The sequence below is a fragment of the Ammospiza nelsoni genome, chromosome 2 (assembly GCF_027579445.1).
Source record: "Ammospiza nelsoni isolate bAmmNel1 chromosome 2, bAmmNel1.pri, whole genome shotgun sequence".
Classification (NCBI taxonomy): Eukaryota; Metazoa; Chordata; class Aves; order Passeriformes; family Passerellidae; genus Ammospiza; species Ammospiza nelsoni.
Window position 1 is genome coordinate 20,697,132 of NC_080634.1, and position 144,179 is coordinate 20,841,310.

At 41.5% G+C, this 144,179-nt stretch overlaps 3 protein-coding genes across 15 annotated transcripts; 1 reads left to right on the forward strand and 2 right to left on the reverse strand.

Annotated features, from left to right (window-relative positions):
- Positions 1 to 28,610: 28,610 nt before the first annotated feature.
- LTN1 (listerin E3 ubiquitin protein ligase 1) lies at positions 28,611 to 60,227 on the reverse strand. The gene is made up of 30 exons (XM_059466746.1): positions 60,157 to 60,227; positions 58,324 to 58,527; positions 57,923 to 58,021; positions 56,712 to 56,942; positions 55,778 to 55,830; positions 54,618 to 54,798; positions 53,689 to 53,862; positions 52,456 to 52,646; positions 51,121 to 51,259; positions 49,615 to 50,400; positions 49,099 to 49,140; positions 47,744 to 47,936; positions 45,095 to 45,334; positions 43,953 to 44,100; positions 43,552 to 43,702; positions 42,660 to 42,861; positions 41,606 to 41,765; positions 41,333 to 41,437; positions 40,933 to 41,075; positions 39,034 to 39,169; positions 37,811 to 37,955; positions 36,522 to 36,732; positions 36,010 to 36,247; positions 35,127 to 35,201; positions 34,116 to 34,302; positions 33,514 to 33,685; positions 32,020 to 32,240; positions 31,308 to 31,502; positions 30,499 to 30,666; positions 28,611 to 29,665 (listed from the first exon to the last, which is right to left on the reverse strand). The coding sequence occupies exons 1-30, from the start codon at positions 60,196 to 60,198 to the stop codon at positions 29,603 to 29,605; spliced, it is 5,295 nt and encodes a 1,764-aa protein (XP_059322729.1). The 5' UTR covers positions 60,199 to 60,227; the 3' UTR covers positions 28,611 to 29,602.
- Positions 60,228 to 60,511: 284 nt separating this feature from the next.
- Positions 60,512 to 65,242, reverse strand: RWDD2B (RWD domain containing 2B). 4 transcript variants are annotated; one of them, XM_059493404.1, is made up of 5 exons: positions 65,132 to 65,242; positions 63,992 to 64,210; positions 63,835 to 63,902; positions 62,366 to 62,731; positions 60,512 to 61,673 (listed from the first exon to the last, which is right to left on the reverse strand). In XM_059493404.1, the coding sequence occupies exons 1-5, from the start codon at positions 65,240 to 65,242 to the stop codon at positions 61,427 to 61,429; spliced, it is 1,011 nt and encodes a 336-aa protein (XP_059349387.1). In that variant the 3' UTR covers positions 60,512 to 61,426. The 4 variants fall into 4 exon arrangements, with proteins under 4 accessions (XP_059349387.1, XP_059349389.1, XP_059349390.1 ...); XM_059493406.1 differs by lacking the exon at positions 65,132 to 65,242 and adding an exon at positions 64,744 to 64,828; XM_059493407.1 differs by lacking the exon at positions 65,132 to 65,242 and adding an exon at positions 64,694 to 64,799.
- On the forward strand, positions 64,961 to 83,986 carry USP16 (ubiquitin specific peptidase 16). Of its 10 annotated transcripts, none has more exons than XM_059493395.1 (18): positions 64,961 to 65,086; positions 67,276 to 67,374; positions 68,946 to 69,127; positions 69,566 to 69,669; positions 71,976 to 72,079; positions 73,776 to 73,954; positions 74,931 to 75,023; positions 75,868 to 75,998; positions 76,369 to 76,456; positions 76,949 to 77,027; positions 77,888 to 77,979; positions 78,707 to 78,763; positions 79,610 to 79,777; positions 80,357 to 81,029; positions 81,284 to 81,378; positions 82,562 to 82,648; positions 82,905 to 83,058; positions 83,661 to 83,986. In XM_059493395.1, the coding sequence occupies exons 2-18, from the start codon at positions 67,314 to 67,316 to the stop codon at positions 83,783 to 83,785; spliced, it is 2,472 nt and encodes an 823-aa protein (XP_059349378.1). In that variant the 5' UTR covers positions 64,961 to 65,086; positions 67,276 to 67,313; the 3' UTR covers positions 83,786 to 83,986. The 10 variants fall into 10 exon arrangements, with proteins under 10 accessions (XP_059349378.1, XP_059349383.1, XP_059349377.1 ...); XM_059493400.1 differs by having other exon boundaries at positions 68,946 to 69,047; XM_059493394.1 differs by having other exon boundaries at positions 64,961 to 65,014.
- Positions 83,987 to 144,179: the final 60,193 nt, after the last annotated feature.

The following is a 144,179-nucleotide window of genomic DNA, read 5'->3' on the forward strand; positions in this document are numbered from 1 at the left end:
CAGTGCAGGGCAAGCTGTGGTTTCCCCAGGAAGAAGAGCAACGTTTGCTATGCATATGAGCAGAAGGGCTGTTTGCCTGGCCAAGGAGCTCCCGGCACAGCTGTCTCAAGTGCTCCTTAAGCCACCAGTTGCAGGGTGGGTTGTGCTGACAGAGCAGGGCAGAAACCAAACTGTGGGCTGAGGTGGTTCATGCTGGGGCTGAGGTATGGTAGCACAGTTAAGTGGCCTTAGAAAGAGTAGATTGGCCACCCTTAACTTCACAAAATGTAAACATGTGCAGAACAGCATGTTTCCTCAGGGGAACCTCAAGGTCACTGTAAAATCTATAAAAGGTTGCTTTTTTGGCTGACAGCCTGGTCCTTAGAACCTGTTAAAACATTTGCCTTGCTTTTCAAGTCACAGTGCATTGTTTAATTCCTACAGATGTCTCTTCTCTTTGTGTTATTTTATCCCTGACATGCTCAAGGATGTCATTACTCTGAATTGTGCTGACATAAGGGACAGGAAGGTAAAGTGTCTGTGAGAGGTAACATAACCACAGGGATGTAGAGAGGGTCTTCAAACCACCAATACACAGAGCTTGGTTCCTATAAAAGACAGAATTTGAAAAAAAAATCACTTCTGATCACACTGTGAGAATGACTTCCTTTTTGCCTTGGATGTTTTGAGTGTTTTCCTGTTGCCTTGCCACACTGACCACCCAGCCCAAGGTCAGGCAGCTGCTTCAGCTGCCTCTGAAGTAGTGAATGCATACTTGTGTTTTTTCCTTTCTCCTTTCCTTATCCTTCACCAGCCCATGAATTTTGCCTCTGCACATTGTTTCCAGTTTCCAAGTCTGAGAAGTAGACTTGGGATGCTCCTGGGTGACTTTACCATATCATGTCATGCCATGTTCCTGCCTGCTTCACTTCTGTGTCTCCCAGCTGCTATTCTGCCAACTAAAATGCTGTTTGCTTTGAAAGCATGGTGGCAGCTGCTCTCAAAGTCTGTTGCATAACAAGACGTGAGGGAAGGAAGCTAAGCTAGAAACTAAGAGGATGTATGGTGGCGGTTTGTCTGGATTTTTTTTTCCTAAGATGGATTAAGTTGGTGACAGAATTCACACTGAACAAGAACTTGCATGTTGATGACCAGTATTTTTTCACCCAGAAAGGTCTGAAAGTCCTGCAGCTTCAAGTTGAAAGCGCTTAGGTTTTTTGATGACCATATTCAGTGAGCATCCTGGGAGAAGGTAATAAAGTGAATTTGGTGCTTTGAGACACTCTGCCTGTGAGAGAAGGAAGTGTGGCCACCTGGACAGGCAGAACTGGGAAATAAAGAACAGGGTTGCCAGCCCAGCCTAATCTGGGTTTCCTTAGAGGAAAAGGAGGAGACATATTTCCTTATTAATTGCAGTCTCATACATCACTTCTGGAAAACAATGTATCTGAGTGTAGTGGTTGACAAAAGAAAGTTTCCCACTTCTCACTTAAAACAGAGGTTAAGCAGGTTGGTCCTTGCTTATGAAATATGGATCAGACAGATTGCCTGTTTTTTGTAAGAGTTTGTTATTGTAATTTGATAAGGAAACACACACTGACATAATGATTTATATTTTATTCACTCCTAAAGTGATCTTGATTTCAGCTTCTTTCCTCCTGATTTTGCACTTCGCTGTTCAGGCTTCCCTGATTTGTTGTTTCTCTTGGTCCTGGACAAGTTCCTTCCTGATCATTCTTGTTCTTTGCAAAGGACTTGGCATGAAGCGTGGTATTTTCTTGCTCATTTGGACACCCTCTCCATCTTTCCCTCTCTGGTACTTGAGTGTTCACAACAGTCACTCCATCATTGGAAGGTGTTTTCATCTTCCTGGTTCACAGTAATCACAAAGTGAAAATGGCTTCTTTGAAAGCTTGTCCTTGTTTCCAAACCAGGAGGCAGACCCTCAAGGAAAGACAACATACATACCAGTAGACAGACCTAGGGAGAATGTCCCTGCTCCTGTCTGTCTGCAGGAGCTCCAGAGAGCCCAGATCCTGGGCACACACTGCCTGGAGTTCATGTGGAACCCACTGACACGTGTCTGCCACCCTTGCTGGGCTGCGTGATTGGTCCATCAAAATGTACAGAAAAAGAAAATGTGCAACTGGGGGCCTGAGTAACATGGTTGATGTCTCAGCATGGAGTAAAAGGAAAGCATACTCTCACGACTGTTGCATGCATTAAATTTGATTTCTGTTAAGCAACCAGTTATTTCAGCTGACTGATCCTGTCTAGGGATGATAAATATTGGCATTCTCTGGTGTCCTTTATCTTGTCACAACCTGAGATAGATGGCTCAGTTAGAGCATGGTGCTAGTGAAGCCAAGGTGGAGGGCTAGATACCAATATGGGCCATTCATTTCAGAGTTGGATTTGATCATCCTTGTGGGCTGCCTTCCAACAGCTCAGAATATTTTGTGATTCTGTGATAACTTTGAAATTCACTTAGTCAGTCTTATTTCCTTTCTGGACTAATTAACCTAGGAGTGAGAAATCTGTGATGATGATAGCAGCAACTAGGAGAACTCATTAGGCTTTGATCAAAACAGAAGAGAATACTTTCTTGGACAGCATGGAAGGCATAATGTTTGGAATGAGAGATTAGAAGACTTGGGGTGAGAGAAAGCTGGCTTGTTTCCCTGACAGCTCTGGGTGTCCCAACATAGAGTATTTGCACTGGAGAGATGAGACAGAGCTGATGTGTCCTGCTCTGTCTCCAAGTGATGTGCCTGGAGTCAAGTAGCTATTTGTGCTGTTGTCTCTGTGGAAGAACAGGATTGGAGTTGAGTCAAACAAAGGTAAATGTGTTCTGTTTGACCTGAATTGATAGTAAGATGTCAGATGAATTATTCAGGAATATTTTTACACTTAGGTATATAGTGCTTCTTGAGATTGATATTTTAATTTTAGAATTTTCAGTTTGTCATAATGTTATTTATCAATAGGGTAAGAGTGCTGTTGGCCAGGGTTCTTCTGTTGTGAGCAGTTCCCTCTCCCACTGCCCTCAGCACTCCCATCTCTTCCTAATTTGCAGCTGAGAGTTCTACCTTCTATGTAGCAGACTCCATAGAGCTTGGGAACGCTCCATGGAGGACTGAGACTTAACAGTAGGAACTGCTGAGTCAGGATGAGACAGCAAAATAAGCTCCTGTCTCCGATCCCCTGCCCCTTAGCCTTATCTTAGTAACCTCATAGGTCATTCTCCCTAACCCTTACTATTGGACAAGTTTGGATCCCCCTATACCCTATAAAAAGGGGCTGTTTTAGCCATTTCGACAGAAGAAGAGCTGTCGCTGAGACCCTTCACAGACTCCCCCAATAAAACCATCGCTGTGGAACACCTCTCTCGCGTCTGCTTCAGCCTCAGCCAAGGGCACCCTAGCAAGCAAGCAAAGAGCTGATATCCTAAGAGAGCTGATAATCACTAAAGAGCTGACAATCACCAAGCTTGCTAAAGGGTAACCTGCGGCTACGGCCACGAGCTAACTGGGCATTCGGGCACTCTGTCTCCCAGAGGGACTGGGCTCCCGGACCATCCTTGCATTGCTCGATAATAAGGCCAAGATCGAGGTTTTATTATACTTCTAGACTTATTTCAGCACCAGAAGAGATAAATCTTATTGCAACTTCTAGTAGTAATCATGAGCTGAAATCCTTTTCCCATTCACTTCACTGGAAGGAGGATTTGTTGCTCTGCCTGTACTCCCCAGCCATGCTTTGGTTTGGCTGCCTGTCGGAACTGCAGTGTTTATACAGTGGCTGTCTGGCCACTTGAGCAACTGAAAAATTGGAATTGGATAAATTTAGTTCCTTGAGTAGGTTGGCTGCTTCTTAGGCAAAAGTTGAGTTTTCCCTGGAAGAGCAGAAATCCCAGCGTCAAGGAAGAGAAAAGACTCAAGTTCATAAGGTTTACATAGGAGCTATTTGGTGATCTACCAAGAATGAGAAGCATTGAGGGGGAATCCTTCCAGTGTGGTCCTAGTCGGGGCTTCTAGCTGGTCAGAGTGACTCTGAGAAAAGTTGGAATGTCTCTTTTTTCAGCCCAGCACTTGAAGAAAGAGTCAGGGCTCTTCATTTCTCAGTCTCAAGGTTGTTTATTGTATCTTATCTATAAAATTCTTTCTCTTGTGCTGCTGAGGTCCACTCAGCAAGACAGACAGAGGCATTTTGCCTGACTCCGGGGTGGTGTTATGTCTTTATACTAAAAACTATGTATACAATGTTTACAATAACTTTCCAATACTTATCACTTATGTTAGACAGTGAGCTTCTACTCTAAACTAATCTAAAAGTGCCAACATCACAGCAGAAGATGGAGGCTAAGAAGAAGAAGAAGAAAGGCTGGATACATCCAGATCTTTCCATCTTGCTCTTCTGAATTCTTATTCTAAAACTCCAAAATCTACTTTTTCACCTCGTGATAAATTCACTATCATTCTACTTAATTTGTCATGGTTTGCAGATCTTCATCTAAGGTTGGTAACTTGCTCCACGGGTCATAATCAAAACTACAGGCATTTTTGGGCTCTGTGTCAGGGTCTCTGAGACCCCTGGCAGGGGTCTTGGCTGCTGAGGACAGCCAGAGGGATGTCCTGGGTCCTGACAGTCCTGTCCCCTACAAATCAGTAAGGAAGCAGAGGTGATGTAAAGCCCTGTGACGGACATACAGCATCAGGCTATAGAGGTTACTCAGCATGGTCTTGTCGAACTATCAAGGCTGAGGTTTTTGCCAGTCTCCCAGTTGGATTCCTGTGAAGTGCTTTTTGGGACTGTTCAGGATCATGTGAAATCTGTACTCTGAGTCTTCCAACACATTTGTATTTGTGCTGTGCAGACTAAATTTCTGTGAGAAACTTTGATCTGCTATTAAATTTTGGTAAGATTAAATTCTCTGCTGTGGGATGAATGTTATGCCTAACAGTCCATATAAAGGGCTTATTATGCCTTTATTTTTTGTCATTTAAGTAGCACTTCCATCTATGGGAATAATCTAATTCCCGGTGGGAATTTGAAACTGTGTCTCTGCTGGCAACCCAGATATTTTCCCTCTCCCTTCTACATAGCTTTCCATGTTAATCTAGCCAAGAGAAAGAACCTAGGGGTAAAAATGAACCCTAGTAAACTGTATGGGCACCCTGAAAATTTTTTATGCTAAAACTAGGGAAGGCAGAGCCATTGAGAAAGATCAGATTTGGAAATCACAAATGGTTTATGTAAGCAGCTGACTGAATCAACAGGAAGAGATTTCTGGTTTCCTGAAAACAATTTTCAGGATGTTTCCCCTTGTGTTTAAAATGAGTTTCTGCTTCAAGATCTTCCCTGCTCAAACTTTTCTGTATTGGTTGAAGGGTTGGTGCTTTAATATAAGAGGGAAGACATTCCTGGAAACTGCACAATTGCTTCTTCTGTTTGTTATGACCTTTTTAAAGTCTAAAAATTTGAGGGGCTAAGTTCTAAAAAATAGGCATAAATTTACTTTCTATCGGCCTAATTTGTATTATGTGGATATTATGACAAATTATTTGACATTAGCTGTAAATCCTCTGCTCCGTGGTTTAACTTCATTCTTGGGGTTACACAAGAAGGCTCAGTTTAATATAATTGCTTTGTTTGCTTGCATTGTGTAGAGTGGCTGTTTGGATGGTGTGTGCATAATCCATGCCATTATGGAATGGGTTTGGGCAGGCACAGCTTTCATATAGTTAGAATTTTGTATTTCTAACTGGTTATATTGGTAGACATTTGTTAGCCTTTTCTGACAAAATATTTGGGAGAGTTTTAGAATTAAAAGCGTTTACATCCTTTTGAGAAGGTAACTGGCTTGGAGCTGTTTCTCAGAGTAAATTCCACTGAGCATTTGGAGAAGTGGGTCTATTTTTATAACTCTGTCCCAAAACACTGTCTGTTTTAGTTCAGATTTTGTATTATTTAGCTGCTTCGAAAGCATTTTTGTCTGCTGGCATTCATGTATATGGTGCATTCTGTTTTTGAAATTAAGAGTTTATTCAATATTTATAATTACAGTGTAAATAATGTTGACTCAAGAAAAGAAAGTATTACTTCACCATCTTCACTGCCAGAACTGTTGCCTCTAAAAATAGGGCAAGTATAAACAATTGCCTTTCCCACTGAAATGGTGGAAAGTTCCTTCTGTGGACTAAGCAAATACCTTACAAGAGAAGTATTTCAAGGTTTAATAAGTTTTTAAGTTAAACTGTTCCTTAAGTTTGATTTTAACTTTATAAATTGCTGTGAACTGTTTGTCATGGTTTGACACTGGCACAATGCCAGTGCCCCCATGAAAATACACCCTCCCTGGTGTCTGCTATAAGATGTGACCAGGAATAAGCAAAGCAGGCTCCCCCTTAGAAACAAAGACGACTTTATTAACTAAACTACAAGAGGGGAAAAAAAAACACACAAGGAAAATGAAAACTTAAATACATCTCCTCGTTCTTCCCACCAAATTTCCAATACAATACATTGCCCAAATCACCAACTCTCAGTCCGGCACTACCCTTCAGACAATCAATCTTCAGTTCATCAAGAGGAGAAGGAGTCCTTCTTATGCCATGGTAACCTCTTCCTTCATGTCCAGTGCTCTCACCACTGAACAGGGTCATCTTTTAAGGATGCCTTGTCCCATTCCAAAAAGGGCACAGTCTCTCCTTTGGGACACCTGTCCCCCCCAAATTTTTTCACGCCCTGAGACTGAGGGGTACCAACACTGAACCCTCCTGGTTGTGAGGCATTGCCTCCCCCTGAAATGCAGTCTCTGTATCACAAGGAAACATGGTTCCGTCCATGGCTATACAAAGAGTCCAGCAAAAGAGCCACTCCATCATCTCTTCCACCCAAGGTTCTTCTCCATTCTTTTCACATCTCTCCCACTCAGACCTTCAACACATGCTCAGTTCCCTCTTCATCCTCCACTCCAGGAAAGGTCAATGCTCTGCAAAGTTTTCATTGTCCACAAAGGGGTTTGAAAGCTCCTACAAGCGGGGACTCCCAGTACCACCTCCACCTTCCACGCAGGCCGGGCTGTGCCACAGCACATGGTATCAAATTTCAAGATAACCGTCCCCGGCACGGCTCTCTCTCTCTCTCTCTCTCTCCGTCTGGTGGGGGGAAATACCTCTCAGTACTTCTTCCACCCTTGGGCCAGGCCTACCTCCCATCTCTGTCCCAGGCCCGGCCTACCTCACAGCCGTATGGCTTCCCCCCCTCCCGCCCAGCCGGCAGCTGGGACGGGGGAAGAGATCCAAATCCTTTTCCCGCCGGAAATCCCAAGAGAGCCTTCCAGGGGAGAGCTCTGCGTTTAACCTCTGTGTTCTCAGAGGCGGATCCTATGCCCCAGTGGCCAAACTGGGGCATAGATTAAAATCTGATCACCCATTGGCCTGACCACAGCACCCCAGAAAACCTATTTCCTGTCAAACCACGTCATTGTTTTATGCTGAGGGTTAGATAGCTTGTGAACAACCCTAAATAATGCATATCTACATTTTCAGACTCTAAATTGCTGCTCTGGTTCAAGATAAGAGACTACAGTCAAGGGAAAATAGAGAGCAATGATTAGGATGTGCAACAAACAGAGCAAGCTTTTCTGAGACACCAGGTAGAGGTTTTAGAATGCCACTTTAGAGACTTTAGGTAGAGGTTTGACAAAGCCCCTGGGAAAGGAGATTCATCAAAATATGGAATAAAAAATGAATTTATAAATATATGAAAGAGTCATAAATATTAATGAGGCTCATTAAAATATAAAGTAAAGATACAAATTCATAAAAATATTAATCTCTTTTCCCAGTGGCATTCTCAAATCAGTAACTATGTGGAAATAGAATTGCTTCTTACCTGACTTGAAGAGGAATTGTTTTAAAGGAAGAGCCAAGAGCAATCTCCACATGACTCCGTGTCCTTGTCTTCAGAGCACTGACAGACACATGATGGTGAAGCCAAGCCCCCTGGTTAGAGGAGAGATTCTGAGCCTGCCCTGTGTGATATGGGGTGCCATCAGCGCTGGGCTATAGAGCAGGAGAGGAACTACAGCAGGTAGCAGACATGATTACGGGAATTATAGAGGATTATGGGGAGAGTTTACTTTTGTGAAGAGGAATTGAAGGAGGCCACTTCTTTCAGTCATGGGGAACATTTTGATGGGAGTGCAAGTCAGAAATCAGGTGCAATTTGAAGTACAGGAGGAGAGCCCCTCTGGAAAATCTATGCCTGATACAGGATTTCTGATTTTTGCTGCCTGTGTGAACTCACCTGTTTCCAGGTTGTTTTGCTAATGGCTTCTGTGCTAAAACACCCCAAACCAGACCCACACAAATTCTCATGTGTACAGGATAATTTCTGTTTATATGACTTTAGTTCTAGATATGTCATTAGTTCTAGCTAATAGAATCAAATAGAAATATGTGGAAATATAGATGTTTGGGGTCTTTTCTTGCAAAAAAACTTAAAGAATACTCCAGATTCCTTCTTGTGGTACATGTAGCCCTCTGTTTTAAGATGAACACACATACATACATATGTACATGCAACTACTACTTTACTATGCCGCTTGCCAACTTCTGTGATAAAATCCTGAGATGGCTCCAGCTTTGACTTCAGGTAGCCCTATTCCCAAGACAAGAGCTTCCACTGATAAACAGAATGACTTGTAAATTCAAAAAAAGTAGGGTTTAGTTAGTATTTAAGCTAGGAGGCTTCACATTCTAGAAAGAGAAAACTGAGGTGACAGAAATAAAGGGCCTGTGTGTATCCTTTTCCCAGCTTGCTGTGTCCCTCTAGGCAGGTCCTTGCTTCTAACAGTGCTCTCTAGGTGCATTGAGTCCAGGTTGTCCATGATATCTTGTCTTCCAGGAGGAAAATATCTGATTTTGCTATGTATCAGAGATTTTCATCTTTCCTAGTAGGCATTAGAGAAAACCTCAGACCACTGAGTCTTCTGGGAGAAAAATATATGAAAATAGAAAATGCAATACTAAAAAAAAGAGATGTGACATAACCCAGTTGCATAAATCTGGTGAGTTCAGGCTGGAAAAAAAATCTTTTGGTGTGGAGACTTAGATTTTTTTCTCATGTTATTTGTTCTCCATATGATGAAGCAGTGTAATGTAGAAGAGTACTAAGAGTGACACTTCTCTGCCCTTACTTGGAAGAAAAAATATTTTGTCCTGTGGGGGTAGTACTTAAAATTTTTCACTAAATCCTAATTTGAGTTTGTGTTTTCTTTCTCATTCATAATCTCCAGAGAGTTAGCTTCCAGCAACACTTTGGCTTTTCCATATCCTGAGAAAGTTTAGATTGCTTTCTTCACAGCATTTCTTTTTCCCTTCCCAAGCAGTTGAGCAGGAAGGCACACAACTACAAGTTTGCCTTGTTCCCTGTGAGCAAAGCTGTTGATACAATGATCCAGTCCAGAGAGAGGCAGGAAAGGGGGGAAACGTCTCAGCCTTGCAGCAAAACTTTTGAAATGGTGATCCTTTGTTTTTCTTAGAGGTTTCTGGTGGCTACCACTAATTTCCTACAAGTAGAGTGCAGAGGAAGGGCAGATGACAGATGTATATGTGGATGTGGATTGCTTACTGAGCTATTTTCTTATTTTGTAGCCTTCACTACTTCAATCCATGAAAGGTACCTGAAAATTGCCAGGGGGAAGAGAATGTGGGTCTGTCAGTTTCAGGTTGCAAGAAGTGATTAGGAGGGAAGGGGGAGTGAGAGCCAGAGCAGGTCATTGATGTGGGTAGGAAAGGAACTTATATAGTGACTTTCGTGGTTCAGATTCACAGATGGGTTTTCTCTGTCCCCATCTTGCATATTCTCTGTTCTTGTGCCTTAACTTTTTTCATTACCCACATTCTCTCTCTAATTGGTTTTTTTTTTTTTTGTACTTCATAATTTGTGGCCCTTTTGACTGCTCACTTGCTATTGTTTTTGTTGTCCCCTAGTGCCACACATAGTGCAGTGAAAATAAGCCAGCAATGCATATTTTGGCTCTCAGTGGATTGCGTACGTTTTGGAGGTGTTGCTCGGATGCCTGCAGATCTTTATTAGTGGGTTTCAAGCTGGTGTGGTTGTAATGGAAACATTTGCTTTGAGCTGAAGAAGGGTGTGGAGACAAGGCTCAAAGGAAGACTTAATGCCCTTTATTTTCAACCAGGACAAATGTGATGTGAGTGTTGAGGTCAGTCCAGTGCCATCAACCCTTTCGATGAGGATTTATAAAAAAAATTACAATATTTGTACAATATTAAGTATTTAAAATATCAAATGTTGTAATGTTTATTTTAACAATAAAAGGCAAAATGTGGGAGGGAGCCCCATTTTTTCCAGAACCTGTTACTGTAAACATGCTGAAAAGATAATTATAAAGGAAACTAGTGCAGACTGTTGTTGCAGCTTGAATTGCTGCTAGTAAAGTCCAGGGTAAAGAAGCCAAAACGGCTTTTGCATAATATCCATAGATGTTTAATTCAGCTGCACAGTGAGATATTCTCCTCTCAGACACACTCTCTCCCCTAAGGTCCCGCTCTCTCCTCCAGGGGCCTCCTGGCTGACCTTGGTCTCCAGACGGTATCAAGGTGAGGCTCAATCAGGGAAAAGGGAGGGAGAGCCTCAGGAGCACCGATGTTCAGGCATAGGAACAGGGGAAGGAGCCAATGTGGTGTAACTTAGGAGAAGCCCCTCCAGGGCCTCCACAGACTGTACACCCTAGTATTTCACAAGTGACTTTTATCTGAATGACTCAGTCCACATCAAAGAAAACAACATGGCATTAAAGCGCTTCACTTCCAGAACTGAGATGCTCTGATTAAATGTCATAAACTGTAACCTTTCTTGTTATTTTTTTCCAGTTTGGTTTTGGTTTGGCTTTGGGGTTTTTTTTGCTGGTGTTTGGTTTTTTTTGTTTTTTTGAGGAGGGGGTTTTTTATGTTTTTTTTTTTGTTGTTGTTGTTGTTTGTTTGTTTTTTGGGGTTTTTTTGTTTTGGTTTTTTTTGCTCATATGTAGATGTTTTGCCACTTTCTTTTTTAAATGAGAACAATTGAAAAGCTGTGAAGATTAAGAAGGAAATGTTTTGTGCCAGTACTCATGAGGTTCATTCTGGGAAATAATAATTATAAACCAATTTTTAGGAAGATAGGGGAAATGTTTTCAGACATGTAGTACAGTACCACATTCTGCTTTCACTTCCATAAATGCAGCTGTGCTGAAGTCCTGGAGCATCAAGAATACCATGTATATTCTGTTATCTCATTTTACCTATGCCTGGGGATGCCTCTGAACGTGACTATATGTTAGGAACCAGTGGAAAATCCCTCTTTCCAGGGATAATGAATCTGACTAGGTCTAGTCCCTTACTTCATATGAAGCTCCGGCACAGCGCTGAGCTATTCTCAGACTTTTGGAAAATCTTTTGCAGGGTAAGCTGGATGGCACCTTGATAGGTCTTGTGAGCAAGGCAGAGATGCAAGAAGGGAGAGTTAGGGGGATATAGTAACTGTGTCATAGCAATCCTCAGTTGCCAGTCAAGGCAAAATGATCCTCCACCTCAGGCAGTGGCACCCTCCTCCTGAGTTTTTGACAAGAGGAAGCATTGAACTAAGCACACTGCTCACCTTTACTCATTGATACAAAATAGGGGGTGTTTTATGCATGTACATAAAACACTTATATGATTCAGGATCACATTGTGAGGTTTGAATCCTGCCCTGCCATCCTGTAGGAAGTGATTAAACCCCAGTCCTTAGGTTTTGTGCTTCTGTTCACCAAAACACTTAATTTATTAATCTGAAATGCTTATACACCAATGCACACAGTATAAGAAACAAATAGGATGAACTTGAAGCACCAGTCTGTTCCCAATCCTGTGACGGCATTGGTGCTATTTAGATGTGGTGGGATGAGTCCCACAGGCTGCTCAGGAGGGACAGGCAGGGCAGGTGAAGTGAAGGAGTTGCACTGTGTGTGAGGGAGATGTGTGGCTGTACAGTCCTTACAGTTAGAAATTACATGTCTGGGAGCTTCTGGGTAAGGAATAGTGGGATTGGAAAACAAAGTAAATGTTGTAGTGGGTGTCTACTATGGGTTGCCCAGGCAGAATGATAGGACTGATGAGTTATTCTGTAGTCAAGATAAATATCTGGATCCACAGCCTTTGTCCTTATGGGAGATTTCAACTTCCCAGACATCAGCTGGGAATACCATACTCATGTGACAAGCAAGTCTGGGAAATTCCAGTAGTTCGTTGAAGATAACTCTTTCACAAAAGTACTCAGTGAGTCAGCTAGGAAAGATGCCCTCCTTCCTGGACTTACTTGTGACTAAAGAAGGACTCAAGGGGCATGTGGCAGTATGTGACTGTCTTGGCCACAATGATCACAGAATGGTTTAAAATTGTCACAGAAAGTGTTTAAAATTGTCACTGTAATGAGAAAAAAGGACATTAGAGTTTCTACCCTGGACTTCAGGTGAGCAAACTTTAAGCTATTCAGGGAGCTATTTAGCAGAGTCCTCTGGGAATCTGCTTTTGTGGGCTTGGGGGTCCACAAGTGCTGGTCAGTTTTCAGCAACTGCACAGGAGTGTTTTGAGCAGACAAATCCCCTGTGTTGTAAGTCAAATAAGCAGGGAAGGAGACCAGCTCGTCTGAACATGGAGCTCAGAAGGAAAAAGAAATAGCACAATCTCTGGAAGCAAGGTCAGGCTTCACAGGAAGATTACAGAGCTCTAGTTTGCACATGCAGGGAGAAGACATGTAAGGCCTCTCTCTACAACTGGTAACCATCTTGCTGTTACTGTACACTGTCATCAAGTATTTATTTAAACAAAGTGTAAACTTATTTCTATTTACATAGCTGTCAAACCAGCAGCCTTCTGTTTCCAGGAATAATATTTAGTAAAAAGAGGGACTGGTCCGTGTTTGGCGTACCTCGTGCCCTCTACACACTCTGCTAGAGGGCTGGTGAAACAGAATTTTAATTGGAGAGAGATCTGTCAGTGCAAATTTAAACACTGGTATCTTTGGCTTTCAGCAGGTTAGCAATAGAGTGCCAGGGTCCCCAGACTGACTCCAGATTTGTTACTGTCTCTTCCATCAGCTACAGCAGAGAGGAAGAGGCAGAGGGTGTTGCTTCTCTTGCTGAAAGACATTATCTCACTCTCTAGGCCAACCTGTGGATGCATCCGTAGCTCCTGTAAGAGCATGTGCACAACATGTATCACCGATTAACATCTTAGCTCAAGGGATAAAGGCTTTTGGCGAGTATTCAAGCTTCAGCCTTCTTGATAGCCTATTTCATGTAGAGCCTGTGGTTGCAGGGCACAGTCTTCTTTTCTTATTCGGTGATAATTCTGAGACCTTTGATGTGGAGTAAATTTTTCTTCTGTGAATTATACTCATTAATTACGGGCATGTGAAACAGCTGCATATAGTCCATTTTGTGGTTTTACATTAGCTGGATCTATTGTTCAGCTCATACAAAGATGGGTGGCAGGCACTGATGGATGTTACACTGTAGTACTGCAGAATAGGTGTATGGTGTGTGATTTACACCAGGCTTCAAAGGTGCTAAGCTCATCCTAAAAGACTATATTCATTAATTTGCCCAGTATAAATAATTTTAGAAGACTTTGGCTGTTAGCTGCAATCCTAGAGGAACTCCAGCTGAAGATTTAGTCTCTCATAAGCAAATAAATAATGCAAAACCTGGAACAGCTTGCAGCAAATATTGTAATAGTAGTTCTTCCAACCTGGAGGCTGACGTTCTAACGTACCATGAAGATAAGTGAATTCCATTTTAAATTATGGGATTTGTATATAATATTGGATTACATACATAGTATATATTTATACACACACACACACACACACATGTATTTATGTATAATATATCTATATATAGTGTATATATATGTGTGTATAGTCTTGAATGTAAAATTGAACACCCACCTACTTGGAGGTCCCAAGCAACACATAACACTTATTGAGCCATTGCACACTCTTTTGGCAAACTCTGGAAATTTTAAAGAATCTTGCATGGAAAACATGCATATGTGCTAGCTGAGATGGAGCAATAGCTCCTTCTTACTTAAATGAAAAGATGCAAGACAGAACTATGTGACTCTGCCATCCAGAGGGGTCTGGACAAGCTTGAGAAGTGGCCCATGAGAACCTCATAAGGTTTAACAAGATCAAGTTCAAAGTGCTGCACCTGTGTTGGGGCAGCCCCCTGTGTTGGGTATCAAAGCAGGGGATAAACAGATAGAGAGCAGCCCTGTCGACTTGGGGATGCCGGTGGATGACAGTGTGGATATGAGCTGGCAAGGTGCAATTGGCTGCCCAGAAAGCCAAACATGTCCTGAGCTGCATCCAAAGCAACATGGCCATCAGGGCAAGGGAGGGGATTCTGCCCCTCTGCCCCCCTCTGGTGACACCCCACCTGGAACCCTGAATCCATCTCTGGGGTCCCAGCACAGGGAAAACATGTGCCTGTTGGAGTGAGTCCAGAGAAGGGACACTAATATGATTAAAGGGATGGAGCACCTCTCCTATGAGGAGGGGCTGAGAAAATTGGGGTTTTTCAGCCTGGAGAAGAGATGGCTCCAGAAAAAGCTTATTGTACCTGAATACCTCAGTACTTGAATAGGAGACTGCAAGAAAGATGGAGAGGACCCTTTTACAATGGCAGGTAGTGATAGCACAAGGGATATAGGCTCCAAACTGTAAGAGGGTAGGTTTAGATTAGCTATTAGGAAGAAATTCTTTACTGTGAGGGCAGTAAATTCTTTAAGTTAATTAAGTAAAATTAATTAAGTAAAATCATTAAGTAAAATTCTTTGCTGTGAGTGCAGTAAGGTTCTGGAACTGCTTGTGGATGCCCCATCCCTGGAAGTGTTTAAGGCCAGGTTGGATACCAACCTGGTCTGATGGAAGGTGTCTGTGCCCTTGGCAGAGGTGTTGGAACAGATTATCTATAGGGTGTCTTCCAACCCAAGGCGTTCTATGATTTCTTTGTCCCTGCTTCTACTCAGCTACCCAGGAGAATTTTCTTGCCTATTAGCTAGAAATATATTATTAAAATACTGTGTGATGTTCAGATGAGATTGGTGATATGTTCCATCTTGAAGAACTGCAAAAAATATCCTTCTTTTTATGGGAATGCATATTTGGGCTGCCCCATGTGTAACCTGCCATCCTGACATGGTAAGAGGCCATCCAGTCTTGCAGATGACATCAGTGCCAGTAAAGATAACCAACAAAGTATGTGGAACTGAGATGCAATGCTCTGCGTGGAAGTAGAAACGCTTCACTAAAACTAAACAAAATTTATGTATCAAAACTTTCTGAAATGTTCTGCAAACATTTATATTCTTTTCTTTGCTGAATAAGTAAAGGCCAGAATAAATTCTTCATTTCTATTTACTTTAACATATTTAGCAAAACCCCTGCTAGTTCTCCCCAGGTCCTAATTTGCCAGCTGGCATCAATTTAAGGCCAAAAATAATTAATTATATGGGTAGCAGCTCTTGGCTGACCTAGTCTGAAGCTGAGCTAAATTAGCAAAGAGATCCCCTGATCTACACTCTATGTAAAGCAGTCGGTGTTTTAAAGGCAAAACTCCCTTGAATTCCCAAAAACGTATAAATAGCAAAATTGCCTGGGAAGAGGGGACTTCCTGAAAATTGTGCTCAAAATATCCAAGCCTGGGTTTTAGGTAGCAAGCAAATATGTTTACTTTTGTCTGCAACTTACTGAGTTTCCTGGATTTGCTTGGACCAGAATCTGTCCAGTGATGCCACAAAATATTCTGTGAGGCCCAAAATATAGTTTGGGTTATAGCTGAAGAGGAAGACTGCTGCACTCAGGATGCTGTTACAAAGTAGTTCATGGAGGGCATCAGAAAAGGCAATGTTTTTTCTAAGTGATTTCTTAAACTATTATTTTGTTTACTTTATTGGCAAGCCTAATGGGAGTTGGCAACAAGGATCCTGCTGAGGAATGGGCAGCAAGCAAAACACAGGAAAAGGGTGTAGGAATTCCTCTTCTGCATTGACTGTTTGAAGCATGAAGAATGGAAAAGACACGACCAAAGGAAGCACCATCTGCCCTTGAATTAAAAAGAGGAAAGGAGATCCTAAAAGAAATGTGTTGCCCAGGTAATAGGATGAATAACAGGGAAACCAGCATTGTCCCCTTGTGTAAATGGAAGGTATGAAATTGTAAAATGAAAAGTTTGTGCACGTAGTTTGAACTTTGGCTCCTTGGGTGGACTGAATGAGCATAGTCTCAGCCTACATTTTTCCATGGGGCTCTCCCACATGTGATGGCAGGACAGCACTCATCTATTTTGATGTTCAAGATGTGGTTTTCAGTGGCTTTCACTGCTCTGAGTGTTCTATGTCAGCGTTTCAGAGGCCCAACTCTTCCTGTGTCCTTCTCGTCTCTCCTGAAGAAGACACCATGGATATGTAGAGTGCTCTGGAGTTACATGGGAGCCTGGGCGCGGTGGGCATTGGGCCTTGGCAGAGGGTCAGGAAATGAGTAACCTGCAAACAGGTCCTTTGTCTTATCTTTCTTTCTGAATCATCATGGAGATAGACAATAATTTTCCTTGGTGGCTGCATATAGATGGCAGATTTCTGTGCCTGTCAGAAAAGGACTATTTAACTCATCCTGTAATTTCCTAACCAAGACAACCACTTCTGAAGCAACAGCTGCTGTGGTAACGGGCTAACTAGTAGGTCTCAAAGCAAGCCACACATGAATTAAACCTGCATTTTTAAATGAAGAGAATATACCACCTTTTCAGACACAGAGGAAATGACATTTTACAGTCTTGCAGAAATGTGTTTTATTTTCATTGTGTTGGGTTTTTTTCTGAACATTTCCATCAATATTCTAGGAGAACTTAGGAGGAGACAAAGTTTGTAAAGCTTTCCTATGGGAAAAAGTAAAGGAATCATTTAAGATGACTGCATTAAACATTACAGGCATTACAGGTACCACTGACCTGAGCCGCAGTGTAAACTATTGAACAGAGCTGTCAAACACCTTTTGTGTTTCTTTAGATAGAATAGCTGTTTTCATACACCTAATATATTTCAAAACTTTTTTCTCCCCTCCTAAAGTGTTTGAAGCCAGTTTGGCACATTGGCAGTCTGAACAGAATTCCAGAGGTTGGCATGTGACTCTGGCCTGGCTATGCCGATGTTGACTCCTTCCTGCCTTTTTGGGGCCACTTACTCTTCTGCACTTCCCTTTTCTTTCTGTGGCTGCTGACAGAGACTGAGCCTGTGGCCTAGACATAGCAAAGAAATTATGCAGTGACACAGACATCCATGTGTCTATGAAAATTATAGGTTATTGCTCTCTGTGTGTCAAACCCTGATAATAGTCCTTCATCCACTACACTTTGTTCCTTCTGCAGGAACAAAGCAGCATTTGCAATAAATTCAGGGAAAACAAGATGACATGGTAGGAGAATATTTTTTTTTTTTTTTTTAAGGAATGATGTTAAGTCCTCTGTTTGGCATCTGTGCCTGCTCATTATTCCAAAAAATCTTGCAAGCTCTGGACAGGCTCAGAAGGAACTAAGATTGTTTATTTCTCCTTATCATAGACTTTCCGCTCTGGAGAGGGCCACAACACCGTCATCGTTTTTAAGAAGAAAACCAGAACTTCATCATTTAGATCTGTTTTTTGTTGGAAGACTTGCCAGGCACCAATTGCTCCCATCTGCTCTAAGAGTGCCCATTGTGTGCTACCAGTGTAGATAGCTTCACTTGTTTCTGTGGGTTTTGTGAACCCTGAGTGGGTTTGGAATAAATCAAAACTTGCACCAGAGCTGTGTGCCAGATCAGATAAACTAATGAGAGCTCCCAAGTCTTCCTGTGAGCTTTACCTGTCCTTAACCTCAGGGACACTGCCTGAGGTAGCCCCATAAAACACTGCTGCCTTTGCTTCTAAACAACCAGCAGGCATAAGCTAAGGGGGCCCAATTGCAATGTGTGGATGGGGGATGAGTATTTTTAGCTTGGCTGATTGCAAAGGTCATCTCTAAATGAATGTTTCTGACTGTCTGCCACCCTTTTTCTTTGGGAATGTGGTTGTCCCAGTTTCCCTCACCAATGAATGAAGCTCTGTAAGAAAGAAAAATACTCAAAGGTCAAGATAACCTCTCAGTATGTGCAGTTTTTTCCATGGTAACTATAATGGAATGGTTGGTGTAGTAATGGTATCCAACGTGGGACTACATGTGATAATAGACAATTTTTGAAACAAGTCTATCTGTATTTAAGAAACAGACTAATCTACTAGGGAGTGTATCTACTACTTCATATTGCCAAAGCAAAAATTATTAAAACTTAAAGAAAATCTAACCCTGTACAACTAGTAAGCAAAGGTTTTATGGAAAAGGAGCAGCTGGCAAAAAGAAAAAAAAAATTAGAAAAAGAAACATGAGAATTCTAGGGAGATTAATTTTATATATCTTGCTAAAAAAAATCAGAATTTATTTTGAATAATTACCCTCCCCCAGATCTGGGAAAATTGCAGTTCTCTGGAGGCCTGTAATAGGTCATGTTTGTTTTCTGTTCTTTGGGACATAAGTGATATTTAAGTGCAATAACTGTTTTTTCTGGCTCTGGAAAGCTGTACTTGCTGGGACTGTCCTTTGGGTGAGGCATTTTATAAGGATTAGAATAGTAAATTTCCACATTGCAGTCTTCTTCAGCTCAGACCCCAAGTGCACACTGCCAAACACAGGGTTGGCTGTTGTGGGGGTTTGATACTGCCTAAAAGGCGGGCACCCTCAAGAAACCATTCACTCATTCTCCTCTACTACAGGTTAGCAGAGGAGTGGAAAAAAAAAATATGAAAGACTTATAGGGTGAGATAACAATTAGGAGAAAACACTCTAAGGGTAATACAGGCTTAAAACTTAAAAGGCAGAAATAAAAATTTATTAATAGAATTAAAAGAGGAAAATGAGTACCAACATAAACCTTTAGTACACCTTTCCTTCCTGCCCTCAAGCGTTTCTTTCTTTCTTACCAACAGCGCAGGGAGACAAAACATGGGGTGTTTTGTCAGTTTGTCACTAAGGAGACCCTGGGGGGCTTTCCCTGGTTTAGGGAGACACAAGAAGCTTCCCTCAAAAAGCTGTTAAGACCCCACTGGTTCCTTCCGCTGTTCCTATGTCCCTGAGCCTGAGCGTCCTTATTTCCTGATTGACCCTTATCTTTGTACTGCCCCAAGACCGGGTTGATCCCCAGGTCCCTCGGCAGGAAAAAACCTCGAGTCCCCCCATGAATGTGCCTGTGACCCTGAACATCTTACCACATGGCTGAATTAAACATCTGTGGATATTATGAAAAGGCTCTTTTTGCTTCCTTACCCTGGACTTTACTAGCAGCTATTCCGGCTGCAGCAGTCACTTCTGAAAGTCTTTCTTCTGTTCACTTAGGGAGGGGCGTCTCTTCTGCTATGTTGTGCTCACAGGTTGCAGGTAGACATCTACATCTCCCCATGCACTTCATGAATTACAGTGAAACAGTTTTTTGTACTTTAGTTCTCACCACAGCTTGCAGAAGAATCTCAGCTCTGACACTCAGAGCACCTCCTCCTCCCCCTCCCTCCTCTTCACTGCCCTTAGCATTGCCATGTTGTTCTCCTCACATGTCTTCATCTTTTTCTTTTCTCTGACTTGGGAGAGAATTGGTGTCCATAGGTTCATTTGTTCTCAAGTTCTATCACTTGAAAAGTTTTTATAGAGTTTTGCAGTGCTGAAATGTTGATCCCGTCTGGGCTCTACATCAGGCAATTGCTCGGCATGCCCTTCACTGCTGATCATGGGGTCCCTGCCGACCCCACACAGGCCACACCAGCTGCCCTTGCCTTTCTAGTTAAAAGCAACTAAATAAATAAAGTTCATTGCAAGTCATGCCAAGATGGCAGCGGCCGCACAATCCTGGCTGAGCTGCCCCGACTGTACCATCCTGGCCACATGGCTGCTACTGGCGCTGGGATGAGCCAGGATGGGCTCCTCCCGGCCATGCCAGAAGACTTCCTGGAGGCCTCCTCCCTACCCCTTGGAGGAAGAAAGAGGGCTTGCATACGTTTTTTTCATTTTTTCATTTGTAAATATGCGCTCACAGAGGCGTTGCTAACTTCTCTGATTGGGCTGGCCAAGATGTCCGTCGTCAGAGCCTTCAGGGATTGGCTCTGCTGGACACAGTAGAAGTTTTGAGGAGCTTCTCCTTCAGAAGCAGCCTCTGTGGCTTTTTCTACATCCCCACTAAAAGCCAGGTTGTGTTAAACTAACACAGCTGCTCTTTCCATGCTTGCGCTGATCTCCTGGGTGGAACTTGTGTAAAATTCCCTTCTTTCCTTGTCTACCTTCCTTCATTTCTGCAATTCATGAAAGAGAGATTATCCTAAATGGCTGACCTGGTATTCTCTTGACTTCACAGACATCTCTCTTTGACGGTTCTTCCAGCAGCCATGTCTTTAGCTAGGAAAGAAGGGAAGAAGTAGCAGTTCAGGATTTAGTCTTGAGTTTTCCTTTACTCTCTACAGTGATGGATGAGGGTTTCTAATGGTTGTCTTTCAGTGATTTTAACAGACTTGGTCTCACAATAAATCATGCCATGGAATTTAACATTCTTGCCCTCACATATTTTAAGGAAGTTCCATGATGGAAAGAGGTTAATTCTAGATGCAACAGCTTGCGTGGTATGTCTGCTACCCTCAAAGGCTCTCTGTTTAGACAAATATGAAACTATGAAAATACTCTTTTCTATTATCTATTATCTTCTATTCCTGAAGGGGAAGGCAGCACTTTTCCATGTTTACCTAGAAATCTGGTATCTTGCTTCAGATGCCACAGGGATTAAAGGACACTTATGATCTGGCCTGAAATTTTTTGTGCACACAAATGTTGGATTTCCTTTTGCTGCCACCTTGATGTTAGGGAAGAAGGCAGCAGCTCTGTTCACCTGCACTGCAGAGTGGTGGGTGCCAGCTCTTGCACTGAGACCTTCCTTGTGTTACCTGCTCACTGCTTTGAGCTCCTGAGATCAGCCCTGTAGCTTCAGTTGCTTCCAATCCTCTGTGTTTGAAGGGCTGACAGGTACTTTCTGCTGTGGTTCATGGTTGCTTAGCTTCCTGCTCAGTTTTTGTCCGTAGCTGTAGCAGGACACTCACGCAGGTTGAGGATCTCCAGTCCTGGATCTAGACCCAAAGGATGTCAGACCTAGCAGACAGATCAGGCAAGCAGATCTCAGTGTTTGACCTGCCTTAATTGATCCTTGTGGATGTTTTTTACAGCAGTTGGAAAGGAGGCTTGCAGAAGACAGAAAATAAATGCATGACAGCAGATGAAAGGAATTTGTGTTCTTGGTGAAGCTCATAGCAAGGTCACTGGGGCTGTACTCTGTGGATGGGAAGACTTCCTTCCCAATCAAGGACCGAATCAGCTAGTGATGATGATGTGGTGATTTATCCAATGCCCACGTAACTATGATGTGCACAGATTCTGAGATATGATTAATCTTTCTCCCATGAGTCTCAATGGAGCCTTTTGGTGTCTGGCTCAGATACAATATGCCACTGTAGTTGTCTGCAGTGGGTGGAATGAATCCCACACCAGAGCTGGGCTCCAGGGAGAAGATGACAAGGTCAGGTTTAAGAGACTTGGTTACATTCCATATGACAAACAATACTTTCTTTTACATTGAATTAGTTGCCTCCTGAAGGAAGAAGGAACTCTGGGAAAAGACAACATATTTTGAAATACTGTATCTGTCAGAAACAAACCTGGTTGGGAGTAGAAAATGCAGAGAAATTAAATTTAAAAGAAACATATTATTTTGAGAAAGTCTAAAGAAGTCAATTAGTTTAACCATTTGTTTGGAACAGGCAAGTAGAAGCAAGCCTTGCAGATAAGGCATTGTATTTGCAGGTTGCAAGGAGGGGTTGGGACTTGTGGCAATTGGAGAGTCACCAAAACAAAAGATGTTCAGCTCCCTGACTTGGCTTTATGTAGCCAGGCATATCCAGGATTCGAGACAGGGATGGGGCAGGGGACAGCTTTCATCCTTGTAAGGAATTCTTCTGGGTCCATGAAGACAGGAGGTAACAAAGACATTGCTAATAACAATATTGTTCTGTTTGGCATATAACTTTTTGGATTATAAGCGTTCTGACTGACACAGAGTAATGAAAAAGCCTAAGCTTGGAGAAAAGACTCGAAAATGGATAATTACAGTAAAATTATTTTGGTGTTCTTTAGGTTAACAAAGGAGAGTTGTTCTGGATAAAAATGCAAATAAAAATCATACCTCAGCTGGTAGTGCTGTAAACTGCTCAGAGTAAAGACATTTACCCCTGAAATTTCAACAGTTCTATGGGATTTTCTCTCTGGACACATAACACTGCAGCAAAAAGAGCAAAAGATTGAGCAATTAAAGATATAATATACATTTCTGTGAGGACTTTGGCTTGTTTTTAATCAATGAAAATCACTTTCAGCTGGTAGCATGTTAACCTGTCTTACAGAGAAGCACCTGCTCTTCCCTAAAGTGAACAGGCTTTGTTCACGAATCACCACAGTTCAGTGGCATTTCAGAACAGGTGCCATGACTTCTTCTAGCACAGCAAGACAATTAAGCAATACCAAAAAACACCCAAAATATCACTTACAAATAAAAAGAGGAAATTAATTCGAGGACCGTTGAGTGTAGAGGGGTTGTGCTTGTGCTCTGATGCTCTCAGGTGAAGTTAGGAAGAGCATTCTACAAGCTTGACTCCAGGCGGGGCCTGAGGGAAGCACGAGGGATCCCTTTTGCAGGGAAGAAGGGCACAGCTGGTGCTCAGTCCTTGCCATTTCTTGCCATCTAGTGGCTTGCCAAAGAACCAGTCCTAGGCTGCACAGGTCATGTCTTTAAAACCCTCATCAGAAGGGAGGGATGCATGCCCAGGGAAAAGAACACTGAGAAGAAGGTTCTGCCCCTGCATAGCCAAGTCACCTCAATCCTCCCCACCTGCTCTTCTCTGCCCATTCTTCTTTCTTCCCTTCAGAGGATGGCCAGGTTGCAGAGGCTTTGGTCACTCATTGTGACCTTTTCTAGGATGGAGAGGGCTTTAAAGTTTACCTTTGGTGTTTCCTGAATAACTAAGTTGGGCTTTGGCCGGCACTGAAGTGGAGGATGGTTTTTTTTCGGTCCTTGATGCTCATGGGCTGGGTATAGAATGACACCCTCCACACCTTCTTGATGCAGTCAGCCTGACTTATGGGTGTGCTACCCGCCATTCACCTGTAGAAACAGACAGATAAAATTCTGGCATATACTGGGCAAAAATTTCCTGGTGTAGGCAACCTCTCCGTGTGGCCTTCTTTGGTATTTGACATCTCTCTCTTCCGTAGCATCCACTCTTTTAGTGATATTTTTGCCATCACTTAACTATTTGGGAATAACTGTTAGATTAGGAAGGTGAGCTCGGATGTTGACATCTGTTACAAGAGCAAATGCAGATGATTCCATTGGTCTGACAGTTCACTAAATCCCCCATCTGTGGGAACTGCACATGTTTTATCTGTACAGTTTTGGTACATTGAAAATATTTCAAGTGTAAATTACAGAGTATTTTTTTTTTTATGCAAGCAGATTCAGGTTATCAGCGTATGTTTTTAGTTAAAACATTTCCCGGAGGAAGTAGGATGCTTTGACACATTCGTCCAAAAAAATCCTGCAAGTAGAAAATGAAAGTATGCTTTGAAAGTCTGGTACTTTCCGCCTTAACTTCCACAGTAATTAGATAAAGTAAAAACAGGAGATTACTTTGTCTTTTTTATTTAGATCCTTTCCCATCCCCCACACAGAGAAAATTGAGTGTATCTAACAGCAGTGGAGTGGGATTACAGATGATTTCTCTGCCTGTGTCAGAGTGCAGTAGGGCGAGGGTTGGTTCAGAGCAGCAGAGTGAGTCCAGCAGCCAGGATTTGTCCTACCTGTCAGCCAGGAGCAGGACAGGCAGCAGACACTGGGAGCACCTCTCTGGGGATGGGGACAAAGGATCAGCCCTCAAGTGGGGTCTGCTATCAACCTGTTCAAGCCACAAATGAATAACATGCTCTTGGGGATGTGGAGAGGATGTTCATTATTATGGACAGAATGAAGGCTTACTGGCTATGATCCCAGCAGCAGGCAGTCTTGATGTGTTAGGTGCTATGCTCCTCACCTGTTTTTTACAAAGAAATGCTCTGTCTACTGACAGTGGTTCTTTTGGACCAAGGGGACAAGAGCCATCTCCCTCTCACCTCCAAGTGGCTGAGGTGGCTGTGGCTGCTGTAGTGCCCAGTCAGGCAGTGTAGACTCCTCAGCATTCATGAGCCTTTCCTATAGTTCTGTACCCTGTATATCTAGGAACATGTTTGCAGGTGGCTTTTACAGATTTTAGATAAGTTTTCAAAATTCTAAGCTAAATTTCTCTGAAGTCTGTCTTCAGGATCCATGTCAAAGCATGTGACTCAATCACCTTTGTTGGGATGGCGTTTGCTAAGAATTCTTATGATCTCAAAACACAGAGCTTGTAGCAGATGTATTTGTGAGCCAAGTCACCACTGAAAGAGCTCAGTTATATATTTGTCCTAATCAGTATGCATTTCTCTGGATTTAAGGTAAAAGTATATTATGAGGGAAGGGAAGGGAAGGGAAGGGAAGGGAAGGGAAGGGAAGGGAAGGGAAGGGAAGGGAAGGGAAGGGAAGGGAAGGGAAGGGAAGGGAAGGGAAGGGAAGGGAAGGGAAGGGAAGGGAAGGGAAGGGAAGGGAAGGGAAGGGAAGGGAAGGGAAGGGAAGGGAAGGGAAGGGAAGGGAAGGGAAGTTGTCTTTCTGGTTCCTTTTTCCACTGTCTTTGAAGTAGGTGTTGGCAGGCCCAGGATTGTCACAACTCCTGGTAAAATAAATGGATACAATTTGAAAAATAATTTTTAGTTGTAGAAAGTATTTTCCCAATCCATGTTTCCCTTGACATTATGGCCTTAAAATTGCTTTTGTAGTATTAGGGTGAACATCTACCACTTACATAGCACCTGTACATTTTCTGAAACACTCATGGTGTTTCCAGAATTACAACTGCACAATCTTTTGCCTAGCACAGAGCACCACTAGACTATAAGCAAGTAGAACTGTTGCATGCAATAATACATAATGCTTAGCCCTCAGATATATATTTCTCATTTTCATGTTTTAAAAACTATTCTTTTCACAAAGGAATATTAGCTCAATTCTATACATATAGAAATGAAAGCAAAGAGAGCCTGTTGAGCACATGAGATTATTATAGTGCAGCCTGAGGCAGAAGGGAGATGCACCATCACAGAGCCTGAACTATTCACTTTCTGTAACAAATAAGTAGTGCTGTGACTAGAAATCCATTTTCCCATTTCTAAGAGAAATTGCCAAGCCTACACTTGGGTTTGCTGGGTTGAATTCTAAATTTTAGCCACTGACTAGTGGTCTGGTAAGATTAGTGACCCGAGTAGGCGCAGGAACTGAATTTTATTAGAGACTTGTATAAATATATATACAAGATTGTCACGATCCGTCCTTACGAACAGGTTTCGTGATGGTTTGTGGATTGATCTCAGGGTGCAAAAAAAACTGACACGGCACAGGGGATTTGCAGTAATAATCAAAACAAATGCACTTTTATTGAATGACTACAGCAAAATGCGATAGAGGGATTAAGGGAGAGAAAAAGAGAGAGAAAAGAGGGAGAGAGAGAGAGAGAAAGAAGGGGATATAGATACCAAACGTAGAGGCGAAGTCCTTTGGTCCAGTCCAGCCAAGGATCCGCCTGTTACATTGGGGAGATCTCAAAATCTCTAGCTAACTCAGAGGTTTTTATCATGATAACTCTATTGGAAATTGCAAGGGGGGGGGGGGGACAGATACAAAAAGGAATAGATGTTACAGGTAGTCCATGTTCTCAGCAGTAAGCGAGAGCCATTGTCTTCTTGGTCCAGTGGTCACACTTGCAACATCTGTCTTGCTTTGGTCAGCTTGCCTCCCCCCGCACACCTCCCCCAGGTTGGTGATTTCAGTCCCAGTCCTTGCAAAGTATGAGAGGGGGTCTTCTCACATAGGGGTTTCATGTCTTGGTTTTTCTCCAGTGAAGAGGCTTCTTACATCTCAGTCTGTCTGTCACGGCAGTTGTAGACAAGTGAGGGATCTTCTGTGGGGGGACCACCCAGAACGCAGGAGAAGTCCAGCCAGGCCAAGAGGTGGGACAGCTTCCAAGGCTGTTGTTGCAAAAAGGGCACGGTGTCCCCTTCTTTCATTGGGCTCAGTGTAGCATACAGCAAACACCACCTGTGAACAATAGCTTAGCACTATGCTCAGGTCTTGGGGCCCTTGGCGTGTGTAACTTTCTCCTACAGAACCAGAGATTTAAGACGGGGGTGGGTCTCTTCTTCAGTGGTCCCCAAATGACGATTCTGAGGCAGATGAGTGATATTTCAGACAGACTCTCACAAAGATGTACTATGTAGAACTAGCACTGAAGTAGAAATCCTGTACTTCAGCTTTCAGACAACCATTAAAACTTCCAGTTTGTAATTTCTCCTCTCTGTAGCTATGCTGGGTTTAAATGCTCTGAATCAGTGGTGCTCCTTTTGATGTAGTTATCAGGCACTTTTACATGTCCAAGGCACAATTAGGGAGTTTGTTTCTGTCAGAAGGAAATGGTGTCCTTCTGAATTGAAAGGTAAAGCAAGGGTCTTCCCTGTGCTGGGTGATGCGCTTGGGTCTCCAAAACCCCAAGCAGAGCTCCAGGCTGAGGCAGAGTGGCTGGAGAGCTGCCAGTCAGGAAAGGCCCTGGGGGTGCTGGTCAAGAGCAGCTGCACATGAGCCAAGTGTGCTCAGGTAAGCTAGAAGGTCAAAGGCACCTGGCCTGTATCAGCAATGGTGTGTCCAGCAGGACCAGCACAGTGACTGTCCCTCTGTGCTGGGCACTGCTGAAGTGCTATAGATGGATAATGGGATGATTTGCTCTCGCAATTAAAAGATACCTATTGTGTTGTGAATATTAATAAAAGCTTTTGTGATGTATAGTTATGTTATTGTAGTTTAGATGTCCTCTGTTCTCCCCACAGTTCCCTTTTCCCCCTGTATTGTGACCATCAGACAGCCAGGGCTGTCTAGGGCAGGTAAAAAGAAGGCTGCACAGGTGTCCCTTGTATGGGGCAGTGGGGAATGGATAAGCTTGTTGCTTAGGGGGTGCGGCATGGCAACACCTGACCTCCAATCAAGTTACAAGAAAGCAGTCTCCAGTGGTAAATGGCAAAGAAGAACTGACGGACAGACTTTGGGAGGGGCCAGGGCTGGCTGATGGAACCCCCAGGGATATAAAAGACTGAGCATCCATCTTGAAGATGAACTGGCCATATGGTATGCACGAGGGGCAGTTCTCAGCATTGCAGCTTTTCCCTTATGTAGTCGTTTGTTGTATTTTTGTTAAAGTTTAATAAACCTTTTTAAATTTTCAAAGTTGTCTCTCACATGAAGCATGTCCAATCCTGGGGTCTCTCACTATAAGGACATTGAAGTGCTGGAGCGTATCAAGAGAAGGGAACAGAGCTGGGGAAGGATCTGGAGCACTAGGAGTAGCAGAGGGAGGTGGGAGAAAAGAAGGCTCAGGGGGGACTTTCTCACTCCCCACAATTCCTTGACAGGAGAGTGGAGCCAGGTGGGGATCAGGCTCTGCTCACAGGGAACAAGGGACAGGACAAAATAGAACAGCCTCAGGTTTTCAATGGCACTGGGGCAGGTTTAGATTAGATATTAGGAAAAAAGGGTTGTCAAGTTTTGGAACAGGCTTCTCAGGGAAGTGGCCAAGTCACTATAGCTGGAAATATTCAAAACCCATGTGGATACAGTACCTGAGGACACTGTTTAATAGTGAACATGGAGGTGGTGCTCGGTTTATGATTGGACTTGAGGATCTTAAATGTCTTTTCCAACCTTAACAATTCCATGATTCAAGGCAGGCTATTACTGCCCTGAAATCTCTGGGCAGCAGTGTGGTTATGATTGTACTCCCTTTTATCCCATTTTACAAGGAGGATACTACTATGGAGTAATCTAGATGAAGAGTACTCATCCATGAAAAGGTATTAAGGTATCTGCCTTCAGATCAGTCAATGACCTTGCAAAGAAGTAATTTAGAGTAACCAAAGTGATGAAACAGAGACAATGATGGAGTTTTAGCATCAGTAACTATGAAACAATACAGTTTGTTCCCTACTCTGTCTTTTCAGTTAGACCTTCTCAATACCAGCTTTAAATCCTTTCCATTCTCACCTACTCAAAACAAAAGGTCAAGGAATTTCTCCTCTGGCAGCCCAGCATTATCTGTTAAAAATACAGACTTCAGTTATCAACAGCTAAAAATCTAAAATAATAGCTGTTGAGGTACAGCCAATTGACCATGCTACAAACTCGGCCTCTGAAAATCTATAAAATTAATTTCTAAAAGTTTATCACACACAGGAAGAGATAGCAAACCAGAGACTACAGAGATTGACAACATTTATTTATTTATTTATTCCCCACTTCTATTGACTTTTCAAAGAAACCCACCACAAATACCATCCAAGTTGGAATATACTAGTATGCTACCACTGTTAAAAAAAATGGCATGAAAAAATGTATAGTTGAAGGCTATTAAATTCTGATACATCTGGATGCTCACTTAAGAGTCCTTATTATTCTAGGACAGTGGAAGTACAGTAGACATTTGGTGATAGCTAATTTGCCAGCTCATGAAGACAAACAAGAACTGATCAGTGCATCTGCCTTCTCTTTAAAAGCCAATCAGCAATAAATAGATGGTATCATTGTGATGCAGGAACTTTGTTGGTCTCTCTCTTTGTGGTCTCTCTCCTTAGTTGGCCTTCTGGGTTTTCATGATTTTAGGCTACTGGATGGTTGGGGAGTTTTGGCAAAAAGAAACTTTGAAAGGTGAAAGTTCATTTTATTAGAAGAGGCTATGTTTAAATTTTACGCTTTAACAGATTATCACCCCAGTTTCATGCCTTAATGTCTAACAGCAAACACATTCTTTTTTCCCCAAAAAAAGGGACTATTATGAATGCATTATAATAAAAAATCAAATCTTTAGGTGGTAACCTATGTTATATTCAGCTGTTATATTAAGAGGTATCACCTGGGTTAATTACATAACACCATGTTAGAATATGCCTAAAATAAGAGTTTTTAATTAACTATGCTGTGGCTTAAACACCATTTTTCAGACATAACTCCACATTATTTCTGAAAATTTTAATATATCTTAAAAATATACCAATTAAAATAAATTATTGTTATATATTTCTTTATATCAAAGAAGAATCTTCAAATTTACAAAAAGCCAGTCCAGAGGTGTGTCATATTCCACTAGTGAAGAACTTAAAGTAACTGACATTATTTCCAAATAGTTAACTTCTTTCAACATACAGTTTATTGCCTGCTCTTATTTCTTATTTGGCTCACAGAAAGAAGAACGTTTTGTTTCACAAGAATGTCTCTCGACAGAGTGGACATGTGGATTTGTTGCTGGATGAGAACCATTTGTACTGAAAAAGAGAAATACATCTGTTTAATATACGAAGGCAAGCTGAGTACAGAAACACTAGTACATCATCAATAACCATTATTGCCAAGGATCTGTGTTAAGCTGCACCAGGGCAGGTTTAGACTGGACAATAGGAAGAAGTTCTTCACAGAAGTAGTGACTGGGCATTGGATTGGGCTGCCCAGGGAGGTGGTGGAGTCACTGTCCCCATGACTGAATTATGACACGAAGTGCCACATCCAGTCTTTTCTTAAACATCTCTGGAGATGTTTAAGAAAAGACTGGATGTGGCACTTAATGTCATAGTCCAGCTGACAAGGTGGTGTTAGGTCATAGGTTGGACTTGATCTCAAATGTCTTTTCTAAGCTAGTTAATGTTGTGATTCTGTGAATGTAACTATCAAAACATTACCTATACTTAAAAAAAAAAAAAACAAGAAACGGTAAAAAACCCCTTTTCACTCACACATGTATGCATGTGTGTATGTATATATGTATTTGTATATACACTTATTAGACATACACTATGTAGCAGCTCTTCTTTCATTACCTGCCCTTACATCTTAGTACAAAATTCACAAAAATAACTTATGAGTGCTCTTAATCCCAGATACTCCAATGACAAAGTGGAAAATTGTTGGTAATACAGTAGAAGTTTCTGGTTTAAACTATATGGATAGCCAGGCTGGATGGGGCTTGGACAACCTGGTCTAGCAGAAGGTGTCCCTGCCCATGGCAGGAGGATGGAACAGATGAGCTTTAAGCTCCTTCTGACCCTGCTCTATGATTCTAGGGTATTTTGCCTATTTTAAAAGATTTACTCCAGGTACTTACCAAGCAAGCTGAATGAAACTTCTTCTTGCATGTTCTGCAAGCTTTTTTGGGAAGAGAATAGTTTGAACCATGAATGACTGAAAAACAGATCATGCAATCTTCAACGCCTTCAAAACGTTTATCCACATTATTTTTCCACAAAGATAAGCCTTCCATAATACTTCCATTCTAAAAGAGGGAAAAGAGCTGTAAATACTGGAGAACTCCTTTGAACTATTCCTGTTGTAGTCATAAAAACATGAAGGAAACAAGGCCTGAAGGATTTACAATCTGAAACTACATGCAATACATGCAGTGCATAATTTATAATACTCTGATCTACAGAAAAGTGAGTATTCAATAATGCAGGAAGAGCATGTTCAGGAGCACTTAAAAACAGATTTTGAAATTTTCAATCACTGCTTTGTTTTGGTCTAACCACAGATTATGCCATTTCAGCAACCACCAGTCTTTTAGAGAATTCCATGGATGGGGTTTTTGGTTTTGATTTTTGTTGTTGTCATTTGTTTGTCTGTGTTTTTTTTTCAAATTATAGTTGAGATGGTACTGACACACAGGACAAACACTGGGCCATATCTTAAGAGATCTAAATTTTCAACTTGGGCTGTGGATTTAACAGTAGGCTGATCATTTTACCTCTGTTGATGTATCTGGAGAAAAGCAGATGGTAAGAGTGACCCAATTCTACAAAGCTTTGCAATCTAATGAGATCTATTACACAGATCTATACAATATTGCATTACTAGGAATGTTTTTCTGCTATAAGGACTTATTAAGTTTTCAAAACTAAGAACTTTATTTAAATTCACCTGATGTGTAAGATATGTGCTTAACTGTAGCATCCAATTGCGCCACTGCTGTACAGCTACACCAACTCTCTTTCCACTCTCAACTGTTATGCATCCCAGTGGATAATTTGATGGAAGCTGTATTATTAGTTCAATAAATATATCATCAACAGAATAGGTTGCAATGACTTCTCGTGCTGCAGACCGAGCTTTAACCTTTGAAAAAAATACACGTATTAAAAAATGCCATTCAGCATCTCTAGTCTTTGTATACATATGTATATATATATATATATATATATACACACACACTATAAACACATTCCTATGCATATTAAATGATTTTCTTAGATCAGGTAAACACTTTTTTCAAGGAAAACAAAAATCTATTCATATCTCAATAAACTAAAAAGGAATTACCAGCCAGTTTTCAATCTACTGATTGATTACATCTTTTAATAAATAAAAAGTAGTATATTGATAGCAGTACCTTCCACTTCCTCAAATTCTTCAACATCCTAAAATCCATTCTTTCAAGTTTTTTGCAAGCAGAATATTAATAAACATCAATTTAATTTATTGATACCAAGCAAAATTATGTTTAATCAGTCATTTAGAACAACAAAATTGCAATCATATAAAACAGAACCACAGTCTGGTTCTGAGAAGTAAAATTTCCTTAAATGTTTGCAAAAAACTCAAGTAAATTAAAAGAAAGAACAAAAAGTCTTACTGTCATGCCGTTAAATAACTGTGTGCTAGTCTGAACAGAAGATATTTCCTGGGAGGAGAGCACACTGCTGACATATTTGCTTGTGAATTTATCCACAACATTGAAGACACGCTTCTCACAGCTATTCCACCACAGCCTCACCATGGCTGGCAGATCTTTCAGTGTTATATGGTACACAGAGCAGGCCAAGTGTGGGATCTGGGATGACAGCCCCCCAGTCCCTGGGAGGGAAAGAAAAGGTGTTGAAATACTCTTAATACATTAGTCACGGAAGTTGGTGCCTCCACACCACATACAAATTTCTGATTCCAATACAATTGTGGTACTTGGAATTTCATGTACATGTTCCTACTACTGCAATTCTAAGGGCCTGTTTGACTCAGCCCTTCTTAACCAGGCTGTTTTTTTTGTTCCTTAGCCTGATACTCCACACCTCAGAATTCACCTTTTCATTTAGAGACTCAACTCCAAGTGGACACCAGGAATCAAAAATAATTTTATATTGTAGAAATCACAAAACACTCACTTTGGAGTGAACAAACAATAAGGTGTTTGGAGGACAGCTGAGCTTTGCAAGCATGTCGAGTTCTACCAACAGAGTTTGGATATTAGGAAATAATTCTTTGCTGAAGGAGTGAATAAGCATTCCTGCCCAAGGAAGTGGTGGAGTCACCATCCCTGGAGGTGTTCAAAAAACACACTGACAGGGCACTTTGTGATATGGTTTAGGGGACATGGTGGTGTTCAAAGGGTGAACTTGGATGATCCCAGAGGTCTTAATGATTCTATGATGAGTTAAGGGAAGACTTTCCCTTGGGATGTCGTGTTAGTAATTCTTTCTTACGGTCATGCAGATAAATTGTTCTGCAACATACAGTGATGTCCAAGAGAAAAATTAAGAAATGGAAACTCCATTTCCTTGTTTATATCTATGTAGGTACATTAAAAAAATTAAATGAAGGGACTTCAAAATCTAATTCCCTTTTTCATGTTTCTCAGGTAAAAAAAACAGCGTATCTTCTCTCATCATCACTGATTAACTGGGTCTTTTGAACAACATGACAAAAACAACACACAATTTAACATCTCAAACATTTAAAAATATATATTAAAATGGTTTTTAATACTTTGAATTTATATATTGAAATACAATAAAATATAGAAATTTTATTTAATATTAAAAATTATCTCTAGAAGCAATGGTTTCAGAATAGATCACACATTTCTAGTGTTTTGGAATTGTTATGTTCATGATTCAATAGTAGCAATGTATTATTCCTGACTTTTGTTTTTCTTGGTTTCTCTGATAAACATGTCAACTTTAGTTAAGTTTCAAATGGGGAGAGTTAACAAAAGATTATTAAACATATGTATGTATTTGTCTCTCTGTGTATTTGTTTTATAGGTAAGATTTTCTAAATAAGTATTTTTAAGAAAAACAGCTTATTCAAATAGAACAACTCTCTCAAATGCACAAATAGAGTTTTTACTAACCTTTGACATCTAAACGAAGCTCTTCAGTAAAGAAGGTTTTTGTGTCCTTATTTGCAACTTCTGAAGTTGGCCCAGAAAAGACAGGGTTTTCAGGCATAAGCCTGAACAAGTGATAAAGCAGTTTATTCAAGCTTTTAGTTCTTCTAAGGTATTGTGAGTAGAGAACGCGTAGCTGGTAGCATTAAAAAAATTCACAAAAAAACCAAAACATGGTAAATACAGCTTACTCTGTAAATAATACAAATATGTCCTTGCAGGAAGGAACAGCAACATTGTGACTCAGAAGCAGTGTTTAGAAGACAAGTTTAGTTCTCTGCACCATTTTGAATGATTAAAAGATTATAATATGTACCAAGCTTGTTTGAAAATGCAAGAAAGAGTAATCTTTTCATGAATCTTAGTTCTTCGTTGCTCTAATTTTACCATCCTCAAATACAGTGGTGCAGAAATCTAAGTCTATTGGTGATTTCAGAATTTTCACTAATTTCACAGAAACAAGGGATAAGAAATTACATAATTAAAAGAAAACGGCTGGATGAAACTGAGACTGAAACTAAAAAAGTAGGTTAAGAAATTCAGTTAAAAAGACTCTGAAAATATACCTGAGAAGAAGCTGCTTTAAAGAAAGCTAATGTTAACTTCCAAGTGAGAAGATATCCTAGAACAAGGCAGAACTCATCACTCAGGGGTTGAATAACTGCAAATTCTCCAACTGGAATGCATTCCAGGATGTTTTCTAGCAAGAGTTCTTGAGTGGCCAGGATAGACATAAGAGCTGCTGGAGGTGATCTGTGGAAAAATATTATCTGGAATAGTAAACTCAAATCTTGAGCACAACATGAACTGAATTTAAGTTCATAGCCTTCCTAGAGAGTCATGAAAGTAAAGCCATGCATGCAGAGTATAAAATAAGCCTTTTATTACAAGAAAATTTACTCTTTTAAAAATTTCTTCTTTTTCCCTGAATGGGAGAGTTGGTGCTTTTACCTTCTTAGAAGACAAATTTAAACTGAATGCTTATCACTTCATATGGGAGTGGTCTATGACTGATCTGATTTAACCTACATCATGGATAGCCGCTTTGCTTGCTTTCTCTGGAGTCACACCAACAAACGAACAACTGAACAATGATCTCCTAATCACTGTTGGCTCTAGGTTGAAAAGCCTTTTGCTTCTCTGCAGTTAGGAAAGGTATTAATCATTGGGCTGAGGTTAAAAAGGAGTTTTAACCAGTTACTGCATTCTCTCTTCAAACCAGAGAATTCGCGGGATTCAAGCTGTGTAAAACACAGACTTAATTTTTGTTCTGTTTCAAGTAACTGAAATTACCTGTGCAGATACATCCTGAATACAAGTAAAAATTTGCTAAGATTTCCTAATATACAACATTTAGTCCAGTAACTGCACCTAAAAACAACTGCAAATACTGTCTCCAGTTTTAGTGCAAAGGACCACAATATTTAATATTTTACACATTTATAACCTTATTGTCATAGCTATGCAATTTTTTAACATCTCCTGCTGACAGCTACTCTGCTGCAAATTTCAAGCTTTTAACACATTTTAAAAATATGGAAGACAGTCCTATAAAAAGTGAGGGAAAAAATACACACAATGCCAATTCCTCCTCTTCATCACCATAGGACTTGAGATCTTCATCATCAAATTTAGGCAATTCAGGCATTAATCTATAAAAATATGGAAAGGAAATCAGGTTTAATTTAAAAATAATTTTAATAAACTATTTTAATATATGTGATGCATAGTTCTTTGCTTATCAACATCAACATTTTGACAGACAATAAAATAAAGGCAGTTATTCCTTAACAACAACACAGAATCTTTCAGAAACATGCCACCATCTTTGGTCAAGAGTGACACCCAACAAGCATGTATCCTTGCACACTTCTCTTTCCAGACCTCTTACTTTTCCTGAGCCATGCTAAAATAAAATTCTCTATCAGAATAAAGCTATTGCAACTTTATGCCTCAGTATAAGTGAAAGATAATGGTGGCTGGCTTAAGCCATCTGCCTTGCAATTGCATTTTGGGGAGCCAAATGCACAAATTTTACAAATTCTGTATTGTCTCTCTGGGTATTAGAAATATCCAAGAAGTTCACAGCAATACTACCTATCTGTATTTACTTTCTTACCTAAATGAATGAAAATAAAAATGTCATACTATTTAATGGTAGTGTCAGGCCCAGATAAAACCTGGAATATTTCAGTTTACATTTTAGGATTCCATGAGTGCTAAAATAAGGGCTGAAAATAAATACCTTTCTTAAGTCTGCTAATACAATTAACTTTAGCATTCATAGTTTTATATAGTGTCCTCCAAAAAAGAATACGAATTGCCCAGTTGAGGATTTTCTCCCATAATGGAACATGATTTTGCTACAAGTGCATATTCTATAGCACATAGTGCATATTTTTAAGAAAAGGGGCAGGAGGGTTGAGAGGCAATGAGAGTGAAAAATTTGTTGCTTCTTACTTATGCAGCATATGGTAGACAGAAACCTGTACAGGTCGAGCCCGGAAAAGCAATAACGGACAGAGTGTGTTCAGTAGAGTCTGGAGTTTATCTGGAAGATTTGTCTTCTGGCCTGCAACAAACTTCGGTGGCAGCTTATGGTTTAAGAACTGGTCCTTTGAGATGTAAGTTAGAGCTTCACCCAAAGATGATAATACAGAGTTCTGAAAAGAGCCTTCTGATGCATTTTTGGTTTCTCCTGTTTAAAAGAAAACAAGTTGTGATGCAGAATGTATGGATGATACCATAAACAAGTTCTGCTGGAAACAACTCAAGGTTGCACTTGACAGGTTCCATCTAATCTTAACAATCTCTATGTTATATGCAATCACTTTACTAATTAACACATAAGTGTTAAACAAACTGAGTTGTTATAAACTCTATTTACATTATATTCCTGTAAATTCAAAAATGTGGCCTGTTCAGTTCTATTTCAAAACAGCCTGGCTGTTATCCCCTTGTCATATACTTGCCTGTGATTTTCACCAACAAGGGTAACAGCAAATTGTGAATTCCCTCAGAAAAGAATTCCTTCCATTCACTGACCAAGTTCTTAGGAAGAACAGTACTGTCAGGAGCTGCAGCCTCAAAGTAAGCGCTAAGGGCAGATGCCAAGTCACAACTGACACAAGCAAAAATCTGCACAAGCGGGATATGGTAAAGCAAACGGCTTTCACTTGTTGTCTAGGAGGAAATAAACACAGAGGAAGATTCCTTAACCATACATTTGCTTTAAAATTTGTTTCACATTTCCTGTCTACAACAGAAAGTATAATTTCAAAGACAATTAAATTGCAAGAACCATTCGAAAATTCTGTGGGTCGGGTAGGTTGGGTTAAAAATAGAAATTGTACTTCAATAGGACTACCTGAAATTAATTCCCAAGTCTCACCAACATTAGAAACATGGATTGTTTCCATTATATAACCTTCCTTATAATGACAAAAAGAAAATTCAATGGACAACATACTACTAAAAACTGGAAATTATTGAAGTGGCTATCAGGCGAATATTTCCTCTCCCCCAACAAAGCTGCTTTCATTTTATCTTTGTTCTTACTCATTCTGTCAGAAAGGAGTATCATTATCAATTAAAAATATTCCCTACTTAGTCTACACAACAAGATTTTCTTATAAGTTTGTTGCTTGTTTTTAAACAAAATACATAGTTTTAAGGCACATACCACTAGGTAAGATTAATCCTGAGACCAATAAAGGTCACATGAAATTTCCAGCCTGCCCTTCTGAATGCACAGGTGACAGAGAGTGACAGATTCTGTATATTTTTTTGATTAATCAGTAAGTAGTCATCTGACTACTAACATTACTGTCCTCTTTCCTAACAGCATTAGAATATAACCTTGATACTTCATGTGATCAGTTAGATATTGAAATGTAGACATTGATTTTCATTCAGCTGATTTTGATGTATCATGTTAAACTATGTTTTAAAGAAATATTATTTTTCAAGATAGAGACCTACAGCAGATATATTTCAAAATTATTCTCCAATTACCAATGCCATTATTAAATATCATATTACTTGAAGAGTGAGCTGATTTTATCTCCAAACACAAAAACAAACAGGACAGTATAACTGCTTGTGCTTTTAAATCTTTGTCCAGAGTCCAACATAAACTGGATTTTGTGCAATTCTACTTATCATTGTGTCAAGAATTTGGCTGAGATTACAGTGTCATTGCCATATTCAGGGAATAATCAAAAAGGTAAGTACATTAAAAGTGAAGATCCTTCCATATTACCTCTAACCAAGCCAGCATGGAGCACATCAAGAAGTCCCACTCATTATCAGCCAAAGGAGCTGCAGAATATTTCAGCAACAAGGGAAGGTAACGCATCAACTCAATGTTGAAACCAAGCAATTGAGCACTTGCTTCTTTCAGACTGCTGTAATAAAAATACAACCAAAGCTTACATAGATTCATATTGTAGACCTGAGTATTCATATTCTTGCCTTCACTCCTCCTCACAGGACAAATTTGTCTGGCACCACAATGCTATGTTCTGTGTGCTTTTGATATTCTGTCTTTCAAAGGTAGAGTGCTACATTAGCTGCCAAGTCTAAACAAGATTCCTAAATTACAGATTCATACATTTCTACAATTTAAACATTTGCTCAATCAATATACTTACATAAATTAGGAGTGTCGGCAATTTTAATTAAATCAATGCAAGAAAAATAATAATTTTAAAGTTACCGATTTAGGAAAAGTTATTAGCCCTCAAGTGTCCAAATACTATATATTATATATTATAGGTTTAGATTAGCAGGAAGAAATTCTTCCCTGTGAGGGAGACCTTGGCACAGTTGCCAGAGGAGCTGTGGCTGCCCCATTCCTAGAAGTTCAAGCCCAAGTTGGACAGATCTTGGAGCAACTTGGTCTTACGGAAGGTGTCCCTGCCCATGGCAGGGGTTGGAACTGGATGAGCTTTAAGGTCTCTTCCAACCCAGAACACTCAATGGTTTTATGATTATTTTGGAACTTTGTTATCTGGATTTTTCTCACTATAGTCAAAAAAGATAATCTCAGTATATTTTCATTCCTCGCTGGAAGCTTTTCAAGTTACATTTTTGGGTCCAGACCTTTAAAAGACAGCTAAGTCTGGTATGCAAGTTTTTTTCCTGCTACCAAAATAAGCAAACAGAACTTGGAACTGAACATCCAGCAACACCTGCAAAAGTTGGTCAGTTCTGAATACATTTGAAAACAGTTGACATCTTTCAAAAGCATTTTCAAAGCTCCTCAGTCTCCCAGCCTTCCAGGTACTTTTGTGCAGTATGAGTTAGTGATATACTAAGCCAAGGTTTTTACAAAAACTTAAATATGTAATATTAGAGCAGTAGATGGCAATTGTACAGATTGATTTTATTTGAATTAATTAATTTATTTGAATTAGTCTGTATTTTTAAACTCTTGTCTTAGAAATAAGAAAAAAAGTCAAATTATCTCAAAGTTGCACCTACCAGCTAAAGAGAAAGCTGTCCTCATTATCATTTTTCCAAGATATTATGATTTTCAGTACTGCAGGTAATAAATGATCACAATCAATACTTCTATCCTTCAAGCAGGTGTTCAAAATGGAAAGACACCCAAATGCTCCTGTGACATAATAAAATGTAAACTCAATAGTCTTAACTATCAAGACAAAACAAACATTAGAATGTGTGTCAATAGAACTTCATTTTAATATTGTAAGACAGTTTGGATAATACCTAAGCTTTCTTCTTTGAACACTTAATCCACAAATGTCATTGTTAAATCAAAATACAATATCTTACCAAACTTTTAAAATTAAACAGCTCCTATAAGATAAGGTGATAGATTATAAAACCTAAAAAAGGAAAATACCTGCTAAGATTGAAATTTCTTTGTGCTACTAAAAATACAGTAAGCTAAGCAATAATTTGGGCAGATAATGAAGACAATGCAACTGAAAGTTTTGAATTCTAATATTATTGGAATGTTAATTGGAGTTCTAGTCAGAATGTTAATTTTTACTTTTAGAGTGAAGTACAACTGTTGCATTAGTACTGGTTTCCATTTTTAAGAAGAACTGTATTTATCTAGATTTCTTGGAGAAAATGAACATTTCCAACAAGCACAATGACAAAAAAAAAGGTAAAGTATCACATATGCATAGCAAAACCAACCAAATAAACCCCTGCTTCACTTAAACAAGTTCAGCAGCAATTTTTTTCAGCTGCTGAAAAGAAAAAACACCATTGGAATGGTAAGCCTACAACCTACATCCCACTTAATGTGAATTTGGACATATACATTCTGCTCCGGAATACCTAGAAAACAGAGAAGTAGTAGAAGGGAAGCACCAATTACAAATAAAAGACCTCCACAACAGAGGAGAAGTGAGGATTCTTCCATTTTCTTCTGTTCAAAGTTTCACAGACACATTTGTTTGCCTCACTGGTTCAATTAGAAAGCCAGAAAGCCTCCACTAAGTTGAAAGAGTAGAAAACTACTATGGTAGAGATACTTAATATTTCTCTCAATTTCTGCATGTCACTAACACTGATCATTTTCACACCTGAAGAACATCCATTTGAAGAACTCATCTGAAATCCTAAGAACACTGCCAAGGGACGGATGTCCACAGTTTAAAGTAACCAAAGATAGGTTTTTCCAATTTAAGTAAGCACAGTTCTGTTACAAAATAAAAACCATACATTTCAGTTTTCATATAGACTGATCAATAAGAGTAGATACAAGTACACACAAAAGCAGTAAGGGACAAAAACACAAAGGACTTTCCTCTTAAATTACATGTAATCCATACAGATAGAAGGACTGTATGTGAGCATTCCCAGTTTTCTTGAAAAGCAGCAAGTTTGTGAAAACTTACATCCAAATAGAGTGGCTGTAGACCCAAAATAAGTGGCTACATTCAAAGCAATATCATAATACATCTCAACCTTATCTTAGGTAATTTTTCACAGCTGCAGACATTTCATGTAGTGCAGTTTCAGTTGGAGGAGTTACTAAAAAATTATATGTGTGTAAACTGTGAAAGAGTTCTTGGCAAACTATCTAAAGACTATCATGACCAGCTGACAATAGTAGTATTTTTGCATGCTGTGTAAAGCGTAAATGGTTCACTGAAGTACAGTGACATCAGGATGCTTTTAATAACAGCCTAAGTCTCTTCATCTTAATTTTGTATCTGGCAGTAAGGCTTGTCCTTTCTGAATGAGATTATGCCAAACAGTCTAGAAGAAATAGGCAAACTGAGAAAGCATTTCTTTCTAGGAAAAATGATATAATAAGTATGTTTTATCTAAAACCAAACTTTATTACAAAATAATGTTCTTAAATTCTGATGAACTACACCGAGGTAAGAACATACTCACCGTCAGTGCTGGAAAGCTCTGTCTGTGTACATGTCATAAGTTTGGCCACACAATGGAAGACAAGTTCCCTCTTTTCTTCCTCAATTAAGAAAGATGATAAACACTGAAGTGTATGCAATCTGCCCTCTGTTAATGGAAGAAACCTATTCATACAAGCAAAACACCAACAATGAAAGGAACGCAAAAGCTGAACTAGGAAACAAAGTATCAGTTAGTTCATAATGAGGCAATATCCTCTGACATAACTAATCCCACATGCTAAACCAAGTCTGACTTTGACATGCCATACACAAGTATCTTCATTGCCAGCCTTCAGCTGTCGATGGTCAGAATCAGGATCATTTCACACTATCAACATTCACAAGAAACTGCAAGTTTATAGGCAGCAGTATTAAGATACCCTTCTGTTGTCTTGAAAAGTTCTTTCCTCTCCCAGGATCCAGCATTCTCAGCACGGATTACTTTGGCCATGGTTAAGGACCAGAGTCTTCCATGTTCCTCTGATCTTCAAAGAAGAAGAAATACCCTGGTTAATATATACAGATGCTCAGGGCTCACCACAAAAGCATCTGGATGCATTCTGAATCAACACACATATGGAAATATAGTGGCACTCCATACAATACAAACTGTGAAAACAGAGCTAAGAGTTGTTTCACTTATTCTTACATACCTGTCAAATATAGTTTGCTGCAGGTTAGCTGTACTACTCAGAGTACTGAACTCCTCATATGTTATGTGCATCTCTTCTAACATATGAAGATATTCCAGAAGCAGATAAGGAGGATTCTCCAATTCTTCAATCCATTGTAGCGAATATAACAGTTCTGCAACTAATTAAATAACAGATGTTGTTTATAAATGACTACTGACTTGCATAAGCCAGAAGTTTCAGGTCAAGATTTTGTTGATTTTTTAAAATATGTTTTTAATGCAATAAAGATATTATTTTTACATGCAATCTCAGGTGGTTCAGAGCATGAACTGAATATTTGCCATTTTATCATAACATACAAGAGAAAAAAAGCTACAGTAATCTGTTCTAGATAGTCAAGAAATTTTAAAGCAAATTAAGCATGATATGACTCCTCTCTGTTCTCCCCCTTTTCTTTAACATATATTTCTTGCAGACAACGCAGTCAATACCTAAGTCCAGAAGAAAACCAAGTAAATGTCATAAGAGTTAGCACACGGTTCCTTCATCAGCTTACAAGACCCACACTACACAATTACACTTCTCATCATGGTGAGAATTCTGGAGATAGAATTGTTAATTTGATAATGCTGCATTTAATTTGAGTATTCTTGAAAATAAAAGGAAACTAGATTCCACCTCATGGAATTAAGAAAAGTTGTTGTCTCAAACCATCTTTACATTATGGTTAAACTCTCAAGGGAGGGATACAGTTCTTGTTGCCCACTCATGCCAATGCACAGTGTGTTTTGGCAATGAACATAACTGAAGTTTTAAAAATTCATACTTCTCCCAGTTCAAAATTTTATTGAGACAGGATGTATATAACCAAAAGAGGTCCCACGAATATAAAAACTACTTTTAAAGAAGACCTGAACATTACAAAAGAAAAGAAAGGAAAAAAGGCAACAAAAGGTAAAAGGATAATTTCTCATACCTGTATGCCAAACTTTAACTATGCATTTCTAATTTTCAATTCAGGTTACAACTACTACAAAATAAAATTCCTTTAAGTTTTACCATTGTAACTTACTTATATTATCAATTTCCTTTCTTTCAGAATCATGATTTCCATGGACTACACGATTTTTCAGTTGAAGTAGTACTATTTTACTTAATAAGGCTGAAGTACACAGATGGCCTGGAAGTTTAGTTGTGCCACACAGCTTGACACTTGATCCCAGAGGTTCACAATTCATACTAAGCCTTCCTTCCAAAAGAGGCTTGTGCATCCACTGTAATATGTGCATAAAAAGAGTATGAAAAAATACTGTGATCTGTTTAACCTTGAAAATTCAGAATTATTAAGAAACAAACACGAAACATACACATTCATATCAAAAGCACAATGGTGAGGATGACCCACTCCAGTGTATTAAAAACCTAATTGTACAGCAGTAATTTGGAATTGTACTGCTGCTCAGAAACAAATACATTTCTTTAGAACTCTATGTATTTTACAAGAAATTATAGGGTTACTGGTGGCTGCACGGGAAATTTATGTCCTTCCCCACTCTCTATTCTATGCATGTCAGCATTCTGTTAAAAGATAGCAAACCACATTCTTCTGCAGATATTGGTGTCTTTCACAAAATTAATCCTTATGAAGAATTAACTTAGAGATAAAAACATCTTCACAATGTATACTCTGTCAGATAAAATTCCTGAACTGTAAAGCAAGTTGCTGGTGTTCTGTGCAGAAAAGGGTAATTTCATGGATTTTGATTTTTCTCCAGTAGTACTGGATGGATCCATAAACAGAGATTTTATCCTCTTTATAGACAAAGGTTGACAAGAACCTCTGCACAAACATATGGTACTCATAAGTGCAGTGCCATGTCATAAGAAATAAAGCTTACCACCCTAGGGGACAGAGGCTTGAGGAAAGACTGACCGCCCTGTACAATCCATTAACATTTCCATACCTCAGAGCACAGAGATTCATGCAATTTCCCCCATTCAATTTTGTTCGGTGTCACATGCTCAACATAAGCTCTCACAAGACATTCAGACTGTCCATCAGCTTCCATGAGCTTCAACAACAAATCACTGACTGCAGAGATCAAAACCTGAAGCCTGAGAAAAGGAGAAAACACTGCAAACAAGTTTGGCACTATTCATTAAGAGCCACCTGCATATTTTCCATTGATACAATGCTCCATACTTGCTGTACCAGGGGTGGTATAAGTTTTGCTCTACCCACTGCCTCCAATAGGCTGAAAAGTCTCAGTAATACAGATGTTAATTAAATAAAGGCTATTATAGCACTGATCCTGGTTTGTTTTGGAGAACAACACATTATAGAACAAATGTGAATCCCAATTACCTTTTAACATCCAAAGAGGAAGACTGAACTTGGTTCTTGACCCACAGTGCAGCTTTAAGCAAAAAGGTGCTCTGAGTGCCCTGAAGCTGATGCACAAGTGAATTTATACCAGACATCCAAGTGTGTTTTAACTTGCATACAAGTACATCTATTATAGGGAAAAGGAAAAAAGAAAACAAAACAGCAAGTAGACAAGCAAAACTATCACAAACAGGTAAACTCTAATTACAAACTACAGCATATAGCAACAATCACATGTCTAAAGGTCCTACAGTAGGAAAATAATTATCTTTTCTGTGGTTACATGCAAAAACCATCAAAGGCACATACATAGCTTTCTTGTTGAAGAGCAATTTTAAATTAACTGTGACTCACAGGTAAGATTTAATTCATTTGAGAATTAGAGTGATGTTCTTGTTGTCTGCAACCATATGTCCATACAGTCTTCAAAACTACATACCTTTCTACCAAAATATTGAACATTCACAATATCAACAGTCATTTATAAAGCAGCAGTGTTTTCCAAGCTAGTACTGTCCTACTTCACTTCTATGACAACACTGAAACATTGTATTTACTTGTATTAATTTCAGTAAATGCATGTATCAATTTAACACCCTCAAATTCTGCATTCAGAGAATATAAATCAGCATCTCAGATAAACATAAACATGAGACACTGGTAGAGAGAGGCATGGATCACAATTTGTCTGGGCAACTTGGCCAATATAAATGGTTTCAGAATGTTATCTGTAAAGAAGCGATTGTACACATTTTTTCATAGACTCCCCAGATTGTAAAATGAACAAAAAAAAGTTCATTTGTTATATTTCATAGACTTTAAACAACTTCTGTAACAGTCCAAAAAGTGTGCAATATCATAGCCTCCAAGTTAGCTGATACTAACATTAAAAAAATCTTAAAAATCCTTGTAAACCTGTTCAGGACTTGATACTTAGTAGTAACTATGGGCACCGTAAATTAAAGCACAGATTTTCATGTCAGTTACAGCTGCAATTGCTCAATGTATGTGAAGCCAGTATTCTATCACATACTTTCGTGATTCTGTTTCATGAAAAGGAAGAATTTATATGTAATCATCACCTATGAAAAAGCTCAGCTGAAGTTCTTTTTCCAGATTACCTGTCAAGTATGTTGCATCCTGCCTCTGAGCACACAGCTGGAAGATGGTAAGGAGCAAGTCTTCTGAGGATGGCATCAGCAAACAGCCTTTCACTGAGCTGAAAAAGCTTGAGGCCACATCGCAGATGAAAGATACTGATGGTTCAGTATCTCCAGCTTGAGAAAGATCCTTTGCTTTAGACAGAGCTGCTTGAAGTTTATCAATAATCCTTTCAACAAAGGTTTCACCAATCAATGATTCTATTGGGCAGAGGAAAAAGACAATATGCTTTGATTGCTTGATAAACACGACCATGCAAAGATGTCATATTAATATAGACTAATTTGATTTTTATTAACTAATTTTGAATGCAAAATGAAGTGCAAAACAGTTTCAGTCTAATGGATACCTAAACTCTTCTATTTCACAGACACCAGCCAACATTTCACACTACTAAGTATCTTTTCTCTAAGCCAGCTGAAGCAGCTTTGAAAAAGGTATTAAAGATAGAGCAAGTGCAAAGTGATCCTTCCCCCTTTTATGCCCTCCTAGCTTCTGGCAACCAACTGTGAGCCGAAGATTTCACTGTACTATTGCATATAGCCACAAACATGCTTAGATCCTTTTTCATGGGATACAAGCAAGCCAATCCCACTTCTCCTCAAACTCCACAGTATCCTGTGGCAATGAGTTCCATTATTTAATTATAAACTGCACGAAGAAGTATACTTTTCTCGGCCCTCAAGACTGCTATCTAAGCATGTGTTAGAAATTCAAGTTCTTCCACTGAAAGAAACAATGATGCATTTCTCATTATTTGCATTTTCTATACAAATTGCGATTTTACGACTTTTAAGCACAACCCCATCCTTAATCACTTCCACTAGAAACTTACAAATTCTAGTCTGTTTTCTTGCCTCCACAAGCAGAAGCCACTGCTTGTCTAACCATCCCTGCCAGATTTCTCTGGGCATATTCTATTACATGTTTTTCAAAAGCATATAGAATATTGCAAGTGACCAAACTTGAACAAGAATATTGCAGTGACCAAAACTACATGCAGTATTCCAGATATTAACAACATATTCAGTATATTGACTACATGCTATAATAATTTTCATTTGTCCTCTGTTCTTTTCACAGCAGCTCCTAATAAACTGTGTTCCTCTTTTACTACTCTTTTACAACCTGTCACTTACAGGGAAACACCACAATGACTGAAGATCTCTTTCTGAGTTTTAACAGGTCAGAGTCTGTCATTGAATTGATACAGTTACAATTGTGTTCTTCCAATGTATACTTGTAGTATTTACTGGCTTTGGATTTCTTTTGTAATCTTTTGTATCAGTTAAGCATTCAGCATCACAACACACTGCTATGGATCTGTGAAGTTTCAGCAACAATTATCTTCCTTTCACTATTTATCCTTTTTCCCCTTTAATTCCTTTCATCCTAGGCTACAGACCCATGAAAGGCTCTCCTATTCTCTCCAAGACAATTTGCTTAAGAAACTTAGATAAGAGATCTCATTAAAAAAATCCTTTTGGAAGTCCACATACTCTACTTTGGTTTTAATGACTAAGTCAAGAGCCATCATAGCTCCTCAAAATCTCTTCGGCTTCAATCAATATGATTTAAAAACAGGTCATCCACCACCCAGCAGAAAATGAGCTCAGGAGTGCCTCTGGCTCTAGAGTCAAAAAGCAAAGTCACTGGACAATCAGCCCTAGAACATCACACACTCACAAGCACATTTGTTGAACTCTCTGTGGAGAGAGGAAAGAGGTTTTCCTGATGGTCCTTTACATCAGAAATTCCAGTAACAGAAAAAACAATCTTAGGACACCTTCAGGATGCCTTGTCTAAGAACATGCACCACAGTGAACTGCCTGTGAAACTTGGAAGCACTATGAATGTGCACAGCATCCACTGACACTGAAATATGTCACCACAGGGATCAAAGTGAATGCTGAGTTTACATGGAAAACATGAAGAAAAATTAACTCCCCTGGAAGTCTATATAAGATACTAAAATTGCAAACAAATTAAACAGGATGATATTAACAAATTAAATAGGATGCTATGAGTAATAGCTATTAAGAAAAAAACCCGAATACATATACAGCATAAGACCACATACCGAGTTTTAAAGACAGAAAAATAAATGGAAATGGCTGAAAAAAATTCAAAGATCCTATAACAAAGCATTGCTAATAAAACACACATAGGTCCATAACAATTGATTTGGTATTCCAGTTTTGAAGGTAAATTTCACATGGTATGGTTTAAAAATTCACATTACAGCACATCAGCTGATAGATCAAGCTTACTTAAATTTTCCTCAAGTTTTCAAAACTTGGAAATCTGAATCTTCTCTTTGAACACTGCCCTTGTTTAGCAATGTGGACCAAAAAAAATGGCAGCTACTGCTGCAAGTTAGTGTTTACAAAATTAAATAGTATGTAGTAAACTGGCTTAAGTATAAAAAAAGCCCAAAACTATGAAACAAAAACCCCAATGAAAACCAACCAATCAACAATAAACTACCGGGAGAAAGCCTAAATGTTCTACATGAAGTATTCTGGAAGATCCCAAATTCTTTCAATCTTATGCAAAGGGTTAAGTGCAGCATTTACACTTCATGAACTCCAAGGATTATATATGCTCACCACTTTTAACGTCCTGTGACAACACCAAGCTCAGAAGAGTCCACATTTCTGAAGAGGCTGATCCTGATGAGGCTGCTCTAGGTTTTAAGCCCAGGTGACACAGATCATCTGCCAGCATTACCAGTCTTTCTCCAAGCGTGTCTCCTTTCAGCCAGTCAGAGACTAAGGAAAGTTTCGTTGTGCCTGAGCATGCCTGGATCACAAGAAAAACATTCCAGAAATCTTTTGAGGGTATCGAATAATAGAATGGTTTGGGTTGGAAGGGACCATAAAGATCATCTTCCAAGTTCCAATTTAAGTACCAACCCCCTCCCAGCAAACCAGGCTGCTCCAAAACCCATCCAACCTGGCCTTCAATACTTCCAGGGATGGGGCAGCCACAGCTTCTCTGTGTAATCCATTATTAACTATTAACTTTTATTACTAAGCACATGATTAGTATGTCAAACTTGCACACACAGAGTGAGAATTACATCATCTGCCATAAAAAGCCTTCAGATTTTACATCTGTAACAACATCCCCCATCTTTCTTTTTGTCAGAGACCACAACTTATGGCTGGGTCAGATCTCTATTGCAGAGTGAAACAAGTCACTTTCTGAAAATGCTTCCTTATGTTTCTCCTCCAATTATAGAGCCCTGGAAATTCCTACATTGGAGTTAGAAAAATAACTTCTGGATGACCGAGTTGGCTGAAATAAAATCTATTTACAACATAAAAACTGTTTACAGAACCTGAATTTCTTTAAGAAGAAAGAGAAGGTCACAAAAACTTTATTTTGCTGATGAGCCACTGTAAGTTAAAAAAAAATCACAAAAACTCAGTATTCCTAATATACACAGCATATGTGAGGGAAGATCCTGTGGTCTATGTACCGGACCGTAAGTCAAGTGTTATGAGTTCTTGTCCAAAAATTCATCATACACTTCCTATTTCATCCCATCCCAACTTAAATGTCAGTTTGTCAATATTCAGCGGAAAATATCGAATACTACCTTTCCCTTATAAGCACCTTGTAGGATGATGATATAAATAATAATTTTAATTATTGGTCTAATCCCCAGCTCCATTCTGTCTAGCTTAGAATAGATGATCCACAAATCAGGAATCCCTCTAGCTCACAAAACAAACTGATCAAAACCAGATGGGACAAATATTTTTTTGTTTTGGCATCATCATTTCATTTTTAAGAATGTCCCCAGATTTAAGTGCATTTAAATCAAACACTACTCTAAAACTGTAAAATTTTCAAACTATGGAAATTATCACTACAAACACATATGAGTCTCAAAGCTAACATCAGAGAATTATTAAAAATTACGCATAACAAGAACAAAGAAAAATCTTAATCTTACCTTTTGAATTATCTGGAGAAAAATAACCCACTTAAGATCCATCTGAAAAGAAAAACAAAATTCCCCAATATTTAATAAAAATCTTTGCTGACTAGGAAGAAATAATGCCATTTTATCTGTTCTGTAGGCATAAGTAGAAGCTGATAAAATTCAGTAACAAAGTTATTGATTGTATCATTTTTGTCTTGTAAATCTTTCCCACAAAATTCAGTAAGGGACTGTATACAAAAGGCTACCAATGACTACTATTAAAGTACACTGTATAAAGAACCAAGAGGAGAGAAATTCTGATGATACTTTTCCAAAATTATTTAGACCATATAGAAAAGGACAGAACCTTTCACCCCAACACTATAATGTCCACCTTTCCAAAAACTATCTTCCTTATGTTGAACTTAACCCAAATTCATGTAGAATTATCATCCATGCAACAGTGCCAAAATAAGATTATTAGTGAACCACAGCCCACGATAACAGTAATGACTGATAAAAATTAACATCATGTACCAGTCATACCTTTACTAAATCATCAAGAATGACTTTCCTTTCATCATTATTGTTGCAACAATGAAGTACACTGTATAAAATATCAATCAGGAAATTGGTGTCTTTTCTCCAGTCTTCTTTCAGCCAGGTTATTAAATTCAGATACAGAAATTGTACAGATGGACTTCGGTTATGAGCTTTCACTTCATTTTGGGATTCAGCTTGACCAGGACTTACATTATTTCCCTGCTCTAAAAGTACTTGGAAAACTCTGTTTGAGGAAAAAGTGTTGAGCAGGGTAGAGAGAAAGTTCAAATGCTGTTCTGACTTCTGTTCATTGACATACACAATGCTCAGCTCGGCCAGGTTGCAGACTAAGTTCTCTAGAGGTTCTTTCCTTAGACGTGACGTTTGCTGCAAGTCAGCTTGAATTTCAGAGTCACCATTTCTAACTTCCATGAGCTTTCGACTCTCAGTGTTCCTTTCAAATTCATCCTCATCTGTAAATCTGATTTTTAGAGATTTTCTATTGTTTGGTTTCATAGCACTCTTCGGATTATGAAGAATTTCTAGCATACCAGATATGGCAAACAGTAATTTCCTGTCAGCATCCAACCTATCAACATGAAGTATACACATTTTTGAAAGATGGTCCCAAAAATCTGTCAACAGTTTCTGGAAAACTTCATCTGTGCCATCATCATTGGAGAGTTCTGCTTTAGCTTCCCAGGAACTCAGCATTTCTGCTGTTTGATAAAACAATGGTCCACTTTGTAACTTGGGCTCCTTAAGTACAGCACTGACAAAAGGAATTAACTATAAAGACAAAAAAAAAACGTATTAAAGAACAGTGATCCAATTTATAAAATCATTTTATTCTTTATAATATCAAGAAATTATATAATTCTGAAAAACATTCTGGAAGCAACTCTTCAAATACCAGAATTATTTATGTTTGAACATTTTATAAAAACATACAGGATGGGAGGCACTTTTTTCCCCCATAAATATAACTTTAATTGCACAGTAAAAAGGATGATTTCATAGGAAGAAAAAAAACCCTAAATTCAGTACCTGTACTTTTGCTACACATTACTGTCTACAAATTCCTGAAAGGAGGTGGAGGTGGGTCTCTTCTGCCGTGTCTCAACTGAAAGGATGACAAGGAGTGGCCTTAAATTGCAGCAGGGAAAATTCAAACCAGGTATTGGAAAAAAAAAACAATGGAAATGTGGTCAGGTATTGGAATAGGTTGCCCAGGGAGTTGGTGGAGTCACCAGCTCTGGAAGTGCTTAAGAGACACCTGGATGAGACTCTTGGGCACATGGTCTGGGGGTGATTTTTGGTGGTGCTGGGCTGACAGTGAGACTGGATGATCATGTCTTTTCCAGCCCTGACAATTCTGTGTGGTTTTTTTCCATAAAATCTAGGGAAAATCTAAACAGAGAAGTAAATCCTCACCTAAAATTCACATTTCTCTTTAATTTTGACTTATTAAATGCACACACAACAATATTCAGTATTTCTCATTAATACCTGGTCACATATAAGCATTTGATGAATCTGGCTTTGGTCTTCTCCTTTCTGTAGTACAGCAAAGCACAGACACTCCAAAAATGCAGTTATAATTGCTGAACTTTCTGAAGGACTGGCTATTGTCCTCTCATTTGACAACCTGTGAGAAGACACAGAAGAAACCAAGTAACCCAGTTTTCAAGAAACCCAGTATGAATGTTATCAATGTACCCTGAATTACCTTGTTCTGATCCAGACACCAGTATGAGAATACAGGATCAGAGAGTCATTTGCAGGAATCAGATAAAAATAAAGTCAATTTAGAAAGTTGATAAACCCAAGAATTTAACAGAATCTATATCAATGAAATTCTTCATTCAGTCTTAGCTTCAGAAAAAACAGATCTACATAGACAGAGAAACCATATACAGCCTAGCACACTGTCTCCTGTTTCAGCTGGCTGTCAAAACTCTTTTGCAATTGTCCATACAATACACAGAAGTTCAGAGAATGTGACTTTTTGTCATTACGGGGAAAAAAAAAGAGGAAGAAAAAAAAAAAGAGGAAAAAAAAGAAAGCCACTTAAAGACAGTCTCCCCAGTTTTGAGTCGGAAAATCTGCAATTTCTTTGCTTTTTAATGAATATTAGATCACACGAATGATCACAGAAATATTACAATCATTACTACGTGTAATAAAATTCTATACACTTTTCAAACAAACCCCTACATAACTCTCTTCTCCAAGAGCTCTGCTAATTTTCACACCAACATCAGCAGAGTACTGAATTTGTTTTTCATTTATTTTTTAAATAAATTAAATTTCAGCATTTCGTAAAATAATTTCTATATCCTTCTGAGTACGCAATGCACAGGTGCACATTTAAATTACATTTGATAGAAAGGTGGTTTTGAGGTATTTTAAAGGCACAAAGTACAAGCAGTTTCATCCTTTAAAAATGAGAATCACAAGAATTACAGTTTGTGCATAAAGGAAATGTCACTATCACAAAGTTAATCCCCTATGTAAGAATTACACACTGGTGAGAAGAGTGTGATTCCTAAGAGTCACTCTTAATTATAATAATGTTCCATATTCAAATTTGTCATGGAATAAACACAAGGCTTTGACAAGGAAAGATAAGAATGCTTCATGTAAGGAAGACATAGTAAAATCAAAAGGAAAGCTGAAGGTTTAAAATGACAGGAACAGCCACAAAGGACTGACTCCAGTTTTGGATTTTGAAAATAATTTTAAAAATATAATCTCATTTATCTTCAAATGCTTAAAGATTAGTTTCTTTGTTTCCAAACGTAAAAGAGACTGATTCCAAATAAATAAATTTGTGGTCCATACCCTTGAATTATAGAGCTGAAAAAAACTCTGAAGTATTCCAGCTTCGGTTCCACAATGTCAGGAGGCACCTTGCTAATGAAGGGCAGGAGGTTTGGGTAGATAACAGTAGCTAATCCTTGCCCACCTTCTCGAAGCACTGTCCAGAGCTTCGGCAGAACTCCTTTTCTGGCATTTACATGACTCCAACAGTCCTACAGAAAGAAATTAACTTACTGTAAATTAAACAACAATATGTTGCCTCAGAAGAACCCCCAAGTTAGCCATTTAACCTACATCCCCATATTATAGTGAAACATGTCATTGTGAAATTTAAATTCTGTTATGTTACTCACTAGCCAGTATCTTTAAAATCACTTTCTCCCTATTTTGGCTTGTGAAGTTAACATGATAAAACTATTTCTGCACTGTTTAAAATCAATTGACCTTTCTTAATAGCAACTGCAATTAAAGGTTTCTCTTTAATCATACTTTCATGATGCTTCATAGGAATCACTATTGTAATTAATACTGTATTTAATTTTAAGTTCTCATTATCACGGAAAGCCAATGAGTTTGGAAGTATCACTAACTTCAAAACTCTCTTCAAAAATTTTCTGATGGTTAGAAACTGCTTTGGCACTTCCCCCTCCCTAAATTTTTTTGTCATCTGATCTATTTTAATTATTATCATATCTATTATAGTTCAAGGTACCTATATTTATAACAAGCTGAACAAAGACTGTTAGGGTTTTTTCTTCAAGAAAACTTGTTCCAGTTCATTCCAGCAGTTGCAAAAGGGAGCTGCAGCATTAAACCTTCAAAGCATCCCAGTCTATGGCAACAACTCATCCTGCTAATAAATTCAGAGCCAGTGTTTCACTTAAAATTAAGGGGAAAAAAAAAAGCTACAGAACCCTTACATTTGAAGGGGAAACAAACTAACCAAAAATGCACTGCAGGTATTTTTTGTAACTGTCTTTAACAAAGAAAAAGGTTTTAAGCATTATTTGACTAACTAGTAACTACATTGGATGAAAGGGTTTCAGATTAATTAAGTTAAATTCATAAAACAACTCTAATTTTCAGACATGCTGGACATGATATATTTGAAAGTTACACTGAAAGAAGGAGGATGTACCCTTATGGAGTTCCTGTTATTAACCATAAAGAAAACTCAGTCAAGCCTGTCTTCCTAATTCTACACAGAGAATTACTTGGTGAAAAGTTAAATTTGATGAAAATATCTCACATTACCTCAATAGTGGTGATAGTATAAAGCACTGCTTCCCAAAGAGCAAGACACACCACTGCATCACTGTCATCAATGCTGAGAAGAACAGCAGGACAAACTCTTGGTGCTTCAGCTTTCACCACCTCAGGCAAGTGCTGGCAAAAAGCAGAAATCAGCTCAAAGAAAGCTGAGCGAACCTGACAGAGGCCACAGAAGGAAAAACAGAATTTGTCACTACATGTAGTTAATAAGATTCCTTTTAAAGTCAATAAAAGTTTACAACACACCATGCCCATATTTCATCACATTAACAAAGGTTAAAATATTATTAAAAACCAAGAAAAACAAAATAGTTATTAAACAGTCTTATCAAATATTTTAATACAATTTGTTTACTGATGAAATGCCTGTCAAAAGTTGTATTTTTATATACTTCTCAAAAGGCATTTTTTCCCAAAAGCAACTTAAAGCTTTTAAACAAAATACTATTGCATTACTTCATTACTCTATGTACAGATTAAAAACCAGTAAAACTATTTAAAAAATGAAAACCCCAAAGCATCAAGAATACATGCTGTAAGTTGACAGTTTGTATCTTCTACATGAATTTTAATGATGGCAGATTGCCAAAAAGTAGATTATGATGATACGGAAATAAAAATTTAGCCTACTAGATAAATTTTCAAGTAATATTGTCTATATTGAGTTTGGCAGGTTTTTTAACATTAAGTCCAGTCAGATATTAGTCCCAGATCAAAAAAATTTATAATTATGTTAACTGAACAGTTTCTTTAGCCTTTCTGGAATCTACCTAGAAACCTGAAGGCTGTTTCAAACCTAAGCAAAGTACCAAGAGCATCCTTGTAGAATACAAGTAATTAATACTTCCTTAGGTTAAGGGTATTACCTGTAACAAAAACCAAGCAAAATAAAGAAGAAACTAAAAACTCACCTGTGATACATTGTTTTTGCTATATTTCCAAAATTTGTTTTGGGACAGAAGTGACATTAACTTTTCCTCCAATGAATGCATCTCTTTCTTTGGCAATATGCTGAGCAACTTTTTTAAAGCTAACAAGGAACAGGTCAGAATCCGGAAAAATTTGGCTTTCCTTTCTTCTTCTGGTACAGTTCTCAGAAAGCAAAACAAAAAAAAAAGTTAAAAGTGGACCACAAATAAACCAGCAGTCATCCCAAGTTTGTCTAAACTAAACTGCCTTCATTTTTTTTTGTGTTTATTTTTTGATTTCAGGTGCCAGCAATATAAATACATAAACTTTCCATAGGTTCTAAATTACACTATGAAGTTTTAGAAAAAAAGTTACAAGTCATCTCATCTTCCAGCTACTCACAAATTATATTCTTAAAAGAGCTGAAACAAAATTAGATAACTGATAACACTTTCAAAAATATTTATATTAAATGTTGTAGTAATAAGCAGCTGGGACTCAATTTTATCATAAATTTATCAAATTTATCAGAAAAAGTCAATTCTTTATTCACAAAGCTCATATTAATAGGAAATATCAGAAGGTACTTTGTTAGACCAAATTCGCTAACAATACACTGACACTCAGTTTAATCGTCAATAAATGGCTAGGGTGTCCATCTGTCAAATCTCTTCATTTTTGTTTAGTTTAGATATTTTGTTCACTGACCCCTATGAGACAGATTTTTTGTTTATTGTAGGTGCTAACAATTCTCTTACCAGAATAGTCTGTTGTGTTAACTGCCTTCATTTTTTATGATTTTTCACATGGGAATGTGAAAAATCATAAAAAAATGCTAAGCTAGCTGCATTTAGAATAAGTAACAGGCTAGCTGGTAATTTAGCAGAACAAGGCCTGATTCTGTATAATAAACTATATAATATTAATATTTTATATAATAATATATATATATTATAATATATATATATATATATTTGGCCTTTCTTTTATAATATCTCTACTTGTATGCAACACTTAAGTCCCAATTAAAGTTGCTGGAATCTGGATTAAAATAATTATTCTGTCTCCTGAAACAAAACTAAATTCACTACTTCCAGGGACAGAGAACCCAATAAAGACCAAGATTTAAAGAATTAAATATACATTTATCAGGCAAACATACTGAGGGTCACTAAGTGTATCAGCTGTTTCCTTCAGAAGGTGATCTTGAAGTACCTATGGGGGAAAAAACCATGCATATAAACCCAAAGAAATGTAATACTTATATGTGAACAATATAGTCCACACATTATTCAGAGACAGCCCTACAATAAAATTTCACAGCCTCTGAGCTGTCTAATATCTTTGGACATGCTAGTAAACATGCTAGAAGAGAATTTGACTCATGGTGAACATAGTAGCTGTGGTACTGTCTGAATTGAGTCTCCCTAACACTTACTGAATTGCAGCCCCATGCCAATGTGCTCCTGCTAAAAAGAAGCCAAAATGTGGTAAATCAAATCAGTTAGGTTTGCACATGACAGACCGGCAATGCAATCTTTGAACTTTTTTTAATTCGGTCCATTGAGTATCATATCTAACTGACAGAAAAGCATAATGGCCAGAATTAAACTTGTAGATGCTGAAACATTGCTCAGCATTCTGCATTCTTCTTCACTATAGCTAAACTACTCCAGCATCATTATTCCATCTGTCAGCAACATTATGTGTTGACTGAACATTATTACATAGGAATGCACACAAGGAAATTCACGATTCATTCCTTTGGTTCCAGTCGTTCTCATCTCAAGTCCAAAAAAACATATGTATTTTTTCCTCTGCATTCCTTATTATTTTTCTTTTTTATATTTCCTTACAGAAGAAATTCTCCCCTGTGAGGGTGGTGAGGCACTGGCATAAGTTGCCCACAGAAGCTGGGACTGTCCCATCCCTGGAAGCGCTCAAGGCCAGGTTGGACAGGGCTTCTCTTCACAAGGGCAAAGTTTCAGGCAAGAAAGAAATTTAACCATGAAGCACAGATGGGGGAAGGATGACTTTAAAACTTGTAACAGAAGTTGACATATACAAAGCCTTAAAAAATACAAAAGTAAACTCACATTAAGAATTTCATCCTTACAGAATACTAAGGCTTCAGGTTGTTTGCTTGAAGGAAAAGCTTTTTCAAAAGCTACTTTTGCAGCAGAAGCAGCAGGGGAGTAAGTGTCACACTGAGCAATCAGCCAGTAACCCATGATACTTTTTAAGTAAGGAGCTAAGTGTTTTTTGACTTTAAGAATCAGTTGCTCAAAAGATTGCTGAGTTGCTTCTCGAACACGGCGATCATGATCCTGTTAAACAAGGAAAAGAAGGAAAAAAAGAGAAAGGTTTATTGGTTTAAGAAATGCACCTTTGATTTCAGGTACTTCAAAGCAAAAGTGGTGATTAAAAAGCCATGTTTGCAATTAATTGGATTTGAAACATAGATTTGAAAATACACACCAATGACAAAAAAGTTTTGGTATCCCAAGATATGGGGAGCATCCTAATTTAGTACCATCATATTCCCAAACTGTTGTACACTCAGATTGTAACTTTCTCCTGATATCCCAAACAACAGTTTTTGTTTCCAATTTATACAAACACTTTACAGACAGACAAGAGGCAGGAGAAACAGGAAGCCTTGAAGACATCTGAGTTAGAACTACCATAAGCTGTACACTGCAATCCTTCATTTGCAAATGAGTTTACAACATCATGATTTTTTACACTCTTGACTCCAGAAAGAAACAGTAGGAATCCCTCTAATAGTTAAGAATAGCGATTCATTTTGTTCCATACCATGTTTTCAACAGTAGCCATTCTAGACAGCTTGGAAATACTATAAATAGATGAAGAAACTTATTGCTAATCTGGCTACACACGGTCTTTTCATATTTGGGTTTGGGGTATTTTTTTAATGTTAAGTCTGGTCAGCCCTAGATCAAGAAAGTTTATAACTATCTTAACTGAACAGACTCTCTAGCCTTTTTGGAATCCACATAAAAGAACTTTTCCTCAGAAATATAGTATCATCTTTTAAACATAAAGGTCTAATAGACCTATCAAGGCAGTACATCCCAGACATTTACAGTTCAAGATTCCACCCACTGCCAATACTGAAATATGTCCACAAAAAGAACAGTATTTTTCTTCAACTTGATGTTTCTCCTAGAACAAGTCAGTAATTCCAACAAAGGTAGACAGGTCAAACAAACAAACAAAGACCACCTTAGAGGTAGTCACAGGAAGTAGATAGGTAAGTTTCTAATTTAAATGTTTCAATACTTACCAGTGAAATTTTACAATAAATTCTTGGCCAGTAAGGAAGAACACCTTTAACAACTTCCGCTTCTCTTTCCTTGCACATCGTCCCAAACTCTTGCATAGCCTAAAATTAAAATACCAAGGGCATGACTTAAAAAGTCAGGTAGATATAATCTCTAATTTACCAGTTTGTATCTGAAACTTCAACTTCCTTTTCCAAAAATCAAATAATTTCTTGCAAATGAGCATCTATAGAGATAATTGCATGATGGACCTTGCTATAGGTTATCCTGGATATAATCTGTATTGCAGTTCTAGCAAATCCACCAAAGTGAAATTAGGTATTTCCTCTTTCTCCCTTAAAAAAACGGTATCATTCTCCAATTAAAAAAAAAAAAAAAAATGGCAGGCAAAGGATACACCTACTTTTAACTTGGTTGTGACATCCCTTTTAGAAAGTTTTCGCAATACCATTCGGAAATCAGCATCCACAAGGCTGTCTACTTCTTCTGCTCCTTGAATTGCAGGAACATATCCTAGATCGCTCTGAGACGTCCCAAAGCCGATAAACCCAGGCACTGTTCCACGTTCTTTGGCAAGGAGCTCTGCAGCTCGGCCACTGCTAGAAGGCTGACAAAAGGAAAGGGACAGGAGTCAATTATCCATTTAATTTTATTTTGCACGCATTACGCATTTAAAAATATGATGCTAATTTTATTTTATAATGAACCTTCTAATTAACATAAAGTATCTCAAAGAAGAGTCCACCTGTGCTTTAAACATAGAAACCTAGAAAATTATTCTTCTCTTTAGGATCAGGCTGAGAGACTTGGGGCTGTTCAACCTGGAAAAGGCTCAAGGGAGCCCTCATAACATCCTTCCAGTACCAGCAGAGAGCCTACAAGGAAGCTGGAGAGAAGTCTTCATCAGGAACTGTAGTGATACAACAAGGAGGAATGACTTCAAACTGAAACACAATAGGTTTAGATTAGATATGAAATTCTTGCCTGTAAGGGTGGTGAAGCCCTAGCACAGGCTGCCCAGAAAAGCAGGGGCTGCCCCATCCCTGGAAGTGTTCAAAGCCAGGTTGGACAGGGCTTGGAATAACCTGGTCCAGTGGAAGGTGTCCCTTCCCCTCGCAGGAGGTGGGACTGGATGAGCTTTAAAGTCCCTTCCAACCTAAATCACTCTGTGAGTCTATTTGATGATTCTGTGAATCAAAATTCTCTTTTCACATAATGCATGAATACTTATGGAAAATTATTGCTTTTATTGTTTTTTTTTGCTAACAGAAAATTCCTTCTGCAAGCAAACAATTTATTAAGAATCTATAAACAATTTATTAAGAAACTATTTATCCTCCTTCACTATTTCTGGCTTTCCTAGTTCTTATACAGTTTCCTAGTTCTTATACAGGCCAATACAGCTCCCAGGGAATTCTCCTTTATTCTCTGAACAAACAAAAACATACAGACAAAATAAAGGATTCTCCCAGCAACCAAGTGGCCAAAAATGATTTAGAGAAATGTAGCAAAAGCATGCATATGTAACAAATATAATAAATACCATCAGACAGTGTGTGTTCTGGAGCTCAGCACCACTTCTAGCTTACCCCATTTGCCCATTGTATTATTGGCTCAGGTTTGTTTCAATGCTCTTTTCGAAAGACTGCCCCAAAACTACCTGAGGCTAAAATGTCGTCTGGGACACCTTATAATGCAAATAACTTTTATTTCCTTATGGCAGCAGCAATTTTGTGAGCTTGTGGGGTTTAAATAATCTTTTCTGCATGTGAGCTGTAAAAGATATGCTGCTTTGCGTTCCCTAGTCTTCCCTAAATGCACGGAGGAATTAGGGAACCTGAACACCAGACTTCTCCCACAATTCTGAGTGATAGGGCAGATGTCACGTCATCTCCGGCCTTTCGGCAAGTGTATTCTAAAACTCTGCACAGAAAACCACACCGAATGTACCACCGGCCCCTTGCTGAATCTACACCCGCGGTGATTTTGCTCTCCGTCTCCGTACAAATACCACAGCAGCAGCAGTCACGCTCCCCTAAAGCACGACCCAGGCCAAGAGGCGGCTTCGGGCCCGGCCCCAGCTACCACAACCGGCCCCGAAGATCGCGCTGCCCCGCCAAAGGAGCCGTGCTCCGGCGGCCCGCGGCCCTCCGCCCAGGGCACCCGGAGTTCCGGAACCGCGAGCCCCCGAGCCCTGGGCCCGGCCCCGCCACCCGGCCCCGCGGGCCGCGCTCACCCGCAGGTTGCCCTTGGTTCGCTGCTTGTTCTTGCCCCCCATGGCGGCGGCGGCACCGGGACCGGGGCCGACTGGAGCCACCGCGGGTACCCCAACACTTCCGGGGCGGGGCCGCGCGGCGCGGGAGGGTACCTGCCTCGAGTGGCCCCAAACACAGCAATATCCTTTAAAGAAATAAAAGTGAAATCAATCGATCTTAAACTTCGAGCGTCCCGTGGGGCCTTTACGGAGTCGCAGCGTTCTTGTACACTTACAAGGACTTTGGATTTGGGAAAGTTTCACCCACCCTTGTGGAATGACATCGCTATAAAGTATCCCTACAAGAGGTGTTCCAAGTCCATACCAGAGAGCTGAATGTTAGCGATTTTACTGGATGGGTACAGAAACATTTAATCAATATTTAATAAAAATATTTAATCAAAAGAAACCAATGTCTGCTTTTTCTACAGGGATTTAGATGCAGTATCTGCAAAATTAGCATTCATTGATACAACTTTGTTGAAATTCCACTCAAAAATACATAATGCACTTCACATTACAGGATTGAAAACTTGGTAACTCAGAAGGCTGAGGATCATTTCAGAGTTTTTGAGCATGCTATAAGGGAACCAAATCCTTGGTACCCTGCTGCTTTTACACAAACCAAATTAACAGACGTAGTGGAGACACCATGGTATCTATCTTACCTGCACACACACTTTTACTACAGAAAATTCTTAAGCCTTAGAGTAGGAATCCTAGCTTATCTTGGTAGCATGAATAAGACTCCAGTAAACTTGCTCCCTCCATTTGTTCTTTTTTAAAATAAAATAATGATCTCAGGGCTTACTAAACTTTCAGGTTGAATGTAGAAGATTGTTTAGAAAACAAGTTTTCATTAAGGGTATGTAGACAGTAACAATTAATGTAAACATCATGTTCTCACTCCTGAGATACCCACACTGCAATTTTGTCTTTTCTTATTTGTATATTCATTCACCACATTCATCCATCTACAATTCTGTAACTGTCCAGTAGGTTGTCAAACACATTTTCTTTCATTTTAAATAGGTATGTACCCTAAATCTCTTTAACACCAGAAAGTGCACAAAGCATTCATATAGTCATTTCCATTATTCAGGACTTCGCTGGATATTTTTTTATACTGAAAACTGAATTCCTCACATGAATCATGAACTATTAACTCCCTCTCTGATCAACTGTTGCAGAAAAGCTAAGGAATCTGTTAAGAGGATTAAATTAAAAATGTAGCTGCTGGGGCCTCTGCTGATCAAACCCTTGAATGCCCTTCAACCCCAAAGTACATTTGAAAAATGTCAGCACATCCTTTTTCTTCTAAAAAATTATATAGTTGCCCCAAGTCCATATGATTTCCCCGGGCACCATGTGCATCAAAACATTTTTCTTCCAAAGTGGGGAACTTCCGTTGCTTCTGGATCTCAGCATGTCCTCCACCTTCCAAAGAAACATCTTCTCGGTGCCGAATAAGGATTCTCTTCCATGTTAATCTTCTTATCCTGAAAGCAATTGAGGAAATATTAATCTGCTTATAAAATAAAGACTGTTTTGGGAAATATTATGGAATAACTACTATCACAAAAGTAAATAAATTCTATTTGTGTATATATATTGACAGAGATAACGGTTCATGAGCTGGTCACAGAAATACCACTCACATGCAAACACTCATAAGCAGAAGCTTGGGGCTTTTTTATCTCCTCAGGACTGGAAATCTTTACTGCTATCCCTCACAAAATAATTAATGAGGATGTGGTTTCCATTTCAGGACTCACTTCTGTCTTCCCTGTGCTAAGAATTCTCCGAGACTCTTAGCTGATACAATCAAATTACAATGCTTATTTAGTCTGCACCACCAGAAAGATAAATGATGGGAGCAAAATTAAACACAAATGTGAAGTGATATAAAAGCACACAAATCTAACACAACTGGGGTGCTGCAGTCCATCTCTATCAAAGTGAAACACAGAAGAATATAAAACAGAAATAAATGTGCATCCTGCAGTACCAGTTTCTTTGAGTGTTGCAACCAACACTACAGCAGATATTCAGAGCTGTACATACATTATTATAAACACAAACAATTTGCAGATCTTCACAGCTTGAATTTCCACCTTCTGGCCACATGTACAACATGACAAAATGCAATATTCTAACTACTAATGGCATTTAAGTATAAAGAAGAACTAACCTTGACCAGAACTCTTCACAACTACTTTGTAAACCTTCTACACAAACAACACCTGGCTTTCCTGGCATGCAAAACCCTGACAGAGAGAGCTCCTTGGCCCAGTCAATAATATTCTTTCTTTTTTGCTTGTTGTAAATGTGATGACTGTAGATCCACAATCGAGTGAATGTGGTGACTTCTGACTTTGTGGCATCTGAGGCTGCCATTGAGAAGGATGAAAGATCTTTGTCAATGTAAGCAGCTGCGTGATCTTTAACCCATTCCCTCGCACTCAGTATGCAGGGCTCGCCACTGAAGTTTTGCATCAAGTATGTTTTCAGATCAGAGTTCAGGAGAATCTGCTGAGAGCGGCTTAATAACGATGACCTAAAAAAGAAAAAAATGCATATAAATATATATATGTGTTTACAATTTACCATGTTTTTAAAAGCACAGAATCCTTAGGTTTGGAAAAGACATCCCAGATCAAGCCCAAACTTTGACTGATGATCACCTTGTTAACCAAACCAGTGCACTGAGTGCCACATCCAATCATGTACTGACCACCTCCAGGGAAGCGACACCAGCACCTCCCTGGGCAGCTCCTTCCAAAGACTGACCAACTTTTCCATGAAGAAGTTCTTCCTAATGTCCAACCTGAACCTCCCCTGGCACAGCTTGAGGCCATTTCCTCTTGACCCGTCACTGGTTCCCCAGAAGAGGCCAATCTCCACCTGGCTACAGTCTCCTTTCAGGTAACTCTAGAGAGTGATAAGGTCCCCCAAGTCTCCTTTTCTCCAGCCTAAACCACCCCAGCTCCCTCAGCTGCTTCTGATTAGGACTTGTGTTCCAGACCCTTAATAACTTTTGAAAAGTTTTGCTTCAAGTTGCCAAGAAAATCAGGCATAGCTAGATAATATGCACATGCATATTTAACTCATATTAGCTATGAAAACATCTTAATTATTATTTAATTGGTGTGCTAGCTCTTGAATTCACAAACAGCACTACAAATCTGTAAAATAAAATCAAAAAAAAGGTACTTTCAAGTAAGTATGGTGGCTGAACTAATTTCCTGGAATACACAAGTCTACTTCTTTAAACAGAAAAAAAAATCAGAAGGGTGGAAGAAAGAGCATTGTGACAAGGGAAGAGTAATACCTTTGATTATCTTTTCACCCGTTTAGTAAGTCTTAAGCTTTATTAAAATAGACACATCTTTCTTCCTGAGCATCAGACCTATGAACAGTATCTACATGTAACCCTTCTATACAGGTGATGGCTCCTTCATACTTTCTCCCTTTCCCTCACTAATTTGCTGACCACAACAGAGAAATCCTAAGCTTGTATATTTGTTTTTATTTCAGCACTATTGTCAATCTGGCTTAATTCAGCAGTAAACCATCAAAAAAAAAGGACTGCTTTCTCTGATCATAATTGTATTTGTGCAGTACACTATAACTTATAAATATTTTTATTAGCAGTTGTACCTCACGGTAATTTCTGGGAGAACACTTGGATATTTAAATGGTAAAGCACAGGATATAGAGAATTCCACCTAAAAACAAATGAGGAAATGTTTACTTCACATAAGCCATAAAATCCCACAAAGTAATACAATAATTTTTTTAAAAGGGTTTACAATACCGTAGAGGCATTAGGCACCTCTGTCTTTATGTTCAGTAAAAACTGAACTTTTGAAGATGGCACCTTTGCAGACTCATTTTCAACATAGTGTTTCAGTTCAGCTAGAGCCAGTTGGTCTGTGACAGCAAACTCTTCCTCATAAGGAAACATGCTAGACAGTAAATCTAACTCTGAAATTTGTATCTCTGCTGCTTCTTGGTTGGCCATTTTTGTTGTTCCCTGAGCAAAGAAAAATAAAGGAAAGAAAGACACAGCTTGAATACGGGACAAAGTTCTTTAACTACTCATATGAAAATCATGTTAAAGAATCACAGAATACACTGAGTTAGAAGGAACTCACAAGGATCATCGAGTCTGACTTCTGGCCCTGCACAGGACAATCATAAGTCACACCCTGTGCGTGAAAAGCATTGTCCAAACACTTTTTGAGCTCGGTCAGGCCGATGCAGTGACCACTTTCCCGGGGGGACTGTTCCAGTTCCCAACCACCCTCAGAGGGAAAAAACTTTTTAAGTATCCAACCCTAAACCTCCCCTGACACAGCTTCATGTCCTGCCCTCGGGTCCTGTCACTGGTCACCAGAGTGCCTCCCTCTCCACTTCCCCTCCCGACGAAGCCGTAGATTTAACGGATATTAATAGTTATGAACAAGCCCATCTTAACCGGTTCGTGTCTGCCGGGCAGTCTGGGTAACACACATACACAGCAGTTTACACTGCCCTGAGGTGGGACAGGACGCGCTGGTGTCTCACCAAACCAACGCCTTCGACACAGGGCTGCTACTCGGGTGTCTTGAGCGCTGGAGAGCCTCCCCTGCCCCTCGAACACTCCCTCCGCCCCGCCGCACAGCGCGGCCCACAGAGAACAGAGGAGGGGAAAGTGAGCCGGCGTCGCACCCGCGCATGCGCGTACGCGTCCCGCACCACCCCACACCCCCCCTCCCCCCCGTCACGGCCCCACAATGCAGCGCGCCAGAAGCACGCATGGCAGCCGGTGACCGACGCCCCTCCACTGGTGATTGAGGTAAGAGGTTGCCGTCTGCCTCGTTTGGTGGAGTCATGCTCCAGCAAGTTGTTCGCCCCGCCGCCCCGGCAGGTAAGGGACGGGAATCCCCCGTGGCTGCTGCCGCCGCGCTCCTACCGCCGCGGCCACTCTCCTCCTAAGTCCGGACTCGCTCCGCCGGCACGCTGCAGCCGTCGCTTCTGCCAGAACGCGCGGGGCTCCTGGTTGGCTACAACAGCTGTCGCTCATTGCGCAGGCCAATCGGAAGCAGGCGGGGTCATGGGGGCGGCCCGGCCGCGGGCTGGGCCGGGCCGGGGGGGCTGCGGGCTCGAGGGTTACGACTCACCTGGTGCGCGCCGGGGGGGAAGTGCGGGATGGCGACAGGGTCCGGCCTGTTGCCCGCCGCAACCTGAAGGTTCCCCAAGCGAAAAAGCTCTCAGGGCTTTTTTCCAGGGTGTCAGTCAAAGGGAGGTGCGCGTTTGGTCGTTTACAGACCGTTCGATCTTATTTAAAAAATATATAAAATGCTTCAGTCGTTTAGGCTGTGCATTCATCGTGAGGGCTGCCGTGGTGCAAAGCCTGTCGGACAAGTCTGCCCAGGCACAGCTTGGGTTAAATTAACAGCCCCACCTGTTGATGCTGGCCTGCATTCCCGGCAGGAGCAAGGACAATTTGGAAAGGATTTTATTAATTAAAATTGTTTATACAAGATCAAGTGTTGTAGCTTTTTGCAGAAAAATATGCTGTAGAGGAAGGTTGTTGGGTGAACAGTTACTTCTTTTTCTGAACAAGGTGAATGCTAAGTTGCAAAAGTTGGCAATTCTGCTCTCGATCAAGTGGCTGCCGAGCAGCCATCAATAATTGGGTCATCTGTCCTAAGAGTATGCTCATGCAAACATGCTCGTGTTTGTAAATGGCTTTTCATACAAAACGTCCTCTGTGAGTATCATGCCTAAGCTCTCCCCAGCTTAATTTTTCTCTGATTCTCTTGGTCTGACTTAATCATTTTGCCTGTGAAAGCTCCAAGCACACAGTTGTGCTCTGGGGCTGGTGTGCTGCCATGTACCAGCATAGAAATTAATTTGAAAAGGTGGACTGATACAGATTTAGTGCTGGTTGTGTTTATGTGAAGGGTGGACAGCAGGGTTAAGCTAGCCTGCAAAGATTGCAGAGATTTGATTTTGAACCCTTTTAGCTTTTTTGTTTTCATTGTACAATGTGAGTTTTAAGTTTACCTGAGATTTTTGGATGAGCTTTTGTCAGGTAAGGTACAGGGACTACAGACTTGTGGAGACCCTGGGGGGCATTCCCTGGTTTAGGGATACACAAGAAACTTACCTCAAAAAGCTTTAAGACTCCATTGGCTCGTTTCCCTGTTTCTACGTCCCTGAGCCACTCCCTCCCTATTCTCTGATTGGCCCTCATCTTCGTACTGCCCCGAGACCAGGCTCACCCCCAGGCCCCTCAGAGACTGATAAGCTTGGACCCTCCACGTGTGTGTGCCTGTGACCTGAACATCTTACTGGGCGGCTGAATAATATATCTGTGGATATTATGCAAAGGCCCTCTTTGCCTCTTTACCTGGGACTTTACTAGCAGCTGCCACACAGACTAGAAACTAAACGTGGTCTATCACATGTGCAGTAGCCACCTATCTGAAGCCAAGCACTTGGGTTAGGACACTGAAGTGGTAGATCACTCTTGTCGAGAAGGGTCCACAGGTATAGTGGATAACAGACCTGTCTGAATTATTTGCTTGATATGAGGGGAAGGTGATGATAAATCTTCCTCTGCAAAGAAATTGAAAAATCAGAATTCCCATGGTCTGTGTATCTTCAAATATGTCAAGAGAATATTACTTGTGTCAGATTTCATCGAAGACACAGGAAATTTGCAGTAAACAAAATAAAAAGGTTGCAAATTTTTCAAGATTGAATTCAGAGAAAACAAATTCTTTTTCATAAAATTCCTGTGGTGTTATTTTAAGTCCTTAAGGTTTATAGGATTTTTGATAACGAAGCTTCCAGTCTACTTGTTTTGTACAATGCTTTTGATTTAACATTTTAAATCATTTGGGTTTTGTAATTCACATTGTGATCTTGTCTATACAACAGCTACAATTGTTTCATGTTAAACTATAATTAATATTTTTTGTTTTGAAAATGTCAAATTAAAACAAGTTTATTCACCTCAAGGGACAGCTTGGCCATAGAAATAACTTGTGTAGCAATGAACAAGGACAACTAAAACTACTTTCTAATCTTACTGTTTTTTCTTTTTAGGTCACTCTTCCTTTTAGGAACAATTACAGACAACAAATATGGGCAAGAAACGCATCAAAGTCAAAACTGCACAGTCTGATGAGTCTCCAGATATACTGAGTATGTTTCCTTGGAGAAGTTTGTGGATGTAATGTTTATTTTAACTCAGAGAAGGCTTGAAAGCTGATTAACATTAGAAGGCCTTCACACTAGCCACTGGCTTTGATGTCACATATACAAAATCTGGATTTTTAATTGAAACTCAAGTCTAGCAAGAAGTATTGTTGTCGTGACTTTTCTAAGCATGCTAGAAAATAATAATCCTGTCTTGAAAAGTGAGATTAGTTTCTGGGTTTTTTTTAGGAAACTCAAACACACAGTTCTTTACTGATACAGATTGTGTAAAATTACTCAGAATATAAAGAGTTTCTGGAGTCAGCTGCCAAGCTTAAGTTGCATTTTCCTAGTGAAAAGTTTGTTGCAGAAGATTCTTGCTTTAACAGTAAAAGCTGTGACTAAAATACTTTTTGTGAAGCAGTTTCCCTTTATTCTAGCAGCTAATTTGGTACTGACTCTGGACACTTCAGCTCTTATAGTGTATTTTGGTTAAAACATGTTCTTTCTGTTCTTCTGTTCCAAACAGTTCCTAATCACAGATACTAAATTTTATTCTCCTAGCTCCATTCAGTCTCACCTGTGAATTTTTTTTGGACTTGTTTACCTTGGTTGTTGTAGCTTTTTTTTAACTTATGTTGTGTAGCATTCTCTTCTACTACCTTATCTGCCAGGTTACAGATTGTGTCTTTCTCATCTTTTTTGGGGAAGTGATTTGAACCAGATTAATTTAGTTGGGGGAGAGAGCACTTAAGAGTTTGAGGAGACTTGGTGGGATGGCCTGTTTAAGTCCACTGTGCTTTGGTTTCCTGATTGTCCTGGTCTTCTTGTGTTAGCTTCTGTCTCTAATGGATGCCTTTTTTATCTACTTTTGTCTGGTTTGGTTGTTGGGGGCTTGTTTCCTGGAGTCAGGGTTAGTGTCTACTGTAACTGTTCCTCTTTTTCTCCTGCAAAAGAGACCAGTTATGTTCTAGCTGCTGCTGGCATCTCAATTTTTTGCCTATGAATAGGTTACCTTATGATGACAAAGACCTGTAAAGCTACAAATGAAACTAAGACTAATCATGGTGAATAATTCCACTGTAACAGTAGTTGCTGATATACAAAATTTTTTTTGTTTCTTTTTTAAATGACAGTTTTGTAGATGAAGCTTATGCTTTTCAGAAAGGCTAAAAGAATGCTGAATATCTATGTTTGTCCCTTGTCGCCTAGCATTTGCACTTTGATAAAATCCTGTAATCTGACAGAAACAAAACTGGAGGTACAAAAATTTGCACCAATTTCAGCTTATGCCAATAGAAGTTTGCCATCTTGAGGCTGTAATCTTGCCTCAACAAAGATAGTTTATGAACTGTCACACTCTGAGCAATAAAAACAGTTCAAAGTTTAGGATGTAGCAACAGTATTTCCATATTGTCAATGGTGGTAACAAAAGGTTTCTTTCTGATACTCTGATAAATTGTTCGTGTTTCATTGGCTCTAGAAAGACTATCCTAGCTTCTGTATTACTGCCAGTGTATTCAAAGCTTGGATTTTTTTATGCTACCTACATCCTTCTTGTGCTTTTTAATTTGTAGAACCTGTGTGCAAGCATATTCGTAAAGGACTGGACCAAGGCCTTGTGAGAAAGGCACTGCAGAATGTGGAATGGCATGTTTGTCAGGACTGCAAGGCAGACAGTAAGATACAAGAGAAGGCTGAGGAGGAGGAGACTGATGAAGGCACTTCGATATGGTTATGCCTAAAATGTGGCCATAGGGTATCTCTTTTGTTGTTAATTTGTCTTAATACCTTTCAGTGTCTCATAATGCAGTGGAAAGTTTGAATTATTTTTCAGAAAAAATAAAAATACTCCTAATCTGTGGGGTTTTTTTGCAAGATCTTAATGCTCATGTTAGTTCATGAAACTTAGAACTCTGCATGCTGAAGAGGTTTTGGATCTGTTTCGTTCTTTCAGGTGTTTAGAACTAGAATTTATTCATTAAATGTTCAGTCCCATAGCAGCTTTATTCTGCACCCAGTAATTTATCCATCTGCAAAAATAAATATTTTGAAATAGATATCCCTCTGTTGATCCCAATTAGTTGAACATAATTGAACAGTTTTGATTGTAATACTTTGTTTTTACTCTGAATTTATGTATGTTTCATTGGCAGTCAAATGGATTTTGTGACACTTGTGGTTATCAATATTGTAGGGCTGTGACAGAAATTCTCCTGACCAGCATGCTTTAAAGCATTATGAAACACCGAGATCAGATCCCCACTGTTTGGTTCTCAATTTGGACAACTGGAGTGTGTGGTGAGTTTGTCAGGCAGCACAAGACAGAGCTGGAGGGCAACAGAGGCTGGAATATAATTTGTCCTTTCTTTGTGAATTCTGAGATTTCTCTCTAGGCATATATTAAAGGGTTTCCAAACATGTAATTTCTAGCAGTCTTTGCTGAAATTTGCAGAATAAATGTTATTTTAATGTAAAATTTACGATTTGGAAATCTTCATAATTAAGGTTGTACTTGACCAACTAGTAAATGTCTTTGACTTAATATTTCACTGTTTTTACTTGGTCAGAATACTGACACATGGACACAAGTGTTGATCAGTGGATCTAAATCTTAAGTTTTGACCTTGGGAAGAAAGTTCTTTCTGATGTGCACTTAGTGACAACATTACTTTTATCTCCTCTGAAAATATGATTTTTTAATACTACATATAGACAGGAAGCATAGCTAGAATTACGAGATGCTACTGGATCAAGCAATACAAAATCCACGTCCCTGGTAGTTTTTGCTTCTCTCAAAAGTAATTATACACTTGTATATATGAGGGGAACCCCAGTTTTCTAAACTGTGCTATATAGAAATACTGTACTTGACATAAAGAGTTTTTGTTTTGCTTAGTAATGTGGTTTTGCAACTTAGTATCTGTCATTTTGTTCATTTTATATAACATTATCTATTTACTTGATCATACTTAGTACTTACATGTAATGATCACTACTTTTAATGAATTCTAGAATGGAAATGGACATTGTCAGTAACATTATAACTAATGAGCTAGTGAGCTTGTCTTTGTGAATTTAAATTAGTGTTAAAATTGTGGGTTTGAAGTGCCCTATTTTCCCTGTTTTTTAATCAAAATACTTGCAAGTAAGAGAAGTTGTGGAAGTAAGATGTTTTGGCTTCCTTCTAGAATTTCTTGGTTGTACAAACTTGCCCAAGAAATTATTCAAAGATTGATATATTGGCTATAAATTAGTTGTAGATCAAACCCACTGTCAAGAACTGTATTTCAGAGTGGGCCTAGTACAGAAATTCTGATCAAAATTTTAACCAAAATTCTAATTCTAATCAAAATTCTTTTATTAATTATATGAATGTGTGACCAAACCTGTCTGTGGTGTGCATACACATGTGGTTCAAATTGGATGTAAGTAATAACTGTAAAGAGTTTAAAGACATGTGGAGAAGAAAGGGAGAGTTCTAAGTATTCACTAAGTTCTGTGCTTTTGGGTTTACAACTGCTGTTGTACTCATTTTCAGTGCTGGTCAAACAGCCATCACTAACAAAACCTTTTCCACTACCTTGATTCTTTCAAGATTGTCTACAACTTTTTTTGACAGGTAGAAGGTTATGGTGTTAAAACACACCATGGAAGTAACTGTCCTTTGTCATTCCAGGAGTGAGAATGTCTATTTTTGTTATTAATCAGATAGACAATAGACAAGCAATCAGGGATACAAAAGCTGAATCAATTTTTTAAATTAAATATGAGAAAATGTGATGACTAAAGCTAATGCCAGGGAGGCTGGAGATTTGGGGAAACACTTCACTGCAGACTTCTGCTTTTAATATCAGAAAATTAAGTCTGACTTATGGTAATCTGAAATCTGCCTAAGAACTGTAATTGGTGTTTTCCAAAATGCAGAAGTATCAGTACTTCTTTAAAGAGTTGATTGGGTGGAACTACAAAATTGGTACATGTAAAACTCCTTCAGATATTTGTGTCCTGTCATGGTTTTAGCCTTCTTGAGCCTTTATGACTGCAACTTCTCCTACAATTTTTTCTAAAGCACATTACTGGCATAACCTGAGCTTCTTTGCTTGTAAAGAGACAAATGGGGTTTGTATCAGCAGTAGAAGAGCAAATACAAGTCTGCAGGTTTAAGGGTGGACACTTGAGTTACTTCTTATCTGACTTAAATACAATTTGCTTGGCTAGAATATTCAAAATATTTTTCCATACCATAATATTCATAAATAATTTCCTTTAAGGCTTGATATCTTAGATTCTTGATTTTGGCAAAGTTATCCAAGCTTTTCTTTTTCTTGCTGCAGGGTTTCTAAGCACATCTTTTAAAAGTCTAATTTATACTTGTAAATTGCAACTGCCAGTCACCAAAATAATTTACTAAAGATAATTTTAAGTGTTTTAGTTTTGTGACAAGTAGATTGAATTCTTCTCTAAGACTTATAACTCTTACACTAAACCTTGTAATTTTATAACTTTGTGTAATGAATTGCATCAAAAAAGTAAATAGCTTGGGATTTTTAAATAATAGAAAAAAAATAGGATTAATTGTCTTCTTTTGGCGGTGGCGGAGACAGGTGCTACCCATGTGATAATGAAGTTCCATATAAAACTTCAACCCTTTTGGGCCAGACTGTGGATTTTGTTAGAAAACAAGTTGGTATTGACTCATCACATGCAGGTAAGTAATTATAGTATAGGTACAGTAAATCAGGTCTCCTAAGTTTTGGAGACAATGTTATAAATCCAGAATTTACACTTTTTATGGTAAAGGGAAAAACTAATTTCTCCCCTTTTTTAATATTCTTTGTCACAATTCTGATAGCATAAGTAATGTCCTAGCCCATAGGCCTAATTAGATCAGGATTTTGCTCAGCATCCCCTAAACATTTACAGACAAAACATACAAGAACAGGCAGATAAAAGGACAGTTTTACTGTGACTTTTTCTAAAATGCTATGTTCAGTTTTTCTGCAAATAGGCATTTGACTTTCAGTACTTAGGGTGCTGTGTTTATTCATCAGTGTTGCTCAGTCTGTCTTGAGGCCTAAAGAAAAATTGTCCTTGTTTAAGCATAATTTGATTTGATTTTTCTAAAGTCTTTTTGTGGGTATTTTTGAATGTATTAGGAATGACTAAGTCTCCAGCTGTTGCAGCACATATCCTAATGGAAACAGTAGTATACAGAGGTTTTATCACTGGATCTGTATGTTTTGTTTAGGCAGCTGCAGTGCTTTTAGAACTCTAAAGTATTGTGTTCAGCCTGCAGTCTATCTGTAAAATATGATTGTTTAAAAGAAAGCAAACCCAGCAAAAACCCCCTAGTTTCCATAGTGGCAAAACTAGTTTTGTACAAGGCATTCCCACTAGAAAAATTGGATTAATTTGCATATGAAAATAAGTGCTATAACAAATGACTGTAAGAAATTCCAACACTTGGGTGAAATCACAGGCCTTGTGGGAAATTGAATACAAACATCCAGCAACATGGCTGTCTCTGAATTCAATTTTTTTCAGAAAGCAGCTGAGGTTTTCTCATAGGGAGCAGAGTTTTTTGAGTGGTCAGTCTTTTGCAGAGACACAGTTGAACTTCATATGAGTTGACAAAATCTTCTTCTTGGGTTTGAACTGGAAAACCAATGAATACTGGTGTCCAGTTGTTGCCTGCTTCGTGTATTCTGTGTTGTTGTTCATCTATCTGTTTCTTGTTCTAAGATTGTATTGTCTGTTTTTCTTGTTTTTTCTGAACTTGTTTTACTTGATTTTACAGATAGTATTAGCTCTCAGCCCTATTTATCAGAAACCTAATAACAGCTGATGGCCAAACAGGTAGAACCAGTGTGGATGTTATTTTGAAAACAGCCTGGAACTCCCTTACAGCTTTATTAAACAGGCTGTTGAAATTTTCGGCAATACACCAAAATAATTTGGGGGAAAATATTTTTAAATTGTCTTGAAGACTATAAACCTTTCAGTATCATCTGATTAGGTACATGAAATGAATATGAGAATGCCTCAACAGTGGGAACCATTTGGATGTTGTGGGAGAAAGCCCTCACATAGGTGATTTTGACAGGAACATTCTGAGGAATTTCAGAGTATGTTGGCATAAATTGCTTGTATGCCAAGAGATGTTTAATTTGCTTGCTGATTCGAAATGGCATTTCAGGGGGCTCACAATTTGTTGTTTTGTTTGTTTTTTAACTTCTATTACCTAGATAATTTAAGAACCAAAACCAGTTTTGTATTTAAAAATGAAAGAATTAAATATCATGTGTATGAGCTCTAAACATCATAGATTGCTGCCTGCTGTAGTAATCTTTCCTAGCCTATACCCTATAACTGTGTTAACATGTGATATGTTTTTATTATTTCAGTCGAAAAACAAGAGAACAAAGAAGTTGAAAATAAAAAAGTAGAAAAAGACAGCAAAAATAAACAAGGAAAAGAAATTTCACTTAAAGAAGAAAATTCTCCTTCAACTGCTAATGGAGAAGTCACTGTGAAAGGACTTAGTAACTTGGGGAATACATGTTTCTTTAATGCAGTGATGCAGGTACAGGACTTGCTGTTGTTTTTAGAAAAACTTTAAATGGAAAAAAAGCCACAAACAAAATAAAAACCAACAACCCTGCCTCCAGCATTTTACAGTGACACAATTAGAATGGGATATTTTATCTGCCAGGAATGATGGCTTCTTTCTAAAAATAGTGTGTTGGCCCAGAGAAATACGAAGAAATGGAGCCACAGGTTCAGACTTGCTCTAAGGGTAAACACAATAAGCTGTGTTGTCCTTGAGGGACAGCATTTTTCACTGAAATAAAATAAGCTTGCCAACTTCTAGTTATTTTTTTAAAATATGAAATATTTCACCCTTGTGACCTCTTAGACTATAAGAGATTAGTACTCAAAAAACCATGGGTGTTTATTGTAATAAAACTGTCTCTCTCAGCAAAAGGAAATCAAAAGTAATATTGGATTAAAAAAACAGGATGAGCAAGTTGCAGGCATTACCATTTTGCATGACTTGTTCAGCTCAGAAATGTAAAATAAACTTGTTCTTTCATGTGTATTGAAACTGACATTATCTTGTCCTCTTTGGCTTTTGATACTGAAGCTTTACTCAAAATTCCCACTGTACTTGCAGATTTTAGTAAACTGCTTTTGATTCACTTTTAAACACTTTAAACCAAGCAAATACATACATTGCATTTTATCCTTTGAATTTTTAGAAATAGATACTAGTAAATACACTTGTCAAAAGATCAGTCTCTATAAGGAAAATACATTTAGGGTTTCTGCTATATGAGCTAATGCTTATGGAGGGCACTGGAGGTTCTATTAGCTATACAGAATGTACCTTTAAATCTTAAACACAGATGGGGATTCTAGAGTGATAATTAACTACTTTAGTTCCCTGTTTGGGAAAATGCTGCTAAACTGGTTGCTACAAATTCCATGACTAACGAAGTTCAACTGCCCTTCCTGTTGTCCCTATTTTCCAATTTCTTTCTGTCTTCTGTGTTCTACAGAATTTATCACAAACTCCAGTCCTGAGGGAGCTGCTTAAAGAAGCTAAAATACCTGGCACAACGATTAAAATTGAGTCACCTGAGCTGTGCATGGTAATATGCTTTGACCTCCGTAGTGTTTGTCCCCACCTTCCAGTATGTTAAGGAAATCAGCAATACTGATCTGTCAGTTTTAAAGCTGTTCCTATTGCCAGCTTCCTACTCACAGCCAGTAAACTCCAACTCCATCCCCAGCAGACTGCCCTTGGCTAGCTAGCCCACTGTTTTATAACACCCATCCTCATTGGATGGGCAAGGCTGTTTCCACTCTTTGATAATTAGCACAAGCTGTGATTCATCAGGGGCAGGGTTGCTTACAGTCCCTTCTCCTACATGGTCCAGCTAAATACTAACAAGATTAGGGTGTAAAATCAGCAGGAGCTTCACCACTGCTTTCTATAAAACTGCTTCTGAAGTCAGTGGAGGTATTTTGTTCAGAGTGTAAGAGCAGTGATTCAATACTCTGTTGTAGGAGTGCTTATATTATGATGATGTTATTTAAAGGATGAAAATGTGTAACTCTTGCTATAGTGCCACTTGTCTAAATGCAGAATAGGAAATTAGAGGATGTCTGTAGCACTAACTTAAATAGCACACCTGTCATTATAGTTAGAGATTTGGATGACAGAAAATGCACAACCTTTTTTAAGAAATTAGGTTTTTTCCTAGTAAAGGTAAGAAATCCAGACTTTGAACTAAGCAATAAATAAATGAGTTGTGATATCGTTTCATGATAAACCACACATTGTTTTTGTCAGGTTAACTGATTACCATTTTGGAATTTTGGGTATTCTATTTGACAATAACATTTTTAATGAACTGAAAAGGAAAACCTTAATTCAAAACAATCTGCCACTGAATTAAGGCAAAACAGCTCTGTTGCTTTTCTCTCAAACAGGAACCTCAGCTAATAAAACTAGATCAGCCGGGTCCTTTAACACTAGCCATGCATCAGTTTGTGACAGAAATGCAAGAGACAAAAAAAGGGGTAGTTACTCCTAAGGAACTTTTTGCTCAGGTTTGTAAAAAGTAAGTATCTGTACAATTGCACGTCATAGTGAGTATGAAAAAATTTGTTATTTAAGACTGTCAGTTGTTCCTCTTTTTTTTATCTCTAGCTCAGAACACAGCATACAGAATACAGAATTTATAGAAAATTTTTTAATTATTGAAAGAAATCTTAATTTTTGAAAGAGTAAAATAAAAATGAATAGCTGTAAAATGAAAGCTACTCAGTGACATACTGTGTAGCTGGCATCGTATTTTTAGAAAATACTGTATGTAGACACTTGTTGCTTTTATATACTTACATTCTGGAGATTTTGTCCATGTATGTTTGCTGTGAATAATTTTTGCTTTATCTCTGAGTTCAGTTATACTTTAAAATTTCATTTAACAGAGCAATACGATTCAAAGGTTATCAGCAGCAAGACAGTCATGAACTGCTTCGTTACTTACTTGATGGAATGAGAGCAGAAGAAATCCAGGTGAGTGCTAAAGTCATAGTTGTGCATATCTTTCTCTTCGTACTCTGGACCCAGACTCTTTATTCTGCTGAAGGGAGAAAGAACATACTTCCTGAGATATGTCAGCTTCTGAAGTGTGTTTGTGCTGTCCATAGCACTCACTTGAACCATATTAACAATGAGAACCCACAGAAAAAGTGGGTTTGGAGTATGTGTAGGCACCCTAAAGAATATCCTTATATTTTAATTTCTGAAACACACTTGCAGAAATTCCTGGGTTTTATGTCAGTTTTAATTTGCAGCTTCTCTGTTGATTTCTTTTCTTTTTCTTTTTTTTTTTTTTGATATCCACAGGAACTGTTGTGTGGTTCTACAGGTATTTGTGTTGTTTGTATTGATTCTCTTAGTTTATGAAGATTATACTTTTTCCTCCATCTGAAACACATAAAATGAAGTAGCTAACTGAATTATTTTAGGAAATTTTACAGAGTATATTTGTTTTGAAAATTTCAGCAAATAAACATTGGAATTCTAAAGGCACTGAGTGACTCTAGCAAACAAAATGAAGAAGAACTTAAAAAGAAAATTAAAGGTAAATTATCACAGCATCAGTAACTTGTAAAATCTCCTTTGTTGAAGTATATAAAGTAACATTAATAGTATCAACTAAAAGATACATATTTATTTGTACAGCTTTATGACCTCTTGAGTATGCATGTATCTAGAATAAAAGGCTCAATAATTTTAGTCTATATTTAAATGTCTTGCTGAACTTTGTTGGCATTTCCTTCTTAACAGGATAAGAGAGAGTTGATTCTGAAGACATCATACATTAAAATATGTTTGGGCAATGATTAATAATTCAGACATAAGAAATTAAAATACTAGTATGTGAATATAATTTATGCAGCTGCTAATAGTCCATTGTTACCTAACAGTAGTATAGAAAAATTCCAAACAGTGAACAGAAGAATTTTTTAACTTTTCAACATGACCTGGGAGATGATCTGACAATTTAAATTCAGACTGTGTTACTCTGAAATTACAACGTGAGGAAAATGGTTTTGTTTGTCTGACAAAAGTTGGTGGTCATTTTTTAAGTTCAGATAGTTGTTTCAGTCTTCAGAGAAAACAGGAATTCTTACTGAAATGCAGTACTTCTGAGAAAATAGGGAAATGCATTTGAGCAGAGAAAGTGGTAGAGGTATGGTTTAACCAAGCTGTGTTCTGGGAATGTATTTTCATCCCCATTCTTTTGATCCACAAAAGATTCTTAATTTAAGAATCTTGCTGTATTTGCTATCCTGAGGAAACCAGAGCAGGCCAACATGTTCCGTCGCTCATCTTGCATGTTATAGTCTCCTTTTTTATTAGGTATGTTGTAATGAGATTGGTTGCCAGTATATTGTGTGTAATATTTTTAACTTTACTGTATACTTTTTGAATTCTCAGAATATGAAAAGAAAAAGGGAATACAAAGTTTTGTAGATCGAATCTTTGGTGGAGAATTAACCAGCACAATTATGTGTGAGGAATGCAGAACTGTGAGTAAACTGCCTGCTCTGAATAACGTAGAGTGTCAGGTCCTGTAATCTGCAGGATAACCCCAAAGTGACTGCCTATAGAAATAAGACTTGACTAGCTGCATGCTTTTCAAAAAAGAAGGATGATTTGGCTGGAATCTTTCTTCCACTCTGTTTTAAAGTTAATCTTGCAGTACCTTTCAAAAGCCTTCCAGAAAAAGAGGTCCGAAACAGCAAGCTTAATTGCCAGAATTCTCTCCTAGATTCCCAGTGAACACTTTCCAGTGGTACAGATCATAGAGCAAATTTATTGTTATGGTGCGCTTTCCTTTTTCATTCAGGGGATTGCATTTTCCCCTTTACCACAATGAAAAATGGTAGTGGGAGTGCCAGGAGGACAGTCAAGAAGATGCTATTGGGATAATATATCCTGAGAATGAAGTAATTGAGTGTATTAGCAAATGGACTAGTTGAATGTTATGATGGATTACAGCTATGAGTCTCTTAGGACCTAAGGTGCAATCTCACTAGATAACTGAAATTCATAAAAGTATTTCCTGCTCATTTCTGTGGTAATGTGACTGCTGGATTTTTGGTCATTGGAAGCTATTTGTGGAGGTAAATGAGCCATGTTTTACAGTTCAGTGCACAAGCAGGCCTTGATTGCACACGTGCAAATACACCTATTGACAGCAAGCCAGCTGTTTCCAAACAAAATTAAATTGGACTCTTGATTATTCATTTAAAGGTGTCCTTGGTCCATGAGTCTTTCCTTGATTTGTCACTTCCCGTACTAGATGTTCAGGTAAGAAACAGTCATAGGTACTCTTCAGCTTTTATTTTTTTTTTTTATTCATAGGGAAACACTTATTATACAGTCATTAGGAAAAGTATTTAAGCTTCTTTCTAGAAGTCTCTTTTGCAAGTCAAAATTGCACAGAAAGATAGAGAATAAGATTTTTAATGAGAGTCATTCCTGTAAGTTGTGGCTTATGAATTGTCTCAGCAAAATCACACAGATTGTTTGATTTCTTTGTGGGTTTGTTTTCACATTTTTCATCCATTTTCCTGCACCAAGTCCAAGAACATCTCTCCTAATATTCAGATTATGGAATAAAGATAAGAAATGTTGATAGGATAGTATGTGAATACTTATTGGATAAATCTTCAGACACTCAAAGTACTTGATTTGCTTTATGTTTTGTATTGATAATCTCTATGTGTAATAATTCAGATTTTTTTGTGTAGCACTGTTTACTCATAAACATTGAAATGGAACCCCCGAGCCAAAGGGGTCATGACTTTGGCATCAAACAAGTTTCCTTTTAGCAGAAACAAATTCTGTGGCAGACAGTTAAACAGAAAATGTCTCTGCTTGTGTAAAACATTACTCTTCAATGTATTTAATGAGATCTGTTAGAGGCAAAGGTGATGTTGCCCCTTTACAGGTTTAGATTTTGGCCCTCAATAGCCTTACTTTTCATACTGTTTCATTCTGTTTCATATGGACTCTCTGAAGTGAGACACTCCTTCCATTAACATCAGGGTGTGAGTTAGTTGTATGTTACATGATTAAAATGTTACCTTAAGTTGAAAACTCAGACAACATCTCTGTTTCTGTGGTTCTTCTGTGGCTTTTTGGGTTTTGTAGAAAGGGAAAATTACAAAGAGAGACAACGTTAAAAAAAACAAAGAAAAGGAATCTGAAGATGAAGAGGATAAAATCAATGACCATTACCTTAAGCAGAAATATGAGCCCCTTGGTACAAGTAAGCACCTTCAGAAAAAAATGAAGAAACAGGCCAAAAAAAAAGCCAAGGTTGGTTTGGATAGGTATTTCACTTTGCGCTTGCTGTTTCTGTTCAAGAAATTCTTTTTTGTTTCCTTAGTTTACATGAAGGAAGAGATAGCGTAGAACTTCTCCTCTTTTCAAAATACATAACTGAAAAGACCAATTATACCCATGTCTTTGGTGTTAAGATGTTCTGTTGAGTGTTGCTGGGTAGGAATAATATAATAATATCCACTAGAATTTGTTGTGTGTCTGAAGATGCCTTAATTTGTATCATACTGTTTTTCAGTCATTGATTGTAAGAATCTTCACAAAACTTTAGAATACAGACACAAGAAAGATCAGGAAGATAGCAAGGGCATCATTAGCTGTCTTTTGATGATACTATATAACAGGGAGCAGTAGGAACTATGTCCGAGTGAGGATAAATTCAGTATTGGAACTGATTACCTCTGATCATTAAATCATAGATTATTCTTCCCCCTCCTGCCTTGTGTGCGCATCTATGGCATGCAACAAAGATTATAAAGAAGTGGTAAGAAATGCTAAATATAAATTATACTTACTTTGTTGTTTGTACTCTTGTTTATTATGTATTCAAATAAGCAGAGCCAACGCCGGCAGGAAAAACTTCAAGGAAAGGTGCTTCACTTGGCATATCTCTGCACAACTGAACAGCCAGAGACAGATGTCAAGTACAACCAAGAATCAGATACTGAAATGAGCTCCAAAACTCTTGATAAGAAGCAAGAAAAGGAATCATCACATGATTGCAAAGATTACTGCTTAACTCAGAAAGACTTGAGTATACAGGGAAATAGTAGAGAACTTCAGAGCAGGCATGAAAATGGAGGAAAGCCAGAACAAGAGTGGGAAGAAAACGAGTCACTTGTGGATCTCTCTATGGAAGGCTTAGATTCTCCTGTGAAGTTTGTCAATGGCCTTGACAACCTGTCTTTGGAAGAGGAGGATGATGACAATGAAAATGAGGAAGAGCTTACTATGGACTTTTCAAAACTCCACTTGAGTGCCAGTGACACAAGTGACACAAATACCTTGGATGGCCTTCAGCCTGTTCCTAACAAGACCTGCGAAGTATCTACAGATGACCCCGAAATGGCATTTTGTACTCTGGCAAACAGGGAAGAGCTAAACCCTGAGGAAGATTCAGTCCATCATTGTTTATATCAGTTTACCCGTAATGAAACACTTACTGAGACCAATAAACTACTGTGTGATGTGTGTACACAAAGGCATTTTGGACCAAAGAACAACATAAGTATGACAGACTTTTTAAAAGAAAACTTTAAACATATCCCTGTCTGCTTCTTGAGTGGGTAAAGAGTGGGGGGATTATCCCTTGTGTAACTTCGTCTACTTTCATTCGTTGTATTAAAGGAGAATGCTCAGCTTCTCAGGTCTTGCAATAGATGACATTGTAACACTTTAAATAGTAAAAATAAATTCCTGCTGTGACCTTTATTTTGATATAAATCACTTGTTTTAATCTTTGGTGATTTTTCTTTTCTGCAGGTGAAAAGAAGTGTGTTTATACTAATGCCAAAAAACAGATGCTCATCTCTTTAGCTCCTCCAATTTTAACCCTTCACTTAAAGAGGTTTCAGCAGGTAAGCAGCAGGTTGATACATGTATATAGCCTCAAGTTATACATATACATGCACATATGTGTGTAGTATTAGCTTAACTTGAAAATATGCTAACATTACTTTTATTTTCTGTAAAACTAGTTTGGGTTTTTTCCCAAAGTTTGGAAGGCATTCGTATGCAGCATTGTGTTTTGTGGTCGTTGAGGCACTAACATGTGTTTCCCTGAAAGAATATTCCCTTAATTAACTGGAAAATACTGTTTTGTAAATGTATTCACAACATATTCCCTCATTATTCTTACTGCTCACTGTATTAACCAGAATCCGAGCATTAATGGTTTCCTACAATTACAGCTGCTCATGGGCTCAATATATTTCAGTAGGTATAGGTAAATAGGATCCCTTACTAGTAACAAATAAGTAACAAGTTGGCAGAAGTGGAAAAGAGAGGATTCTGAGCCTTGTGGAGCAGAAGGAAGGATGAAAAGAAAGAAAAGTAACTTAAGTTTTATTTACAGACACTGAAGTCACTTACCTGTTTATTCCCAAGTTGTAGAAAAATTTTTGACTCAGGGCTTTAGCTTTTCAAGAGAGGAGGAAGAAAGGAAAGGGAGACAGTACCTCTAAATTTGAACCTGTTTGGTGTTTTTGGTCAATATCCTTGAAAAATAAGGGAGGCATCTTTAATTAGATGAAAACCAATTTCATATAGAAAATGGAAATGTGTAGCCTGATCCACGAGACTGTACTATGAAGAAAATAACATTTATCATCATCTCCTTTTGTTTTTCCAGTTTGATACTGGACGATTGTTTGATTAAGGTGGGAGCAGTTTGCGTCAGTTCGGGTGTTCTAAGATCAGATCCTCAGGCATGTGACAGTATCTGAGAAGCCAGAGTTGTCCTCATAGTTACTGAAGTGCATTAGAGCTGATTATTTTTCCACTTCTGCTGCTATTACATTAATGTATGAGTGAGCTGAAGAGCCATCTTAACTTGTGCTCCAGTGCAGCATGTGGGGCCAAGGAAATAATGCTGGAATACTGGACATCAGAGGAAAAAAACCTGCTTTTTCTCAGTTTTGTGTAATGTAAAACTAATTTGTATTGTTGAAACTTTAACCTGAAACATTTAGTAACTAAGTGTGGTTTTAGTATGCTCCATTTTAACATGATGGGGTTTTCCCTCTACTTTGGTTGTTTAAGGCTGGATTTAATCTGCAGAAGGTTAACAGGCATATCAAGTTCCCAGAAGTGATAGACTTGGCTCCTTTCTGTACAGCTAAATGTAAAGTAAGTGGGAAAACAATCAGATTCTCCTTTCCCATGTTCTAATGTGCTTTCACAACAAAGCTGCATAGTAAAATCTTTGTACAATGCTTGTCAAGCCTGTTACTTTGTGTGATAACTTGTACTTCACTGCTCATAACTGTAGTGCTTGCATGAATCTCTAATGATCAGTTTCCATTTCATCAACAAAAAAATCAAAGAGTTTGCATTCTTCAAAACCCAGCACTTGACTGACATAGCTAAACTTGTGGTTTTCTAGAATGTGGCTGAAGGGAATACAAAGGTCTTGTACTCTCTCTATGGAGTTGTTGAACACAGCGGAACAATGAGGTCTGGGCACTACACTGCCTATGTTAAAATGAGAGCTATGAACAGCCACCTCTCTGATCTTCTTCTTAGAGGACAATCTCAAGGTAAATAATTAGAAATATTTTACAAATTATTTCTTACAGAATCACAAAATGGTTTGGGTTGGAAGGGGTCCTAAAGATCATGTAGTTCCAGCCTCCTGCCATGGCTCTTAAGTTCTGTGAGAAAGGCAATGAAGCTAGTGAAATGATATAATGAGTGGCTGAAGGAACTGGGAGGGCTCAGCCTGGAGAAAAGGAGGCTCAGGGGAGATCTTATCACACTCCAGAACTGCCTGAAAGGAGGGTGTAGCAAGGTGGACGTCCAGCTCTGGTCCCAGTGACAGGATGTGAGGAAATGGCCTTGAGCTGTGCCAGAGGAGGTTCAGGTTGGACATTAGGAAGAAAAGAGGACAAAATAGTGGTTAAGCATTGGAAGGGGCTGCCCAAGGATGTGGCGACATCCCCATCCCTGGAGGTGTTCAGCGGACAACCAGATGTAGCACTCAGTGCTCTGGTCCGGTTAACAAGGCAATGATCAGTCACAGGTTGGATTCCATCTTGGAGGTCTTTTCCACCTCAATGATTCTATGATTATACTCTATGATTCTTACTGATTGCTTCAATTCTTTGTAGTAACTTTTACTCCTAAATTTTTCCTTTCACAGCTTCAGAAACTGAGCCAGTCAAGGGTCAGTGGTTCCACATCAGCGATACCCACGTACAACCTGTCTCTGTGTCCAAAGTGCTGAGCTCCCAAGCCTATCTTCTGTTCTATGAGAGGCTGCTGTAACTCATCAGAAGAGCCTTCTTGTATGTGCAGCCACCTTGTTTGGAGGTCTGAGAAGGCAGATTTGCAAATCATGTTGTTAATATGTTGGAGCTTCTGTATAGCAGGAATTCACTTTATGCGTTTTAGGCACACTGACAAGCAGTTAACTTACACTTTTTCCAGTGTTTTACTACTTTTCAATAAAAGATTTTTTCAAAGTTACAGCTTTGGGTTTTTGTTGAATAATTTGGTTTCGTTTAGTTTACAGACTGCCAAGGGACTGTTATGGCCAACACTGCCTTTTTGTTGTAGGACTTTTTCTTTGAGAGCAGCTGCTGGACATTTTGAAGCGGTTTGGGATCTTCAGGAGTTAGAGTGCAGGATGGTACATAGATCTTGATGGAAAGTGCATATCTCCAGGGAGCTGGATGCGGTTCAATGGGTGCGAGTTCCATGCTGAGCAGCTGATGGCCCAGAAAACATTCTAAAATGAAAAGGCCATGCTGCAATTGCCTTTTATTTTGAAGCTTATAAACTGTACATCCAACAATAAAATGATTCCTCTTCCTTCTCTGCTATATGCAGTATCACATTCTGTCAGTGCCCAAGAGCCAAGGATCCCCAGTGGAGCTCTTGCCCCCACCCTGCTCCCACACAAACAGGGCTGGGCTAGAAAGGCACTCGTCTTTTTCCTGGGTACTGTGAATGCTCATCAAAATAACCACACCATGGTGTTGTCGACTCACAAAACAAGGACACACATCGAGCCCAGCTCGAAACCACCCCCAGCATACAGCCAAGTCAGCAACGTCCCTGCTCTCAAATCAACTCTGTCCGGACAAAAAGATTTAGCCAATCTTCCCCTTGCAACACAGGAACCCCTGGGCAGGTGCTGTTGGGGTGACAACCTTCCCAAGAGCAATCCCCTCCCGGTCCAGATGACCAGCTCCCCCAGACCACCTTAAACTCAGGCCCGAATGGAATAAATGCACGCTCGACCAGAAAATGAAGGAGGGCTCTTGACTCGAGGACTCCAACTGGGCTTTATTACAGGAACAGCGGAGGTTCTAGGGAAGGTAGGGTCCAGGTGAGGTGGAGAGTATGACTGGCTGGAAGGCCCACAACCACAACTGAAGGGTCTCTGGACCCTTCAAGGGTCTCTCAAGAAGCCAGAGAGAGGGTGCTGATCGCTCCCACAGAAGCACAAGACACCCAGGCAGAAGGCACTGACAGCCCCAAGCAGGGGAGGGGACCAGGTATATAACTGGGGAAAAGTGGGAGGAGTTGGGACACAAATACACCAACAGGGTTAGGGGAGAAGGGAGGAGCTGGGATGGGGTGACACGACCACAGCCAATGGGGACCGGAAAGGGGAGTGGTTCTGAACAGAGGCCAGTGGGTGAACAGAAGGTACAGAGTCTTCTAGAACAGGGGAGGGAGTACTATTGGATTGCCAAGGCTAGATTTACATAATGGAATGGAGAATCTTGGGAAAATGTTTCAGTTTCTCGCCCTGAACTGGAATGGAGTTTCTTCCCAGGGCATTCCCACTTCAGTGCCTGACCCGTGGCCTCCCACATTCCAAGTGGATACTTTTCTTTGCACCACACTCAAAGGCCAACACCAATTCCTCTGCCCTAACAAACTTTTTCTTTATCTCTTAGAGTCTGGTAACAAACTTGCAAACATTGGCCAAAAACAGAGCTTGCAAAACTGTCAGTGGAGAAAGCTCTTTGCTACCTACAATTTCAATTGCACCCATCAAACTACAAACACCCACCCTGCTATTACCACTTTCCTTCTCAGCTCTAGTTACCATTGTTAGCCTTCAGTCTCTGAGTCAGGATCCAAATGGCACTAGGGTCTGCTCACGCATGAAAGCTACAAGGGACAAAACCCTGCCTGGCCTCTGCATTCCCACTGACAGTTCAACAACTCTAACCCAGAGGACTGCCTGTTGGGAAAAGCCTTTCAATTCACTGAGACCACCCAAAGTGCCCATCCAAACTTTGCCAAGGAGAAGAAGAACTAGAAGCCCATCTCAAAAGAAAAGGCAGCCCCTCCAAAATCCAAAACATCCAGGGCCTGATCCTATAGAAAAATGTCGGAACACTGCTATTGGGCATTAGCTGCATGGGGCACTAGATATGCTGCACACTAAGACCCAGCCCAGCTCTTTACCTTGTCCAAAAGAAGTGTGCTTGCAGAATTTCAAGAAGGCTGCCTTGAGGAAGTGGAAAACATATGCCAAATGGATTCTTTCAGGAGGGAGACTGCCTTCCAAAGATGGATACCAACTTCATGAATGTACGAATTGAGTCAGTGCTTCCAAATCAAATATGCCAGGATAGAAAGTTACTGCTGCCCTTAAGCTGCATGACACAGCTTCTTATCTCCAACTCCAACACTGGGGCTAAGTTCTTTCCTTCCCATGAGAAAGCATTGCTGTTCTCCTTCAGGAACTTAACAAGCAAAAGTTGTATACCATGTCCGGTACTGACTCTGTCCAACAATGGCTCCTACACAGAAGGGTCCAGGACAGAAATGTCTTGCTGGACTATACCTCCCCACGGTACCTTATCAGCTGCCCTACCAACATTGCTGCCATATCTTTTACTTCCTATGGAAAGGCACTCCAAGTCACTTGGCTTTGCCTTGCCTCCAGTACTGTGCCTAGTTTTCCTAGCCTATCCTAGCTTTGCTTCCTTGCCTATGTCTGCCTCACCTAGCCCTACAAATAACTTCCTAGCTTGGCTTTGCCTTGCCTACCACTCTTTGCCTTGCCTTCCATGCAGTAAGGCAATGCAAAGCAAGTGTAGGCGATTGTAGGCAAATCAAGGGAGAGGTTGGCAAGGCTGGAGCTGTGAGGGGAAAGCAAATGGAGTGGTAGGTGAGAAAAGTCCCAGAAGTTAGAGGCAAGGCTGGGCATAGGAAGTAATGTTAGCAGAAAGGGCTAGGCAAAGCAAAGCCCCAGAGGAAAACTGTAGGTGGGTCAAATGTGGGGCATGGGCATGCAAGAGAATGCAAAGCAATGGAGGATCAGCAGGGCAAGGCAAGGAAAATGTTGGGTTGCCAAAGCAAGGCAAGTGGCAGGTACATTCAAATATGGCTGGTACACAAAAATGGCCAGGTTAGACCGCTCTGTCCAGCCTTGATCTTGCATGGGCCATTGCTAATCTGCACTAAGACACTTGCATTACCTGCTTTCCTTTGTATGCAAAAGAATTGTCATTCTGGTCCTGAAGCCCAAGGGTGAAACCTGAATTTTGCATCCAAAATTCAAGACATGCAAGGATAGATGTCAGAACAAAGCTGTCAGGACAGATAGGTATGCTTGCATGTGACTTCCTCCGGGCTTCCTCCCACATGCTCCTGAAACACTGGGGCCTTGAGAAAAAAAAGCCAGTGAAAGCCTGGAGAATCCTAGGAGAAGCAGGCAGGGCAATGCAAGTTGAAGAAATTCCACAAAAGGAGATTTTTGCCATCGGCACACTATATACAGTCGCGAACAGGATGGGACACTCAAAATTAGTGCCGTGAGCTGTTTATTTCGAACATCAATCTCAGTAGATTGTCAGGACAATGGAGACAACAGATGTTAACAGCTCGCTGATTCAAATAGAATGCCAAGGAAACGTAATGTTACAGCGTAGCATAAAGCCATCTCAGTCCAAGTTTCAGCCAATCACACATAGAACAAAAACATATTGACAATAATTCTATCCCATCATATGAAGCACACATAGTTAACACAATAGAGACTTTTTCTCTAACAGAATGGCTCGTTTATGAGAGACAACGCACAGAGACTCATTCATATTAACTTTCTAAAGATGTACATTAAATAAACTTGTTGCAACCTAAAAGGGCAAATCACAGAAGCTTATTGTTCTATTTCTCACGTCTGCTCTACAGCTTAGAAAACCAGTTCTGCTGCATTAGCACTGTTCACAAATCTGCTGTCTGAGGCCTGTCTTTTTTACCACTTTCTCAAAACCCTCTAATTTTATAGATCCCAACAGAGATGTGTTGAATTCCAGGTGGGGGACAGGTGAGCAAGGTCATGCAAGGCAAGGAAGGCATTCAAGGGCAAGGCAAGACAAGTGGTGGCTTTGCCAGGCAACACAAAAGAGAGGGAGGCAAGGCAATAAGAGTCCTAGAAGGAGAAGGAAATGAAAGATTGGAGCTGGTCAACTGGGAAGGAAAAGGAGGGTAGGTGAGCAAGCCACTGGGTTGGTACGAAGGGCAAGGGAAGGACATGCATGGGTCAGCAAGGTGAAGGAGTGGTCAGGAATGAAAAGGAAATGCAAGATTGGGTAGGAAAGGCAAGGCAATATAGGGGAGGGGTAGGCAACACAATGGGTGTCTTAAGAGGAAATGTCCATGCACAGCAAAGCCAAGAGAAAAGTGGTAGAAAGTTCAAGGTAGGGGATGAGACAGAGTGAAAAATCTCCCAGAGTAAAAATCGATTTTGAATTAGGTGAAATGTCTAGGAAGGGTGAAAAGTCTGTAAGGCCAAAGCTGAACGGAAAACTGCAGGACAGAGATAATGAAGAGACAGAGAGAGACAGAAAAAAAAAAAAACAAACCAGAAACTACTGCACGGGCAGGCCACCCTGACCCAGGAATTCTTTTTGATAAAGAGGAACTGATGATAAATGTCACACAGAGTCCATAAGAATGAATATGTATGAACCTATTGTGAAACTGTATGCATATGTATTTGGGAGGAGAGATAAAAAGAGATCTGAAGTTCTCAGAGGCATGCATGCCCTTTTAGGGAGAGAAATCTCCGCATGTGTCCAGCACTGCAATAAACAAACATACCAGCTTTACAACTTTTACAAAGTTGTGGAGTTCTCTTATTTTCTCTGCAAAACAGGGATAGGTGAGTGCAGCTGAGAAAGAAAGAAAGTGCATAGCTCTCTCATGTGTGTGTGTGTGTGTGTGTGTGTGTGTGTGAGAGAGAGAGAGAGAGAGAGAGAGAGAGAGAGAGAAGTTTGCAGGATGTAAAGCAAAGAAAGCTGTCTCTTGATTGTGGAGTGAACGGATGTTTTCAAACCTAAGCAGCAAGGTCCAAGCAACCTTTTCATCCTGGCATATCTGTGTGTGTGAGACATAGCCAGAAACTTCTCCATTGAGATTCAGATGGTGTGAATAGCTGAGCAGGAAAGCACATCACATCAGCATGTTTCAACAGAAGCAGTTTGTGAGAGAAGGAGATGGATATATGGGATTCCAGCAATATGACAATAAACTCAGTTGAGAAGCAAAGTGCAATGCCTCAGTGCGTGCTCTGAAAATAGAAGGCTGCAAGGAAAAGGCAAGGGGACAAGTCAATGAAAGCTTTCTGTCCTGGCACACTTGAGCTGTTTGTAGGTGAACCGCTGTTCAGTTTCACTAAGGATTGTGTGACACTCAGAGGATGCGCTTTTCCATGTAGCTGAGAAGGAAAATGAGAATCACCAGTATGTCTGGCAGAGTTTGTAGGCTGCGAGGAGAAGGTGAAGGCCAGGCCTGGTTTTTGGCTGTGGTGGTTGTTGCAAGGAAGAAGCTGCTGGATGTTTTAAACTTTTGGGGATCTGCGAGAGTGAAAGACTATGCTGGTACCTCATTAAACTAATGATTGTTGATCATCTGGCTGAATCTATGACATAAACCATAAGTGAGATTTCCCCCCATTCACGCCAGTTCACCTTTTCACTTTTTTTCACGTTTTCATCCAACAGCCTGAGCCTTTTTGAGGCTGCTGTCAAACACCTTGCCTTGAAAGCTACAAGTGTCTCAGTTCAGCCACTAAGAAACATGGAAAAGAGCTCAAGCCAATTTCAGAATTACCCTGAGCAGAGCTGGTGTTTCAGTACCTGAAATTACCATTGTGAATATGTGCAAGAATCACCATTTTATTAGGCAAACATTTGGAATATGGTAGCAGCTTCATCTTCTTGTCGTTGCAGTCCTTGGAAGTTTTGCTATTTACTGAAACAGGAAACAGATCAAACACAAGAAACCTAAGAATCCAAGCTCCCTGGCCATTGGTCAAATAAGCACTTGATTAATTCAAGGTGCCATTGTAACATACAGAATGGCTCTGAGCAGGAAAATGGAAGTGTTATCCTTCATGGGGGCAGAAAACCTTTATACCGCATGAACTCTGGGAGTAATCCATCATGCCTCAGTGTGCTGTGGCTGGTCAGAGAGCTACACAATGGGTCTCTGTGCCCATGGCACTCTCAGGGCTCAAGGCCCCACAGAAACTCCCCACCTTACAGACATGCAAGTAAAACGAAAATGCAGTTCTCCAGACAGCTTACTGAAACCAGCTAGGAGTTCCCAGCATCACGCTGGGCACTTCTGACCACAGATAGATTTGGTTTTAATGAATCCAGAGCAAAGTTGCATTTTCCTAGTCTTCAGCTCTACTAAGGTATTTTAAGTAACATGGTGAGAAAAACTTTTTTTCGGAAATGATACATAACAGAGGGCATAATATATGTTTTGCTGCTATCTTCTTTTGCTGCTCCATTTTGCTTGCTTTGCTATCACTTTCTGTCAAATAAATGCTAGCAAAATACCTAATCAAGTCCTGCTATAAAGACAGACTGCCAGAGAGGTAGAGACACTTTGAAGATTTACAAGACCCTTGTAGCATGTGTCTAGGTCAATTTGTATGCAGATTCTTTCTTCCAGCAGGACTTTTTTTGCACCATTAGCGCACATTGAACTGAATCCAGTACAAAAGCAGTGAATATGGGAATTGTTCTCTTTCAGTTTGAATGGTGATAAAAATGCATATCAAATAAAAGCATTTTAGAGCAGGAGGAAGATTTTAAATGTTGCTAGCAAATCATAAAAAGATGCATATTTACAGGTTGTAAATTTCAAAATTTACAAGATTTCCAGACAGAAAACATAGCTTAGTAAATTGCAAATCTAAATCACTATCTATCTAGAAAGGTGAAATAACAAAGAGCAAGAGGAAGAAAACCAAAAAGAAAATCAAAGGAAGCCAGAAATAAGGCACAACCTCCCCTACTTTTCAGCTTATTACAGTACCTCAGAAGTACCTTTGAGTGTCCTAATAGTCATGTTAAGTAGAAAACTGTGCCAAGAACAATTGTGGAAAACTGGAAAACTTTGCTATCGAACAGAAACACTTGGTTTGCTTTCACAACTATTTAATCTGCATGCAATATGTAAGGTAAGGGTATGTTTCATATATTCAAAACCAATTTAAAAATATTTCCAAATTGAAGGGACTACTTTTTATTTGTTTTGAATTACTTGGCTAAATATGGCACACATTAAAATACCACAGACATGTCATTCGTTTTAGAGTTACCAAGTGCAAAGGAGGGAAGTATTTTGTGTGCTTAAAAAAGTAAAGTATTGGAGAGTGCTTTTGTTACTTGCTTAGAAGGTTAGAATATGTGTAAAAGATGCTAGCTGGGGACTTGGAATTAATGAATTATTTGCTGTAAGTAGGTCAAATGACATTAGCTTTCAAAAAGAAAAAGTAATCTTATTCCACATTTCACTATTCTGAAGTAAATTAGTATCCCACAAGCTCAATATGGATATGAAGAGGGATATGACATAAAAGGTTAAGTAACACTGTTGATGGCAAAAGGCTTACCTGCTTCACACAAATACAGGAGATAAAATACTGTTTTTACACAAATATTGCTATTCAGAGCTTTCCTTGAAAAGTTTCAATGACAATCATGACAGTAAAATTGAGTGACAGTGAAATTTACTCAATCATGACAGTAAAATTTACTCACTCGTGAGAAAAATTCTTAGTGTGAGCTAAGTACCTTAAGCAAAGGATAGGTCAAGCATAACTAATATTTGATGCCAAAAAAAGGCAATTTGGCCTGTGTTTGGCACATCTACTCCATTAAAAAGCTTACTCTGTCTCAGATTCCTTTTCACGGATACCAATTCAAGTTGTGAAACTTCATGGAAATGATTTAAGGAAGGATATATTAGAAGAATGGAATAATGATTAATGTTCATTTTCTTTCAACTGCTTTGTTTGCCCTTTTACATTTTTTATGTCCTTTCTGTTATCACCATGATAGCAGTGCAGCAAGTGTTCAGTTCTAAGCTGTCCATATTGCCAGCTTCTGGACTACCTTCAGAAAACTTCCCACTGGTTTCATATAGAAATCACAAGCAGTAGAGATGAGTAAGATTGCAAAAATCTTCTCATCTCCTTCTGGAGCAGGACGATGTCTTTGACCAATTCTTAACTAGACAACTTTCATCAGTCAAGAGGGACTCTCATGTTCAAGAGCTAAGTAATGACAGCTGTAAATGATAAAAAGTACATTGAAATTCTCTTTGGACTCCAGAGCAGAGAAATGAAGGAGCTTGAATTCACCTTCTTGGGCAGTTTTAAAATGCACATTAACTTTAGGATGGGAGCTAAGTCATTGTAACATTTGTGGAGTATGTCTGTGTAGACAGAGTTTCCATCACTGCAGAAGCAATGTCATTTAACCCATGTTATCATCACTAGCTGCAATGCTGCAGTTACTGCAGAGTATCCGCCACAGGTTTTACAGGGTGGGCTTTTGTGTGTAAACCCTGAGTAACATTTCAGAGAGAAGTATTTTGTGGGGGGGAAAACCCCCTACTCTTAACTATTTCAAATAATGGGTACATTTGAAAGAAAAAAAAGATCTAAAACCTTTAATTTCTAGATGTATTACCGGCACAAACTGTACCAGAATTTATGATGCTTTTGATTATGATGTCATAACTCTACCATGGATGCTCTTGCTCTGGAATATTCCTTAAGAAACAAAACCCTCTATAGAAATTAAAAAAAAAATAGCTAAAATATTGGGCTGCATGATTTCAAAGGCTATGTACTAAAGGCCAAACACTTGTAATAATAGTAATGAGTGGACTAAAAGTTAAATCAATACAGCATAACATAGTTCAAAGATATCTTGTGTCCTAATGTTCCCACAGAAGACTGTAAAAAACTCTATTTTTGTGGATTTAGATGTACCTTCTACTTCTTTTCACTGTATGAGAATGTTTATGACAAGATTGGATGACCTCATGTGACCTTATATAAGTAAAAAAAGAGGAACCAGAAAATAAAGGCAAAATTGTTAATTGCAGGTTGAAAGAGGGAGGTCAACAAAACAAAATAAAAAAGAAAAGTAATAATTAAACCTCCCACCATTTTCTGTGAAAGTAAAGGCACAGACAAGAAAGAACAACTGCAAAATTCTCACTAGAAAAACACACTTTATCCAGCTCAAGTATTTTGCGGTACATTTCTTGCTGTTTTTTCATGTCAAACATCTTAACCACTGAAGGTGTCCCTTTTCTCTTTCTGGAATACAGCTAGGAAGATGGCTGTGTCATTGCAGACAGGTTGCTATTCTTAGAGGTGTCCAGCTGAAAGTCCTGTATCAACTGATTTGCTCTGTCACTTTAATATGGCATGACTTAACCACTTACAGTTTCAGCACCTGAACTTGCCCAGCCCTACAATTCTTTGCCCCTTGAATGGTTATGCTCCTTGGCAACTGAAAACTATGCAGAACATGAAACTATGCAGAATTTGCACTATGAGATGATACCAAATGAGTCACACTGGCAGATTAACTGCTTAAGTAAGCCTTCAGGAAATCAGTGACCGCTGTTTTAGATAGGCCATTCAAGTTAATTTGCAGGTGCACCTTTCACTCCTTTTTCACCTGTCAGCATCACAGGGTGAATAGTAACCATGGAGTCATGATTATTTGGATTCTATTCTTAGCTTTAGGAGAGAAGTAAAGCAGCTGAAGTACCTATTTTTGATGTGATACCTAGGAACACAGAGTTGACACATTTCATTCAAGTCCAATCGCAAATAGTAATACTAAAAAGATAGGATTGGCCTCTTCATGATGCTCTTCTTGTTTTACAGCCTGCTCTGATTCTGGTGAAACTTTTTCATTATCTTCTCTCCAAAAAGGAGGAAGTCTAATTAAATTTCCCTCCCTACTGGTGCAGGTTTACCATTCAGTTTGTTGAGCCTAAAAATGGAATTGGAACTAGCAGGAATTGCTGTATTTTTAAATTCCTAGTCCGTTAAGACAATCTCTGTTAAAAGCCGTCACGCTATTGGCTAAAGAATACTCTGTTTCCCCCAAGAGCGAATGCATGCAATTTAATCCAACTCTCTGTAACAAACTCCAGTAATACAAAATCCAGTAATACAAAAGAGTCACAAATAGCAGGAATAATTATTGGACCATTTAGGGAAGCAACTTTCTCACCTTCTTTTGGAGTGAGCATAATCTGCTAGCTGAAGTAACAAACTTGAGGACAGAAATCTCCCTGCTACTGAGAAGTTGCTGGCATGGGAACCACTTAAGCTCTGTGACTTTCCCCTTTCCATTCATCAGTCAACCGAAACCAGCTATGAGTTTTGATGGGGTCAAAAATTGACGGGGTCAATCAAAGACAAATGATAATCTATACAGAGGTCTATGAAAGGTCCTTTCACTGAAATGTTAATGTGAATGAAAAAGCAGGAGAGTTTCCTCTGTCAGTTTGAAAGCTGCACACACAATGCCTCTGTTGTGTAGCTTCATTCCAAACCTCTTACAAGCTGCCGCGCTCTCCGTCTCCCGGAGGCGCAGAAGCGCCTTCTTCGCGCACAAATCATCACGCTGTCACCTTGCGCTCCAGAGTGCGGCTTCTGCCGAAAGATGACCGGGACCGGCGCTTACCTTCAGAGAGCCTCGTATCTCTGTCTTCTGTGTCTCTTGTCGCCTGCATTTAAGTGGAAAGCTTTTCCACTCCGTCTCGCATGGAGAAGCTGTACCAGCACATCAAACGTCCCCTGAACTTGCCCTAGGAGATCTATGAGTTTGCATCTTTGCATCTCGCAGCCTCAAGGGAAGCCCAAGATTCTCCATGGAGGGCTGCTAGAAAATTTGCTGGAAACAGAGGAAAGTTGTCTAAGAAGTCCTTCCATACAAATGCTAGAAGGAAATTGAAGTGGCATGCAAGTGGGAAAACACTGTCCTCTAGCAGTTTGAAAGCTGGGCACACAATGCCTCAGTTGTGGGGCTTCGTTCTTCACCTCTTGCTAGCTGCCGCGCTCTGTGCCTCCTGGCTGCCAAAAAGAGCACAGACCGTTGTGCCAGTCGCCGTGCACTCCAGAGTGGGGCTTCTGTCAAAAGATGCCCCGGAGCTGTGCTTATCTTTGGAGAGCTCCGTATCATCATCTTTAGCATCTCTTGTCACGTGCAGCTTAGCAAAAAGCTTTCCCACTATGTCTCACAAGGAGAAACTGTGCCAGTACAGGAAGCATCCCCTATCTTACTGTAGAAGTTGCACAGACGTCTGCAGAGTGTTTAACAAGAAGCAACAGAAAGCTGTCCAAAACTCCTTCCATTTGAATGTTAATGTGAATGGGAAAGGCAGGAGAGTGGTAAGATACTGTTTTCTCTCAGTTTGAAAGTTGCACACTGTGACAGTGTTTATAGGGGTTTTCCAGTGAGGGAAGAGATGAGAATGTTGAATTCCATGTTCAGAAGGCTTGATTTATTATTTTATGATATATATATTACATTATAACTATACTAAAAAGAACAGAATGAAAAGTTTCATCTCAGAAGGCTTGCTAAGCTAAGAATAGAAAGGAATGCATAATAAAGGTTTGTGTCTTGGACAGAGAGTCCAAGCTAACTGGGGTGTGATTAGCCATTAATTATAAACATCCAAGATTGGCCAATCACAGATGCACCTGTTGCATTCCACAGCAGTAGATAACCATTGTTTACATTTTGTTCCTGAAGGCTCTCAACTTGTCAGAAAGAAAAATCCTAAGTAAGAATTTTTAATGAAAATATGTCGGTGACAGCGCACACAATGCCAGTGTTGTGCGGCTTCATTCTTCGTCTTTCACAAGCTGCCTCTTTCTCTGTTTCCCAGAGGCGAAAAAGCGGCTTCTGTGTGCACAGAGCATTGTGCAGGTCGCCATGCACTCCGGAGGGCATATTCTACCAAAAGATGGCCGGGACAGTCCCTTAGCTTCGGAGAGCTCCGTATCATCGTCTTTAGTGTCTCTTATCTCCTGTGGCTTAGTAAAAAGCTTTTCCACTATGTCTCACAAGGAGAAATTGTGCAGAAAACATCCCCGATCTTGTTCTAGAATTCCCAAAGAGTCTGGAGAGTGTTTAGCAAGAATCAACAAAAAGTTGTCCAAAACTCCTTCCATTTGAATGTTAATGTGAATGGAAAAGGCAGGAGAGTGGTAAGGTACTGTTTTCTCTAAGTTTGAAAGCTGCGCACACAATGCCAGTGTTGTGTGGTTTCATTCTTCGCCTCTCGGAAGCTGCCGCTCACTCTGTCTTCCGGAGGTGAAGAAGCAGTTTCTTCGTGCACAGAGCATTGTGCTGGTCATGGTGCGCTCTAGAGGGTGCCTTGTGCCAAAAGACACCCGGGTCCAGCACTTAGCTTTGGAGAGCTCTGTATCATCGTCTTTAGCGTCTCTTGTTGCCTGCAGCTTAGCAAAAAACTTTTCCACTATGTCTCACGAGGAGAAACCATGCCAGTACAGGATACATCCCTGATCTTGCTGGAGAAGCTGCACAGAGGTCTGCAGAGTATTTAGCAAGAAACAAAATAGGTTGTCCGAAACTCTTTCCATTCGTATGTTATTGTGAATGGAAAAGGCAGGAGAGTGGTAAGGTACTGTTTTCTCTCAGTTTGAAAGCTGCACACACAATGCCGGTGTTGTGCGGCTTCATTCTTTGCCTCTCACAAGCTGCCCCTCTCTCCGTCTCTGTCTTGGTTTGGAAAGACAGGAGTCAGCTAAGGAGGGCAGGAGCCTCCCTGAAACGGAGAATGTAAACCCTCCCCACCCCTCCGAACTGCTATAAATTTTAAATTAAGGGGCTCTCAGGAAAAAATATGGGAGCAGGAAATAACAGTTCTTTAATAGGAAAAAAGAAAAAAAAATGAAAGGATGAAAACAATGCAGTACACTAGAAAAACACTGAAAGAGTCAGAACCCAAGCTGACACCCTGTGGGTCAGGGTGTTGGTGGCGGTCCAATTGGAAATGCTGCTGCAGTCCTCCTGAAGTATCAGGTGTGGTTCTGTGGGAGAAAGGGGGATCTGTACAGAAGGATGTATTCTTCCTCTGAAGATCCAGTGGAAGAAGAGATGGCTGCTGTTCCTCTGGGGAATCCTGTGGAGAAAGTCATGCTTCTCGCTCAAACACTTCTGGATTATATCAGGGTAGCAATGCTTGGCTCTGCCCTCTGGGCGGAGCATTTCACAATCGGATGCTATAGTTCCTAACATTCATGCAGTGACATTAAATAGTCTGTTATCAGCAGATGTCTCCTCCCGAGGGAGATGAGAATGTGGTCACTCAAAGAGAGATATAAAGCAAACTGCCCACTTGAAAAAAGTTATCTGCCATACAGATGGTAATTGGAAACATCTTGCAAGCAATCTTCAACAGTCTCCTGGGGGCAAAGAAGAAGCTTCTTCATGCAGAGAGCAATGTTCTGATCTCCGTGCGCTCCAGAGCGCAGCTTCTGCACAAAGACGCTTGGGACAGTCCCTTAGCTTCGGAGAGTGGTAAGGTACTGTTTTCTATCAGCTGCAATCTGCACCCACAATCTTTCCATTCACATTAACATTCGAATAGAAGGTGTTTTGGACAATGTTCTTTTGCTTCCTGCAAAACACTCTGCAGACCTCCATGCAACTTCTACAACACAATCAGAGATGTTTTCTGTCCTGGCACAGTTTCTCCTTGCTAAACATAGTGGCAAAGCTTTTTTCTTAGATGTAGGTGACAAGAGACACTAAAGATGAAAATAGGAAGCTCTGCAAAGCTAAGCACCTGTCCCGGGCGTCTTTCGGCAGAAGCCGTGCTCCAGAGCGCACCATGACCAGCACAAAGCTCTTCGTGACCGGCAAAATGCTCTTCACGTGAAGAAGCAGCTTCTTCGCCTCCAGGTGCCAGAGAGAGCAGCTGCTTCCAAAAGACGAAGAATGAAGCCTCACAACACAGGGAGTGTGGCTGCAGCTGCAGCTGATAGAAAACAGTACCTTAGCACTCTCCTGCCTTTTCCATTCACATTAGCATTTGAATAGAAGGCGTTCATGATATCTTTCTTTTGCTTCTCGCAAAACAGTCTGCAGACCTCTGTGCAACCTCAAGACCACTACTGGAGATGTTTTCTGTCCTGGGACAGTTTCTCCTTGAGAGACATAGTAGAAAAGCTTTTTGCTAAGATGTAGGTGACAAGAGAAGCAAAAGACGAAGATAAGGAGCTCTGCAAAGCAAAGCACCGGTCCCGGGCGTCTTTCGGCAGAAGACACGCTCAGGAGCAGACTGCGACTGGCACCATGCTCTGCGACTGGCACAATGCTCTTTGACCGGCAGAATGCTCTTCGTGACCACCACAATGCTCTTCGCGTGAAGAAGCCGCTTCGCCTCCTGGAGCCGGAGAAAGGGGCAGCTTTTGGAAGGTGAGAAACAAAGCTGCACAACACTGGGATTGTGTGCACAGTTTGCAAATTGATAGAAAACATTACCCTAGCCCTCTTCTGCCTTTTCCATTCACATTAACATTTGAATGGGAGGCGTTCAGGACAACTTTCTTTTGCTTCTTGCAAAACTCTCTGCAGACCTCTGTGAACTCTAGAACTTGTTTGGAGATGTTTTCTGTACTGGCACAGTTTCTTCTTGTGAGACTTTGTGGAAAAGCTTTTTGCTAAGGAGTAGGTGAGAAGAGACGATAGAGATGAAGATAAGGAGTTCTCTGAAGCTAAGTGTCGGTCCTGGGTGTCTTTCGGCAGAAGCTGTGCTTCAGAGGCGGTGTGGTCAGGAGCGCGGCTTCTGCCGCAAAATGCCAGGGACCAGCACAATGCTCTTCGCAACCAGCACAATGCTCTACACGTGAAGAAGCCCCTGCTTCTCCTCCAGGAGATGGAGAGAGTGTCAGCTTCCGAAAGACGAAGAACAAGGCCTCACTAAACTGGCATTGTGTGCGCAGCTTGCAAACGGATTGAACACAGTACATTAGCCCTCTCCTGTCTTTTCCATTCACATTAACATTTGAATCTAAGGGTGTTTGGAAAATTTTCTTTTGCTTCTTGCAAAACACTCTGCAGACCTGCGTGCCACCTCTAGAACACGATCAGACATGTTTTCTGAACAGGCACAGTTTCTCCTAGCGAGACATAGTGGAAAAGCTTTTTGCTTAGGTGTAGCTGACAAGAGAAACTAAAGACGAAGATACGGAGCGCTCTGAAGCAAAGCGACGGTCCTGGGCGTCTTTCAGCATAAGCAGCGCTCAGGAGCGCTCCGCAACCAGCACAACGCTCTTCAACCGGCACAATGCACTTCGTGCGAAGAAGACACTTCATCTCCTCCGGGAGACGGAGAGAGCACCAGCTTCCGAAAGGTGTACAACGAAGCCGCACAACACTGTGATTGTGTGCGCAGCTACCAAACTGATAGAAAACAGTACCTTTCCACTCTCCAGCCCTTTCCATTCACATTACGTCTGAATCAAAGGGTTTTTGGACAATTGCAAAACACTCTGCAGACCTCGGTGCAACCTGAAGAACACGATCAGAAATGTTTTCTGAACAGGCACAGTTTCTCCTTGCGAGACATAGTGGAAAAGCTCTTTTGCTTAGATAAAGGCACTAGGAGACGCTAAAGACAAAGATACGGAGCTCTCCGAAGCTGGGTGCCGATCCCAGGTGCCTTTGGGTATAAGCCGCGCTCCGGAGTGTACTGCGACCGGCACAATGCTCTTCGAACCGCTCCATGCACTTCGCACCAAGCAGCCACTGGTACGACTCTGGGAGATGGATAGAGCGGCAGCCTCTGAAAGGCGAACAAAGATGCCACACAACACCTGGCAAAGAAAATTCACCTGCTCCAGTTGTTGATGGCACATTGCAGAAGCCACTTGACACTCTCAAACCCGCCCAAGTTGCAAGTGGTACCAGTTGAATTATGGAAACATCCTGTGTATTGCGTAATTTCAGGAGCCAGCCAGCCACTCTTGGCCAAAGGTCCATCTAAAAAAAACTCAGCCTATTTCTCTGGCAAAAAAACCCCACCTGCCCCGATCCTTCATGGCAGATTGCAAGAGCCGCATCGCAATCACAAAACAGGCCAATTTGCAACTAGGGCCATCTTGGGTCTCAGAACCATCCTGCATATTGCAGAGTTTCCGGAGCTAGACGGCCACTCGCAGCAACCGACAACAAAACAAAACCTCAGATCTTTCTCCTGGCGAACCAAATTCCCCTGCCCCGGTTGTTGATGTCAGATTGCAGAAGCCACTTGGCACTGTCAAACCAGGCTGAATTGACACTGATGCCAGCTTGGGTCTGGGAACCATCCTGTGTATTGCTAAATTTCAGGAGCCCAGCAGCCACTCTTGGCAACAGGTCCCTGAAAAAAACCCTCAACACTTTTTCTTGAAAAACTAAACTCACCTGGCCCGGTTCTTGAAGGAATATTGCAGGAGCTGCTTGGCATTGTCAAACAAGCTTGAGATGGCACTAGTGCAAGCTTGAAACTGGGAACCATCATGCGTAATGCACAATTTCACCAGCAAGATGACCACTACTGCTGCAGGCCCCCAAACTCAAACTTCGGCCCTTTAGCCTGGCAAACAAAACTCACCTGCCCCGGTTCATGATGGAATATTACAGCAGCAAATTGGCACTGTCTAACCAGCCCCACTTGCCACTGGTGCCAGCTTGCGTGTGGGAACCATACTGCCTTTCACAGAATTAAAGGAGCCAGCCGTCCACGCTCGGCTACAAGCCTATGAACCCTAACCTCAGCCCTTTTCCTTTTAAAAGAAAACTCACCTGGCCCGGTCCTTGATGGCAAATTGGAGGAGCCACTTGGACCTGTGAAACCGGCTTGGGTCTGGGAACCATCCTGAGTAATGTGGAATTTCAGGAGCCAGACAACCTCTCTAGCCACATGCCCCCAAATAAAAACATCAATTCTTTTCCCTGGCAAAGTGAACTCACCATCCCCGATTGTTGATGCCATATTGCAGGAGTCACATTGCACTGTCAAACCAGCCCGACTTGCAACTGGTGCCAACTTGGGTCCAGTGTATTGCAGAATTTCAAGAGCCAGACGGCCACTCTTGACAAGAGGCCCCTAAGAGAAATGCTGACCCATTTTTCCTGGCAAACTAATGTCACCAGCCTCAGTTGTTGCTGGCAGATTGCAGGAGCCACTTGTCACTGTCAAAACAGCCTGACTAGTGAATGGTGCCAACTTGGGTCTGGGAACCATCCTGCATATTGCCGGCTTTCAGGAGACAGTCAGCCACCCTCTGCTACAGGCCCCCAAATAAAAACCACGCCTCCATTTCCCTGGCAAACAAAAATCACCTGCCTCGATTCTTGATGTGAAATTGCGAGAGCCACTTGGCACGGTCAAACAAGCCTGTTATGGCACTGGTGCCAGCTTTTGTCTTGGAACCAATCTGCATATTGTGAAATTTCAGGAGTCCGCCGGCCGCTCCAGACATAGGCCCCGAAAAAAACCCTAAACCTTTATTTCTGGGAAATTTAATCACCTGCCCCGGTTCACGATGGCAATTGCAGAAGCCTCTTGACACTGTCAAACAAGCCTGATTTGCCACTGATGCCAGCTTGGGTGGGGGACCCATCCTGCGTCTTGTGGAATTTCAGCCTTCAGCAGACCACTCCATGCACAGGCCCCCAAAAGCAATGCTCAGCACTTTTCCTTTGAAAAGAAAACCCACCTACCTCAATTTTTGACGTCAAACCTCAGGAGCAACTTGCAACTGTCAAACCATCCGGACTTGGCACTGGTGCCAGCTTGGGTCTGGGAACCGTCCTGCGTATCGTGGAATTTCAGGAGCGAGCTGGCCACTCCTGGCCTCAGAACCCCAAACGCAAACATCGGCCCTTTTCCCTGGCAAGCAAAACTCACCTGTCCCGCTTCTGGATAGCAGATTGCAGGAGCCACTAGGCACTGTCAAACCAGGCTGACCTGGCAATTCTGCCAGCTTGGGTCTGGGAACCATTATGCGTAACGTGGAATTTCAGGCCCAGCTGGCCACTCCACGCCACAGACCCCTGAACACAAACCTCAGCCCTGTTCCCTTGCAAAAAAAACTCACCGACCTGCTACCGGATGGCAGATTGCAGGAGCCACTTGGCACTGTCAAAGCAGCCTGAGATGGCACTGGCACCAGCTTGGCTCTGGGAACCATCCTGCATATAGCAGAATTTCAGAAGACAGCTGGCCAATCCCAGCCACAGGCCCCTGAACACAAACTTCGGCCCTTTAGCCTGGACAGCAAAACTCACATGCCCCGCTTCTGGATGGCAGATTAAAGGACCCACTTGGCATTGTCAAACTAGACTGAAATGGCACTGGTGCCAGCTTGGGTCTGGGAACCATCCTGCGTATCGTGGAATTTCAGGAGCCACCCGGCAACTTCTGGCCTCAGGCCACCGAACAAAAACCTCAGCCCTTTTCCGGTGGAAACAAAACTCACCTGCCTCGGTTCAGAATGGAAGATTGCAGGAAACACTAGACACTCTCAAACCAGTCCAGCTTGGCAGTGGTGCCAGCTTGGGTCTGGAACATCCCTGCATATTGTGGAATTTCAGAAGCCAGCCCGCCACTCCCAGCCACCAGCCCCCGAACACAACCCTCGGCCCTTTTCCCTGGCAAAGAAAAATCACCTGCCCCAGTTTGGGATTGCAGATTCCAGGAAACACTAGGCACTGTCAAACCAGCCCAACTTGGCCCTGGTGCCAGCTTGGGTCTGGGACACAACCTGTTTATCGTGGAATTTCAGGATCCAGCCGGCAACTCCTGGCCACAGGCCCCCAAACAGAAACCTTGCCCATTTTACCAGAAAACAAAACTCACGTGCTCTGCTTCTGGATGGCAGATTGCAGGACCCACTTGGCACTGTCAAAGCAGCCCAACTTGGCACTGGTGTCAGCTTGGGTCTGGGAACCATCCTGCGTACCGTGGAATTTCAGGAGCCAGCCGGCCACTCCTGGACACAGGCCCCCAAACACAAACCACAGCCCTTTTCCCTGGCAAACAAAACTCTTCTGCCGCTCTTCTGGATGGCAGATTGCAGGAGCCACTTGGCATTGTCAAACCAGGCCAACTTGGCACTGGTGCCCACTTGGATTTGGAAACCATCATGTTTATCATGGAATTTCAGGAGCCAGCCAAACATTCCCGGCCACAGACCTCCAAAGACAAACCCCGGCATTTTCCCCTTGCAAACAAAACTCAACTGCACTGCTTCTGGATGGCAGATTGCAGGAAGTACTAGGCACTGTCAAACCAGCCCAGCTTGGCAGTGGTGCCAGCTTGGCTCTGGGAACCATCCTGCGTCTCGTGGAATTTCCGGAGCCAGACGGCCATTCTTGGCCACAGGCCCCCGAATGAATTTTCAGTCCTCTTCCCTGGCAAAAAAAACTCACATGCCCTGGTTCTGGATGGAAGATTGCAGGAGCCACTTGGCACTGTCAAACCAGCCCGACTTGGCCCTGGTGCCAGCTTGCGCCTGGGATCCATCCTGTTTATCGTGGAATTTCAGGATCCAGCCAGCCACTCCTGGACACAGGCACCAAAACACAAACCTCGGCACTTTCCCCGCCAAACAAAACTCACCTCCCGCGCTTCTGGATGGGAAATTGCAGGAGCCACTTGGCACTGTCAAACCAGCCCGACTTGTAACTGTTGCCGACTTGGGTCTGGGAACCATCCTGCATATCGTGGAATTTCAGGACCCAGCCGGCTACTCCAAGCCACAGCCTCCCCAATAAAATAATTGGTACTACTCCCTGGCAAACAAAAGTCACCTGTCCTGCTTCTGGATGGCAGATTGCAGGAGCCACTTGGCACTGTCAAACCAGCCCGACTTGGCCCTGGTACCAGCTTGGCTCTGGGAACCATCCTGCTCATCGCGGAATTTAAGGAGCCAGCTGGCCACTCCCAGCCACAGGCCCCCAAGGAAAAACCACCGCCCTGTCCCTCGCAAACCAAACTCACATGTCCTGCATCTGGTGGGCAGATTGCAGGAGCAACTTGGCACTATCAAACCAGCCCGTCATGGTACTGGTGCCAGCTTGGGTCTGGGAACCATCCTGAGTATCGTGGAATTTCAGGAGCCAGATGGCAACTCCCGGCCACAGACATCCAAAGAAAAACCTCGGCCCTTTTCCGGTGCAAACAAAACTCACGTGCCTCGGTTAGGGATGGCAGATTGCAGGAAACAAAAGGCACTGTCAAACCAGGCCAACTTGGCTCTCGTGCCACCTTGAGTCTGGGAACCATCCAGCATATCGTGGAATTTTGGGAGCCAGACGGCCACTCCCGGCCACAGACATCTAAAGACAAACCTCGACCCTTTTCCCTAGCAAGCAATACTCACCTGCCCCGCTTCTGGATGGCAGATTGCAGGAGCCACTTGGCAGTGTAAAACCAGGCCGACTTGGTCCTGGTGCCAGCTTGGGTCTGGGAACCATCCTGCGTCTCGGGGAACTTAAGGAAGGCAGCCGGCCACTCCCGGCCTCAGGCCCCCGAACGAATATTCAGTCCTATTCCCTGGCAAACAAAACTCACATGCCCCACTTCTTGATGGCACATTCCAGGAGCCACTTGGCACTCTCAAACTGACCCGACTTGGCCCTGGTGCCAGCTTGTGTCAGGGAATTATCCTGCATATCATGGAATTTCAGGAGCTGGCTGGCCACTCCCGAACATAGGCCCCAAATAAAAACCTCTGCCCCTTTCCCGGCAAACAAATCTCACCTGCCCCGCTTCTGGATGGCAGATTGCAGGAGTCACTTGGCACTGTCAAAGCAGCCCGACTTAGCACTGGTGCCAGATTGGCTCTGGGAACCATCCTGCCTACCGTGCAATTTCAGGAGCAAGTTGGCCACTCCCAGCCACAGGCCCCTAAACAAAATCCTTGGCCCTTTACCCTGGTAAGCAAAACTCAACTGCTGTGCTTCTGGATGACAGATTGCAGGAGCCACTTGGCATTGTCAAACCAGCCTGAGATGGTACTGGTGCCAGCTTGGATCTGGGAACCATCCTGCGTATCGTAGAATTTCAGGAGCCAGCCGACTACTCCCCGCCACAGGCTCCCTAATAAAAGAATTGGTCTTCTTCCCTGGCAAACAAAACTCACCTGCCCCGCTACTGAGTGGCAGATTGCAGGAGCAACTTGGGACTGTCAAACCAGCCCGACTTGGCGCTGGTGCCCCCCTGAAATTGGGAACCATCATGTTTATCATGGAATTTCAGGAGCCAGCAGGGCACTCCCGGCCACAGACTTCCAAAGACAAACCTCGGCTTTTTTCCCTGACAAAGACAACTCACCTGCCCTGGTTCTGGATGGCAGATTGCAGGAGACACTAGGCACTGTCAAACCAGCCCAACTTGGAACTTTTGCAGGCTTGGGTCTGGGACCCATCCTGCGCATCATGGAATTTCAGGAGCCAGCCGGCCACTCCTGGCCACAGGCCCTGAAGGAGTTTTCAGTCCTCTTCCCTGGCAAACAAAACTCACATGCCCTGGTTCTGTATGGCAGACTGCAGGAGCCACTTGGCACTATGAAACCAGGCCGATTTGGCCCTGGTGCCAGCCTACGTCTGGGAACCATCCTTTTCATTGTGGAATTTCAGGAGCCAGCCGGTCACTCCCTGATGCAGGCCCCCAAACAAAAATCGCGGCACTTTCGTCGGCAAACAAATCTCACCTGCCAAGCATCTGGATGGCAAATTGCAGGAGCCACTTAGGACTGTCAAACCAGCCTGACATGACACTGGTGCCAGCTTGAGTCTGGGAACCATCCTGCGTATCGTGGAATTTCAGGAGCCAGCTGGCAACTCCCAGACACAGGCCCCCAAACACAAACCTCTGCCCTTTTCCTGGTGAACAAAACTCACCTGCCCCGGTTCGGGATGCCAGATTGCAGGAGTCACTTGGCACTGTCAAAGCATCCTGACTTGGCCCTGGTGCCAGCTTGGGTCTGGGAACCATCCTGCTTATCTTAGAATTTCAGGAGCCAGCCGTCCACCCCCGGCCACAGGCTCCGGAAAAAAATAATTGGTCCTTGTGGGATCTCAGCACCTCAGGATGGAGGTGCAGAGTGGCCGAGAACACCCTTGGGGGGCTCGGGAGTCCTGGAATGTTGCCAGAAGTGTCTGGTGGCAGGGCTTTGATCCTACACGGGAGACGACACCTGTATGAGGACTGGGAGGAATTCACTGGGTGTATGGTGAAGGGATAAGTTAGTTAGAGTGTAAAACACAGGGTTTGGGATTTTGGTACAGGGGGGTCTAAAGAAGTAAGATGGAGGAATTGGGGCGTGTCCTGTCCTTCTTCTTCTTCTTCTTGGCCTCCATCTTCTTTGGTGATGGTGGCACTTTGGGATTGGTTATTACTAGAAGTGCACCGGTTAATAAGGGTAGATGGTATTGGGGAAAAATGATAAATATTGTACACGTAACTTCGAGTATGAAGATAAGTGACCGCCCCGGGGGTTGCAGAGTGTGCCCATGGCTGACTTGCTGTGCAGACCTCTGTCGGGCTGAAAGAAAATCTTTTAGATAAACAATTAATAAACACCGAGACCGAGACAAGATCAGAAGTCTCTCCTCGTCCTTTGAAGCGCCAGGCTCTTCAAGGCCATCCCTGGGCCTTTCCAGGCCACCTAGACAGCACATAAAAATTACAAGTGGCGTCCCTGAGATATCTCCGGTCATAAATCAGCAAAGAGAAACATGAAAATCGACAAGTGGCATTCGCTGCGTGGGCACCCCCCACCAACCCTTTCGGGGGGGGATCAGCCCTGAAGAGCTGAAGAGCTGAAGAGCTGAAGAGCCGAGAGGGCAGCTCCGATCTAGGACGACTTCCCAGGAGAGCACTGATAGCTCCTGAGGAGAGAAGCCTGAAGAAAAAAGGAAAAGAAGAAAGAAGAAAAAAAAAAAACGGCCAGAAGAGTCTGCAAAAAACAGCAGTCACTGAGAATTACATCTCTCAGCTTCTACCGAAGACAGTTCGTAGCAGAGCAGCCCGGATCGGAACCGGAAGGCGCCTCTGGATTCCTTCTCCTGTGACCTGCTGGACAGAGACAGGGAGCCTTCGGACAGCTCTGACGACAGATTCGGTGAGAAGGTCAAAAAATAAGAACACGGGGGGCACACTCTCCCAAAAAAACAACGGGAAATTTTGTCCGCCTTACAAGGCATGGCTCAAGCATATACAGAAGGGATCCCAAAGAAAGAATTAAAAAAGCTATTGTTGTGGGCAAGGCTTACCTACCCACTGGCCGAAACATGCCTGCTATTCAAAGTGGGCTTTTGGCAGGAAATCAATAGGCACTTATATTTCTTAGCGACAAAAAAAGACGAGACAGCGTTAAAGCTGCTCTCGCCGGCAAGAGTATTGCTAGAAAGGCATTTCGGTACAGTCGAAAAGACTGGGAGAGCAACGAAAAGTTGCGGCACCCTCAGAAGGAGGGGGGGAGCAATGCTCCAAGAAAAAATTAGCTCTGGCCTCAAGAAGCCAGGGGGAAAGGGCTCTCGAGGAAAGAGAGCAGGAAATAATATTAAAGCCCCTGGTCCCAAAACCCAGAAACCCCAGGAAGCTCCTAAAGCGTCCTGAAACTCCGGAGAGTACAGGGGAGTCAGGATCGGAAGGGGGGGTGAAGGGGGGAGAGAAAGGATCGGGGGGGCGCTTCCTCGCGGTGGGCACGGCGCGGCAGCGGCGGAGTAAGCGGGGAACGCGGGTGAAGAGACAGAGAAGGGAGACACGAGTGCAGAGGCGGCTTTTGTCAGCACAGCGCTGGGGGTGGCGGCCGCCCCGCCCGGCATATTAGCGGAAACGCGCGCGGTGGGCAAAACTCGCAAGAACCGGGGGGGAGAGTCACAAACCAGCGCGGAGGCGGTTAACACAGGCGGCGAAATGGAGGAAATTGCGCAACCCCAAAGGGCCACCGTAGTGAGACGCGGGAGGCGCGTGATTGTGACGTCAGACCCGGTGCGGAAGTCAGCTCGGATCTTGGAAAGGGCTCGGGGGCCGGCGGGGGGCGGGCGGCACACACCGGCGGGGGGAGTGGACACAACGTCAGAGGAGGAGGAGACAGAGTCAGGGACAGACCGAGGGGGGGAGGCCTCGGAGGTGGAACGAGGGGAAGAGAGTGACGTCAGCTCGGGAGAGACAGGGAGTGGCTCGGAGACCACCCATGCGCAGGGAGTAGAGCGCGGGCGGGGGCGGGCCCGATCCCCTGTGACGTCTCGGGCGAGGAGGGGCCATGCTCGGGATCCTATGTCCCAGGGGCTCCACACCCTCTTCAGACTTGGTACCTCTGGATGAAACCCTCGGAGTTCCAGACTCATCCCTTCAAGGGAGACGTTCTGGTGTTCAAGCTCCATTTTCAGCTGAATTAAAAGCCAGGCAGACACGGTCTCAAACGAGATCACGAACATGGCAGTCGACAAGACGAGGGGCAGTCGAGCTCATGCTGTCATCCGAGCTGGGGAGGCCGGTGACAGCGCCACCTAGTGGGGGGCAAGGCTTTCGCTTGTATCTCCACAGATCGAGGTCTGACGTGGGTGTCGGCACGACACGTGAAACCATTTCGAGTGCGAGAACATGAAAACGCGGATCCCAGAAACAAAGATCCAAGAAACAAACAGACGAGTACTCAGACAGGAGTCGAGACTCAGACTGCACAGAACGATTCAAAAGAGAAATAAAAAGAAACTAAGGACTTTGGGGGAATTCTCTGTTAAGGTCCTGAATGAAAAGCAAAACAATGATGTCACACAAAAGTGAAGCCATGAGTTTCATGATGCTTATGTGCATCGTTCTTTCATTCATTGAAATAAGCAACGGGGGTAATTACCTATTAGTCAGACAAAGCAAAATGTATGGTAGAATTCTTTGACATCTCTCCCATGTGGAGAGGAATTTTAAGAGTAGGGTTCTATGTTTTAATAGTTCTCCTAGTCCTCATACTTGTCGTCCCATGCATATTTGCATGTTTAAAACACGCAATGAATCGGATAGCAAAAGAGGTCTTCCTGGTGCAAACAGAAGGGGGAGATGTGGGATCTCAGCACCTCAGGATGGAGGTGCAGAGTGGCCGAGACCAACCTTGGGGGGCTCGGGAGTCCTGGAATGTTGCCAGAAGTGTCTGGTGGCAGGGCTTTGATGCTACACGGGAGACGACACCTGTATGAGGACTGGGAAGGTTTCACTGGGTGTATGGTGAAGGGATAAGTTAATTAGAGTGTAAAACACAGGGTTTAGGATTTTGGTACAGGGGGGTCTAAAGAAGTAAGATGGAGGAATTGGGGCGTGTCCTGTCATTCTTCTTCTTCTTCTTGACCTCCATCTTCTGTGGTGATGGTGGCACTTTGGGATTGGTCATTACTAGAAGTGCACCGGTTAATAAGGGTAGAAGGTATTGGAGAAAAATTATAAATATTGTACACGTAACTTCGGGTATAAAGATAAATGACCGCCCCAGGGGCTTGCAGAGTGTGCCCATGGCTGACTTGCTGTGCAGACCTCTGTCGGGCTGAAAGAAAATCTTTTAGATAAACAATTAATAAACACCGAGACCGAGACAAGATCAGAAGTCTCTCCTCGTCCTTTGAAGCGCCAGGCTCTTCAAGGCCATCCCTGGGCCTTTCCAGGCCACCTAGACAGCACAGAAAACTTACAGGTCCTCATCCCTGGCAAAAAAAACTAGCCCGTCCCGGTTCAGGGTGGAAGATTGCAGGAGCCACTAGACACTGTGAACCAGCCCAATGCTTGGCGGTGGTGCCAGCTTGGGTCTGGGAACCGTAGTGGGTAACGTGGAGTTTCAGGAACCAGCAAGCCACTCCCCTCCTCAGGATCCCGGATAAAATAATCAGTCCTATTCCCTGGCAAACAGAAGTCACCTGCGCTGCTTCTGGATGGCAGATTGCAGGAGCCACTTGGCACTGTAAAACCAGCCCGACTTCGCACTGGTGCCAGCTTGGTTCTAGGAACCATCGTGCTTATCGTGGAATTTCAGGAGCTAGCTGGCCACACTCGTTCTCATTTCCCCGAAAAAAAACTTCGGCCCTTTTCCCTGGCAAGCAAAACTGACAGGCCCCGCTTCAGACCCCGGCCTTGGTGCCAGCTTGGGTCTGGGAACCATCCTGCGTATCGTGCAATTTCAGGAGCAAGACGGCCACTCCCGGCCAAATTCCCACAAACACAAACCTCGGTATTTTGCCTGGCAAACAAACTCATCTGCCCCACTACTGGACGGCAGATTGCAAGAGCCACTAGGCACTGTCAAACCAGCCCGATTTGGCCCTGGTGCCAGCTTGGGTCTGGGAACCCTTCTGCATATCGTGGAATTTCAGGAGCCAGCCGACCACTCCCCACAATAATATTTCCTCTTCCCTGGCAAACAGAATTCACATTCCACGCTACTGGATGGCAGATTGCAAGAGCAACTTGCCAATGTCAAACCAGCCCGAGATGGCACTGGTGCATGCTTGGGTCTAGGAACCATCCTGCGTATCGTGGAGTTTCAGGAGCCAGCCGGCCACTCCCGGCTACAGACAAACATAGAAAAACCTTGGCAATTTTCCCTGGCAAACAATACTCACCTGCCCCTCTTCTGGATGGAAGATTGCAGGAGCCACTTGATTGCAGGGCACTGTCCAAACAGCCCGCCTTGGCAGTGGTGCCAGCTTGGGTCTAAGAACCATCCTGTGTTTTGTGGAATTTCAGGAGCCAGTCGGCCACTCCTGGACACAGGCCCCCAAACACAAACCGCCATCCTTTTCCCTGGCAAACAAAATTCACCTGCCCCGCTACTGGATGGCAGATTGAAGGAGCCACTTGGCATTGTCAAACCAGCCCGACTTGGCACTGGTGCCAGCTTGAGTCTGGGAACAATCCTGCTTATCGTGGAACTTCAGGAGCCAGCTGGCCATTCTGGTCCGCAGACCTCCAAAGACAAATCTCGGCTTTTTTCCCTGGCAAACAAAACTCACCTGACCCGGTTCGGGATGGCAGATTACAGGAAACACTAGACACTGTCAAACCAGCCCAGCTTGGCAGTGGTGCCAGCTTGGGTCTGGGAACCACCCTGCGTATCGTGCAGATTCAGGAGCAAGACAGCCACTCCCGGCCAAATTCCCACAAACACATACCTCAGCCCTTTTCCCTGGCAAACAAAACTCACCTGCCCCACTACTGGATGGCAGATTGCAGGAGATATTAGGCAGTGTCAAACCAGCCCAGCGTGGCAGTGGTGCCAGCTTGGGGCTGGGAACCATCCTGTTTATCGTGGAATTTCAGAACCTGGCTGACCACTCCTGGCCTGTGGTGCACGAACACAAACCTCAGCCCATTCCCCTCACAATCAAAACTCACCTGTCCTGCATCTGTTGGCAGATTACAGGAGCCACTTGGCACTTTAAACAAGCCCGACTTGGCACTGGTGCCAGCTTGGGTCTGGGAACCATCGGATTTTTCTTGGAATTTCGGGAGCCAGCCGGCCACAGGCCTCCAAATAGGAACCTCGGCCCTTTTCCTTGGCAAGAAAAACTCAACTGCCCCGCTACTTGATGGCAGATTGCAGGAGCCATGTGGCACTGTCAAACCAGCCTGACATGGCACTGGTCCCAGTGTGGATCTGCCACTTGCTCTGCCGCTGCCGCGCCGTGCCCCCCGCAAGAGAGCCTCCCCCCCCCGATCCCTTTTCCCCCCCTTCACCCCCCCTTCCGATCCTGACTCCCCTGTACTCTCCGGAGTTTCAGGACGCTTTAGGAGCTTCCTGGGGTTTCTGGGTTTTGGGACCAGGGGCTTTAATATTATTTCCTGCTCTCTTTCCTCGAGAGCCCTTTCCCCCTGGCTTCTTGAGGCCAGAGCTAATTTTTTCTTGGAGCATTGCTCCCCCCCTCCTTCTGAGGGTGCCGCAACTTTTCGTTGCTCTCCCAGTCTTTTCGACTGTACCGAAATGCCTTTCTAGCAATACTCTTGCCGGCGAGAGCAGCTTTAACGCTGTCTCGTCTTTTTTTGTCGCTAAGAAATATAAATGCCTATTGATTTCCTGCCAAAAGCCCACTTTGAATAGCAGGCATGTTTCGGCCAGTGGGTAGGTAAGCCTTGCCCACAACAATAGCTTTTTTAATTCTTTCTTTGGGATCCCTTCTGTATATGCTTGAGCCACGCCTTGTAAGGCGGACAAAATTTCCCATTGTTTTTTTTGGGAGAGTGTGCCCCCCGTGTTCTTATTTTTTGACTTTCTCACCGAATCTGTCGTCAGAGATGTCCGAAGGCTCCCTGTCTCTGTCCAGCAGGTCACAGGAGAAGGAATCCAGAGGCGCCTTCCGGTTCCGATCCGGGCTGCTCTGCTACGAACTGTCTTCGGCAGAAGCTGAGAGATGTAATTCTCAGTGACTGCTGTTTTTTGCAGACTCTTCTGGCCGTTTTTTTTTTTCTTCTTTCTTCTTTTCCTTTTTTCTTCAGGCTTCTCTCCTCAGGAGCTATCAGTGCTCTCCTGGGAAGTCGTCCTAGATCGGAGCTGCCCTCTCGGCTCTTCAGCTCTTCAGCTCTTCAGCTCTTCAGGGCTGATCCCCCCCCGAAAGGGTTGGTAGGGGGTGCCCACGCAGCGAATGCCACTTGTCGATTTTCATGTTTCTCTTTGCTGATTTATGACCGGAGATATCTCAGGGACGCCACTTGTAAGTTTTATGTGCTGTCTAGGTGGCCTGGAAAGGCCCAGGGATGGCCTTGAAGAGCCCAGCGCTTCAAAGGACGAGGAGAGACTTCTGATCTTGTCTCGGTCTCGGTGTTTATTAATTGTTTATCTAAAAGATTTTCTTTCAGCCCGACAGAGGTCTGCACAGCAAGTCAGCCATGGGCACACTCTGCAAGCCCCTGGGGCGGTCATTTATCTTTATACCCGAAGTTACGTGTACAATATTTATCATTTCTCCCCAATACCTTCTACCCTTATTAACCGGTGCACTTCTAGTAATAACCAATCCCAAAGTGCCACCATCACCACAGAAGATGGAGGCCAAGAAGAAGAAGAAGAAGGACAGGACACGCCCCAATTCCTCCATCTTACTTCTTTAGACCCCCCTGTACCAAAATCCTAAACCCTGTGTTTTACACTCTAATTAACTTATCCCTTCACCATACACCCAGTGAAACCTTCCCAGTCCTCATACAGGTGTCGTCTCCCGTGTAGGATCAAAGCCCTGCCACCAGACACTTCTGGCAACATTCCAGGACTCCTGAGCCCCCCAAGGGTGGTCTCGGCCACTCTGCACCTCCATCCTGAGGTGCTGAGATCCCACAGGTACCAGCTTACGTCTAAGAAGCATTAGATTTTTCGTGGAATTTCAGTAAGCCAGCCGGCCACAGGCCTCCATACAGGAACCTCGGCCCTTTTCCTTGGCAAGCAAAACTCACAGGCCCTGCTTCTGGATGGCAGATTGCAGGAGCCACTTGGCACTGTCAAACCAGCCAAACTTGGCAGTGGTGCCAGCTTGGGTCTGGGAACCATCCTGCGTTTCGTGGAATTTCAGGCCCAGCCGGTCACTCTAAGCCACAGTCCCTTGAGCACAAACATCAGCCCCGTTCCCTCACAAAACAACTCACCGCCCCCCTACCGGATGGCAGATTGCAGGAGCCACTTGGCACTGTCAAACCAGCCCGACTTGGAACTTTTGCAAGCTTAGGTCTGGGAACCATCCTGCCTATCATGCAATTTAAGGAGCCAGCCGGCCACTCCAGGCCTCAGGCCCCCGAATGATATTCAGTCCTCTTCCCTGACAAACAAACCTCACATGCCCCTCTTCTGAATGACATTGCAGGGGCTACTTGGCACACTCAAAGCAGCCCGACTTGGCCCTGGTGCCAGATTGGGTCTGGGAACTATCCCGCGTATCGTGGAATTTCAGGAGCTAGCTTGCCATTCCCGGGCACAGGCCCCTAAACACAAACCTCTGCCGTTTTCCCGGAAAACAAAACTCACCTGCCCCGCTTCTGGATGGCAGATAGCAGGAGCCACTAGGCACTGTCAAACCAACCCAATATGGCACTGGTGCCAGTTTGGATCTGGGAACTATCCTGCATATCGTGGAATTTCAGGAGACAGCCAGCCACTCACAGCCACAGGTCACCGAACAGAAACCTCAGTCCTTTTCCCTGGCAAACAAAACTCACTTCTATTGCATCTGGTGGACAGATTATAGGAGACAGTTGGCACTGTCAAACCAGGCCAACTTGGCCTTGGTGCCAGCTTGGGTCTGGGAACCATCCTGCGTATTGTGGAATTTCAGGAGCCAGCCGGCCACTGCCGCCACAGGCCCCCGATTGAATTTTCAGTCCTGTTCCCTGGCAATCAAAACTCACCTGCCCCGTTTCTGGCTGGCAGATTTCAGGAGCCACTTAGCACTGTCAAACCAGCTGAACTTGGCAGTGGTGCCAGCTTGGGTCTGGGAAATATCCTGATTATGGTTGAATTTCAGGATCCAGCCGGCCACTCCTGGACACAGGCCCACAAACAAAAACCTCGGCCCTTATCCCGGCAAACAAAAGTCACCTGCCCCACTTCTGGATGGCATATTGCAGGAGCCACTTGGCACTGCCTAAACAGCCTGACTTGGCACTGGTGCGAGCTTGGGTCTAGGAACCATCCTACCTATCGTGGAATTTCAGGAGCCAGCCGGCCACTCCTGGCCACAGGCTCCACAGTAAAACAATTTCTCCTCTTCCCTCGCAAAAAAACCTCACCTGCCCGCTTCTGGATGGCAGATTGAAGGAGCCACATGGCACTCTCAAAGCAGCCTGACTTGGCACTGCTACCAGCTTAGGTCTGGGAACCATCCTGCATATCGGGGAGTTTTAGGAGCCACCCAGACACTCCCGGCCTCAGGCCCCCAAACAAAATCCTTGGCCCTTTACTTCTGGATTGCAGATTGCAGGAGCCACTTGGCATTGTCAAACCAGCCTGAGATGGCACTGGTGCCAGCTTGGATCTGGGAACCATCCTGTGTATCGTGGAATTTCAGGAGCCAGCCAGACACTTCCGGCCTCTGGCCACCGAACAAAAACCTCAGCCCTTTTCCGGTGGAAACAAAACTCACCTGCCTCGGTTAGGGATGGCAGATTGCAGGAGACACTAGACACTCTCAAACCAGCCCAGGTTGGCAGTGATGCCAGCTTGCGTCTGGGAACAATCCTGCATATTCTGCAATTCAGAAGCCAGCCGGCCACTCCCAGCAACAGGCTCCCGAACATAACCATCGGCTTTTTTCCCTGGCAAAGAAAACTCACCTGCCCCAGTTCGGGATTGCAGATTCCAGGAAACATTAGGCACTGTCAAACCAGCCCGACTTGGCACTGGTGCCAGCTTGGGTCTGGGAACCATCCTGCATATAGCGGAATTTCAGGAGCCAGCCGGCCAATCCCAGCCACAGGTCCCCGAACACAAACCTCAGCCCTGTCCCCTCGTAAACAAAACTCACCTGTCCTGCATCTGGTAAACAGATTACAGGAGACAGTTGGCACTGTCAAACCAGGCCAACTTGGCCTTGGTGCCAGCTTGGGTCTGAGAACCATCCAGCGTATTGTGGAATTTCAGGCGCCAGCTGACCACTCCTGGCCACAGGCTCCCGAATAAAATAATTGTTCCTCTTCCCTGGCAAACAAAACTCACCTGCCCAAGTTCGGGATGGAAGATTGCAGGAAACACATGACACTGTAAACCAGCCCACAGCTTGGCAGTGGTGCCAGCTTGGGTCTGGGAAGTGTTCTGGGTAACGTGGAGTTTCAGGAACCAGCAAGCCACTCCCCTCCTCAGGCTCCCGGATAAAATAATCAGTCCTATTCCCTTGCAAACAGAAGTCACCTGCCCTGCTTCTGGATGGCCGATTGCAGGAGCCACTGGGCACTGTCATAACAGCCCAACCTGGCACTGGTGCCAGCTTGCGTCTAGGAACCATCCTGCGTATCATGGAATTTCAGGAGCCAGCCTGCCACAGGCCTCCAAACAGGAACCTCGGCCCTTTTCCCTGGCAAGCAAAACTCACAGGCCCCGCTTCTGGATGGCAGATTGCAGGAGCCACTTGGCACTGTCAAACCACCCCGACTAGGCCCTGGTGCCAGCTTGGGTTTAGGAAACATAGTGTGTATCATGGAATTTCAGGAGCCAGCTGGCCACTCCCGGCCACAGGCTCCCAAATAAAATAATTGGTCCTCTTCCCTGGCAAACAAAACTCACCTGCTCCGGTTCAGGATGGCACATTGCAGGAAACAGTAGACACTGTAATCCAGCCCAACGCTTGGTCGTGGTGCTAGATTGGGTCTGGGAACCATACTGGGTAACGTGGAGTTTCAGGAACCTGTAAGCCATTCCCTTCCTCAGTCTCCTGGATAAAATAATCAGTCCTATTCCCTGGCAAATAGAAGTCACCTGCCCTACTTCTGAATGGCAGATTGCAGCAGCCACTGGGCACTGTCAAACCAGGCTGACTTGGCACTGGTGCCAGCTTGGGTCTGGGAACCATTCTGTGTATTGTGGAATTTCAGGAGCCAGCTGGCCACTCCCGGCCACAGGCCCGTGAACACACACCTTGGAACTTTTCCCTGGCAAAAGAAACTCACCTGCCCCGGTTCTGGATGGCAGATTGCAGGATACACTAGGCACTGTCAAACCAGCCCGACTTGGCACTGGTGCCAGCTTGGGTCTGGGAACCATCCTGTGTATCTGGAATTTCAGGCCCCGCCGGCCACTCCAAGCTACAGGTCCCGGAACACAAATCTGACCCCTGTTCACTTGCAAGAAAACCTCACCGCCCTGCTTCTGGATGGCAGATTTCAGGAGCCACTTGGCACTGTCAAACCAGCCTGAGATGGCACTGGTGCCAGCTGGGGTCTGGGAACCAGCGGATTTTTCGTGGAATTTCAGCAGACAGCCGGCCACAGGCCTCCAAACAGGAACCTCGGCCCTTTTTCCTGGCAAGCAAAACTCACAGGTCCCACTTCTGGATGGGAGATTGCAGGAGCCACTTGGCACTGTCAAACCAGCCCGACTTGGCCCTGGTGCCAGCTTGGGTCTGGGAACTATCGTGCATATTGCGGAATTTCAGGTAGCCCGCCGGCCACTCCATCCATAACCCACGAACACAACCCTCGGCCCTTTCCCCTGGCAAAGAAAACGCTCCAGACCCCATTAAAGGAGGCAGATTGCTGGAACCACTTGGCACTGTCAAACAAGCCCAACTTGGCACTGGTGCCAGCTTGGGTCTGGAAACCATCTTGCGTATTGTGGAATTCAATGACCCAGCCGGCCACTCTGGGCCACAGCCTCAAAACAAAACCTCGCCCCTTTTCCATCGTTATCGGAACTCACAAGCCTCGGTTGTTGATGGCAGATTGCAGGAGCCACTTGGCACTGTCAAACCAGCCTGATTTGGCCCTGGTGTCAGCTTGGGTCTGTGAACCATCCTGTGTAATGTGGAATTTCAGGAGTCCACAAGCCAGTCCGTCCACACGCCCTCGAATGAAATCCTCGCCCCTTTTTCCTGAGACACGAAACTCACCATCCTTGGTTCTTGATGGCAGATTGCAGGAGCTACACGACACTGTCAAACCAGCCCAAGTTTTCAGTAGCACTACCTTGGATCAGGGAATGATCCTGCATATCGCAGAATTTCAGGTGCCAGTCGGCCACTGCAGCCACAGGCCCCAAAAAAAAAATCCCTCTCTTTTTTCCTGGCAAACAAAACTCCCCATGCCCGGTTCTTGATGGCAGATTGCAGGAGCCGCTTGGCAGTGTCAAACCAGCCCGACTAGTGAGTGGTGCCACCTTGGGTCTGGAAACCTTCCTGCGTATTGCGGAATTTCAGGAGGCAGTTGCCCACTCTGGCCACAGGCCCCCGAAAAAAAATCCGCTCTATTTTTCTGGCAAACTGAACTCACCTGTGCCGGTTCTTGATGGCAGATTGCATGAGCCGCTTGGCGTTGTCAAACCAGCCAGAGTTGCAACTGGTGCCTGCTTGGTTCTGGGAACCATCCTGCGTATTGCTGAATTTAAAGTGACAGCCAGCCACTAGAACCATAAGCTGCAAACAAAAATCCCTGCCTTTTTTTCTGGCAAAAATCTCACCTGTCCCAGTGCATGATGGGACATTGCAGGAGCTGCTTGGCACTGTCAAACCAGCTTGACTTGGCACTGGTGCCAGCTTAGGTCTGGGAACCATCCTGCGTATTGTGGAATTTCACGAGCCAGCCAGCCTTCATGGCCATAGGCATCTAATAAAATCCTATGTCATTTTCCCAGGCAAACTAAACTCACCTGCCCCAGTTTTGATGGAAGATTGCAGGAGCTACTTGGCACTGTCAAACCAGCACAACTTGGCACTGGTGCCAGTTTGGGTCTTGGAAACAGCCAGTGTATTGCGGAATTTCAGGAGCCTGCCGACTACTCAGGCCACAGGCCCCCAAACAAAAATACTGGCCAATTTTACCTGGCAAATAAAACTCAACATCCCAGGATCTTGATCGCAGATTGGAGGCACCACTTGGCACTTTCAAACCAGCCTGAGTGTCAATTGGTGTCAGCTTCGTTCTGGGAACCATCCTGCCAATTGCAGAATTTCAGGAGCCATATGGCCACTTCAGCCTCAGGCCCCCAAATAAAAACCTTGCTCCTTTTTCACTGGCAAACTAAGCTCACCATCCCCGGTTCATGCTGGCCAATAGCAGGAGCCACTAAGCACTGTCAAACCAGCCCAACTTGGCAGTGGTGTCAGTTTCATCTGGGAACCATCCTGCTTAATACAGAATTTCAGGAGTCGGCCAGCCACTCCGGCCACAGGCCCCCAAACAGAAATGCTGGCCCATTTTCCCTGTAAAACTAAAGTCACCTGCCCCTGGTTCTTGATGGAAAATTGCAGGAGCCACGTGGCACTGTACACCAGCCCGACGTGCAACTGGTACCAGCTTGTGTCTGGGAACCATCCTGCGTATTGCAGAATTTCAGGGGCCAGACGCTAACTCCCGGCCACAGGCCCCCAACAGAAATGCTGGCCTGTTTTCCCAGGCAAACCAAGCTCACCATCCCCGGTTTTTGATGGCTGATTGCAGGAGCCACTTGGCCCTATCAATCCAGCCTGAGTTGCAACTGGTGCCAGCTTGGGTTTGGCAACGATCCTATGTATTGCAGAATTTCAGGAGCCATATGGACATTCCATCCATAGGCCTCGAATTAAAACCTCAGCCCTTTTCTGTGGCAAGAAAACTCATCTGCCCCGCTTATTGATAGCAGATTGCAGGAGACACTTGGCACTGTCAAACGAGCCCGAATTGGCACTGGTGCCAGCTTGGGTCAGGGAATGATCATGCGTATTGTGAAATTTCAGGAGCCAGACGGCAACTCTGGCCATAGGCGTCGAATAAAATCCTATGTCCTTTTCCCAGGAAAACTTAACTCACCTGCCCCGGTTTTGATGGAAGATTGCAGGAGCCTCTTGGCACTGTCAAACAAGCACGACTTGGCACTGGTGCCAGCTTGGGTCGGGGAAATAGCCAGTGTATTGGGGAATTTCAGGAGCCTGCCTGCTGGAATTCATAAAATTAGAGGGTTTTTAAGAAATGGGTAAAAAAGAATAGGCCTCAGACTGAAGTTTTGTTAGCATTGCAAATACAGCAAAAAAGTTTTCTAAGCAGTAGAGCGTACGTGACAAATAACAATAGGCCTCTGTAGAATTGGCTTATGGATTCCAACAAGGCTATTTAATGTATATCTTTAGAAGGTTAGCATGAATGGAGCTCTGTTCTTTGTCTTTTATGAACCAGTCTTTGTTTTAACTACCATTACGTGTGTTTATATGATTGGTAAGAATGCTTGTCAATAAGTGTGTCTCTATGTATGATTGGCTGAAATATAGGCTGAGATGGTTTTATGCTATGCTGTAATGCCACACCTCCTTGGCATTCCCGGTGTATCACCGAGCTGTTAACATCCTGTCTCCTTTGTCTAACAATGTCCTGAGCCTGATGTGCTAAAATACAGAAGCCGCTTCATGGCGCAAAGACGATTGTGCCGGTCACAGTGCTCTCCTTAGCGCGGCTTCTGCCGAAAGGCACCCGGGACCGTCCCTTAGCCAAGGCGAGCTCGGTACCTTCGTCTTTTGCGTCTCTTGTCGCCTACATCGTAGCAAAAAGCTTTTCCACTAGGTCTGGAAAGTAGAAACTGTGCCAGCACAGAAAACATCTCCCATCATGTTCTAGAAGTTGCACGGAGGTGTGCCGAGTATTTGGCAAGAAGAAACAGAAAGTTGTCCAAAACACCATCCAATCGAAAATTCATGTGATTGGAAAAGGCAGGAGAGTGGTCAGGTACTGTTTTCTATCAGTTTGCAACCTGCACACACAATCCCAGTGTTGTACAGCTTCCTTCTTCACCTTTCCGAAGCTGCCACTATTTCCGGCTCACGGAGGTGAAGAAGCAGCTTCTTGGCGCAAAGACGATTGTGCCGATCACAGTGCTCTCCTGACGGCGGCTTCTGCCGAAAGGCACCCAGGAGCGGTGCTTAGCTCCGGGGAGCTCCATACCTTCCAATTCCATTTTTAGGCTCGACAAAACACTAGTACACCTGCAGCAGTAGGGCAGGATAATGAACTGGACTTTCTCCGTTTAGAGAGAAGGAAATGAAAAAGTTTCACTGGAATCAGAGCAGGCTGTAAAACAAGAAAAGTGTCATGAAAATAAGCCAGCCTTATCCTCTTAGTATTGCTAGTTGTGATTGGACAAGAAAGAAATGTGTCAACTCGGTGTTCCTGGGTATCACATCAGTAACATGTACTTCAGCTGCTGTACTTCTCTTCTCAAGTTAAGAACAGAATCCAAGGAAATGTGATTCCATGGAGGAGAGGTTGTGTCTTCTTTCTAGCTTCCTTTGGTTTTCTTTTTGGTTTTGTTCCTCTTGCTCTTTTTCAAGTCACCTTTCTACATATTGTGATTTAGATTGGTAGTTTGCTAAGCTGTGTTTTCTGTTGGGAATTCTTGTAAATTCCGAAAGGAACCAAACTGGTGAATAGGCATCTTGTTATGATTTGCTACCTACTTAGAAAATCTTCCTGCTGCTCTAAAATGCTTTTATTTGATACGCATTTTTATCACCATTCAAATGAAAAGAGAACGGTTCCTCTAGCCACTGCTTTTGTACTGGATTCAGTTCAAGGTGCTCTAACGGTGCAAAAAAGTCCTGCTGGAAGAAAGGATCTGCCTAGAAATAAACCAAGACACGTGCTCCATGGATCTTGGAAATGTCTGAAGTTTCTCTACCTTTCTGGCAGTCTGTCCTCAGAGCAAGACTTGAGGAGGGCTTTTGCTAGCATTTCTTTGACAGAAAGCAAGAACAAAGCAAGCAAAATGGAGCAGCAAAAGAAGATAGCAGCAAAAGGCACATTATTCCCTCTGTTATTCATGCATCGATGGAGTATACCATCTATGCATACTAATAAATGGGGACTCCAGACAAAGGAGCAAATGCAGATGAATTTCAGGGAAGGAAATTAGTGGAGAGCTAACTGCAGTCCCTCGACTTCACAAGAAATGGTGTCCGGTAATCCCAACCGGAAAGAAATAGAACTCCATTTTCAAATGGGTTGCCATCTATGGTCCTCTCTTCTTCCTGTATGAAGGAACTGTGTTTTGAACCAATCTTCAAGATGGGATGGCTAAAGACCTTAGATGCCTCCAATTTTATTTTTTTTTCCAGAAGCAACTGTCTCAAAACCTCTTTAAAGCTGACTTTTTCCCTTAAGATGCCATCATTCAAAAGAGCACCTTTTCATTTAACAGGGTATTTCAAACATCATTTACGAATTTAGACTAAAAGTAACACTTTTCCTAGTAGTCTTTCATTTTTTGCAGCTCAGTGCTAACATAGGCAGCAAAGAAGAGAACAGGCCACAGCTCTTTCTGGAGCATCTTGAACAAACGCCCTTGTTCTAATCATTCATTTCACCAAAATACCTAATGATGAAGAAAAGGTTGTTTACATGGCAATGAATGGGTGTGATTTCTCAAGTAGAATTTGTATCACATAGATGATACTTGGCAAAGAGCAAATGAAGGGGTTTTCTTCAGCTCTCAGACTGATGTTACGTGTGGGTAATTAAAAGAAAAGGTAACAAGAAGGATATTTTTTAACATGTGAATTTAATTACACCCCTACCATGGGCATCTGAATCTTATGAATAGACAGTGTCTGATTTAGAAAAAAATAAAGAATGATCACAGTTTGAAGAAACATAGGATCATAAACCCTTTGCTGATGGAATGTAGCCTATTCATTTGTTGAAATGAAGCAGGAAGACAGGACATATGAAATATTTTTTTTGTGGATCAAACATTTATTTTCTAAAGTGATGCTGACAGATGGTGAACTCACCAACTTAGATATTGCCAGTAGACAAGGTTGCATAACTTGCTCCATCAAGCTATGCCTTGGAATCATCATCCAAGGGGATTTTCCCTGCATCTGTGAAAGTGTGCCTACCTTTTTCACAATATTTTTGCAGCAGCATTGTTAGGTCTGATCAGCTGGTATGGAGGGTGAATTAGCAGCAGCAGCAAGGTGACTGGCCAGGGGAATTTGCTTCAATGGATTTTGATCTCCTGGATATTTTGAAGATCTGCTTCAGCCCGGTTTGTCAAACACCACATTTAAAGGGTGCTAAACAATTGTTCAGGCTATGGATCATATGAAGAAATACTTTCTAGTGTCCGTACTGGGCCATATGCTCTTTCTTCTCTCCCTCAACTTCTCCATCACCTCTCATCTATTTTACATGAGCTATGTTCAAGGTCCACAGGCTACTTTTCACAGAATCTTCAGGCCTGATGCAGTAAGAATGATGAATAGAACAGAGCTGGGATCAATTTTCCAGTTTGGATAAAATGCATTCTGCACACAAATTTAAGGAGAAGATGTTCCCCCGATGCCCAGAAAAACTTTCACTACTACTAGTGAACTAGCGTAGAATGTTCTACTCCAACGGCAACTTAGTCTGAAAGAAAATCTTTTTCTCTGAGAGCATCTGAGAGGTTTGCATCAAGCACTGATATCTGACATATGCAATTTTGAATAGGAGAGGAAAAAGAAAATGGCGAAAAGTTTTACTGGTTTCAATTTTGAATTCCGTGCACTTTTTTCAAAACTTGTCAGCTCAAATGCCCATCAACAGCTTTTAGTCATCTGTAAGTGAGTATTCATATAAAATGTGCTTCAAATCAAAAGAATTTCAAATTTGCACTCCAAGTTTCTATGCCTACATTTATGATTTCCTACACGTATTAGATGAAAGGAAGGCCTTTTTTACTGTGGGAGTGCTGGAACACTGGAACAGGTTGCCCAGAGAAGTTGTGGGTGTCCCATCCCTGCAAGTATTCAAGGTCAGCTTGGACGGGGCTTGGAGCAGCAACAAAGGAGAAGCTTGATGGTAGAGAAACAAAGTTGGACTCTAGAAGAAACTGGGATTGATTGAAGTATAGGAGCAAGTTTTCTCTCAGCTCTTGGGGTAAATTCAAAGTTGTACAAAATGGCATTTATCTGTGATTTTCACTACTGTAACAGAAAGGTTCATGAAAACTGTACAGAAGATCGCAAATTTTAAAAGAGATAAGAATTACAGCATAAAATCCATGGGATGGGTTACAGCATGAGACACTCTCTAAGAGAAAATCTCTGTGTTTCAGCACTTCATCATGGTAAGATTTCATGAAGTGCCAAAGAAGGCGGCAAAATATCATTCGGGACATTATTTACTGGAGTTCAGCCTGGCCATTAGTAGGAACTGGGTTTGAACATCATGTAGATATACCACACACACTTTCTCTTCACTGAAAAATTACTGTTTACAATGAATAAGCAATTGACGATCAAAATTGATTGAAAGCATCTTAAACATGTCAAGTATTTCATTGTAGATGATCTGTGATCCAAATGCTTCTTCCACCTTCGAGAGGGACAGAACAATTCTTCCATATCATGATGGTTTAAAATTGTATCAACCAATGTTTTCTGCTGAAAAGATATAATCTATTTTTTTCCATTTTTCAAAGAAAATATTCCTAGACGTACAACAGGTGAGAACTAAGTAATTTTAAAGAAACAAATGAAATGAAAATATTCTGTAAATAGAATGAAATGAAAAGCTGTGTTTTAAATAGGAGCTAAATATGAAACAGAATTTCTGTACCAGGCATTTGAATTACTGCACCAGCTCTTTTGCCCATCAAGAGAGGCATTGAGCATTTCAGTCTTTTCCAAGGTGTTCATGATCTGCTCTGCTGATCTCTGTGTGTGCCTAGGTGTGTGTGGAAGGGGGGACATGTGAAGGGGACTGTGTATGTTTGCTTAACAATTGTTATGGCAGATTCATGCCTCAGCTCCACATTTTGTTTTAGAAAGGTCACACAGAGTGGATATGAAGTTTACTATCAACAAGAGATCAATTCCCAAATCATCCATTTGACTCTACCTTATAAATCATGTGCTTTGTTGCATATTTTATCAAATCGACTTTCAAGCCAGATGGAGGAAGGAGGATGTGGGAATCCCTCCACCATCTTGCAACTTTTATGCAAGTAGGTTTTCAAGAAAATCATCATTTCTCTTGGAAATACGTCTGGAACAGGCATGATGGTAGTGTCAACCTGTTGGAGTTTCTGTTGCTGGGAGAAGTTGTACAAAAGGATTGGTTTTTACATTGACCAGTTACTGAATCAAGCGCAGGAATACCTTGGAAATTCAACTGGGGCTTCCTTTTCCCAGCAGACTACTTCTAGAACGAGCTTGTCCACTGAAGCTGACTCTTTTGCTCTCTTTTTGTTTCTTTCCTATTTTCTTGGCTTCTTTGCCACTATCTAGACAATTTTTGGAACTTTTTTCCCAACTAAAATGGTTTCAATAGTCTGATTGTGATCATACATTTTTACAAGGAATTTTTAAAATCTTTCCTCGAGTTAAGAAAGTCAAGGACTTAGGTCTTTTTCTTCCCTTATCAATATTGCAATGAAATTGATAAATAAAGACCAATTCTTTATTTTTGTTTTTAACCCAAGTAGATAATTCCCATCCATTAATCCATTTTGTGGACCAATAGTTGCCATTCTGATGTAAGTTGTCACTTCTTAACAACAGACATTCTGTGACTATGTTGACAGCACTTTGGATGAAGATCCTAACTGATCTTAGAGACACATAGGGAGAAATTTGCTCAGCCAGTGTCAGTCTTAAGCATGCGTATCAGAAGATCTTTCTAGAGCTGGGAATTTTCCCATGAAAGGGATTCAGTTAGGGAAGAGACACTTGTCCCAGAGTTTTACATTCTTCTTGAACACTGCTGAAGGAACTTAGATCCCATGTCCATTTGGATCTCTGTCGGCACAGAACTTTGTCATGCCAGTGCTTGAAATGCATCTCGAAGAGAATTCACTAGCACAGAATGAATGAGAGTGGAAGGGGTTGGTGGGGCTAACCAGGCCCAAACCCCCTGCTTAAACCAGGATCCCTAGAGCCTCTTGCCCAGGATTCTATCTGGGTGTACTTTGAATGTCTTCAAAGATCCTGGCTCCACAATCTTTCTGGGCAGTCTGTGCCATGGTTCAGTCACCCTCACAGTAAAAAATCAAAGATGTTCAAAGGCAATCTCCTCTATTTCAGTGTGTGCACACTGCCTCTTGTCTTTTCAATCAGCATCACTGAAAAGACACTGGTTCCGTCCCCTATGCACTATTGCTTCTAGTATGTATGTGTGCTGCCATGTAGAGAAATGTCGAAAACCTCCCTGAAGCCCAGGCAGACAATATTCCCTTCATCTACCAGTCAAGTTGACTCATCAGAGGAGTTTAAAAAGTTGTTCAGCATGAAATTCCTGTCGAAAATCCATGCTGACTACATGATTTTGTCCTCCTTCATGTGCCTGGCAAGGCGCTCCAGAAATAGCGGCTCCATCAATTTCCTGGGGATAAAAAAGAGGCTGGCTGGTTTGTACTTCTCGGAGTCCTCCTAATTGCCTTTTTTGAAGATGGGTGTCATTTGCTTTCATCCAGTTTTAGCTCCGGAGAGCTCCATAACTTCGTCTTTAATGTCTCTTGTCGTCTACATCGTAGCCAAACCTTTTCCACTATGTCTGGCAAGGAGAAACTCTGCCAGCACAGGAAACGTCTCCCATCACTATCTAGAACTTGCACGGACCTCTGCAGAGTGTTCTAAAAGAGGAAAAAGAAAGTTGTCCAAAACACCATCCAATCGAAAATTCATGTGATTGGAAAAGGCAGGAGAGTGGTAAGGTACTGTTTTCTATCAGCTTGCCGGCTGCAAACACAATCCCAGTGTTGTGCAGCTTCCTATTTACCTTTTCGGATGCTGCCGCTCTCTCCGGCTCCCGGAGGCAAGGAAGCGGCTTCTTGGCGCAAAGATGATTGTGCTGGTCACAGTCCTCTGTGGAGCGCGGTTTCTGCCGATAGGCACCTGGGATCATCCCTTAGCCAAGGGGTACTCCGTACCACCATCTTTAGCGTCTCTTGTCGTCCACATCTTAGCCAAAAGCTTTTCCACTATGTCTGGCAAGGAGAAACTCTGCCAGCACAGAAAACATAACCCATCGTGTTCTAGAATTTTCACGGAGGTCTGCAGAGTGTTTTGCAAAAAGAAAAAGAAAGCTGTCCAAAACACCTTCCAATCGAATTTTCATATTTTTGGAAAAGTCAGGAGAGTGGTAAGGTACTGTTTTCTATCAGTTAGCAAGCAGCGCAAAAAATCCCAGTGTTGTACAGCTTCCTTCTTCACCTTACCGAAGCTGCTGCTTTCTCCGGCTCCCGGAGGCGAAGAAGCAGCTTCTTGGCACAAAGACGATTGTGCCGGTCACAGTGTTCTGCGGAGCACGGCTTCAGCCGAAAGACACCTGGGACCATCCCTTAGGCAAGGGGAGCTCCATACTACCCTATTTAGCATCCCTTGTCGTCTAGATCTTAGTAAAAATCTTTTCCACTCTGTCCGGCATGGAGAAACTGTGCCAGCATAGGAAACATCTCCCATCATGTTCTACAACTCGCACAGAGGTCTGCCAAGTGTTTTGCAAGAAGAAAAAGAAAGTTGTCCAGAACAGCTTCCAACCAAATGTTCATGCGATACGAAAAAGCAGGAGAGTGGTAAGGTACTGTTTTTTATCGGCAAGCTGCGCACACAATACCAGTGTTGTGCAGCTACCTTCTTCACCTTTCCGCAGCTGCCGCTTTCTCCGGCTCTCGAAGGCGAAGAAGCAGCTTCTTGGTGCAAAGACGATTGTGCCGGTCACAGTGCTCTCCTTAGCGCGGCTTCTGCCGAAAGAGGCCCGGAAGCGGCTCTTAGATCTGGGGAGCTCCTTATTTTTGTCTTTAGCATCTCATGTCATCTACATCTTAGCAAAAAGGTTTTCCACTATGTCTGGCAAGCAGAAACTGTGCCAGCACAGAAAACAACTCCCATCGTGTTCTAGAAGTTGCAGGGAGGTCTGCCAAGTGTTTTGCAAGAAGAAAAAGAAAGTTGTCCAAAACAGCTTCCTATCGAATGTTCATGTGATAGGAAAAGGGAGGAGAGTGGTAAGGTACTGTTTTCTATCAGTTGGCAAGCTGCGCACACAATCCCAGTGTTGTACAACTTCCTTCTTCACCTTTCCAATGTGGCCGCTCTCTCCGGCCGCTGGAGGCGAAGAAGTGGCTTCTTCGTGCAAAGACGATTGTGCCGGTCTCAGTGACCTCCGGAGCGCGGCTTCTGCCGAAAGACGCCCGGGAGCGGCACTTAGCTCAGGGGAGCTCCGTACCTTCGTCTTTAGTGTCTCTTGTAGTCTACATCTCAGCAAAAAGCTTTTCCACTATGTCTGGACGGAGAAACTGTGCCAGCAAAGAAAACATCTCCCATCATGTTCTAGAAGTTGCAGAGAGGTCTGCTGAGTGTTTTGCAAGAAGAGAAAGAAAGTTGTCCAAAACAGCTTCCAATCGAATGTTCATGTGATTGGAAAAGGCAGGTGAGTCGTAACAAACTTTTTGCTATCAGTTGGCAAGCTGCGCACACAATCCCAGTGTTGTACAGCTTCGTTCTTCACCTTTCCGAAGCTGCCGCTCTCTCGGGCTCGTGGAGGCGAAGAAGCAGCTTCTTCGCGTAAAGACGATTGTGCCACTCACAATGCTCTCTGGAGTTCAGATTCTGCCAAAAGACGCCCAGGAGCAGCTCTTTACTCCGGGGAGATGCGTACCTTCGTCTTTCGTGTCTCTTATTGTCTAGATCTTAGCAAAAAGCTTTTCCACTATGTCTGGTAAGGAGAAACTGTGCCAGCACAGAAAACATCTCCCATTGTGTTCTAGAATTTGCACGGGGGTCTGCCAAGTGTTTTGCAAGAAGAAAAAGAAAGGTGTCCAAAACAGCTTCCAATCGAATATTCATGTGATTGGGAAAGTCAGGAGAGTGGTAAGGTACTGTTTTCTATCAATTGGCAAGCTGCGCACACAATCCCAGTGTTGTACAGCTTCCTTCCTCACCTTTCCGAAGCTGCCGCTTTCTCGGGCTCGCGGAGGCGAAGAAGCAGCTTCTTCGCGCAAAGATGATTGTGCCGGTCACAGTGCTCTCCGAAGCGAGGCTTCTGCCAAAAGACGCCCGGCAGCGGCTCTTAGCCCCGGGAGCTCTTTATTTTCGTCTTTAGCCTCTCTTGTCGTCTACATCTTAGGAAAAAGCTTTTCCACTATGTCTGGCTAGGAAAAACTGTGCCAGCACAGAAAACATCTCCCATCGTGTTCCAGAAGTTGCACGGTGGTTTGCAGAGTGTTTTGTAAGAAGAGAAAGAAAGTTGTCCAAGACAGTTTCCAATCGAATTCTCATGTCTTTGGAAAAGGCAGGAGAGTATTAAGATACTGTTTTCTATCAGTTGGCAAGCTGTGCACACAATCCCAGTGTTGTACAGCTTCCTTCTTCACTTTTCCGAAGCTGCCACTCTCTCCGGCTCCCGGAGGTGAAGAAGCGGCTTCGTTGTGCAAAGACGATTGTGCCGCTCACAGGGCTCTCCTTAGCGCGGCTTCTGCCGAAAGATGCCCTGGAGCGGCGCTTAGCTCCAGGGGGCTCTGCACCTTCCAATTCAATTTTTAGGCTCGATAAACCAAATGGTATACTTGCAGCAGTAGGGCGGGACATTGAACTGGACTTTCCCCTTTTAGAGAGAAGCTAATGAAAAAGTTTCACCGGAATCAGAGCAGGCTGTAAAACAAGAAAAGTGTCATGAAAATAAGCCAGCCTTATCCTTTAGTCTTGCTTGTTGTGATTGGCCAAGAATGAAATGTGTCAACTCGGTGTTCCTGGGTATCACATCAGTAACATGTACTTCAGCTGCTGTACTTCTCTCCTCAAGTTAAGAACAGAATCCAACGAATTGTGACTCCATGGTCTCAATTCACCCTATGGTGCTGAAAAAGGAGTGGAAGGTGCATGGGTCAATTAACTTGAATGGCCTATGTAAATCAGCGGCCACTGATTTCCTGAAGGCTTTTACAGGTGAGTTGCCTATGTTTTTCTTGGAATTGTTTTAACCTTTGGTCATGTTTTTCTTGGGATTCTTTTACTCTTTTGCCATTAGTTCCGCCTTTGCTCTCAAGCCTTTGCTGACATTTCCAATATCTCGGTAGCCTGGAAAAGTGTTGTCTTTATTGATCACATCGTTATTCCCTTCCAAGGGTTGTTTGCCTCAAGTCTCAGTTTTGCTGGTTTTCTGCTAGTTGATTGTCAGAGGGCAGCAGGTGTTTTGTAAGAGCAAGTACACAATGCCATAGCTTGCTTTTCTTTTGATTGGCCTGTCTAGAAAATGGAATGACTGAACATCTCTGAGAGGCTTTTCTCTCGCCATTAGGTTTCACTGGAAGGAGGGCAGATGCAAATCGTCTACCTAAAGTCTTGGCACAGAAGAAAGTAGTGGTTTGCTGCTGCATAGAGCTAGAAGCTTACAAAAGGAAGGCCTTGGGCTGAGGCCCATTACTTTGGCTAAGTAGAAAAGGACTGTGGCAAGGTGAGGCAGCTGAATTCGAGGTAGATCAACAAGTTCTAGAACTGTCATGTGTTCACAGCATGGTGCATGGTGGTTGGTTGAATTGTGTTTGTTATGGCTTAAAGCTATGGAACTGATAAAGGCCTGAGTGTTTCAAAAGCCTGGTTGTTGCAAGAAAGCAGCTCTCCTTTGCATCTGCCTGGGGACTCTGCATCACCACGGACCCTCACTGCCACTTTGCCAAGGAGATGATCAGTAGGAATGTTGCAGAGCTGCTGTGTGCATCTGAATGGAATGGCAGAGAGTGAAGCACTGGACATTTCTGGCTTTAGTACAAAGCTGCTGCATTGGTGCCAGTTTAGTTGGTTTTCCATCAGTGGCCTTTCTGTCTAGAAGTACACTGCCCAGAGTCTTTCTAGCATTTGATGCCATTTCCTTCCTGTTGTTTTCATACCTTCCTTCAGTTGAAAGGATGATACAACCTTTACATTTTGAAGATCCCCGTTAGGAAACACTATGCCAGAGGAGTCATCGCTCCCTTTTCTTCTGCCTCCTTTGTCATTTTCAGAGACTCATTTCAAATTTCTGCTCATGTCAAGAAGAATACTGAGACTACTTAGCAGGGTTGACGCTCTCAGCTGCTTTCCTCTTTCCTACTGCTTCATACTGGATGTGACTTCAAGGCCTCGTTTTGTCATCTGCATTTTGCCGTTATCCAAAGCTGAATATTCCAGGCCTGTGAACACAAAAAGAACTCTTAGTCTTTTGCAAGAACTACCCCTAGGAGGATTTGTGTTCACTTTGATCTCTACAGTGTTTCAGAAAAAAGGAGATTGTACTCTCTTCTTGTGTACTCTCTTCTTGTGCTCTCATTTCCCTCTCTCTGCCTTGCATGCCCTAGTTAATCTACCGGCATGACTCATTTGGCATCATCTCACGGTGCAAATTCTGCATAGTTTCATGTCCTTACAAATGCCAGTTGCCAAGGAGCCTATCTAACCATTCAAGGGGCAAAGAATTGTAGGGCTGGCAAGTTCAGGTGCTGAAACTGTAAGTCATGCCATATCAAAGTGACAGAGCAAATCAATTGATCTAGGACTTTCAGCTGGACACCTCTGAGAACAGCAGCTTGTCAGCAATGACACAGCCATCTTCCTAGCTGTATTCCAGAAAGAGGAAAGGGACACCCTCAATTGCTAATATGTTTGGCATGAGAAAACAGCAAGAAATGTACCGCAAAATACTTGAGTCAGATCAAGTGCGTTTCTCTAGTGAGAATTTTGCACTTGTTCTTTCTTGTCTGTGCCTTTACTTTTCACAGAAGACAGGGGAGCATTTCATTAGTACTGTTCTTTTGTTTTCTTTTGTTGGCCTCCCTCTTTCCACCTGCAATTAACAAATTTGCCTTTCTTTACTGGCTTCTCTTTCTTTACTTCTACAAGTTGACATGAGGTCATCCAACCTTATCATCAATGTTCTCAGACAGTGGAGAGAAGTAGAAGGTACAGCTAAATGGATAAAAGAAACCCACAAAAATAGACAGGTTTTGACAGTCTTCTGTGAGAACATTAGGACACAAGATGTCTTTGAACTGAGTAATGCTCTATTGATTTAACTTTTAGTCCACTGGTTACTATTATTACACGTGTTTGGCCTTTAGTACAGAGCCTTGGAACTAATCCAGGCCAATACTTGGCTAATTTTCTTTTATTTCTAGTGAGGACTTTGTTTCTTAAGGAATAGTCCAGAGAAAGAACGTCCACGGTACAGTTACGGGTCATAAATTCTGGTACAGTTTGTGCTGGTAATAGGTCTAGGAAAGAAAGGTTTGACATCTTTTTTGACTTTCAAATGGAACCATGATTTGAAAAACCTAAGAGTTGCGGTTCCCCCCCCACCCCACACCCCAAGTACTTCTCTTTGCAATGTTACTCAGGGATTACACATAAAAGCCCACCCTGTAAAATACGGTGCAGATACTTTGCAAGAAGTGCAGCTTAGCAGCTAGAGATGATAACGTGGCTTAAATAACATTGCTTCTGCAGTGATGGAAACTCTGTCTACGCAGACATACTCAGCAAAGGTTACGATGGCTTAGCTCCTGTGCTCAAGTTAAGGTGCATTTTAGAACTTCCCAAGAAGGTGAATTCAACCTCCTTCATTGCTCTCTGCTGGAGTCCCAAGAGAATTTCAGTCTGCTTTTTGTCATTTACAGCTGTCACTGCTTAGCTCTTGAACATGAGACTCCCTCATGACTGATGCAAGTTGTCTAGTTAAGAGCGGGTGAAAGACATGGTCTTGCTCTAGAAGGAGATGAGAAGGTTTCTGCAGTCTCTGTCATCTCTACTGCTTGTGATTTCTAGACAAAACCAGTGGGAAATTTTCTGAAGGCAGTTCAGAAGCTGGCAATATGGAGAGCTTACAGCCCAACACTTGCTGCAGTGCAACCATGGTGACACCAGAAAGGACTTCAAAAATTTAAAAGGGCAAACAAAGCAGTTGGAAGGAAAAGAACATGAACCATTATTCCATTTTTCTAATCTCTCTTTCTTTCAATCATCATTTTCGTGCAGTTTCGCGGCTTGCGTTGGTATCCCTCCAAAGGAATCTGAGACAGAGTAAGCTTTTTAATGGAGTAGAATTGAGAAACGCAGACCAAGTTGCCTTTTTTGCCATCAAATACCAGTTATGCTTGAACTACCCTTTGCTTAAGGTGCTTAGCTTACACTAAGAATTGATTAAGCACATTTTGATGTGAGCAAATTTTACTGTCATGACTGAGTAAATTTTGCTGTCACTCAGAATTTTACTGTCGTCTGAATAGCAATGTTTGTGTCAAAATAGTATTTTGTCTCCTGTATCTGCAGCAGGTAAGCCTTTTGCTGTCAGCAGTGCTGCTTAACCTTTGATGTCATATCCCTCTTCATATCCATCTTCTGCTTAAGGCTTATTAATCTACTTTAGAATTGGCACGTGGAAGAAAACTACTTTTCCTTTTTGAAAGCTAATGTCATTTGACCTACTTACAGCAAATAATTCATTAATTGCAAGTCCCCAGCTAGCATCTTTTCGGCATATTCTAACCTTCTAAAGAAGTAACAAAAGCACTCTCCAATACTTGACTTTCTTAAGCACACAAAATGCTTCCCTCCTTTGCAGTTGGCATCTCTAAAATGAACCACACATGTCTGCAGTATTTTAACATGCGCCATATATAGCCAAGTCATTCAAAACAAACAAAAAGCAGTCCCTTCAATTCAGAAATAGTTTTCAATTGTTCTTGAATATACAAAACATACCCTTACCGTACACATTGCATGCAGATTTTATGGTCGTGAAAGCAAACCCTATGTTTCTCTTGTGATAGAACGGTTTTCCACAGTTTTCAATAAGCAGAAGGTGAAGGATGGTAGGGATATTTTCTGCCTTCTTCCTTCCTTTCCCTCAAAGGGAAGACATGGTATTCATTGTTCTACTAGACTACATTTATCAGGAAATATTGATAGAGACTGTGTACTTTATAATTCAGAACTGAAATAGAACAGTAATTTGCAAATATTTGTGTTGTCACAAAAAAGAAGCAAAAATTAGGATCTGATTAACGTTTTACATAGTGAAATTACTGGTTAATCAAATGGGAAATTGTGGCAGAGTATCTGTGAATTCTTTTTTAACATTGAAAATGTTGTCTGAGGAAAATAATATTGTAAAGGAAGAATGGAAGGTATTGGAAATTTTGTTTAAATAGCAGGTAGCATGCCAGATATACCTTCTCAATGGAAAGGTGGGCTGTAGTTCCTTGCATTATTTCTTTGTTTTTGTTTTCATTTTACTTATCTAAATCTTTACAGCTTTAATTCTCTGAAATGTCATCTGCAATACATTTGTGTTTGTAATTATCAAGGTCACTCAGCTATTTAATAAACCATTCTGGGTTTCCCTATTTTCGTGTTATTTTTCAAGCTTTTTCACTAATTGTAGTTGAAAATGTTGGAGGGAAACTTGAATGATTCATATGTGGTTATAGCTTTTATCACAGATGAACCTCAGCACTCTGGGGGATGCAGAATTATTCCTGTGAGGCATGGCTTTTATGGGTGATGGTAAAAAAATAAAAATAAAAAAAACCCAGAGTTGCATTATGACAGCAAAGGCCCAATGAAAGTAAATAAAATTGATCATCCTAAGGAGAATTAACACCAGTACAGGCTCAAAGAGAAAGAAGACAATCTTAGGAGTTATTGAAGCAAAAGTACGTATGTAATTCCTTATGTGTCCTTGAAGCAACATTCAATGCATTTACAATTCCTAGAAGCTTTCTTATGCACTCTAAAAGCCTGTTGAAGAAATGAAAGTAAAGTGTTTTAAAAAAAAAACCTGTAATAATGAATAGAGTAGAGCAATGCAATTTTGCCTCCTCATTTAGACTAAATGGAGAAGCAAAAGTACCCGTTCCTCAAATGAATCATTTTCCTCATATACAGACCCCAGGTTGTTATTTCATTTTTTTCAAGTAAAACATTGGCTCCTTTGTTTTAGTCAAAATTATACCACTGATCTTCCATGAGCCAGTATTCTTCCTCTCATTTTCTCTCCCTCTCATTTTCCCTCTCATTTATTCTTTCACCCTTTTTCTCTTGCAAAATCCTTACTGTCCTGGGGAAGCTTCTCAGCTAGTGTGAAATGATATACCTTCCATCCACAGAGGTTATGGGTGTGATTCTCATTCCTGTGGAGTCCAGTTTTCAGTGCTGTTCCTGATGGAATTGATCAGTGTTTTCTTTACTTGTATTGCTTTTCTTATTATTAGTTTCCCACAATTCAAGCCACTTTTCTTGCTTCCATTTCTGCTTTTCCCAATCAGTTCCAGGACTTTGAAACCCTGTCCCACCCAACATTTGTTGCCCACTACACCAGCTTAGGGAAATTTTTCCTGTCTTACTCAGCCTAAGAAATAATGGGGAGGGAATGACAAACCAAAGTTGCCTTCTGGATCTACTCTGTCTGCCAGTGAGTGGAAATTTCCTTTTACCCGTGGTTTCTGTCTTTTATTGGGTGATATGCTTCTGTATCTGGTGATTTCCTTGCTTCCTGATCTCCTTGTATGATACCAAGATCTCTGTGTGCTAATGTGTAAAAGGTCATCACCTTATTTTAGGTAATTTTGAAAAGGTGTGTAAATGCTAGAAGATTTTGAGTGATGAGGTTGCACTTCTCATGAAGAGATGTAAAAAAAAACCCCAATCTTCTAGTTTTATGATAGGATTAATGCCAAAAAAAGAGATACCAATAATGAAACATCTTTAAACTGCAAAAACATTTCTAATACAGTTTTTCCCTATTAACTATTTGACATAAAACAGTAGGATGGAAGCATATAAAAGTTTTATTGCCATATATTTGGTATGCGTGATATACCAGAGCTCTGACTTCATTATTTGTTTCTTATGCAGCTCATCCCAAATTATCCTATAAAGTATTTTTACTGTGCTACCTTGCCATCTTTAACATAGCAATCTATTCATTTGTGTTTTTCACAATACGCAGCAAATTGTGTGTACAAAACAAATAAATGTATGCAAGTATGTTTAAAGAAAGAAAATAGTAGCTGCTCACCGCTTTACCAAATATTATTCCTGCCTTATTTTCATTACCCTAGGTGGTAATTTTGGGTCTTTGTTTACTCTTTATCTTGCAGCAGTGTGTTTAGTACCACAGTTCAAGCACATCTAATTGAAAGTGTCAGAGCTTTAGGAAAGGAAGAAACAATCCAATTTTAAAGCATCTTAATGTTTCTGCTACCGGAATCTTATAGCAAAAATGTCTCAGAGACCATAAATGGCAATAAATAAGTTAAAGTGACCAATTGAATATATATCATTCAAAACAGTATTCTTTATGAAAGTGTCTGCTCTTCTTCCCCTGCTAAATAGTGAAAACTGCAGTTCCTTTCTTCTGAATGTACTATGTTTAGCTTTATAATATAAATGAGCCTTGCTTGGTCTTATCCTATGCAAGCTGTTACAGCTCCAGAGCTCAGTCCCCAAGGGGACTGGGTGCCAGAAGCCAGCTCTCTCTCAGACCAAGGCCACAGGACAGCCCTAGCAAGCAGGGAATATTCAGCTCTTAGTGATTAGGCAGCTCTTGTGATTTCAGCTTTGCTTGCTAGGTAGCTTTTCCCCTTGGCCTAAGGCTCCAGCAGATGGTAGAGAGAGGAGAAGCAGAAGATGCCGGCTGTTCCACAAGTATGGCTTTATTGTAGGGGTTCTGTGAAGGGTCTCAGCTTTTCTTCTTCTGAGTTAGTAGGGGTACAGTATGCTACTTTTATACCCTTGGCCGAGATCCAATCCTGACCAATGGCAAAGGTGTTAGAGTGACCATAAGTGACCAATAGTAGGGTTACCAACATATTGCCTTACATGGCTATAGGGATAAGGTACAAGGAGGATGTCCTGGAGACAGGAAACTTCTTTGCCGCTGTGTCAGCATTCTATTCTCCAAGGGGCCCTGGCTAAACCTGAGGGGTTTACTACAATAATACTAGTTTAATTTTTGTTTCTGTTTCACTAAGTAGTAGTGGAAACTTCTGTTAGTCTTCTAAAAATAATTTTATCAAATTTTTGTGCTATGAAAAATAAAGGAAGTGAGCAAGTGGTGCAACAACACAGCACAGTAGTGGTAACAAAGGGAAGAAACGATACATGAAAAAATATATACCATGCTGAGTATCAGAAGTCTAGAAGAACAGTAGGAATTTCAGATAAAAATGTTTCAGGTAGACCTAAACAGATTGATAAAGAAGGTTATGCTTGTTTATATGGTATTTACTAAATGTGGTTGTGATTAGATGAGCAGCCAAAGAAAAAAATATTATTTGGCAGGGCTCATGAAGTACCTGAGTACTTTGTTCTACCAGGCAGGAAAGCAAGAGATAAGATTAAGGGTGAGGTATACTACAGATGACTGCAAAAGCACGGAAACTCAAGGAATTGAATTGCAAAAATATATGAATTGACAGCAACCACTGGCAAGCCCATTATCTAAAGCAAAGCAAACAAAACCAAACAGTAAATTTTCAATGTGTTAATATCATTTGCAGTGTAAGGCCATTTGTGGAGGATACAAAGAAGTGCATTTAAGGTATAACACGTAAAATAGTAGAGATGAAAATGTTATCACTTCTAAAAGAGGTGTGATTACATTACATGGTAGACCCACTTAGTGGGTCATCAGAATCATGTGATTCTTTAAGCCTATCATCAGATAAGATTAAACACTTTTGCTTTGCAAAATCACAACTTTTTAAAAAATTAAAAAGACTAGAAATTTATTCAGTACATTTTTAAAGAGATTAAAATAAAAATCCACATTGAAGAGCAGTAATCCATGCAGGTCTATTGTCTGGGAAACCAATTTAGGAAATACTCCAGCTCATTTACCTGACTTGAGCTATGCAGTGCATGTGCATAGTGTAGAATGTGTAGGCACCTGGCATTGCCTACAACAATAAGTTGAAAAAAAATATTAAACTTGCTTAGCATACTTAATATTTATTACCATTTTTATTGAAGGCAGATACTAGGAATTTTTATCCTATAATCCATCAAGGCAACTGAGGAATTACGTAGGGCTGAAGTGCCTGCAATTCTAAGTATGTTATAGGAAACAAGCTCTGGGGAGGATGAACCAATAGCCATTGATTTTTTTTTTTTTTTAATATTTTCAACCACAAATGTTGGCCATATAAGCACTGTTCAGCCAAGTAAGCATTTAGACTAATTATGAATCAGAGCTATGAATTCTGATTTCAGAAGAGTGGAGAAACTGGCTGCAGCAGCACATAGAAGTTTTAGTACCTACACTGTATGCTTGCAATGATTTGTGCACTTGCTTTTCAGAGGTCCATTCTGTAAATGCCGTCCTTTATCACTGCAGAGGTAATAAAAACAGCATCCCCAGAAGTGCTCATTTCCGATGGAATTCATTGCTGATCTCATCTATTTAAGTGAATGCAAATGAAAGCTCTCTCTCCTGTTTCTCTGAAAGATTGATGCATTTCTGACTCATGGGCAATGCTCAGTGTCAGTCTCCAGAAACAAATGGAGGAAGATTGACACAGAATGGGTTCATGCCTCAAGTAGCCACAGGATTTTAATCTCCTTGCATCTCTGGGTGTGTATGTGTCAGTCATAAAGCAATCTTTGAATTACTTATCTCCTGACATGATTCAAATCTCTCAAAAGTGTTATTTTCCTATTAAAAAGAAGGATTGGCTTTGCAAGGCCTCAGTGGGCTATAGTAAATATTGAAAAATTTCTATCAATAAATAAATGAAATATTGAACCAGAGAGTTTGTTTTGTTCACATTTATGGAAACTTCCGTATGTTCTGTTGTTTCACTGCATTAGAGACGGGCTACTTCCATTGTAATGTAATTTAGTGTGATGTATTGTGTATTTATACTCAAAACTAAAAATTGAATTTTTCTAGCAGCAAAGAACTGTAACAGCCCTGGAGGATTTACACCAGCTCACTAGTTAGGCCACAACCTGCTGTTTTAAAATTGTGCTGTACTGGAGGCTATTAGTCAACACCAGGGTTTTTAGTGCTGCTTACATAAGAGAAGTTGCATTAGAGTCCATAAAAAAGAGTATTTGAGAAGGAAATCACCATCCTAAAGTGAAAGAAGGACAAGGTTTGCTTTGGAGGCTTGTTTTGCGATTGCCCACTTTGAAATCTTTTTGTGGTAGGTTTGTTTGGTCCCTTTTGAAATTGTCAGGATGCCAATGCCTTTTTAAAAGATACATACTAGGGACATGAGAGGTCCTGTTGCTGAAGAATTGTATGTCATCTCTTGACTTCATTACATTACAGGAAGGAGCTGAAATATGCTTTTTAATTCCCTTAGAACTCAGTAATCCTCATAGTTCTGTAACTTTTTGTTGATTTTGCTTCCATTTTATTGAGGAGAATTTTTTAAAGACAAGATGACTTATTTGGATATGTTAGCTGGAAGCTTTCTGCAAGAGTCAGAAAAACCTTGTGACATTCACTCGTTTCTGATAGAAATGTTTTCATGCTAATGATTTTTTGACCATTTTTCATTCTATTAGTAATTTATATTCATGTGATTTGATCATATTGGAGTGCATTAATTAATGCAAATTAATTTGCAGCCACTCCTTCTGGAATGTGGACTGCTGATTTTGAGCTGAAAGAGGTGCTCACCTGCTGCTATGAGTCCAGGTGTGTTACAGTGCCACCTGCCAATGTTGCTGCTTTCAAATTTAACTCTACTCTTATGCAGACAATGTGAGAGGTCCTTTTCAGTTCTTCTTGTGTAGTCAAGGTACACTGACTCTGTAAGAAGTACTCTTTCTGCACACCCTGCTTTATTCACTTCTTATTCAAACTTCTTGTTTGGTTTTTTTGTTGTTGTTGTTTTCATTTGTGTTTGCTCTAGTCAAGATTTTCTCCAATGCAGAGTTCAGGTTGATGATCTGATGTCACACAGACCAGCTTTCTGCAGACTTCCTATCCCAGGGCTGAAAATGTATAAGTCAAACTTGCAATCCTTTTCATCAAACTTCCATTTAATCGTCTGGGCTTTGATGTTTTTGTTACTTCTGTGCTTTACATCTTCTTCAATTTATGCACTTTTATGTAAGAAAGGTCAAATGCTGCATGTAAAGAAATGTTCACATTTTAAACAGAGTGCAGAAGAGCTGTGCTGCTATGTTCTTCCCTCCTGCCTAGAGCAGTCTTCCTTTCAGTTCACTGGGAAGATTGCGTTTTGTTATGCAATATGTGGCTGGTTAATGCATAAAGCTTGCTCCCAGTTAATTTTCTGTTGCTGTTGGTTTGGAAACAACAGAACTGGAAAGCAAAGGCATATGTTAATGATGAACACGTACATTAGGATGCCCATAAGGTTACTCTGCATTGCCAGTGGAGTTGGACTAGGTCCCCAAAGGTTCTTTCCAACCTTAACAATTCTGTGATTGCTTGATATTTGCTTAAAATATTCTGGTTCTAAAGACTTTTTATATATTACAGGTTCTGATAATAGAAAGCCTAGTTGTTTCAATTTCTTTTCATGCTTCAGAAACTAATGGTGTTCAAATTCCAGATGAGCAGAAGCAACCTGAAGCCATTAGGTAGGAGTTGCATTACTTTAGATTGGAAGCAATCACTTCCCCATCCTTTCATTTTATGCTGGTTTTCAATTGCTAACAGTTTTCAGGACAAGACATGGAATCAAGCTGTAGAATATAATATCCTGGCTTTTTCTAGGGTTTGCCACATAACTGAGCACCAAATGAACACAATCTCTGTATTTTCCAGGCAAAAGTAATGTGGAATTAATCTGGGAACAGCTATATTTGCTCAACTATTTCTTTAAAATATGATTTTAACAGAAAAGAGCAATTGTTCAAAATAAGTGTATTCAGACAGGGAATTATTTAGGAATATCTGGAATTCAAAGGGCTTAACACCTGAGACATGAGGCAGTTCATGCTCCTGTCATACCAAAACAGCAGCAGAAAGTCATCATGTCACAGTGGCACTTCCTTTCCATGCTGTGGAAAGCCTTGGAACCTCTAAGAGATACATCTTCTGCAGATAATTTTTGCTAGATGTGCAGGAGGAAGAAACCTCAAAGCATACCCTGATTTACCTCTTCTTTTTTTTGATAGGCTGGTTGTCTTGCAATATGAGGTAATAGCTGACAGTAGTATATTTTCCCTCTTAACTACAACCATAAAATTCAAAATAAAATTTAATTTAATGAATTTTAAATACCTTTAAATAGAATTGAGCTGACAAAAATGTGTGCTAATTTAGCTTGAAACGTCCTTTTTTTTTGTCCCAAATAAGACTCAATTAATTGACAGTTTCTGGATGTAAAAAGTGTCTTTTTAGCCAATTTCAGGGTATTACAGGCTAATACTATTTTAGCATATTTTGCTTCAAATTTCTAATGCACAAGAACTGAGATTTGGTAAATGCTAAGAAAAGACTAGTTGAGAAAATAGTGAAATTGATGAATTATAAATGAGATTGCTTTGCCTCTGTTATAAACAAACAAATATATAATTTGTTGCTGCATGTTTGTTGCCAATTCTTTCCTAAACTAACAAACATCAGCTGAATTTCTGGCCTCAGTAACTTGTTTCATAATCCAACCACCCTCCATGCAAAGACACTCTTCAGTACTCATGCTACTTTGTCTTCATTTTCTGCATGTGATGTGTTACTCCTCATAGTTACTAGTTCATTGAACTTATTGATTTCAAACAAATATTGTCTCACCTCCATCTTGGCAGATACATAATTTGCACAATTTCTGTTACTTCTGCCTGTGTTGGAAGTGTTGGGTGACTTTTTTTCTCAATTCATAGACAAGAGGAAATATGAAGAACGTGCAGACCTTAGGAAGCCTTTGAAGGGCCTATTAAATCATCAGGATAACTGCAACAGCTATAGTAATATTGTGTTCTGTTGCAAAATACATACACGAGGTTTTATCTGGATGTTACCTTTTCAGATAAAGGTGTGTCATTCCTTGTGAAAACTTTGCTATTTCTCTTCAGGTTAGGTAAGAGGGACCTTCATGTCAAAATATTGAAGTGTCTTTTTGAAAACAGCTGAAAAGTCCTGCTTATCCTTTATGAAAATATTCACGGGGTTTTTTTTTTATAAATATCTCACTGAACCCATCTGGCATTTTCTCCATTGGGTATTTCTCTGCAGAAAGAAAAAATGTCATATTTTTAAGTTCTACTACTATACTTGGGCTGTTAAGTATTTCAGAAAAAGAAACATGTACTTAGATATTAATTTATATTTGGATATGAATGAAAGTCAATGGAATTTAATAGGTTTCACACCTACTGCTGCCACATGCTACACGGATAGTCCTCTTCCATTACAAAGAAGTGTTGTTTTGTTTGCTTGTCTCACTTTTGAGGTGGTTGAAGCATAACTATAACATCTTAATTTAAAATAATAATGTGGGAACTTGACTTGCTATTATTATATTTGGTGGATTTTTTTTTTCTGAGTAAAGAGACTCAGGCAGTATTATCAAAATATGAATCTTAGAGCAAGCTACCAAAGCTCAGGATCTGAGGGAAGGACCAAACTAAGACTTGAATTTAAAATGATGTGGAGGATGGAAGAAAATTGGAATCCATGCTCCTTTCTGTGATCCTATTCAGTCCCTTTATTAAATCCAGGGGAAAAAGGGTGGAAAAAAATAAAGAAATCCAATGCTGCAACATTTTTTTGAGAGGGTCATGGTAGCTATCTGCTTGCTTTGTCCATGTCTGGGGCATATAGGGATCACTCTTAAAATTTGCCCTCTGCCAATTAAAAATAAATAAATAAATATTTTATGTTGAAATTCATTAATGGAAAGCATTTTCTTTTCCAATATTAAAGTCTAACTTTCTAAGTAACTTCTCTTCAGAGCTTGTTCTCTTTTCAATCAGTAGAAGAAAGACAGCAATCAAAAAAATGTTCTCAGACATCTATCCCCAGGCCCCGCAAGATAAAACACAAGCTAAAATTTTAGTAACCTAACATGTCCTCTTGTTCTTTTAAGTAGGCTAAGTAAGTAAAAGAGTTAAATATAGATTAAAATGATTTATTGTAAAATACTGGAGGCTCTTTGACCCACTTCTAGTGTGTTTGCTCTTCAGCCTTTCCACGCTGAGCTCTGGTCTCTGGAGCTCATGTTGCCTCTTTTCTGTGGACCTCATTCTCCAGGCTTGCTTTGGCAGATGGTTTCATTCTCTGCTGTCTCTTTTCCAACCTCAACCTGGTCAATCAACACTTGCTGTTCTTATCTCCTCACTGTTCTGGTCCCTGCAGTTTGTAGATGTCTGACAAATATTTTATCAGTTTTACCATGTCACAATGAATGTGTTTATACTCTGTAATTATGAAATTGCTTACTTTTTTGATTCAGAGTAAACTATCCCTCATTAAGCAATCATTATAAAGTACACATATTTTTTTAAGTGCTAAATGTCTTTCTGTACCAGTCTTGGCTATTGTTTGTATGGCATTATGTGGTTATTTAGTCTGTGATTTCTAATAGCAGGCTTTAACTCTGATTAGTATCAATTATTTCTTCATTATTAGCAAATGTCAGGAAATAGAAACATTACTTAGTGTTTCCAAGTAAAACACATTCTAATGCATGCAAAAACACTATTACACTATTATACAAAGCATTTACAATTTCCAAATATATTTTAAGCAAAATATCTTTTGATGATATATCTGGTTATTTTCATTATGAGTTTCCATACCATGCAAGATTCTGGTGTTACACATGGAAGACATATATTATCACTCAGGCTGGCACGCACTTGTTGTCTTGCTGATTCCAAGGACTAGCACTCCTTGTTTACAGTGTGACTCCAATTTGCAGTGGATGTCACTTGGCATCTTCATGTGGTGAGAGCATAGAGCAGCGTTCTGCTTTTTCCAGAGCAGTTAGGGCTCTCTCAATGCACAAACAGCTTCCGACTGTCTACAGCTACCAGCTGAGTATCCATGTTAGGTGAGGGGGTAAAGGCAGCTGTGTCCCGTACCTGAGGTACCACAATTAGGAGGTCCAGGAATGCTGCCAATGGATAAACTTCAGCTTCAGAAACAGCAGATGAAGAAACAGCCACTGGAAAATTGCCAGCCTACTTTCCAGACTATTCCAATTTTAATTATCCCATGGTTTTGGATTTGTGTAAACACAGGATTAATAATATAAGAGATGTTTTTGTTGTTGCTGAGCAGGACTTAGAGCCAAAGCCTTCTCTGCTTTTCTGCCACGCTGGTGATGAAGTTGGGGGTGCATGGGAGATTGAGAGGAGACAAAGACAGAATGGATGACCCAAACCCACCAAAGGGATATTCCTGGCCACATGGCATCATGCTCAGCAAAACAAGGGGGGAGAAGAAGGAGAAGGTGAAGGACATTTGGAGTGATGGCTACTTCCAAGCAGCCATTCCAGTGAAGCAGACTCTCATGAGAAAATTCTTGGAAAGATGCAGGGATCAGGATAGCTGATAGATTCTGTGTAAGCTCTGATCAGCAATAACAAAAACATCTCTCTATTATTAACCCTGTGTTTTGCACAAATCCAAAACATAGGACAACTCAAATTGGAATAGTCTGGAAAATAGGCTGGCAATTTTCCAGCTGTATCTACATGCCATGTATACATGATGAATTTATTATTTTTTAAGACTAAGCTCCATTAAGGATTTGGTT

Coding starts and splice junctions, on each gene's coding strand:
- USP16 (XM_059493395.1), top strand. CDS start 67,314: ATGGGCAAGAAACGCATCAAAGTCAAAACTGCACAGTCTGATGAGTCT. Junction 67,375..68,945: donor TGAGTCTCCAGATATACTGA/GTATGTTTCCTT, acceptor TTTAATTTGTAG/AACCTGTGTGCAAGCATATT. Junction 69,128..69,565: donor GCCTAAAATGTGGCCATAGG/GTATCTCTTTTG, acceptor TCAATATTGTAG/GGCTGTGACAGAAATTCTCC.
- RWDD2B (XM_059493404.1), bottom strand. CDS start 65,242: ATGAGCGACAGCTGTTGTAGCCAACCAGGAGCCCCGCGCGTTCTGGCA. Junction 64,211..65,131: donor GGAGGAGAGTGGCCGCGGCG/GTAGGAGCGCGG, acceptor TTCTTTGCTCAG/GGAACAACAAAAATGGCCAA. Junction 61,674..62,365: donor TGTGAAGAGTTCTGGTCAAG/GTTAGTTCTTCT, acceptor AATTGCTTTCAG/GATAAGAAGATTAACATGGA.
- LTN1 (XM_059466746.1), bottom strand. CDS start 60,198: ATGGGGGGCAAGAACAAGCAGCGAACCAAGGGCAACCTGCGG. Junction 56,943..57,922: donor TTTATTGTAAAATTTCACTG/GTAAGTATTGAA, acceptor CTTGTTTAACAG/GATCATGATCGCCGTGTTCG. Junction 32,241..33,513: donor GCTTCGTTTAGATGTCAAAG/GTTAGTAAAAAC, acceptor TTTCCCTCCCAG/GGACTGGGGGGCTGTCATCC.